This window comes from Rhipicephalus sanguineus, chromosome 8 (assembly GCF_013339695.2).
Source record: "Rhipicephalus sanguineus isolate Rsan-2018 chromosome 8, BIME_Rsan_1.4, whole genome shotgun sequence".
Taxonomy (NCBI): domain Eukaryota; kingdom Metazoa; phylum Arthropoda; class Arachnida; order Ixodida; family Ixodidae; genus Rhipicephalus; species Rhipicephalus sanguineus.
Genome location: NC_051183.1, coordinates 24,017,121 through 24,161,065, shown reverse-complemented (window position 1 = coordinate 24,161,065; position 143,945 = coordinate 24,017,121). Strand labels below are relative to the sequence as shown.

At 45.3% G+C, this 143,945-nt stretch overlaps 4 protein-coding genes, 1 long non-coding RNA gene and 1 other non-coding gene across 9 annotated transcripts in view; 5 read left to right on the top strand and 1 right to left on the bottom strand.

Annotated features, from left to right (window-relative positions):
• Positions 1–2,381: 2,381 nt before the first annotated feature.
• LOC125759545 (uncharacterized) lies at positions 2,382–4,101 on the top strand. The gene is made up of 2 exons (XR_007417126.1): positions 2,382–2,474; positions 3,984–4,101. It is a non-coding gene; the product is annotated as an uncharacterized LOC125759545 (long non-coding RNA).
• Positions 4,102–25,310: 21,209 nt separating this feature from the next.
• On the bottom strand, positions 25,311–92,949 carry LOC119401560 (serine/threonine-protein phosphatase 2A 56 kDa regulatory subunit epsilon isoform). 2 transcript variants are annotated; one of them, XM_037668459.2, is made up of 10 exons: positions 92,144–92,949; positions 69,438–69,634; positions 66,046–66,147; positions 61,407–61,499; positions 58,337–58,636; positions 49,177–49,230; positions 42,149–42,226; positions 40,135–40,254; positions 39,386–39,615; positions 25,311–30,829 (listed from the first exon to the last, which is right to left on the bottom strand). In XM_037668459.2, exons 1-10 carry the CDS (start codon positions 92,310–92,312, stop codon positions 30,637–30,639), a joined length of 1,536 nt encoding a protein of 511 aa, XP_037524387.1. In that variant the 5' UTR covers positions 92,313–92,949; the 3' UTR covers positions 25,311–30,636. The 2 variants fall into 2 exon arrangements, with proteins under 2 accessions (XP_037524387.1, XP_037524388.1); XM_037668460.2 differs by having other exon boundaries at positions 42,149–42,199; positions 92,144–92,947.
• Positions 92,950–93,285: 336 nt separating this feature from the next.
• Positions 93,286–118,280, top strand: LOC119401558 (endoplasmic reticulum membrane-associated RNA degradation protein). Of its 3 annotated transcripts, none has more exons than XM_037668458.2 (14): positions 93,286–93,599; positions 97,729–97,877; positions 99,366–99,467; positions 100,414–100,503; positions 100,592–100,689; positions 102,329–102,468; positions 103,364–103,475; positions 105,097–105,199; positions 107,313–107,342; positions 109,329–109,397; positions 111,772–111,939; positions 113,398–113,478; positions 115,154–115,308; positions 117,736–117,921. In XM_037668458.2, exons 1-14 carry the CDS (start codon positions 93,452–93,454, stop codon positions 117,776–117,778), a joined length of 1,488 nt encoding a protein of 495 aa, XP_037524386.1. In that variant the 5' UTR covers positions 93,286–93,451; the 3' UTR covers positions 117,779–117,921. The 3 variants fall into 3 exon arrangements, with proteins under 3 accessions (XP_037524386.1, XP_037524385.2, XP_049274747.1); XM_049418790.1 differs by having other exon boundaries at positions 93,289–93,599; positions 117,725–118,280; XM_037668457.2 differs by lacking the exon at positions 113,398–113,478 and having other exon boundaries at positions 93,287–93,599; positions 117,725–118,280.
• Positions 118,281–130,915: 12,635 nt separating this feature from the next.
• Positions 130,916–134,967, top strand: LOC119403078 (cofilin/actin-depolymerizing factor homolog). The gene is made up of 3 exons (XM_037670027.2): positions 130,916–130,969; positions 133,580–133,845; positions 134,778–134,967. Exons 1-3 carry the CDS (start codon positions 130,916–130,918, stop codon positions 134,926–134,928), a joined length of 471 nt encoding a protein of 156 aa, XP_037525955.2. The 3' UTR covers positions 134,929–134,967.
• Positions 134,968–139,434: 4,467 nt separating this feature from the next.
• Trnay-gua (transfer RNA tyrosine (anticodon GUA)) lies at positions 139,435–139,526 on the top strand. Its single transcript is given in 2 exon segments — positions 139,435–139,471; positions 139,491–139,526. It is a non-coding gene; the product is annotated as a tRNA-Tyr (tRNA).
• Positions 139,527–142,846: 3,320 nt separating this feature from the next.
• LOC119401557 (proteasome assembly chaperone 1) overlaps positions 142,847–143,945 on the top strand; it is a 1,947-nt gene continuing 848 nt past the window's right edge. The window contains exon 1 of the mRNA XM_037668455.2: positions 142,847–143,945. This exon is cut by the window's right edge and continues 848 nt beyond it. Coding sequence (XP_037524383.1) covers positions 142,891–143,721 — 831 coding nt within the window. The 5' untranslated portion in view covers positions 142,847–142,890 and the 3' untranslated portion in view covers positions 143,722–143,945.

Here is a 143,945-nt window from a genome sequence, read left to right as displayed (position 1 = left end):
TATTTTCGTCACACCACCGAGTTTAAATAATATAATCATGGTGTTGCGCGTGCGCAACTTCACATTGGAACATAGAGCACAAGAAATAAAGTGTAATACAAAAAAAAAAAAAAAATGCGATAACACCTGCCATAAAACAAGAAGCGAGTTACAACTGTGCATTTCAAAGGGAGCCTTGCAGAAATTCAAATTCGGAAGCATGCAAGGATATCGAAGCCTCACTTATACAAGCGCCATCATTCTTTTTGATAAAAAACGCTTCTAAAGCGAGCCGAGATGACATGCGTAGTCTTCCACGATACCAAAAACACCACGCTTCCTGAGCGAAGACGCTTAATAAGCGAGAAAACGCTCAAAAAGAAAATACAGGTGGCGACGCCACCTTGGAATTCCCGCACCATTTGCCGTGACGTCACATATTTTCGACGGCGCCTGCTTGGACCTTCGTAGTTCCTAATCGGTTAAATCGAAGTACATTGTCCTCTGAGGGGGCCAGAGACTTGACATAACGAGTTTGTGGAAATTTCGTCGAGCCATTGGCGCCAAAATACGTTAAATGCTCTTTGAAGTCTTTTACGTCACGAATTACAAAGTTCGGCGCGAAATTTAAAAATGAAACTTTGAACTTGGCTTTCTCCTCTAATAATAAATCGATGGTGGTGAAATAAACTACACAAGAGTTCTCCGAGCACACTTTATCAATCTAAACCAATTCATTGTTTCTCTTAGTGTCCCTTTAAAGAAAATTACACCATCTCCCGCTAAAGGGGACCATGAGGCGATGCGAAGCCGGAGCACTTGCACGATCGCCTTCCGTTGGCGATCGTTGGGGATTCTACCGACCTCGCGTCGTGGAACGCGAAGCGGGACGCTACGCGCGTCGTATCTTCCATCTAGCCTGGCCGTTAATTCTCACAGGGCGAGCGGGGAACGCGGTCCGACAGGCGGCGAGGAGGGGGGCAGCGTAGGAGAGGAGAGAGAAGGGGAGGGGACGCGCATGCGCTCGAGCTCACCGCGGCGTTGCGCAGGAGAGAATTTCGGCATGTCTAGCCCGCGTTTCAGAGGAAGAGTGGAAAGGGGGAGGGGAGAGGGGGAGAGGGAAAGTGGAGAGGGGAAGGGGAGAGGAGTATGGGAGAGGGGAAGAGGAGAGGGTGAGTGGAGAGGAGGTGTGTGGAGAGGGTATGCGCATGCGCAATAAGGATGGACACGCCGCACACCACCACCACCGGATTGAGCTCCGCCTTAAGATACTTCACATCTAAAAATGGTGCTGTTGATGTTAGTTCTAATAAATGATGATCGACTGATAGGCCCCAGCGGTACGCAATAAAGTGTTTTGAAGACAAAGTCTTGTTGCGTTACTTAAGTTAATGTTTCTAACAATTTCCGTGAAAAGAAGGCGATTACAGTCCTCTCTGAAACAATTCGAAGTTTTTCACACAGCAACGGTTCTAGCTTTTCTTTCTGGTATGAACGCATGGTGCAAGCAGCGCACAAAGATAAAGAACATTTTAAAAAAGAGGACATTTCGCCGGTAGCCCCTCTTATTTCCTAGTTTCATCACGAAATGGGTTGCGCGTGACCACACATGCAGTCATTGTTACAGTCGTTGTAGCCAGCACGGATAGCTGGCTAAGTGGGCAGAGAGTTGGGCTAGTTGGTATACCGGCTGATTTCGCCTGGATTGTAATCTTCTTGTGGGCTAGTTCATTATTTCTCAAGTCTGATAGTTGGCGTTTGTGTTGCCTGAATTTTTGCTGCCTGTGGCGATGAATGCTCACCAACAAGCTCAACTCTCTGACGTTCTTGCAATTGTACCAACTCGGCCAGCTTAACGTGTTGCTACCATGACTACCGGAGCTCTTTTCCGAAACTTCAAGTTCGCGTTCGTGAAACACGGCTTTCCATGTAGCCTGTGCTTCAAGAGACTCTCATTTAAGTTATGGTCATTATATCGTAAAATAGGCACTCATAAATTACTGCACTTTGCGAATCCGATTACATGAGACATGAGAACACCCGACGGGTTATACTTCGATATATATATATATGGAAAATGAGGTAGTCAGTGTAGTTAGGTTGACTTTGTTCCACTTAATTCCGGTACACCTTACGAAGCCGGAGAGACCCAGCCCAGATGACCGAAGCGCAGCAGAGGATCGTCCCTATGACTAAAATAATAGTCCCGCTCATGCACTCAGCAGTGTTATATCCAAAGGCGGGGTTACCGGCCATCCCAGCTTATGACGTCAGTTTCGAATGCGCGCCCATTGGTTCAGGCTCGTGTGCATCCGTCTTGGAGGAGGAAATGCCGCAGACTTCTAAAGTTCAATCCAACTATAGTGTCGTACATAGTAAACTTGCACTGTTTTCATTCCCGGCAGGTCCAGTACTTGCACAGTACGATCAATCCTGACGACATCAGCCTCAACGGAAGCGACTTCTTCAAGATTAACTTGTCCCTACTCGTTTCGGTAAGTACCCAGTAATATACAGAAGAGAAGGCGAATCGGAGATGACAATTGTCGAACAGGAATGGCTTTAAAAGAAATGGGCTGGAGCCAATCTTTCCACGAGGGGGCTTGCCTGTGTCGGGGCTGCTGTCATAGGCGTGCGCGGGGCGTTCCGTTAGGCGGGGCAAAGTTGCATCGCAGCCCCCCCCCCCCCCCCACCACTCGTTGGTCGAGAGTCCAAAGGACAACAAGATTCACAATGGATGAAAAAAATTGTAAAAAGCGATGTCGTGCTGCTCACAGTGACGTGCCTTTGGTCTGTATAGCGCAGACTTTGCGCCCCCTCCTAGGTGATTAGGAGGGGGCGTATAGCATAGCACAGAGACAGAGAGATATAAATTACAGAGAGAAAAAGATCGGAAGGAAGAGAAAGCAAGTGGTATATATATATATATATATATATATATATATATATATATATATATATATATATATTATACAGTATTACTGAGAACAAACAGACAATAATGCCAGGGAAAGTATAGGGGATGTTATTTGTAGTAATTAGGATATAAATGCGAACAAATTAAAGCGGACGAAAATATACATATATATATTGTGAGAAAGGGAAGAAAGAGAAAGAAGTATAGAGAAAGAGGAAGACATAAATAGAAATAAGCAGAGACAGAAATGCGTTAAAACAGAGAGAAGAGAGTGAAACATAGAAAGATAAAACTAAACAGTGTGAGGAAGAAGATCGACACGCACAGAAGCCCATCGCCATCGGCTGGCGCGCATTGACAGTTCGCTCTCTGGCTGCGCCCTGCTTGCTGCTGGTATACGATTGTCGTTGTCGGTCAGTGCCTCAATAAAGCCCCGTAACATGCTGAAGCAGAATCGCTAGTTGGGCTAGTTGGGGAGTTGGTGTTTTTTTACAATAAATCCCGTAACAACAGAAACAAAGAAAGCCGCCCAGTTCCGCACTTCCTTCAGCCTTGGCACCACAAGTGCGAAGCTTCCTTAATCTTTTTTCTTTCTTTCTTTTCTTTTTTTTTGACAGAGACGAAAAGAAATAGACGGGACAGGCGCCTTCGTCTTTGTGAAAAACATCAAATTTCTTACATAATGTTATACCTTTCTATTCTGCAAACTACGCTAATCTTCAGTTTTGTAAAAGTTTATAAGACCACTGAATTCATGGATAATCCCTAAAAGAGGGTGTGAGCCACACTCAATAGCTGAACAACAACAACGTGAAGCGCACACATTGCGAAGCGTGAATCCCCACCAACTCGCTCAAGCTTCTATTACTAATACCACGCATATTAAAGTGTACGTCTGTGAGCGGTCGCGGACGTGAAAATGAAGATGTTTTGTGTCCACGCTGCACGTGCTTGCAGAGAGATAATCGTTTGTCGTCACAGACGAGCCGTTTAAAACCATTCGTTTTACGATTGTGCGCAGGACTGTTTCGCTGCTCCCGTGACATGCACCTTTTCTTTTTGTTTGTAACGTTCAAACTACACACAGATGGCTGGTTCCATTATCACGTACACGGTCATACTGGTCCAGACAAGCCCGGAATACGAGGCGACGCCGACGTGCCAACCTGTCACCATGGTTACGACCACGCCCGCTATTACGTAGCGAAAGTTGCGCGACTAATAAAAACACGATAAAAGTGAAATGTCTCTGGCGTTTCAGTTTTTGCTGATCACAAAGTTCGCAAACACGTTGTTATTTCCTATCTATCTATCTATCTATCTATCTATCTATCTATCTATCTATCTATCTATCTATCTATCTATCTATCTATCTATCTATCTATCTATCTATCTATCTATCTATCTATCTATCCCTTCTTTCTTTTTTTTCTGTTCAAGATCTTCAACAAGATGAAAGAATTACAGCATAAATTGACTGATGTCAATAATCATTATTATAATAACTTCGGGGGTTTTACGTGCCGACACCACGACATGATTATGAGGCACGTCGTACTGGAGGGCCCCAGATAATTCCGACCACCTGGGTTTCCTTCAACGTGCAGCTAAATCTAAGCACACGGGCTTCCAGCATTTCGTCTCCACCAAAATGCAGACGCCGCGGTCGGGATTCGATCCCTTGAGTCCGATCAGGGAGACAGTGCAAAGCCTAGGTGAGGTGTCGAAAGCTTTCAATGCCCCTGATCCTGGAGGCAGTGCAAAATCACGTTAGGTGCAGAAAGGTTTCGGAAGAGCGGAGGGAGGGGGGGGGGATTAGTAAATCAAGTGAGAAGGAAAAGAAGAGAGAGAGAGAGAAAAGACATTTATTTTAGAGAAAATACATTTATTTTAGAGAAAAGACATTTATTTTAGAGAAAAGACATTTATTAAGGAAAAGAAGAATAAAGTGGCTTTCACCTTCGCGTCGTCTTTGGCGAATGCATAAGAGACCCTGCGAGTTTGTTTGTTGTTGTTTCTTTAACAGCGGAGGAGGAGAAGACGAAAGGCATTTATTTGGCAGCATATACGTGGAGCTTAAGGGTGCTGCTTAACCTTCGCAAACCCCCGATTCACCTCGACATATATTATCATCATCATCATCGTGATGATGATGATGATGATGATGATGATGATGATGATGATGATGATGTAGCTATAAGGCGGTTGCTCGGCCAGCGCGCGCTCTCTTCGACATCTGCTTCATCTTCTGCTTCGCTCCCCGGACACGTGTGCCCGGCGAGCGCTCTCCCGCTGAGCCGATTTGTCCGGCGTGGGATGCAATAACTCGGATGAATGAGAGAAAGAGTAGAGAGAGAGAGAAAAAGAGAAAGAGATAGGCTAAAAGAGATAGCAAGGAAAACAAAGATAGAAATTCAGAGAAAGAAGGGGAAGAAAGAGGGAAAAAACACAACGACAGAGAAAGAGATAGAAGGAAACAGACGCAAAAAGAGATAGAAAATAACGGAGAGCAAGACGAAAGAGAAAGAAAGAGATAGAGCGAAAGAGGAAGCGAGAAATAGAAGAGAGAGGAAGAAATATGTAGAGGGAAAATAAAGAAATAGAAAGAAATAGCGACAAAAAAGATATAGAAAAAAGAGAGAGAAAGAGAAAAAAATTTGGCGAAGCTTGCACTAAGCCGCGCAAGGTTTAAAACAGCGAAACTGGACGATTTCCAAGACTAATCTGGTTGTTTCTAGGTTTTTTCTATAGGCCTTAGCTAGGTGATGCAGGTTCTAGGTTGCTTCTAGGTTGTTGCTAGGTTTTAGCTAGGTGATGCTAGGTTGTTTCTACGTTGATTCTCAGCGCAGGGAGATTCGACCTAAACCACAGACAGTCACAGACACGACACGGTTGCTGAAACTCCAGAGACAGAAACTCGCGCTGAAACCAAGCGTTCGCACCTCGTAAATTACGGGCACGTCGTCGCTTGCGCAGGCCTTCCATCGCTTCGGAGTCCTCTCTCCGCCGCCGTTGCCTTTCGCTTTCCCTATAGTATTCTCTCGTTGTACGTACTCGGGGTCTTCGGCTCGCCGCCGTCGCTTCGCAGCCATTTGTTGGGCTAACTGTCGCCTTCTTCTTTTTTTAGTGGACCAGTGGTGAGTAGTGGGATTTACCAAATTTCTCTGGCACATACCCTTTTATGACGATGATAGTTTTCTGGATCGATCCACAAGGAACGATTTCCTAATCAGCTTCGCTGTTAAAAGTAGCGCGCATGTCGCGCACCGAGTTTGCGAATATCCCTAATAAGATTCTACTCGTGCGGGGGGAACCGTGCATGCTTACCTCAAATATTGACGTCATCGGCAGTTTGGTAAACTGAGCAGTGGGAACTCTACGAACGGGAAACGCTGGGTGTCCGTGCTACGCACTCCCTCAGGTTTCACAGTGGTCGAGCTGCATTTAGCGCAGGATTCAGAAGTACACGAATAGCTGCACAAGTTTGTTTGTTTTTTTCTGGTCTAACAAAGTGAACCGAAAGTTCACCGAACGATAGGTGGTTAGCGCCATTAAAGACACTTCAAGCGAGCATTGAAGGGACTCTATAGTGAAATAATGAATCGGTTAAGATTGATAAATTGTACTCTGAGAACTCTTATGTCGCTTATTTCACCATTATAGGTTTAGTAATACAGGATCAAATCAATCACATTGGGCCAACGAAATTTCCTGTAACTTAATATGTTCAATCGATGGCCCCCTCAGAGGACAATGTACTCCATTTTTTACCCATTAGGAACTATGTAGCAAGGGCGTAGCCAAGGGGGGTGGGGGTTCAACCCCCCCCCCCTTGAAACTTTTCTATTTTACCTGCGTATTTTACCTGCTATTTTACCTGCGTTCTATTTTACCTGCGAACTCAGCAGAACATAAACGGGGTGATGCACAAGTTGCGGCGTCGGCAGAGAACGGCAGATCCAGCTGTACAACTCCTTCGGAGCAGTCAATTAGGGCTGAGTGCTTCGAAAGAAAGTCTATGCCGAGAATGAGGTCGTGCGGGCATTGTTCGAGTACAGTAAATAAAACAATGGCGTAGTGGCCACCAAGGGTAACACGTGCTGTACACATTCCTAGAACAGCTGCAGTGCCACCATTGGCGACTCGTACAGTGCTCATAGCGGCGGGTGTCAGAACTTTCCTTAGCCTTCGGCGGAGAGCAGCGCTCATAACTGAAAGCTGCGCCCCTGTATCGACAAGAGATGTGACATGAACACCATCAACTTCCACGTCCAGTAAGTTTCCGCATGTAGGCAGGGTCGGTAGAGGATTTGAAGGCCGGGTCTTAGTTGCAGCGTCACCTCCGGGAGCTGCGCCGCCTAGTTTCCCGAAGTGAAGCGGCCGGTTGTGGATGGGGACGAGGAGCGGTGAATGAGAGGTGAACGCGAGCGACGACCTTGCGGAGACGGGGAGCGGCTGGACCTTGGCGGGACATTGTCGACGTTGATGCTCCGAGTCGGCGTGTAGGGCGAGAAAGTATGACTGTCCGGCGGCTGGTGGTAATGACTAGGAGACGACCACCGTGGAGGTGACGACAAGCGACTGCGGCAGTGACGGGCAATGTGTCCAATACGGGAACAATTAAAGCAGATGGGTCGATCGTCCACGGTGCGCCACTCGGCTGGATGCGGCGGGGCGGAACAAAACTTTGCGGCTGGCTGCGAGTGGCCGGGGAAACCTGGTAAGTGTTCGTGTGACGGACCGAGCAGAGTGATGGCATGCCCAAACTTGCGATTTCTTCCCGAACAACAGCTTGTATGAGGGAGATGGAGGGCATGTTGTTCCTAAAGTCCGAATGAAGTGGAGCCGGAGACATGGCCTCGAGCTCACGGCGAATAAGGCGCGTGATGTCTTCAGGTGCTGTCGATTGGACGAGCCGTGGTGGGTCTTCGCAGGAAGAGGTCGCGGCGGTATTCGGCAATCTGTCGTACGCTTGAGCAACTCGACGGCCCTTTGCCTGTTCGAAGCGCCGACACTCCTTGATGATTTCATCGACCGTGGAGCAATCTTTGCACATTAGGAGGTTAAAGGCATCGTCGGCAATACCTTTTAAAATGTGCCCGATCTTGTCTGCCTCGGTCATGCTGTCGTCAGCTTTGCGGCAGAGAGACAGCACATCTTGTATGTAGACGACATACGATTCTGTTGACGTCTGAGCGCGGCCCGCAAGTTCTTTCTTTGCGGCCAGCTGACGACCGACCGGTCTGCCAAACAGATCTCGCATTTTCTGTTTACAGACGTCCCAGCTCGTTAGGTCAGCTTCATGCGTGTCATACCATTGCCGCGCAGTTCCTTGAAGATAAAATATCAGGTTCGCTAGCATGAGGGTCGGGTCCCACCTGTAGCTGTCACTCACCCTCTCGTACAGTGTTAGCCACTCCTCGACATCAGTCTTATCCGTGCCACAAAACGGCCCAGGGTCCCGCGGATGGGTGAGGAAGACGGCTGGCATCGAAGTTGACGGTGGGTGTGCCATCGAGGCGGCAGGCAGATGACGTCCGCTGCGAAGTTCCGTACTGGTACCCAGCACCTCCACCAAATGTTGCACGAAGAAAACAGGCACACGAGTGCAGAGTTGGTATTTTACGATAAATACAGCTGGTGCTCAAGCGGCGGTAAGAGACGTTGTCTTCCTCTAATCTGGGGCCAGCTTCCTCGTTCTCTTCACCGCAACATCATACACGCACACATACATACGCACGCACGCACGAACATATATAAAAGTATGGTTGAACCCCCCGCCCGAAAAAAATTTCTGGCTACGCCTCTGCTATGTAGGAACCAGTAGATGCCGTCAGAATTTATGGCGTCACGGCGTTTGGTGCGCAAATTTCAAGCTGGCGTCGCAACCCGCATTTACTTTTTGCACGTTTTCTCGCTTACGAAGCGTCTGCTCGCGGCGAGCGCGATAATTTTGTAATAGTGAAAGAGTAATTAACTAATAAGAAAAAAATCGTTTTAACTGCGTAAAACTTTAGGGGCCCGGCTTGTCGTCCATCAGTCTCATGTGGCTTGATCACGCTCCACGTCAAGTGGTCAATACAGGCTTAAAACAAGGCTAGCAATGCTCAAAACAGGTTACAATAAACGAATAAGGTCCGAAATGGTATAATGAACAGAAATAGCCAAGAAGGGATCACCATAATTAACTTAAAATTGCTAAAAACGCTTCGGAAACATCTGGCTGACGCCCGCTGCGCGCAGAAGCCGCCACCGCCTTTCCAAGCGTGCAATTGCTCCTCCCACCAGCGTTTCACCGGCGGTATTCATCTGAAGAAGAAACTACCTGACTGAACTCGCTCAGACGACACGTATCTAAACTGCCGTAACAAGCAAGAAGTCGATGAAGCGCAGCAAAAAGTAGCGCGCATGTCGCACACCGAGCTTGCGAACCTCCCTAGATTCTACTCTTGCCGGGGAACCTCTACATGCTTACCTCAAACATTGACGTCATCGAGGTTTTGTAAACAGAGCAGTGGGAACTCTAGAAACGGGAATCGCTGGGTACCGGTGCTACGCACTTCTCAGATGTCACTGCAGTGGAGCTGCTTTTAGCGCAGGATTTAGAACCACACCGATCACTTCACAAGTTTTTTTTTTTCTCGTTAGTGTCCATTTAAGGTCGCCTAAAGATTTTGTTTACATCACTGTTTGTTCCAAAATCCTGGCGTCCTCGGATAAACGAAACAACCTGCGCCACGCTGCGAGTCCCAACAACTTCTATACAAAAGACCAAGCAAGCAACGGCGGTATAGGTCTGATTTCCTGTTTTAAAAATGTAGTAGAACCCTCTTAAAAATGCAGTAGAACAGATAGTAAGTGCAGCATTTACTAACCCTTGATACGTTTACTACCTTTCGCTAACGTTTTCCCCTTTAGAAGTATATAGAAGAAGTAAATAGTGTCGTTACTACTTAGCGTGTCAGGGTTAGTAGGTGTTACAATTTGCGTAGGGGATGATTTAGTAAGCTTTACTACCTCTATCAGGAGCGGTACGTTTGTAAGTGTCACGAAAATTTAGCCAAGCTATAATTTTCATGATTATGTTGGAATAACAGTTTTATGCTACGTCATGGCACACGTGTATGCAAGTGGTATAAAAATCCTGGTCCAAAACATGAAATGTAAGTCTGAGTTCATGGTTAGCTCACATGTACAACGTGTGCTACCATAAAAGACTGCTATACACAGGGCGTCCAAGCTATCACGCAGCACGATTTAAAAAAGGAAAAACGAAGTTATGCGAAGCGCACCTAGTGCATATTGTTCCCAGTATACTGTAGTAGCCGCTACTAATTTGTTTCCTAATGAGGTCCAGGTAATTAGTGCCAATTATGTTTCTAACTCAACAAGTACTCACCTAATCATTAAAATGTCGATGAGGCATGAGGCGTATGTAGGCATGCTAAAATGACATCTAACTGCGCTATTTTCAGCAACGCACTAATTACGTTATCATTTTTTTTCTGGCTGATAAAGAAAGCTCGCGAAATATGAAAAATAACACGTGATTACGCTCCTACCCGCAAAAGGTGGGAGCGTAGTCTTAACTTGCTACCTCACTATAATTCTATTTGAGGGTGCTGCTTCCTGATGCGTGCTGCAATCTAGTCACGTGTCATTTTTTCGGATTTCGTGGGCTTTCTTTGTTAGCCAAAAAATGCGAGCGCGCAATTAGTACGTTGTTGAAAATAGCGCAGTTAGCTGTCATTTGAACATGCCTACATATGCCTCAGTGACATTTCAATGATTAAGTGAGAATTTGTCGAGTTATGAACATAATTAGGACTAATTAATTAAACCTCATTAACGAAAATATTAGCAGTGGCTACTACAGTATACTGGGAACAATATGAACTAGGTGTTCTTCGCGTAACGACGTTCTTCTTTTTTTAAATCGTGCTGTGTGATATTTGGGACACCCTGTATATCCTTTGGGTTGCTGTTAGTGTGTTTGTCGCGTAAAAACCTTGATATTCGGTGCGTGGCTATGTGCTTGTACTCACGCTTATGGTTCGTTCATGCCCCTATAAATACATTGTTATCTGAAGATGTCACTGCGGTGTGTATTTACTAGATAATCACATGAAGAGACAATGTTATACGCTATCACTCTTTTATTTGAGCTTGTCAGGCTAGTAAAGTTACCTTATATTACTAACTCCCTGAAGGTACTAAGAATACGTAGTAAGTGTTTTGCTAGTAAAGTTCCTAACTTGGCCGTTACTACCTTCAGTCAATGAATATGTAGTAAATGTTGTGACAAGCGCTCACTACCTCAAAGTTGGTAAGGTAACATTGAAGTTGCTACGTGCAGTTACTACATGGGCAGTAAATGTTTTGACAAGCGCTTCCTACCTCAAAGTTAGTAAGGTACTACCTGCAGTACTGCATAGGCAGTAAATGTTGTGAAAAGCGCTTTTACTACTTTAATGTTAGTAAGTATACCCCTGCTTTTTTTATGGTTCGTTGGTGAATGATTAATGGTGCTATTGCACCTACCAGGAGTGCAATCCATTAAGCTGGCGTGCCGTGAAGGTTTGCTGCGAACACAGCTGATACTGTGATTGCGTACAGCACCGGAAGGTGTTGGACTATGCATGCGCGTCATTTCCTGGAAGTCGATCTTATTGGCGATGTAATATCACACTGCAGTACCGCACGCACATCAAGTCGCCATAACTACAGCCTCGAATATGCAAGTGCACAGCACGAACTTTCCGATCGATATCTCTCGCCGGTGTTTACGGTGTCGCGATCAGTGTGCGTCCTCGATAATTTCCGCCCCAGTAAAGGCTCGAGGACGAATAAAAATAAGGGTTCTCTTTTATAAACCCATGTCATTAGGTCTGCCTCTATCATGAAAGAGTCCACAAATCAATAAGGCAAATTCGAGCTGATTTTATTTCAGGATTCACTACATAAAAAAACACGACGAGTATGGACGAAGATACTAGCGCCACTGGTAAGGCCAGGAGAGGGAAGGGGGGGGAGGGGGTTGAAACCACAACTTCCTAACAAAATTTTCGATTTTGCACGCGTACACGCGCGTACATACAAACGCACGTACGAAACGTGGTGTAATTGAACTTCCCGCACCCCCCCCCCCCTTGAGAAAAAAATTTCTGACTACGCAGCTGTGAAGCACAACAGCTTAACAGATTGACTGGGCTTCAGTTCCGCATTACATCTGCCATCTGTATGTTGTGTGCAAATAAACAAAATTTTATTGTGTTGTGTTGCATCGCTATACAGACGCAGTGCTGTCAAAGACAGTAAAGAAGTTTACATTTGCAAAAAAAATTAAGGTATCGTGCATTGGAGTCGCAATAATAAGGAGAGAGCGGAGCTCATGGGCGCGTATGTAGTCCTGGTTTTTGCTGTTTCGCTAAGTTTTGCCAATTTTCTCTTTCTTTCTTCCTCTATTTCTCTCCGTTTTTTCCAAGTCTTTTTTCTTTTTCTTTTTATTTATTTATGTCTCCCTCTATTTCTTTTTCTTTCTTGCTCTTTCTATCTTTCTTCCTCTTTCATCCCTTTCTTTCACTCTCTTTCTCTGTCTCTCTATCTATCACTCTCTTTCTTTGAATCTCTCCCTTTATCTCTTTCTTTCTCGTTCTGCATTCCTTTCTCTCTATTTCGTTGTTTCTCATTCTTTATATGCTGTGCTTTACTCTCTCCCCCCTCCTCCTCACCATCACATCTCTCCTCCTCACGCTCACTTTCCTTTCCCACCCCCTTGCTACACCATACTATACAAGGCTATGCTATGCTCTGCTCGTGTGCGGCGCCAAATGCAAAATCTTTCTTTTTTAAGTTACACACAGGAACAATTCCAGTAAGAACCTCTTTAGAGGAGCGAGGTTTTTTTTTTATGCCATGGGGCTCCGACTGCTTAATCTATAACCAACATGAAACAATTGACATCATTTTTCTACACCGTTGGGAGGGGGTATACTTCTGGGACGTGTTGCAGAGGACAATCAAAAAACGAATTTCCGTTAGACCCTCGTGGAATAAGTACTTAGCAATAGACAATGAAGACGGATTACCATTTGACCTAATCAGGATGATTGGCTTGCACAGTATATGGCGCTCACGAATGGCTGGATTTCACTGTGACCCAGATAGAAGACCAAAAGACAGTGTTTTCAAGAAAGTATGGCCCGGTATATCGAGGCAGAAAAAAGAAAAGAATGTGTTCCTTCCTGGTTGGCTAGGGTACAACCCCTGCTTACTACGAAGGAATTTTAAATCGCAATGTCGTTGATGCAGTGATTGACGGCAGATGTTTCTTTCATGTTTGTTGTGTCTCGTAACATAATTTTTTTCTCGCCATTTGTGTGACGTACAAACGGAAATAAAGAAGAAAAAAGCATGGATAGCCGAGTTGAGGTAAGAACGCTCGCCTTCGAATCGAAGATACGCGGGTTCGAATCCCTCCTCGTGAAGAATTTTTTTTTCGCAAGTAATTTAGCTCTTTCTCTTTCTTTATATCTCTTTTTTTTTCTCTCTCTCTTTGCTCGTTCCCTCACCCCTTAGAGTTATTACAGGCCACGCCGGAGAAGTCGGCGCAAGTGTTGTGGGAACGGAATAGAAGAGGACGAAGATGAACAAGAGGATGTAGAGAGCGCGTGCCGGATCATGATGATGATCATTTCTGTTTATGACAGATAACTTCAACAAAGGTATTGTGGACTTGATCGCCACCGTCTTCATATCAAGGAATGCGGAACCTGACTTCACCCCACAAAGACTGTAACTGCGGAGAATGCAGGTTTAAAGGCGCCTTTAACTTGGATGTTATGGTCGACAGGTGCGAGGTCACATGGACTTTTAATAAACATTACACCGGAAAACACTTGAAAATTTTGAATATCATGAAAACAAAGAGCGCCAGGAAAAAGATATCAGTAAACCATTGCATGCTTCAGGAGAAGTCCGTCGCCAGGCTAATGCTGTGTTTGGTCCACCGTCTGAACGAGAATGACGGAGAAAGTGATTATCGATCCCGCCATCTGAAAATTAAACGAAAATTAGAGGATTTGGGAAACCACCAGAGTAAAATTGGGATGCGATTCTGTGAATTCATCTGTTCACTTCTTTCTCAGTGGACTAGTCGTGTAAAAGAAAACGAACCTGTGTTAAAAACACTGTACTTACATAATTATCTAAAGTTCAATAGAAGCTTACGCGGACTGTCTTTCAATAGGTTCCACGAGCTTGCACAAACAAAAACAAAAAAGAAACTATGCAGGGTTCTCTTTAAGACAACTAAAAACCCAACAAAAGCTCGTCCTTTGCCAGGGTTAGAGCTCAATTAGACCGGCACTGCCAAACTGAAACACTGAAACGCAGAATCGTATATTACATACAGACCTCCAAGAACTTCACCGCATGACCCTCGATCTCGGAGGAATGTGTTAACCATAAATGTTCTGCGTGATATCCTCATGGTGGAGGCATAATAACGAAAAGTAGACAGACAGTCACCGAGATGGATTACGATGTTATACTCAGCTCAATATCTACGTTAAAGGGACACTGCAAGACTTTTTCAACATGGTCAGAAAACGCTGCCGATCGACAGTCTAGGCCCCTAGCTGAGTACACGCAAGCCAAACATCATAGCGCAGCATGCGGCCCGGAATTTACAAATAATTCTCACTCAGCTAGAAATCGTTCCCTCTTCTCTCGACAAATGATGCCATATACCCAAATTCACGGCCATTAGCTGATTCGAAACATCGTGTGCTGCATTAGTTACCGTTGCCACCACGGGAAGCGGCCACGTGACTGGGTGCGAGCTCGCGATCGCACTGAAAGTGAGCAGTGCGTTCGGAGAAAAAAAAATGAAAAGAAAGCAGCTCAAGTTCATAACACGCGCTGACGAAGGGACGCATCTTCTTGCCCCTTGTCATCCCCCTCCCTGCGTAGCTTTCAGAACTCTCGCTGGTACGAGAGGAGAGAGAAAGTGCTTGAAGCGTGCGACAAAACCCTGTATCTCGGCTCGTGCTTGACGGATTCTAACTTCTTTTTTTTTTTGTAGCAGTCGATTCGTGAGGCAATGAGTTCTTATAATGCAGCCATTAGACGACTGCCTTGAAAAGTGTTGCAGGGCCCCTGTAATGTTTACCGGAGTGTGAAGGAATACCTATTGACTGAAAGAAACCAGCCCGAATTTTATGGTAATTCGTGGTACATTCGATAGTGCGTTACCGGAGATGGCCAAATTACTCCTTAACAAATTACAGTAATAATTACTTCCCCGAAACTTTCCTAAATGTAATTAATACATTACAAATTACAACTGGCAGAAAGTAATAACACTACATTTGTGAAGCAAAACGGAAAGGCGAGCCAGTTGGTACTGATTCATAATGGTGTAATAGTAGCGCAAAAGAAAATGAGGTGGTGGTGTTCACTTTCTTGTCTTCGTCTTTTTTTTTTTGCGCTACTATTACACCATTATGACTTCACTTATATTACTTTTTAAAAGCAATAAAATTACTTTGAAATTATATACACTGACAAAAGTTGTGCTTTGGGACGTGAGTCCCTGGACTCAGCCATCGTGTGTTATTCACACACAACACAAAAGTTACACCGGCAAAGTCAACTTACCGTCACAACGAGGGGCGTGCCAAGCTTGAAAAAGTTACCGCACTGCAGTGCCATTTCAGGCGGCTGGACAGCGTCGTAAAGAAATCTAACCTGGAAGACAATGCGTTTCGCCCCCTCTAAACAAAAACTCATAATAGTGTAACAAATGTTACGAGTACTGTAAATGCATGACAGAGCTTGTACTTACGAGGGAGATCGCGCGCTTCAGCGCCAGTGCGCGTAGCACTGGCGAACACCCATATGATAAAATATTCGCGTACTAATTCGAGGAAATGTTAGCGCCAGTGACGACACCTTGCGACGCTCTGATGAACATGAACAATTTAACATGCCCGAAACTTCCTTTTACTGCATGGCTCTTCCTTTCGAAAATTAAGCACAGTTGAACCTAGTTATTACTGACACTGACATAGCGAATTATTGCTTATAGCTACTTAATATTTCGTACCTGTTCAATGTAGCAATCTGGAGAATCCCTTATCACCATGGTCTTGAGGACGGCTTTGATGCGGCTAGCCTGTCGCAAAGGATGTGAAGGAGCTGATTAGTGAGAGCTTTTCATTAAAAAAAAAAAAGTACAGGCACGGGTCACACTTGGCGTTTCTCTTTTCCTTGCGCTAACGCGTGGTTTTTATATATGACAGCGGCATCCATTCGCTACCTGGAGTAAATTAAAAGAAACAATTAATTCCGTCAACTTCACACTTTCAGCGCATATTGAACAATGACTTCTGTTCTGTAGAAATGCGATATTAAGCCGTTCTTAAATTCTGCAAACAGCTTGAAAGTATTACCGCAGATTTAACTACAACCCTTTCTCGCCGTCATTTGACAAAGATGCAATCAAGTTTCATTTTTCTTCACTTTTTTTTTGCTCCGTGGTGATTGAGAAAATATATTGAGCTATGGAAAGAGTTTTACAACGTAACGTCAATAGCGCGGGTGCTTGAAGCGTACCTGAGTGCATGAAGCAAACTGACACCTGTCTACAGGTGCTGTCACGTGACTAGCACTGGAGCTTTAGCGATGGAGAGGCGGATAAACGTCCACTCAACCCCACTGAATTCAATCTTCTGAACCGCCTTCCTTACTTACGCGGTTTCCTAACATGCTGGTACCTCAAGATGGCGGCCACAGTGATGTTAGTTAAGCTATCATGATGCATCCCGGAACTCAGACAGCCGCTGCACGCACAAGTCATATGCTATTCGCTAACAGAGCGCTGCCACATAGCAATAGAGAGTTCTCTCCTCTAGTCCGCTCCTCTAGTGGCGTTCGGTTATCACCGTGTTACCGGACAATGGTAGCGGCATCTTATGACGTTTATTCAAACCGCAGTGCTCTTTAATTGAGACGTTTTCGTGTTCCAGCCGTGAGCGTTCTTTTCATAAATCGAGCGCGTTCACGATTGTGCCGCTGCCGTAAATTCACACAAGCAGCGAAGTAAACTAGGCTCGGTTGTTTTATCCATAGCTCCGTGTTTGTCTGGTTGACCTAAGCGCCACCAGACGGCGCCACCAATACCGCCGCTCACGTTCACGTTCCCGCTGACCCTGTATAGTCCGCAAAGGAGGATAAGTTTGCGGACAAACCAAAACTCTCCTATATATGTCAAAGTTGAGGCCTAGCGTTCCAGAGTTCGGAAATTTTTCGCTGCCAGCCGCACACCTATGAACAACCTAAGAATGAATACGAGCTCCGCCCGCGAACCGTGACGCGCCTGCGAATCCCCTATATAAGAGAGTAGTGCAAGCTGCTTTCCTTTCGAACCGTAAGTAGTTTTTCCGTGTTTATGCAAATACCACGCACATCGAAAACTAAAGGTCTGTCGTTCCTACCTAAAATATCACCTTTGGCTAAGCAGTGATGTCAGAATCTGTTGAAATTTGTCAGGACGTTAAAGTTTTCGGCTTAAAACCATGCAGCGACGCGAAGATTTGTCTGTATGGAAAGACCAACCATCTAGAACACGCAAAAAGCACTTGACTTCACGGAAATGAGCAAATGGGATTGGATGGAACGTCTGTGCACGTTCTCGTTGGGCGAGGCACTGATGGTTGTGGGTAGAGCTTGTATTTATTCCTAGGTTTTAACCGCCTATATATTATACCTCGTTGACCATGGACTGGCTCAGCATGGACAGTTCCACGAAGTCCACCGCCTGGTAAGCGCTGAAGACTGCCGACAGGAATATACCTTCCCTAGACACCAACTTGTAGAAGGACGCAGCAGCGTCCACGGACGTCGAGAGCAACACGTTGACACCTGCCAACAGAAGGGGCCACTTCCAAACCATCTCCAAGCGTCGTTTCAGGTTTCTGACTTCACAGAGGTTCGATCTGACCCGTTCGAGCCGGCTCACGCTCTGCATTCGAGACAGGGGATCAGTCTTTCCGGAAACCGTCGACAGTTCTTCGTACTGAGCTCGAACGTACGCCACCAGCACCTCGCAGCAAGGTCGCATGACGATTGAGTAGACAGTGTCGTGAGGAAGGTACAGCAAAAAGTTCAGGACAGCCAGCATTTGGAGAACCGTTCTCGAAGCGAGCGAGGGCGTTTCGTTGTAGTGTTCGGCGAGGTACGCGAAGGTCATGGCCGCCGCGCAGCAGTAGATGGCGACCATGACTGCCCTGAGCACCAGGAATACCTTGGACGTCGCGAAGGAGTCCCTGGACCGTCGAAAGCCACTGACCCGTTCGAAGCGCTGCGCGGCTCGGAAGAACTCCAGAAACTGGGACGCCTTGGAGGCGGACGTAGCGACGTTCACGGCCACCTTGAGCTGGGTGAATGCATAGATGAGGATGTAGGAGATCTTGGTGGAACTGTGGCTCCCTTGGAACTCGTTCCTGGTTCCCTTCAGTATGTAGGCGAACTCACCGGCGTAAATTGCCAGAACGCAGCACGAAGCGTACAGCGTGTACCAGCTTCTCAGGGTAGCTCTGGCGTTGTCGGGCCCACGATGCAAGTCGCGAATGTGCAAGCTGCCGGTGAGATGGCACAGAAGGCCGTACCATTTGAAGTGGTTAGTCACGGAGCAAGTCATAGCAATGCAGTATGCACCAAGCGGCACCACCCGGCCTTGAATGCGAGTCGATGTTGCAAATTCAGAATCACACAGAGAAACGTCACTTGCTTTATCACGAATGCGAACGTGCGAACGTCGCTCGCTTTAGTCACATTTTGCCGCAAGGTTTAGCGAACGAGTTTGAACAAAGGCGTTCCTCGCACTGCAAGAAAATGAGTAAAAAAAAACGGGCCACAATTGATCCTGCTGTGCTTGAAAACAAAAAAAAATGGTGATAATAATAAAGCCAGGTTCTGTCGGTCGGGTCACTTCTGCTAAAGTGCACTTTGTATTGATTGCGTTCGCTTCTCGGGTCGCGCTGAACTGCTGTTTACATTGGTTCTGAACCAACTCAGTGCTCTTATTTGATTACGCGTCAATGAGTTTCCAGCATGTGCAAAGGGCGGACCTCCGCGGCCAACCATATTCGAAGATCGCATGAAGTATGACAAAAAACAAGAAAAAACATCGCTTGACCTGCTGCCACAATCGACCTTGAATGCCTCCGCAGAAGGTATACAGGCGTACACCCGTACCGAAAGCTGGACCGCGCAGAATAAGGTCGATCAATTCGATAACCTCAGACATTAAACGGTCCATTCTCAAGGCTGCGTGCGGTCATAGCTTTCGCTCTCTGCGAGATTCTATATCGAGCATCCATGGCATTGCCTCTTAGCAATGGTTAATTAATTGATTAAATTGCAAGGCTTAAGGTTTGTAAACTACAAATGAATGGATCCGGATTAATTTGTTGCGATGGCAATTATATGGACATTCTCTGCGAGTTTCTGTCATCGCTGCGGTCGCCGTCATAGTTCCGTAAATGTATAACGGTGACTTTTCTTACCACCTGGTGTTCTTTAAAGGGGTGGTGCCACCAAGTTTGTGGCTTGCGCGTTCTTCGCTGCAAGCGTTTCCTATAGCTCCAGGAAGCATGATACACGCACCAAGATTCATGTATTCTAGCTAAATAATTTAATATCGCCGTTTTATGTGGACAACTTTCACTTTCGGTTTCTGGGCGCCGAGGTTGGGAAGTGACGTAGAAGTGTAGGGGGCTTGGTCACGTCACTACACAAGGCTGTGACGCACTTAGCCAGGGCGCGATCGAAACTCGGCGAGAGATGCAGCAACCGATGCTTTGCCGGTACTACACTCCCTAGAATATAGTATATTCTAGGGACCGTACCGGTAGGTACTTTGCAGAGGTGGCGGAGGTCCGGAGGTCACTCACGTTACTACAGCAGATCTGGTGTGACCTCAGCACAACTTTCGTTGCCCTTCCTATAGAGCTACGTCAGTGTTGGCGCGCTAGGGATGGGTCCTCGATCAGGAGAATGGGCATTTAGGAACACTTTGGAAGTGAATTAAAATATATTCTAGAAGTTTGCTGTGTTCGACCCTTCGTGTGGAGTGTCCTTGCATACAAAGGAAACCCACAATAGGCTTGTTATAGCCTCGAAATTTGATGGCAACACCCCTTTAACGCTTATGCAAAGCACGGCACACAAGTGTTTTCGCATTCTGCCTTCATCGGAATGTGGTTGCCGCAGCCGCATTCTGCCACATTGGAATGTGGTTGCCGAGTCCTGCAGAAAATATGTACTCTAATTAATCGGGCGTGGTCACCAGCGGTCGCGCGCGTATCTTTAGAGGGGATCACCATATGGCTCATAACTTTGTACGTGTTGTGCTCTCATCGCAGTGCTTGTGTTGAAGCCATAAACAGTACGAAGGTCACTTCGCTCGCTGCAGCAGCCATGCTGCCGAAAGGAGTAAGCTGCTAGGCGAAACTGTCATTTTTAAATGCGGAGCATTTCTTAGTCGCACCTGCGGCGTCGGCGGCGCCGTCCACACCCCCACTGCGCATGCTCGGCTCGTCTCGCGCCGGCAGCAAGCCTCTCCTCTCCCTCCTCTCCCTTGGACGCGGGCGGTGTGTAAATAAGCGGCGGAGCGCGCGTTCGGAATTCAGTCAAGGGCGTCTTTACTTGGCTTTCGTTGACTTGACGCTTTGCTTGACTCAAGTAGATGCGATGGAAGCAACAGTACCTTCAATCAGCGTCCCACCACTCGATGAAGGCAACGTTACCCCACCCTCACCGTCGTCGGCGTCAACAACAGCAAGCAACGCAGAAGACAAGGCTGCGAAGAGACGAGCATACGACGCTGAACGCAAGCGTTTGAAGCGAGCTGCGGACCCGGAACTTCGTGCACGCTGGAGCCGTTCAAGTCGTACTTGGTGTGCGCATCGTGTAACAATTAAGCATTCCCAAACCATACCCAATTACGCAACATTCACGCGATACCCCCACCACTCTGCGACGCATTTACTCGAGTTTCCCCCGTCGGAAGATGCGGGCGACTTTTTTTTATTACCTTAACCTTTTGTGGGGCAGTGGGACTCGTATGTACCACTTTTTTTCTTCGTCATGTCCTAATTTTTTAGAACAAAACCACTCAATCGATTGCTTTCAGACATTTAGTGCGACCGCGTGGATGTTCTAGAAAGCGGTTTTGGTAGTTGTTTTTATGGTATTCGCAAGGTGCCAGTACATACACGTGTTCCCAACCATGTTCCCAACGAACCATTCCGCTTGCACGCGATGTATCATTTTTTTTTTTTGTCAGATTTTGGCGCGCTCTCCACGCGATTCAACACGGGCGGTAAGCTTGAAAAGTTTATTTCATACTCACAAGTTCCTAAATATGCGGTTACTGTAGTTTTATTGGTCCCTACCTCAAACAGTTTCCTCAAAAATATATGCAACGCAAAGTTGACAACTTTTCACTGATATATTTCCGAGAGCGTAGCCGGTCTAACATTGTGTGCGACTGAATGCAGTACCCAATTTTCATTCTGCTTCACGCAGGGAAGTCTCTTCCAGTAGAAGAAGCAGTTGAGCATGCCCAGTACTCATATCTGCTGCCCGAGTGCCGTTAGCAAGTGGATACACAATGGATATTTAGTTGAGTTTTTTTTTTTATATATATAGAGTATGTGTTTGTAGTCTCTGTCCTTTGTGGTTTGTAAGGAACCAGCAAGTTCTCATAAAAAAAAAAGTTTTTTTTTTTTTTTCTGAAACGACTGTCTATCAGTGGTCAGCGGGACACATCTCGCACATTTGCAAATACACTCATAGGGCAGTGGGACCCATATGTCCCACTTTTTTTCTCGAAAACCCTTAACAATAGAGCGCTCAAGAGAGAGAGAAAGAGCAGAGGAAGGCAGGCGGGTTAACCAGAAGTTTGTATCCGGTATGCTAGTCTTTGGGCGTTGTTTTCCATGAGCACATGAAATGGGATTATCATACAGAATTTTTATGCAACAAGCTTTGCAAAGTCTTAGGTATCTTGAGAAAATGTCAGGGTCTATTGCCAGTTCCTCAAAAACTTCTGATATTTAATGCGCTCTTTACATCACATTTGAGTTATTGCAACTTAATTTGGGGTAATGGAACAAAGCAATCTATTAGTAATCTTATTATCTTACAGAAAAAAGCGCTACGTTCTGTTGCTAACCTGCCTTTTAATGCCCATACTTCACAAATATTCGTTAAATATAAAATAATCAAACTAAACCTGCTCTACGAATATTCCTTAGTAATCTCTTTTAGATCGGATACCATAAAATGTCGCGGCTATATACGTAGTTTAGCTAACTTACAATTAATCCTTCGACGCGCCTAAACCGACATTCCGAACATTGGCATGTGCCGAGACCGCGCACAAATTATGGTTTTGAGACATTGCAGTATTGCTTGCCGAGTACACTAAATAAATTAGGAATTAATTGTGAAAATGTTCGTACGCTCTCTAATACTTCAATTTTAAATATGCTTTATTAGTTTATGTGTGTAGTATTATTTGCTGTTTTGTATACTTCTTTCTTCCGATTTATAGCATTGCGTTGCTGGGTTGTATAAGTTTGTATAACTTCTTTGTTCCGATGCAAAGCATGTGCATTGCTGGTTTAAGTTGTTTTGTGGTTTACTTTGCTTTTGCCGTTTTGTTGTCACAGTGAACATGGGGATGTGGGGCTTTGTCAAGCTGTTTTTATACAGCTTTTTTCCCCTGTCCCTGCCACTTACTGTACAACTGTACGTGGTAAATAAACTCAACTCAACTCAACCCTGCACTGGGGTTGGGGAATAGGGGGTTGAAAGCGAGAGAGAAAAAAAATAAATAAGAAAAAAAAAACAAGCGCTCAAATTTTGTACATACTATAAGAAGCTTACAGAAATGATAAGGCCACCCTCAATAGGTGGCGTGCGCTGTTCATAGCATTATGCCCCATAAAGGGTTAAAGGGTCCCTAAACCACTTCCGATAATGTTTTTAACATTTGAAGTAAACGCGCGCATCGAGTTCAGAATGCCGTCACGATCAACAATGCCAAACGTGGCAGCGCCACGAGCCGCGGGCTCCCCACAAATTCCAAGAAACAATCCCTTCTCCTCCCAGGGCCCTTTCGGAAATCTTCAGCCCCTCAGCGTTCGCCATGACGTCAACATTCTCGTCTGTTCGTACATCCACAATGCCTGCTTGTCCGCTCGCCGTTCTTCCTGCTCTCACGGTGAGGAGGAACACTTAGCCAGGAGCAGGAGGAGACGAGCCGACGAACGGAGCATAGCGAAGGAAAGAGCGAAACGAGCGAGGGCCTCTTTCATGTCATCGAACGCGTGTAACTCCGCTATTATGGCACCGTTTCGAAAAATTCCTCACGGCTGCGCGTTCGTTGTAGACACATGCACAACTGCAACACCACAACTAAGTTTCTACCTGTGTTAGGGGCCCTTCAAAGTCGCCTATCGAATTATGCATAAAGACTTGTTACATAAAAAGTGTAGCAAAGCGTTGGAAGCCATTACAGGCTTCCAACGTAATACAACGTAAGCAAAAGTAATACAATAGTTGTACACATCATTTTACAAAAACCTTATTTCTTCTGTGAAGAAAGGTGAGGCGGCGATAGCAGCGATGATGCTCCGGAGGGCCGCTCCAGTCTTAAGCTTTGCGATGGAAAAATGACGACGAGATGGCAACGGTACGAACACTTGCGCGAGCAACATTTAGTGAATGGCCTGCGCGCTGAGATATGCGCGAAGGCGGTAGTATGTAAGGTGCGTGGCGGAGAAAACTTATAAAATAATGATAAGCTCGCGATAAGGCGATGACGAGTGGGGGGAACCGGAATATATTTTCAGTGACGAAACGCTATAATATGACGAAATAATGTGCTATCGTGCTGACCCGAAAGTCGCGGGATCTCATCCCGACCGCGGCGGCTGCATTTTCGATGGAGGCGAAAATGTTTGAGGCCCGTGTACTTAGCTTTAGGTGCACCTTAAAGAACCCCGGGTGGTCGAAATTTCCGGAGCCCTCCACCATACCTCCACCACAGCGTCTCTCATAATCATATCGTGGTTTTGGGACGTTAAGCCCCAGATATTATTATCATTTAATGTGCTATCGTGAGCAGTATATAAGCTTGAACAGCGAATTCACGTTTATTCAATGATTACTTGTAATGTATATAAACGAATATGACGCATTAAGTGTTTTGAACACTCTTGCGCTTGCCAACTGCATTTACCAACTATGGCCTCTAAAGGTAATTTCAGTGTTCCATCCCGACTGTATATTTCACGGCGCGATTCTGTACGAATTGCAATGTTGCTGAGGTAAATCTGGTGTGGTTTCCGGATTGTTCTTGCAGCTGTTGTGAACATTTAATTTTAAAAAATTGGCGCAGCTTGCACCAAGTCGCGCTAGGTTGGGTCACAGCAGAGCTGCTGGGCACGTTTCAGCTTGTCCTATTAACCATCTGTACAGAATGATTGGGCGGCGATTGAGAGCGTGCCTGTTAATGATGATGATAATTTTCTATCTACGACACACGGCAAACCTCTACCATAAGAGCTCTGCTGTAAAAGCCTTTGTCCTCGGGTAGCCGGCTCGAGCTTCAAATATCAAAGGGCTAGCCCCTGCGTCATCAAAATTTCCCTCCCTTTTACCGTTATCCGACGCTGGAAGCGACTTCTTGTGCCACTCCGTCTTATACCACACCGTCTTTTCGACCCGCGTTTGCGTTTCGCCAGTGTTGCCTGACAAAAACACTTGAGGGCAGCATGCTCACCATTACACCGCTGTCGAAATTTTACAACAGCAGAAATTTTTTTCGGAGGGGGGGGGGGCACCTCCTTGACCTGAAGTGGGGGTCGGGCAGGCAGATGTGATTGAGTGCCACTGTCAAATAACAGCGAAATAATAACTGCCAAATAATAGCAAAATACATCAAGAAGACCAACCGGACTTGCTGTCGTCCCGGTTCTTGTATCACTTGCAGTCTTCATGCACAAGTGAATGAGCTGTGATCACGTGTGCTATTTTGTTTTGCTTTTCATGTATCGTGTAAATAAACGTTAGCTGGAAATCAGTACACGTCGTTCCCTTCTCCTTGTGCATGGCCAATCCCCCAGAGTGGGTGTGAGCCATTTATAAAGGGCATCATCATCATCATCTCCCGCACTGTTTGCGTAGCTATGGAATATCAACCAGCCCTTGATTCGTAAAATTAACTAGAGGCTCCTACGCGTGCAGCGCAATGCGCACTCAGTCCCTGGAATTTTCTAGGGACTTTATGCGCACTAACAGGCGACAGGGCGTAATCCGCACACAGCGACAACAGTAATCAGTGGACATGTCACAAAATTTTTATTACTCCTTTTTCATTTTTATACAGCACATCACCCATCCTCACAGTTTGTGACAAGTGATGCTTTACAAGTCACTGGTTAATAGTTAATAATTAAGGGTGAAGGTGTTTTCTTACGAAATGAAAACTAAAAAAAAAAACAAAGAGCTTCGTCGCGCGACACTCGTGTAGCAGGCGCTGCCAGTGTTCTTTCACCACCGGCTCTTCACAGTAAGTCGGGGAAATCAAGGACGAGGCGGTGTAAAGAATAACAGACAAAAAAAAAACATTCTCCACAAGGCAGAGGAGGTAATAAACATATAAACAACAGGCCACACTCCCATCATTATCTCATTCGCATTATAATCACGTACGTCTTTTTTTTTTTACCACAAGCTCCACACAGTATCATCTCCCCAACATCATCATCATTAAATCCCTACGCTGTGCGGAGCAGGCAAGTTACACATACGAAGTCAGAAAAGTAAAACTCGCTACCTCAACGAACTGCGCTATTTACTTGTATGTTACACATTCAACGGCAGCTGTGGAGGGAAAAGGTGGGGGAAGGGTCAGAAGGAAAGTTCGTGTCTGTCCGTGTGCCGGAAAAATGAACCTCCGGAAGCGTATATTTTCACGTTTTTTTTTTTCTCCCATTCTATCAAACACTTCCAGTCTCATTCGGTTTCAGAGTCCAAGGGGGCGATACTCCTGACACAATATTCCCGCCATCTTGTTGCCCAAATCCGCCATTTCTTTCCCCAACCAATCGCAAAGCAGACATCTTTATCTTGCAGATGCCGAGGAGGCGTTACAAGATGGCGTACCCGGCACTACGGCGGTGTCCCTAATGGCAACCGAGAAATGCAACAGGAGGGATCGTGGAACCCCCCTCCCCCCCGGTTCTCGCGATATCTCGTCAGGCTTCGAGGCACAGCGCCCCCTCGCGACATAGGCGTGCACTACGAGCATAGTCGTGAACGTTGCAGAAAAAGAAGGTAACACGATCCTCCCCGGAATAATCAAACCTAGAAGGCTCCGACGACTCCACGCGGACTCTGGTTTGTCCTCTGGTAAAGCGCCACGTCATACGACGCCTTTCGAGTGGTCGTGTTACCACATATTAACAGTCGCCCGCACACACCACGCCTTTTCCTCCTTCCCCATATTCTCTGGCCACGGGTTAACAGGACGGCACGCAACCCCTATCTGGCAAAAAGAAAAGTTGCTTATCAAAGCAATCACCCTCCCTCCATCCCTCCAGTCACCCTTTAACTTCCAGCATCCTTCAGGGTACAACGAGACACATCACCCGCCAGGAAAGAACAGTTCTTGTAAGACTGGGAGAGAAGCGAAAGAAGTGCACGGAGGCTCGTTGTAGAGGAAGTGACGACCATGCGAAGAATTGAGAGTACAAAGTCTTTGGAAACTGTTCCCCCACAAGAAACTGTGCAGTTAAGGCTAACTTGTCATGATGAAGAAACGGCCGACGCAAAAAGCGTTGCACGGTGGGGGAAAAAAATGGACTGCCGCTCGTTCGGAGACGTCTTCGCAGGAGACGCAGCAACCTGTGTCATCATTGCCTCTGCAGAAAGGGCTCGGTTACTCTGTCCTGCTATTTTCGTCGAGTGTATAATGCTTATGCTTCCCAGGTACCACTGACTATAGGAGGTGAATGATGATGGATGGCAAGAAGCAAACGCAATGGATTACAACAAATGAACAAGGGAGGGCTTAAAAAAAAATGTAAATAAGGTTGCGGGCGAGATGAAGTTTCTGGGAGGTGCCACCGGTCTAAAGACGAATCTTCCCGGATTTGAATATTCGGGACGACGTATCACGATGGTAAGAACTATTGACACACACGCACGCACACACACCGCCTGTGTTAATGCAAGGGCTACCCACCCGGAGCCGAACAAGACTTTACTACCACCTAAACACAGCTCAGACAAGCGTGGCCACTGGTTTGAGCCGAATTGAGCCCACACATGAGAAACCTGCAGCAAGTTGGTAGCAGCAACTAAGGTTGCCTTTATCGAAAAACGTCACTAGCTTGGAAAATGAAGTGGTGAACGCTGAAACAATTGCCGACGTAACACTGTTGATCAGAACATTTCCTTCTTGACAGTTTCAAGTGTTACTTCGAGTCTCCATACGAATTCACGCATTGCAGTTAGTGAAGTCCTCCACACAGACATCATTGCTACATTTATTCACAAATAATGTTGTTAATAATATTAATCATAAAAAAAAACTACACGACAGCAAAAGAAAATGAAAGGACAGACAGGCGAAAACGGCTGGGGGTGGTGAACCGAAGCTTGCATTGCAGGCTTCAACAAGTCTACACTCAATGTACTCAAATGCAAAATTTTCATGGTCATTCAAACTTGTTACTCCCTCCTAATAAAAAAAAAAAAAGAAGTATCACTACTACGCACCAGAAAAAAGTGGCCAGTTACTTTTTCACTTCAAGCCCAACAGGTATTACAGAAGAAAATTCACTTCAAGGAACGAAATATAACTTAAGATGCATGACTAACACATTTGGCATAACTGAGGCTAGGCTCCCAGACAAATTATGGCCCGCACCATTCATCCACTACTGGACAGCATGTGCGGGATCTAGCTCGCACTGGAAATCGCGGAGGAAAACAAAGCAAAAATTCATTGCACTGTGCCTAAATGGGCAAGGGGGACGTGGGGAGGGGTGGGAACCAATGTTGCAGACATGATCGACATTGTTTCGACACTGCGTCGCGCTCCCTTGCATGGTTGGAGTCTTTCCTCAAACCCCAAATCTCTCACGCTGTCTGCCCGCAGACTCTGCTTCAGCCACTGCGACTACGGCATTCTCGTATCAATAACGAGTGTACGTGTGCATTCAAAAATGTGGATTGCAAAAAGCTTGTACTACAACTAGAAATTATACAAGAAAGCCCCCTTTTGCAGCCTCGCACGCATATGCAGTCTTGTTTGCAATGAAGTTCATTGCGCACCGAACGTGCAAATGCAGATGTTACAAAGCGGTCCCCGTAACCATTCGACTATGACTTGGCATTCCGGGCCTTGAACTACAATGCGACCTACAGGCAAGTTACAAGACACATTGTTGAGACTGTTCCCGATGAGCGCGGCAGCTAAAATTTAGTGATATGACATTATACCGCAAGTTTGCACCACATCTAGTATACATGTAGAAAAAAAAAAAACTGCGTAGAAGTGCTTTCGCGCAATTAAGACTACTCTAGATCTAGACATCACAAGCTCAGGCTGAAATAAAATGTTCCCGTATCACACTCGGTGTACGATCGAAAATGCAGATGCAAAAACTAAGTACCATGCTACACAGCGAGTCGGGCTAATAATATGGCGTCGGCGTTCTCCTTCAAGCTACCGCAATGTCCTCAACGTTTTGCGTTGCTCGCACTTTTTGACGGTGATGAATTGATTCGTACCGGAGGTCGCTATCAGTGTATCTGGGTTGGACAGAGGAAGATGGCAACTATCCGGCACGGATGATGGTGCACTTAGAAGTGAATAACACTTATACGTGGGAGCCGTCTAATAAATTTCAACCATTCAATGACTTCAGTTACATCATCGAAACTTGACAGGAACCACAAATTTCTAGTTACCTTATATCAAACAACCGTGTAAGCATACACAAGTTCCTTCAAACTCTTTCCGATCTCCAGACTGCCAGTGGTAGCCGTACAGTCCAGGAAAGAAACAAACAGACCAATGACACAAACCCAAATATGAACCTTGTTTCACAGCGAGATTGTGATGTACAGGACAGTACGAACTAATCTGTCACACGGTTTGCATCGAGAGCATGCTGCAAAACAATTTCTGTCCTGAAAAACAAAAAAAAGTGTGACAAAGAGTGCATGCAACGTTGACACTCGCTGAAAAAAAAAAAACACACCCCTTTTCTGTGTTCATTTTTCTCACAATGTAAAAAATACCTCGCTACAGGCTCGCATCGCAGGCAATCAATCCAACCAAGGAAGAGTCTGTAGAGAAATAACAATTGAAAAAAAAAAAGGAAAGACACGTCTGAACTCGCTGTACATGGAGGTTCTGCACAACAAGACACAGTGGCTTAGGAAAAAAAAAAGACCTAAAAAAATGCATGAATAAGAAAAGTAAATGAGCCAACCCAGGCCACCTTTGTCGTCCGGTGCAACGGTTATCGAGACATTGGTGGCAAGCGAAAGGGGGTAAGAAAAAAGGAGATGAGGAGGTATGCAAGCGTAGCAGTATGAAAAAAAAAAAAGATCGTGCTACACACTGTCACATTTCCGTCTTTTTAGTTTCAGCTCTGCGTCCATCGCTTCTTCCTTCACGGAAGTGTCGTCGGTGGTGCGTCTCGTCGTTTTTTCCCATTCCTCCAACTCTCGCACCCGTTGCAGCACAGCATCACCGAAGGTCCAAGCCGGCGCTCGCGCACGGCACTTGCCACACACTGCCTCCGTTTAGTCATCACACTAACCGCCGCCCACAAACGGCGGCAGATAACTTAAAGGGTGCTGGGAAGAACGATGTGAGGCTTGCGGAGACACAACACACTCGGGAGTTTAGAGGAGTGACAGCCGCCGGGGTCGAACATAACCGTGCGTTCCTGTCGACGAATCGCAGTTTAAAGGCGGAACGGGACGTTGGAAGGCAGAGGTGGCCGCGTCGCAGCTTTCAGCGAAGCAGGGGACGAGAAATTCTAACAGCCTGCTGCTTTCCAAAGAAGCATCCAGTAAACACAGCACACCTGATGTAGTAGCGGTCGTGGTAGCCGCAAACCAGGATCTTGAGGCTCGGAAAATACTCGACGACTTAGGGTGCAAGTGCGGAAATTTAGTCATGGAAGCATTTCGGCAGTCTCTCCTGCTGCGCTGAAAGCCTCGCCCCGCAAGCCACATGCGAGTCGGTGGGCAGCACTTGTCTTGACAAACACTAGTGCTGGAAGGAGAAGGGAGAGGGTTTGGGAGAGGACAACTAAGAAAACTAGACATGAAGACTGCATTAGTTAAGCCGAAAGGGGACAGAGGGTTCAGAAAAGAAATGTTTTCAAGAAAAGCAAGCAGGCTGTCACCACCTTTTTCCCCCCGCAAAGTGAATGTTGCCGCTGTTTCCTCTCCATGCTGCTGCTTCTTCAGTTGTAGATTCCTGGCGGCATAACCTCCCTCCTCTCTTTGCAGAGAGAGAGAGTGGCCCTTGACGTCGACCCTCGCGTGTCTTGGAAAGGCGGGGCGGTGGAGGGTAGAAGGGCATGAGGGGTGCCGCCGGCGCAAAGAAAGGAGAAGAAAGAAAAGTTGAGAAGCTAGTTGCTGCTGCCGCCGCTGTTTGTGGGCGGCGAGGTGCCCGGACGGGAGGAAGGGGACGCCGCCGCCGCAGAGTTGCCGGCCGTGGCGGCCGTGCCAGCGTTGTTGCCCGCCACCCGGGACCTGTGGTTCAGCTCAAGCTGGGACAGTCGCTTCCAGAGTTCGTCTCGTTCCTTCTCACGTTTCTTCTCCCTGTGAAAGGTCAGAGGGGAAAACGCACGTCCTCTCAACGTGAAAAAATGACGGACTACATTCATGTCGATGACACAGGAGTACCTCTCCGAGAAAACAGGGTGCGTTTCGAACATCTTTCTGTCACGTAACAATAATCGTCATCCGGCTTACTTCTGTTTCCTTTCTCAAAAACTGTGCACTCGCTACTTTGACGTGTGCCACCATATTGTGTCGAAGCACGTACGGACGCGACAGCACAACGCGCGCACACGTGTGTCCACATCCATCGATCAGACACAATAAGGCAATGGCACTGTTAATGGGTGTCACCACCTTTAAAACTGGAGGAGACACTGGCATCAAGGCACCCTAATCAAGAATGCTATACAGTCGAACCCACTTATAACGACCCCACATATAACGATCTATCGGTTATAACGACCATATTTGGGTGCACTTACGATTTTCCTATGCTAACCATTGAAGCTGCGTCCAGATATAGCGAACATTTTTCAAAGCCTCCTACTTTTACAACGAACACTTCGGACACGGTCGCAGTAAAAACATAGCGCATACGAAGCGAAAAAAAGTTAAGACATGCCTTCTAAAGTGCGACAGGGGCGCGCGCTCGCGCGTGCCCCGCTCCAGTTTACTCGCGATTAAGATACCCAGATCGGCGAGCACCGCACGCAGATTTCGGATGCTGCGAGCGAGGTCGCTCACTTTCCAGGCATTTCTTCAATGATAGAATGGCAGTGAGGGAAAAAAAATAGTAGGCAGCATGAAGCCTTGCGGTCAGCTTTCGCACGGTAACATTTCCCGACGCCGTTCTCTGCAGCTACGACCGTCTGCGATGAACCAAACAATGCCCAATTGGAACGCAAGAAGGCATAAATGCAAGAAGTGATAACCGCGATAGCTTTCCATTGCAAAAAAGGTTCACTGCGTCCCTAAACTCGTCGACGCCACAATGTGCCGCGAAAAGTCGTCCATCTTTTTGGTAACGGCAGAGACCGGTCGATCGGTGATTACGACTTCCGCGCGACTGCGGCGATGCCTTCGCGGATAAGCATCAGAAAAGAACGAATGCGAGGTGGCGGCCGTCGATGAACGTGAAATTATGCCTTATAGCCGACAACCTTATCACAGTCATCTGCAGATACTCGGCTTTGCGTGTGGCGTACGCCGTACACTGCGGATTGACGGCAGTACGAGCGCGCCATGCTGCCGTTTGCAAGTTCGGCGCCGCCCCGTCGTGCGAGACCGCTTTTTTTTTAAAGTGCGCATCGCTTTGTAGAAACGAAAGTAGCTCGCTGCTGTTGAGCGGCGCGGGCACCGAGAAACGTCGATGCACTGACAGCGAGCGTATACAGCGTGCTTGACTAGGTGACAACTGAAGTGCGCCGCGCATCGTCGTGCAGGGCCGCGAGAGCATTGCGGAGACGTAGAGTGCGCGTTGCTTGGAAAATGCTTGTTTTCGCCGCGTTGAACGAAGAGGCTAGTCGCCGCACCCGTACACAGTCCGGAGTGAAGTAAGCACGAAGAACGTACAAATGCGCGCATACAGCATACAGCAAGCGGCACGGCAGTGACTCCGCGACCCGAGTAGGCGACGCGCTGCACGCCAACTAGCCAGGGATGATCGGCTCCACGTCGCGGTACCGCGCTTTGGTGAAACGGTGTCAGCTCATTGCAAAGGCGGTTAATTCACTCATGAGCACGCAGCGGGCGTCGCTTCATGACGCGAAAAGGCTTAGCTTGTCACTGAAGGGGTTGTTAGCACTTTAATAAAAGTGCACAAAGAAAAAAAAAACGGCTTGGCCGCTAAGCGCACGTTTTTAAGGGCGAGTCCATATACAACGAACTACTGATATAACGACCACTTTTCGCGACACTTTCGAGTTCGTTATAAACGGGTTCGACTGTATCATGCCCTGTAGTGCACGCGTAGTCTGTGACCAAGAAGTACTGGACGCGCACGGTGATAACACAAGGATGATGTCAATTATTGTTGGGTGGCAGAAAGACAACCCAAATATGCCCACCAAAGCCTACAGTTATGTGATATACATTGCAAAGCAAGAAAATGAATGAAAGAGCAATATATTGCCAAACAGACAAAAAAGCGGACAGACAGTGGCCGAGGCTCACACACTACGTCTAAAGTTGGAGCCACATGGCGCGTTTTTCGCGAGCGAAAAAAACCCAATGCACAACGAACGCCTGCGCTATTGTTGGTGCCAGAGCACCCGCACGAAACAAAAAGGCAGCGGCGCTTCTGCACCATGACTGCTGGGTCGCTAGACAACATAACTCCCAAAGACATGAATTGTCTAAGTTGCCGTGCAAATAATATACCCTTAAAATTACAGACCACTACTATGACAACAATTTTCGTGCCCTTAAACAACGAAAATTTTTCCTGAAGTGTATTTATCAAGTTTCATTTCAAGCAGCAACATTTTGTGGGAAACTGCGACCACGAACCTTCCGCAAGCTATTCTGGGCATTGTCAATTTCCGCCACTGATTAAATCTGATTGGCACAGAGGGTTGCTATGACCTCCGAATGGCTTAAAGGGACACTAAAGAGCAAAACGATTTTTCTCGCATTAGTAAAGTAGTCTTCCACGATAGCAAAAACACCACGCTTGCTGCGAGAAGACGCTTAATAAGCAAGAAAACGCGCAAAAAGAAAACACAGGTGGCGACGCCACCTTGGAATTTCCGCACCATTTGCCGTGACATCACATATTTTTGGCGGCGCCTGCTTGGGCCTACGTAGTTCCTAATCTGTTAAATCGAAGTACATTCTCCTCTGAGGCGGCCAGAGAGTTGACATAATGAGTTTGTGGAAATTTCGCCAAGCCAGTGGCGCCAAAATATGTTAAATGCTCTTTGAAATCTTCTACGTCACGAATTACAAAGTTCGGCGCGAAAGTTAAAAATGAAACTGAACTTGGTTTTCTCCTATAATAAGCCTATGGTGGTGATAATTACACAAGAGTTCTCCGAGCACAGTTTATCAATCTAAACCAATTCATTGTTTCTCTTTAGTGTCCCTTTAAAATGTCGCCATTATGAAACTTGACAAGATAGCCAAATTTGACAGTGTCCCCCATATTTTTTACAAACATGTTTTTGTCAAACGTGCGCCGGTTATGCCGAGCAAAAGTTCTTGTGCGATGCGTGGCGGGCAGGGCCATTTGGTGGCAAGAAACTAAATGCCACATGACTGCTCTCTGAACTCTGATCAACTGATGCGCACGTGACGTGATGCGCAATGCGTTTTTTTCTACTCCAAGTACAGTAAAACCCCATTAATTCGAACTCGGTTATTTCGAAATCCTGCTTTATTCGAAGGGTTTCCGCGGTCCTGTATTTTGCAATGTAAATCTGAGTGGATATCTTGAAGCGGCGGTCAGCGGCAGCCCGGTTAATTTGAAAACTTTGGGTGCCATGTGCCAATTCCCGATCCCCATTTCGCCGCAACTCCGTGGAAGTGACGGCCATTAGGAGCCACAGGGCAATGCAGTGTAGCGATATTAATGAGTGAGAGTTGAAGCAACTCAGCCTCGCTGGTGCTAGCGCAAGAAAAAGTAATAAAGAAAAAAAGAAAACGCAGTCTCGTGGTCAGCTACAACATGCGCCTGCGGAAAATAAGACATGCTTCACTGCAACACAGCGGTGACACGCGGGCAGCATGTCGCATGCTTCTCACGTCAGTGCGTCATGATTTACCCATTCTTTTTGGGAAAATAAAAGATAATAAAGGACGACCTGACAGAATTCATGATGTATGCGAACCTCCGATTGGCGGTTGCTATGGCAATTTGCGCACTTGCACTGCTGGCGGAGTACTTGCCTGTAACGCCCTTACTTCAAAAACTCGGTTCGAAAACTTCAACGATCATGTTTTCCAGCCAAACCACATTGCGGATTCCGTCACACTGGTCATTATCATATTCTTTATTTTACCAGAAAGAATGGGCGAATGGTCGCATCATTACGCGCTGATGCTGCGAGGAGCAGGTGACATGCTGCCCGCGTGTCACCACTGTGCTGCAGTGAAGCACGCCTTTTTTTTCCGCAGGCACGCATTTCAGCTGACCACAAGACCTTTTTTTTTTTTTTTTTGCGCTGACAGCAGCGAGGCCCGCCGTTTTCCCAGGTATCCGGCAAAAATGGGACCGCTTATTGCTGGAAAACAACCCTTGGAGCCGCAAACTAGAAGGCCAAACGACCACCTCTGATTACTTTCAGTAATTCAAAGTTCCTTGCATCCCGCTTTTTGTATGTTTCGTTAATTCAAAAACCTGCTTAATTCGAAAGTTTTTCACAGTCCCAGTGACTTTGAATTAACGAGGTTTTACTGTAGTAACACGTAGCGGCGCGAATTCATGATGAATCCTGTTGGGCATGCATCAAAATTACATGTGTGTCCCACCAGCCACACATCAATCGTGCCTGAAATCACGCTGTGTAGTTCCACCTGAAGTTTCCGAGAAATTTATAGCCATGTTCACGCAATTAAAAACGTGCGTCACACAATCACAAATATTAAAACCTTCCCTTTACACTTTAAAATAACCATTGCAGCTCAAGGCCAGGGCACTGACCTCATGCCCGTTCTATAAAAAAACAACCATTTTTGCTGCAAGCAATTGGTCGAGGCTTGCACTTACATCAATAACGGGTGATTGACGTGCCAGCCTCGACTAATCGTACACGGCAAAATTTCGCAAGCCAAAACTGAATATTCAACAATCAATGAAACGCAGAACATGTACAGTCGACCACGAAAGTTGAGGGACCACGTGAGTGTGTGGCCGAAAACCTCTTCGCGACATCTGCACTGTCAGCGGTTATTGACAACAACGCTACGCCCAAGATGTATTTTTAACGTGACGTGCTCTTCAGCAGTCGTGGCTACAAGCTTCTGTCTCAAGAGCAGCCATTAGAATAAATGTTATCAAATGTAACCTTTCTCACAAAGTAATAGAGCAGAATCTCGGTGATACGAATCTCATAGGGGAGCAAATATAGTATTCGTATCCCCAAAAAGAAGTCACAGTTTCGCCGCAACAGGGAAGCAATGAATGCGATAGCAACAAATTGGAATGTAACACGAAGAACAGAAAGCACCTCGAAATTTCCAGCACATCGCTCAAGCACAAAGGAGGCATGAAAAGAACACACACAGGGCGAGCGCGAACTATCAAGTGTCACAGTTGTTACTTACAGTCGAACACAGATATATCAAACCCACAAATATCGAATTTTCGGCTATATCGAACTCGTAAATTATCCCCTTGAAAATCCGCTGTAAAAGTATAGAAATTCGCACATTTATATCGAACGGCATTTTTACTCGCCATCGGATATATCGAACACCACGCGAGCTGGAAGGCGCGCGTCGGCACTCGCTGCGCCCTGCGACCTTCGCGGCACCGTGCCTCTGCCGACACCCGATACGCTCGAGAAACGTGAGGGCAAGAGGGCTCCGACTGTACTCCTGTTGGGCGCATTCTCCAACTTGCGGAACAGCTTTTTTTTTCTTTTTTTTTTTCCTCTCTCTCTTTCTCGTGCTTTCTCCGCATTACCGTCGGCTCGGAGAACAGGAACGAAGTAGCCGGCGACCTCCTCCTTTCACCTTTTTTTTTTTAGAAGAGGAACGAAGGAGCCGGCGGCTTATTCCTTTCGCCTTTTTTTTTTTGTGTTTTGTGAGTTTTGATCAGCCAACCACAGCCCGCGCCTTTCGTATTTGCTCAGTCAACCACAGCTCGCGCCTTCCACACATCGCTGCTGCCCTCGCAGGTAGCCCGGGCGCCTGGGTAGCCATCGCCGCCATCGCAACAGATTGCGAGCACTTTGTTGGCGGAGTCCATTTCTGTAGTTGTCGCATACCACCGCGTTCCTCTTTTGTGTGCGTGCTGTGCAAGCTGTGCAAAGGCGCTGCAGACTGCTTGAATTTTCGACTTCTAGTGTAGCAATGGCCAGCATCAAGAAGCGCAGGAACCTTGACTTTGCGACGAAGTTGAAAGCCATACAGCGCGTTGAGGCGGGTGAAAAAAGTTCAGCGGTGGCGGATGACATCAGGATATCACGGAGCACGCTGAGCAGTGAACGTCGGGAGGCTGTCGTGTGCGCGCTCCTGCCCACAGGAAAGTAGAACAGGCACTCTCTGCCTGGTTCTTGAACAGGCACTCTATGACAGGCACCTGGCAAGACATGAAGACGGACACTGTGGCCAACTGTTTCCGGAAGGCGGGCTTCGTGACGGCGGAACTTGCGGAAACCGGTGAAGACTGCGACGACAAGCGCATAGACGACGCGTTTCACAAGTTGTCGTCCCTCTTCACGGCTGCCGTACAGCCCAAAGTGTCTGCGGACGATTTCGTGGAAGCGGACTGCAATGTTCAGGCTGTTGCGAGCCTCGCTGACGAGGACATTGTAGCTGCGGTCGCAGGGACCCAGGATGCCCAGGCCGACAGCTCAAGTGGCAACGAAGATCGTCAGGACGAGGCGGCGGCTGCACGCGTGTACTCTGCCGCTGAAGTAGCAGCAGCGTTCGGCTTGATTCGCCGTTGTTGTGGTGACATGGAGGGAACCGGGCTGTCGAACCTGGACAGCCTCAATAAGACAGAAGCCAGCGTCTTCAACTTCATTTCGAAGATACAGATTCTGTTGCATCGTGTGTGTGGAATTGGTTGTCATTCTTGAATGCGCCGATTGTAGGTGATCGTCCGCCACCGGTAAGGTCTCGGGACCTGTATTTTCTTATATCGAATTTTTCATATATCGAACTAATTCACGATCCCCTTCGAGTTCGATATATCAGTGTTTAACTGTATTTCTATTTGAACAGCGTGCTCGTATCGCAAACGCGGCCGCTGCAGCAAGTGAAGTGACCTTTGCACGCTTTGTAACTTCAACGCGGACATCGCGGTGAAAGCACAAGATCCCTCCACGAGGCATGCGCGCACTACACTACGTGCGGAGCGATGACCTTTAAAGCACACCTCTCGTGCACTTTGCACCCTCTCGCTGGTGAGTAAGAAAGCACGCTGAAGTATATGATGTATATGAATAGCTTGCCGTTAGCATGCTGAAAGACGGTACTCTTTGTGGTGTAGCCGTCTAACGCCGTGCGCTGCGGAACAAGAGGTCGGCCGTTTGATATCAAGCATCGGAAAGTATTTCTGAATTATTTTTCTTTGAGGCTTCTACATATATATTAAATATATATACACACACATATACATATATGGTGCATGACCGCGGCGACGGCGACGGCAAAAGCCAGCTGAGACTCGCAATAATCGCAATACAACTAGCAAAATCCATTTCTAAACCGCGATAAACACAACAAAACATTTATTTCCGTCTAAATAACTCCCGCAAGTCTTTCTGCGACACACGCGAACGGACCGATAAGGGATGACGCAGCTGGCTGCCGTGAACATGCGAGTCAAAGGTTCGCGTGATGCCAACTGAAAATTAAGTGCCAAACTCCGCTCCGCCATAGTCATAAGCGAAAAACGACAGGAACGCCAAAACGCTTCACGCCTTTTTACGATTTCATTGCCTTTAATCTGAGCGTTAGCCGCGTACCTTTGGAGCGTGTAGTTGCTATCAATGATCAGATCAACAGCAATCGCAGTTTCGCGCGATGCAGATGAGGCAAACGGGACTGTTTTCAATCCATGTGCGTTGGCTTCGCACGTGCCTTCTAAACTACGTCGTTCATTGCTATCTATGATCACGTTTTCCGTGATTTTGTCCGCCGCGGTTGCAGGAAGCAGCATCGCTTTGACTTGGTGAGCATTGGATGCGCATACATTTTCGGAGTTTCGTTGTCGCCATACACGATCGCGCCAATAACGACCGTGGTTTCGTCCACGGCGGTTGCAGCAGACGAAAACCACACTTCTGACGTGTGCGTGCGCTGGCTGCACATGCATACTTCCAAAGCTTCTGGAGCATGCTACTCAAGGCAGCTGCTGGACGGTTTCGGTAGCACAGTTCATACTATCTGTCGCGATGCGGAGAAGTGTTCGGAACTCAGACTTTTGGCCAACTGGACACAATGAGATTTGGCCGGGGAATTTTACAAACTCGTATCAGACCGAAATTTGTATCAGGTGGGTTCGTATGACCGAGATTTTACTGTATCTACACAAGGGCACACCATTCAAGGTATGCTGTGACACCTGCGAGTCTGCTATCAAAGTAGAAGTGTGAGAGTCATACTGCAGATAAGCACTTTGCGCGAAAACAACAAACAGTTCACTGCGCGGCAGTAGAAAATTGATATGCCAACGAATAACAAGACCCATTTCCAGGCCAGTGCTGTGGTCGACTGTAGGTGGCGCACCACTAGGTGGTGCGGACAGGCAGTTTGGCACGCGCTCACGTGGTCCATAAACTTTTGTGGTTGACTGTACAAGGTTCCACCCCAGGACAACCACAGAACACTACTGCACACCACCATTGTTGCGACATGCAACACCACATGAAACTACAGCCACAACAGGTGCAATGGTGCCAGCGGCTGTGGGAAGAGAGCACTGACCTCTGCCGCTCAGACTTGTAAGCAGACGTGAGCTCATCGAACAGCTTGGTGTTCATCTCCATGAAGGTCTTGAGCACATTGTAGACGAGCGCCACGATGGTCTGGTTCCAGTGCTCCTTGGAGATGCGGTACAGTGCGGGGAACATGAGCGGCATCACCACCTGGTTGTTCTCCTCAATCAGGCTCAGGATGTACTCGTTGTTCCAGAAGTACAGCGCCCGCTCTGCCACCTGGTGGCAGTAGACAGAGAAAGTTGCACAGGATCCCCTAGCATATTCATACAATCCGCTGATAATAGTATACATTAATTTTTCTGTCACCTCGCTGTCTTATTTGCAATGAAGTTTCATTTCGTGCAGTTATGCAGCAAGCTGAAACGCCATCTTTAAAGTCACGTTTAATATTAAATAAAATGTAGAATGCCGAACATTGAACCTCACCTCTACAAAGATTACTGGCTGGTGGTCAATGGGGTTTATCGTCCTAATGCGACTCGGGCTATGCAAGACACCGCAGTGGAGAACGATTTCGACCATCTGGGCTTCTCTTACGTGCATCGACATCGCACAGTGCACTATCCCTTGCTTTCTGCCTCCATCGAAACACGGCCACAGTGGCCACTGTAACCACTAAGATTACTGCAGCATGTCTCCACTGAGACAGCATGGTTATGATGCCTGCGGATAGTTTTTAAGCATAACGCGGCCCACAGAAAGTGAAAGAGAAGGGGGGAAGAGTAGAGCACTCACCTGAAAGTGTGGGCTACACACACACTTGGCTATTTGCTTGAAGAGGGGTTCCTGAATCTTGGCAAATTGCGTTGGCTCTATCACGTCGAGGATCTCTTCTATTTCCCCGAGAAACATTACCTGTAAGCAAAGCATGGTCGTGCGTAGAGAGTGGATTGAATGGAGACCTTATCGCTAGAAACAATTAGAAAGCTGCCTGGAAAAAAATGTGGCAAAGGGAGCAAGCACACTACCGCACTGTTCACCATCCCAAATTGCATCGCTGCGTTCGTCAGTACAATAGGTTCCAACTTGAAAATTGCTACAAATCCCACAAACAGCAAAAGAAACGCGTAGGGGGAAGTAGCATCCACTTGAACAGTTTATACCCACAGCATAGAAGCTTGGTGGGATGTGTACGCACTTGATCAGCCCGATTTACTTTAGGTCAAGGCATAAAAGCAGCTGCATAATTGCAATACAATGAAAACTGACAAACAAAACAATGTTCTCAGATTACAGCAGCCCCCAAGGAAGACCTCTACCGCAGGAAGAGAACTAATAAATGGGGTATTTCAGAAATACTGAGTATGTTATAGAAGCTTTTTAAACTGTGATGATGTCCTTCTTGATTTACTCAATATTCTGGAAACACTAAAAAAAAATTTGTCCTCGGATGTACGCTTTCCCTGGCATTTCTTTTCCGCAAAGCTCTCGTGTCTGGTGTTCAGCTCTATCGTACGACACATTATGGTGGGGAGTGGAGGCCTGTGGCTTTAGCTGCATCAAGAGATGGCCCGAATGCAGCGATGCAAGCGCCACTCGTTGATGAGACAAGGTGCATGAAGGACACTTGCTTTCTTCTGGTTGGCTGCAAAACAGCACTGCACACTGGCTGACTGCACGCATGGTGCGTTTCAACGGAATTCCTTGTGAACGGCTTCAGAGTGGCAGCATAATGGGCAAACATGACTACTGCATACACACTTCATTGGTGGAAGTGTACTAATGACACATCAACCTATTATCACTGCATGGGAAGTCAACTTCCACAATTCCCTCAGCATGTACAGTATGGTCCACTGTTAAAGGAAACACTCAAATGAGCAACTTTCATTTTGTTGGCCCCCTAGCGGCTAGTGGATACGGAAAGATTGTTCGTGCACGTTACTAGTCTATCATAAAGGTTTGAAACTGTAAACCACCAGTAGCGTTATGCAAATCTAAGCCATTATGCTTTTGTAGGAGAGCGAAATCCGGACATACCCGAAACGCAAGTGTTCCCTTTAACAGTGGACCCGTCTGTACATAGGCAGCTAGTCTATCATCTATCGGCATTTTCTCTTAGCTGGATTAGTGTACAGAAAAAAACAGTGCCGGGGTTACAAAGTCTTTCAAGAAAAGAAGCAAACAATTACTACATCGACACAACCGTGGATGGCAACTATGCAGTACAAACGGCACGTCGCAAAAACACTGTCACGTGCAGTGGTAGACACAAAAGCACATTCCTAGAACACATTCCTGTCACCGCTATACAGTTCCCGTTAACGAAAATGGCAACACAAACTATTTCACTTGGTTTTGGTTGGATGTACATTCACAGTTTTGTATTAAGCGGTGCACCATGGTCGGTGTGCACAGAGGATTGTCCTGGCTGACCAGACTTTAACGACATTAGTTAATAAGGGTCAAATTAACGAATTGTTTACTCGGCATGAGCATTAATTTCTTCTGTAATAAGTGGGATGTCCACACTGCAGCTGAGAGTCACATCCGCAGCCTAGTGCTTAGTTGCTGAACAAAGTACAGCAGAACCCTGTTCATACGTTTTTTTCTTTTTTGAAAACGCGGGCAAAAACGCACTATCCAGGAAAACGTACAGTCCCAATTCACTGAAACATTGCAGTTTTGCTTGATAACGATATCGCGAACATTGGCAGCGGGAAATCACACGAAACGGGAATGTATCAACGTGGTTCTACTGTAGTACTCACTGCGACGAGTGAAAAAAAAAAAAAAAAAGTGTACCCACCTCTTTTTGACTGCAAGTCTTGGGCCAGAACTTTAGTAATCCCTTCATGACCTGCATGGGAACAGAAGGGAGCGGGCCCTTTTTATAGGGAGCAGGTGTCAATCAAAGTTCACTGGTAGAGACATGCTAAGAAGAATCACACGAGGCAGGCAACGCACTTAGCCTGGAAGGGAGCGTGAGCACGCGACAACACAAGCGCGACAAACCACCAAAGCTGAAAGAGAGAGAAGAGGCACAGATAGTGAGGAACGGAAAGCAAAGCTCCCACTTCGGGAGAGTACAAATCCATACCTGCCAACCCAGCAACTTCGAAATTCGGGAGATTCGTAGAGCGGAGGTAAAGGTTCATTCACACCTGCGGCTTAGCACCGGTCACGCGACCAGTTTGCAACTGGCAGTCAAAACGAGACTCAAAGCGACGGATATTTCCACCTGCATGCGACTGATATATGTCGCCACATAGAATTCACGTCTGCTCGTATATAGCTTGCATTGCCATTGCCCCGTAATATAAGCTGATGTCTTCTTTCTGCGCACGTGATTGGCTCAGAGCGTTGCGACTGCAGTCGCGCGACTGAAAAATCGAGCAGCGAGCGACTGAGCCAAAGTAGTCGCATTGCGACCAACACAGTCATTTGTGGCCATTTGCCACCAGTCGCTTTGCATTTGACTTTGCTAGTCGCGCGACCGTTGCTAGTTGCCGGTGTGAACAAACGAGCCTCAAGAGGGTGGGTGCAAGAAAATAACACTCACGTACGTATTTATTTACCGTTTCTCAGGGCCATAGAAATGTGACACACAACTCTGCGAGATTGCCAGTAAATTTTCTAGACGGCAGCGACCGTAATAGTACTCACAATTGCACGCGTGTGAGAACAAACTGTGCTGTGTGCCATGACAGCTACCAGCCCTTCCCAGTCTTATACCGGTGTCACGCGGGCACTTTTTATCGCCATAACGACCGATCGGGATTAGGCTTGCTCAGGGTGAGATGCTGCCTCGCGATCTGGGAGCCAGATCGGGAGCCAGATCGCGAGGTCCCAGATCACAAGGTCCCAGATCGCGAGGAGCCAGATCGCGAGGAGCCAGATCACGATTTGGTTTACTTTTACGCCAAACTCGATCCGGATTTGTTTGCACTGTGTAGCAGCGACCATTGTTGATCACAATCAATAAACCCGGTACGGACAGGCCTTGATTGCAGTCAAAAATGCCTGCGTGACATTGTTAATGGTACACTTTTGCACATCAATACAGTTTGATCTTTTTACGGCCTCCTTCAAAGTACTTAAAAGGATGTATGTGGTTTCTACATAGATTCAGGTTGCAATGTTTTGACATCTTTGATTTCGTTGCCTTTTAAGATGAAAGTGTGAGTTGAAATATGTTAAAGCACTAGTATGCCCATGTATATATGCGCGTGTGTGTGGCTTTGTGTTTGTATAATAATGTAAGAGTGTATGTACATATACAGTAAACCCTCGTTAACTCGAACTCGCTTATCTCGAAATCTCGGTTAAGTCGAAACTTTTTTTCGCCGTGCATTAACCTCCCATAGGTGCTATGTATTTGCCCCCTCTTATCTCGAAACGTTTTCCGGAGGGAACAGCGGATATCTCGAAATCTTGACCGGGAGGGCCGAAGGCAAAGTCCACTCCCAACAGGAAACGAGGGCTCCATGCGAACGCTTAGCTCTTACTATACGTGCCGAACGCGGTCGTGAAGGCCGAATTTGAAATTCCCGCGGACGCAGCCGTTTCCTATCAGCCTTGTCAAGCAACCGTGGGAGTGATCACATGTGCGCACCTGCGCGCGACTTATGCGCCGTGGGCGGCGTGTGCAAGCGTGGGCCAGTCAGTACGCAACCTAACCCTTGCATGTGCGAGCTGGTATTCTTTGTTTTCCCCGCGATCTGCGCACGACGCATCTTGAGTTCAGTTTTGCTGAGTAGTGAGTGGTGTGTGCAACGAACGCTTCCCAATATCGACCACGATGTCCCGCCCAAAGCAGTGCAAATCTCTGACGTTGGAGAGAAAAGTCGAGCTAATCAAGGAAGTAGAAAAGGCAGGTCGAAGCAAGTCGTGCATCGCCAAGGAATTCGGCATCCCTTTGTCAACCCTCTCGACAGTGCTCAAGAACAAACAAAAGGTTTTGGAAGGCTTCGAGCAAAGCTTCTCAAGCAAACGGAAGCGCGTTCGAGCGTCCAAATTCCCGGACGTCGAATCAGCACTTCTGTTGTGGCTCCAAAACGTTCGAGCAGCCAATCTTCCCGTGACAACCCAAATGATGATGGAAAAAGCAGACGCTTTGGCACTGCAGATGGGTCACGCGGACTTCAGCTGCAGCAATGGCTGGTTCGAGCGGTTTAAGAAGCGAAATAACGTGTCATCGAAGCCTATCCACGGCGAAAGCGGCATTGTCGACGAACAGGCTGCAGACGCATGGCGCAACCTACGCCTCGCCGAGCTGCAAAAGGAGTACGCGGACAAGGACATTTTTAACCTCGACGAAGCCGCTCTCTTTTACAAAATGCTGCCTAACCGCACATACACACCAAAAGGCGAAGCGTGCTCGGGCGCTAAGCAACGCAAAAACAGGATAACCATTCTTTTTGGTGCCAACGCTACCGGCGATGAAAAGCTGCCCCTCCTCATTATTGGCAAGTCGCTTAATCCCAGGTGTTTCCGAAATGCACGGCTCCCGAGGGATGTGACATACCGCGCCAATAAAACGGCCTGGATGACGGCGGCGCTTTTCGAAGAGCATGTCCGTGCGCTTGACCGGAAGATGGCAAAGGACGGTCGGAAAGTGTTGTTTGTTGTGGATAACTGCCCCGGTCACGGAAAAATCGACAACTTGGCGGCTGTTAGGCTGGAGTTCCTGCCGGCGAACATGACGTCCGTTCTCCAGCCAATGGATCAGGGAGTCATTGAGATTGCCCGCAAGTATTATAGGAAGAGCCTGCTGCACCGAATTCTGCTGTCATACGACAATGGGAAAAAGTATGAAATCGATCTGCTGGGTGCAATCAATCTGATGGCCGAAGCCTGGCGCCAACTACGCCCGCTGGCGATTGCTAACTGCTTCGCACATGCAGGGTTTTCTCGCGCCCCCGAATCGATCGAAGAAGACATTGGCGCAGAATTCAGCGGCTGTGATGAGCTGTGCAATGAAGTGCGCAAGGCAACTGGCTGCGTGAACGATACTGAAGACGGCGAGATGGCCTTTGAGGAGTATGCGCTCTACGAGGCGGACGTCCCCGTTACCGGAATGCTGTCGGACGCCGATATCGTTGAGATGGCCGTGAACGACGCAGAAGACCATGCAGACGAGGAAGAGCCCCGAGAAGTGCTTACGACGACAGAAACACGTAACGTGCTGCGCTTGCTCCGCAACAAGGTCGAATGCAGCGGTGGCGACCAACGGCTCATGCGATGTGTTGAGCAACTGGAGAACGCCTTTCTGGGACCGAACGCGAACGCGAAACAGGCGAGCATCACGCAGTTTTTTGGTCCTCGGTAATAAATTTTTTTTTTCGCTCTGAATTCTTGTGCTTTACTACGGTTGCCGTCTCGTGCAGTGGAGCTTTTCCTGGCAGCACTGGCTTTTCTTTTACAGTGACCTGGGCAAACATTTTCGGCGTTTTGCTTAACTCGAAATACCGCTTATCTCGAAATTTTCCCTGGATTTTACGGCTTCGAGTTAACGAGGGATTACTGTATATGTGAGTTTATGTGTGATATTGCCTCACTGCCAAATACAAAGGGTTGTAGGCTAGTCAAGCTGTCCGGGGACAGCTTTTTTTCTACAATCCCCTCATCTGTATTTCACAAAGATGGCAAATAAACTTATTATTATTATTATTATTATTACTATTATTATTATGACACCAGTGTACTACAGCAAAATGGACCTAAAAAGCGTTCCACACATCGTAGAACAAGGCCAAAAAATTTCAAAGCCGCTGTCCTTCGTTTTTTTTTTGTTTCATGGTGGGGTTAGGGATGTTTTTCGGAAGACCTATTATGGTCCCGTCCGTACAACAGTCAGAATTGCTCAAAGTTCACGAGTCTCCACACAAATCTGGAGAGTTGGCAGGCATGCAAATCTCTGGCTCGAGCGACATTGCAGAGAGAAAAACAGCAGACAGAGAACAAGGACGTCAGCAAAGGCGACATTACAGCACTGTGGCGCCGTCTAGGAACAATCTTCACCACTTGGGTTCTTTCAACGCATATAAGCTAGGGTTAGTTGTGCATTACCCGAGGCATCAAGTTAACCCCGTACAGCATGAACTTTCATTTTTCCTAGTGAAAAAGAAAAAACAAAACAAAAATCGGGCAAGCATTTTCTTAGGCCACATTGCCGCAGTTTTGAAAAAGAATTTTATGATATAATATTGTGATCCTATGTTATTGTGCGATGAATATTCTTGATACACAGGGTGTTGCTAGAGCCAGCGTTTCGACCTTGAAGAAGACAAGACTACTTGTCGAAACGCTGGCTCTAGTGACAACCTGTGTTAAAGAATGTTCACCTTTCCAAGCCTTCATTTTCCCCTCAAATTCTGCCATGTTATTGCATATCACATACGATACACCATGCACCTATGGGTATGGTTTATGGCAATGAAAAGAACAGCTTAGGTTTCAGAAAACATATTGCCTCAAAAAAGTGTGTTTTTCTCACTGCTCTAGCATTCAAGAGCCTCGTTATTACAAGTCTAAGGGGGAGCCAGAATAACTTCGTTACGTCCGTTATGTCATTACACCCATGACTACTGCAATGTACACCTAACAGGGTGTACAGTAATACCTCGTTAACTCGAACTCGCATATCTCGAAAAATCGGCTAAGTCGAAGTTTTCCGCAGTACCGAACAATTCCCCATAGGTGCAATGTATTTATTGCCCTTTATCTCGAAGTATTTCCGTGCCCACTTTCGGTTATCTCGAAATCTCGACTGAGAATGGAACCAAAACTTCGCCGTGGAACCGTTTCACAAAACACTAGCGGCAAAATGTCATACGTTTCACAAGGTTCGCGCGAGGCTGCCGCGTTTACGACGAAGTAGACACTGTTCCCGAAAGTAAAGTCGGAACCTAGCGGCATACCAACTTTGTCGAGCAACCCTGTGTCACGTCATGTGACGCTATAGACGTCCACATAAGCAGGCCCTGCCAACTAGCTCGGGTCGTACACGTTTTGTTTACCGTCAGAGATGGGATTTCAGCATTTTATTTACGCAAGGCACGTCGCGCGGATATTTTCGTCGGCCGTGCGATGTGGTGAGGATAACGCCACCAAAGCAAAGCAAGTCACTGATGCTGCAAAGAAAGGTAGCCCTAATCAAAGAAACGGATTCGAGGCTCGAAGTTTCCGGACGTCAAAACGGCGCTAAATGTGTGGCATCGTGCGAGAGGAGCCCCTTCCAGTCACATCGACAGATAAGGCCGATTCTCTGGACTTAGCGGTGGGCTAAACTGATCTAGCCTGCAACATCGGCTGGTTTGACCATTTTCTTAAGCCAAACAACGTGGCGTCACGCACAGTGATCGCGGCAGCATCGACGCAGCTACTCGAGGGGTGACGACATCCGCCGAAACAAGAAACATGCTTCGCTTGACGCGAAATAAATTTGAGTGCAGCGGCGGGGATGATCGGCACATGCGATGTGTTAAGCAACTCGAGAAAGCTTTGCTAGGTGCAAGTGTTACTGAGAGGCAGACCAGCCTTAGTCAGTCTCTCTGCACTAAATAAAAAGGCAGTGCCGAAAAACACAGCTGGTTAATACTGTATGTCACTATTTTTGTTCATAACCTTTACAAAGAGCCAGTTAGGCGCTCCTGTTAAGAAACTGGTCAGTAGGGATAACGTTTCTAGATAAAACTGAACTTCTCAATGGAGTTTGCCCAACTTTGCTTATCTCGAAAATCTGCTTATCTCGAAATTTTTTCTGGTTTTTACTACTTCGAGTTAACGAGGTATTACTGTATATGCAATACACGCCTAACATGCAGAGAAAACGACAACATGGTCCGCCGTACCACTACACAGCCACGTATGCGATGGAATTTAATGAGAACCAGTGTTCAAGGTAAACCAGTAGGCAGGGCCTCCGAGATCGCCACAGTGCGATCGCAAAATGTCGCAGCCAGGCGTACCCACTGCCAGTCTTTTGTTATGCTGCAAAGTAGTGCGTCCACAACAGACTATGGCACAATCAAGTTGAGCGCTTCGGCGTCGTCGAGCAATGTACGGGCTTTGAGAGAAGCACTAGCGGTGAGCTATTAAGACTACCCGAGGCTTTTTGAGAAGTATTTCAAACATGTTTAGACTGTGATGATTTAAGGGGAGATGTGGGTCTTGATAAGTGTGTTTTTAATAGTTGGATGAACGGAATGAAATTTAATACACTTATTCAGTTTTTTCTGCAGATTCCAAATCTCTGAGTAGATTTTTAATAGCTGCATTAGAACAAAAGATATGCTAGTTCTAAAACGTTTTCTAGCACAATCCTTACGGGGATTTTTGGCAACTTCCTTTCGTCAAACACAAAAGCTAGCCGATGATGCTATTTATTTCATTATAATGTTGTTTACCAAATGATAATTCTCGGTAAGTGTAAAGTGTATGAAGCAAAAATTTTTCACTCATATTTGCATCTGTTTATTTTACATTCGAAGTTCGAAGAAACAATCAAATTAGCATCATCGGCTAGACGAGCTCTCTGGCAATCTTGCCACATATTTTGTTTTTGTGTTTGACAAAGCAAAGTTGCCAAAAAGTACCGTACGAAATATGCTCTCAGAAATTGCACATCTTTTGTTCTAATGCAGATAACAAAAATCTATTTGAAGATTTGGAATACGCAGAAAAAAAGTGAATAAGTGTATTAAATTTCATTCAGTTAGCCCAACTAATAAAAACAATTTTCAAGACCCACGTTTCTCCTTAGATAAGACAGCGTGGGGCTTGTGTCAAGAATATGCTACAATGCAAAAACAAATACAGAAATTTTGTACTCACTTGTTCTGTAAGCGTAGCGTCTTTTTCGAGAAATTGAACCACACAGTACGCCAGCTGCAAGTTGAAAAAAGAGACATCAGCCAACGTGCCAGATTCATCTATATGCACGGCAAACTACAATGACAATAATTACATTCTGAATACGCCGTATATCATACTGTGAAAGGACGCTTCTTGAACTACAAAAGACACAAAAAGGTAGTGAAAACTAAAAGAGCTTTATGCACCGCCACCGATTGATGACCCAAGACTTAAATGACAGCCAACTAAATGTCAAAATTTGCAGGAGCCACACAACTATCGTATGGCCATAAGTTTTTTACAGCGAAAGCTGCTATGAGATCACAACAACAGCCATTTTCGGTGCTGTATCTGTCCACCGTCGCCACCACCACCACTATTGCACGAAATAAGAAAAAATGAAATTAGAAAAAAAAATATCCAGGATCGGACGGGATTTGAGCCCGGGCCCTCTGCATGGCAGACGAGTATTCTACCACAGAGTAATGCCAGTGTGTGAAACTCCTTCACAAAAAGACCTTATACAGGTGTCATGTCAGGCAAGAAATCGCATTAACCCATATATGCCAAAACTCAGAAAAAATGACAAAATATTTTTTTTTTTCACAAAAAGTGTACTTCTACCCTCAAAAGAAAGCACAGCTTCTTTATTTACTGCCATGTAAACGCAACACTGTTTTTCAAGCCGCCCTATAGATATAGGACACTGGGCATTAGGGGTGCTATGTGCGGGTTTGGTAAGCCTTGAAACATTTCACGTGCACACTGACATTGCACTTCTTCCTCTCCGTGACGTCTTTCACGCAAAGCACGCGTTTGCCCGGAGAAAGCAGTCGGCACGTGGCAGCATGAAAAGTAAACAATGTCTAGGCTTGCACACGTTGAGAATAAGGCCTGCTTTATGTGCTGTAGGTGGCGCTAGTCATCAGCTGAAGAAATAGCGCTGTTAGAGTGCATCAAAGAAGCGTCCTATGTGTAGGACACTGGGCATATATGGTTAACATATGTAATACAGTAGAACCCCGCTGATACGTTTTTGAAGGGACCGTAGGACATAAATGTAAGAGACGGGAAACGCAAGAGGCAAAAAACAGGAAAAACGACAAAATATTTAGTGGTACAGAATTTTATTTCAATGCTTACGCGTGAAAAAACCATGCAACGTTGCCTGGTGCTTTTACTCATGTCCGAGCAGCACGAGAAGTTTTTCTAGCACCTGCAGTCTCACATCCTTTTCATAAATCTAGTGCCACCACGGCCGGCACCTGACAAGCGATCGCTTATGGCGATACCTTCGCGAGATTGTCGCCGGTTGCGTCGGCGTCTCCGAGCGATACAGTAGGACCATTGGCATAGTGTCGGACCACCGTGGCTTGTAGTAAACGGTCGAACACCTTGCGAAAGTAGAAGTACCCCCGAAAGCAGCTCCACCATCTCCTAAATTTCGTGACTGGTGCACACATTGGCGCACTCAGCCAAGGTCTAGTCGACGGATAGAAACGCGGAGCTGGGGACGGGGTCATCCACAGAAATGTAATCAACGTATGCGATTTTTTTTAGCACCAACAACTGTCGGCGTGAAAGAACTAAGCACACGCAAGCACGACCAGTGCGGCGAATCCAACCGCGAACCGCGCGCACAACCACGTAACTCCAACCAGCTCGAACTCCTCCGAGAAATAAACGCCAACGCGATGGCAGAAGTAAATGCCTATCTCGAAGGCCTTGCTTTCGCAAGTAATTACGTCATAAGACGCCATCTTTGCAATACAAATCTCAAAGGCTACGCTTTTGTCATAAGTAAGTGCCAATCTCGAAGGCCTTGCTTTCGCGAGCAATTACGTCATAGACGCCATCTTTGCAATACAGATCTCGAAGGCTATGCTTTTGTTTGTGTCAACCGAAAGTACCTGTCGCTTGCGCCTCTCATGCAGCTAATGTTACGGTCAAACCAGGCCAAGCTACGTGAAAAGTCACCACTGCCGCTCTCTTCGGTACTCACTCGGTCGGCTCGGAGCGCACTTTGCGACGTATCATACGGGAACGGTCCCACAGTTACGACGTAACAGTGGGGTTCCCAATACATTGTACTCTATGGGAGCTGTGCCAGGACCGGCAGAAAACGACATAACAGCCGGGAAAACGCATCATAAAGGAACGTAACAGCGGGGTTCTACTGTATACAGTATAGACCGCTTATAACGTAAGTCGCCGGAGTCGCGAATATCCGCACTATAAGCGGTACCGCACTATAACCAAAACAACCTTATTCAAAGGCTGCACTTGCGCAAAACGTGTTCAGCATGTAGCCTCGCGTGTCCGATAATCGACATATGCGATTTGGGGCGCTTACAACCACTTAAATCTCCGAAAAAAAAATGTTCAAAAATTAACCGCCAAAGACCCGCATTGCCAACGAAATGAACACGGGGGAAAAAAGCAAACAAAACAAAGTGCCATCGCGGAAATTCGCCGCGACTACGTTTCAGGCCACCTCGAGGTGTGCGCATTGCACAGAAACCATGTAGAATCGCGACCGAAATTTCACGTGCTGATCGAGCGCTACCGATCGTTCGATTTCACGGGCGCGCACGCGATGTCCAAGACATTGCAATCGAATCCGGAACCACCATTCGAGAGTTGCATGTGCCAACCGTGCCCTCGTTTTGATTCCCTTCCCTTTAAGTGCAGCCCTTCCCTTCAAGTGCAAAAAGTTTTGTTGATTCCGCACCAAACCGCAACTTGTATCGCCCGCGACCGCTACCGAAAAGCAACCAACGCTGATTAGGCCTAACCTGCGGTTCAGCATGTTGTCGCGGAAAGTTTGTCTAAGACAACATGAAGATCGGACGTCGAAAAGATCGCACTCAAGCACTAACCCAAGAACAGCGCGCGTAATACGAAGTTTGTGTTCGCGGCCGGGAGATCAACGGCGACAAAAGCCCGCCAAGCTCTTTTAAGTCCGCGCACTGGCAGAAAAGGCGAAAGCTCGCGTCATAAGGCCGCAAAACTTTTCAATTTGCGGACGAGGTAGCAAACGCGATATCTGTAGCAAGTGTGATAACGACGACGCTTTTCCCGACAGGAAACTTACTTTAAAGCGCACTTGATGAGGACGCGATCGTACGTTCCACGCGGAACGCGCTGCCGGCAAGCGGCCGCGGAGCCTTGCCGCCGCCGGTGCAAAGGCTACTCCGTCGCCTAGGCAACCACCATCCTTCCCCACTCGGCGAGCCCGCACAGCGCTGCCGCGGTCTTTTTCCTCCCTCCGCCCCTCGTTCGTTCACTGTGCGTGCCCTCGCCCTTCGTAACGACCTCGTCGCTCCCTCCCCAGCGGCGTACCTCCTTTGAGAACCGCACTCGTTACCGCGTTTGTCAGAAATATTTTCCCGCAACCGCATTATAAACGGTATTTCATCTTGGGGGACTGCACAATAAGCGGTATGCGTATACATGCGGTTCTATGGGAGGGTAAACGGGAGTCGAAAAAGACCGCATTATAACCGGTCCTGCACTATATGCGGTTACGTTATAAGTGGTCTGCACTGTAGCATGGCAGAAGAGTACCGTATTTACTCGAATGTAACGCAAGTTTTTTTCAAAATCTCTCTGAAGTGATTTGGGGGTCCGCGTTATAATCGAAGCACCTCAAATCGTGCCTTGGCGGTGCCGCCCCACTGGTTCCTTAAAATGGCTACGACAAACCTAGCGATCTTTCAACCTTGTGCTGGCAACATATGCACGCTGGCAACATCGAATCCAATCCAATCCAATGCTATTGTTCGCGACGTGTTTTGCGGGCGGTTCATTTCCTTTGTGCTTCCGCGACTTCGGCTCGAGCAAATGGCAGCGCGACGAGTTCAGTACGATGCCCGCTTTAAGAGAAGTGCAATACTGATGGCTGAGGAAATCTGGAACTAAGCCGCGGCTCGACGGTTAGATGTGGCGGAATCTACTATCCGTGGGTGGAGGCTCCAACGTGAAGCGCTCTTCAAGAGTGAGCCCGGCCGTAAAAGCTTCCGTGGACCTCGTTGTGGCCGTCAGACAGAACTCGAAAAAAAAGTGGCGGAGTTTGTGATTGAGCAGCGAAATCGCCTATTGGGGATCAACGTTGAGCTGATTCAGTGGAAAGCCCGAGACGTAGCTCGAGAGATGGGGATCCCGCGGGAGAACTTTAAGGCTTCACGTGGATGGGCACAAAAGGTCATGCGAAGAAATGGATTTTCCGTCCGGCAAACAACGTCGATAAGGCAGAAGCTACCAGCAGATTGCGATGCGAAGCTAGTGGAGTTTCAGCGCTATGTGCTCGACCTGCGCCGCTCGTCGCAAATGCCGTTGGGGCACATTGGCAACGCGGACCAGACTCCCGTTTTCTTGGACATGCCTATGTCAAGGACTGTCAGCGAAACAGGTGCCCCCCAAGTTTGCATAAGGACAACAGGCAACGAGAAGACGCGGCTAACCGTGATGCTAGCCTGCTTGGCGGATGGGCGCAAGTTGCCGCCATACATCATTTTCTGGCGCAAAACCATCCCAAAGGAGCTGTTCCCCAGGGATGTGATTGTCCGCTGCCAAGAAAAAGGTTGGATGGACACTCCGCTTATGCTTGACTGGGTCAAGACTGTGTGGTGCCGACGGCCAGGTGCGCTCCTCCACCCCGCCTCCATCCTAGTTCTCGACTCATTTCGCGGTCACCTGACGGCCGAAGTGAAGAAGCTGATGCGGGAAACTCAGACGCAGCTCGCTGTTATTCCCGGAGGTATGACGTCCGTGCTGCAGCCATTAGATGTCTGCCTGAACAAACCATTTAAGGATACAATGCGGCAGCTGTACAAAGAATGGATGCGAGAAGATCGGGCTTTGACACCTACAGGTAGGATAAAGCGACCTAGCGCCGCGAAGATTGCCGAACGGTGTCCGCCGCTTGGTACGGCCTGCCGCACGACATGATAGTTCGCGCGTTTAAAAAGTGCTGTATATCGAACTATATGGATGGCACTGAGGATGACCTCATCTAGGAGGAAGAAAGTGACAAAGCGGGCTCAACCACCGGCGATGATGGCGATGAAAGCGACGAATGAACAAAACTCGCTTTATATTTAGAAACTGGGATGTCTTTGCCACTACCATGTGCAGCAAATAAAGGTACTTTTTTCCCCCCGCTTTACTCACGTTACATTCGTGTTCTTTTTTTTCTGCACTGAAAAGTCACCCCTCGCGTTACAATCGTGGTCGCGTTACATTCGAGTAAATACGGTAATATAACAGCCAGGTGTCACACAATGCTAATTGCGTAACGAGTGGGTCGTTTAATGGTCAATATCCATTACAAAGCCGTCGGCCATAATTCTTCATGGTCATCAGCCATGGCACAAAGTGCACATAATGCCTTACAGATGTGTAGAGGGTACCACGCTTCTCTGCATAATGAGGAATAATGGCACAGGGGATGATTGCTTAATCAGAAGAGGAGATTGCTTAATTAACCTTTAAAATAGTAACTCTAGCGAAGAATCATTGATAGAAAAGTTGTAACACTTGTTCAGCAAAGTCTGATTACTTCATCTATGCTAAGATAACTGACCTGTTTAATTTTTTGCAGCTTTACTTAGAGTGTGGGAAAATAAGTACACTTGGCGCAAGCTAGCTGGAGCGCCCTGTTTAAGACAAGGGAGCCCTTTTATTATTTTGGAGAATAAGAACTCTATAGTTGGATACAAATTAAGAAGCCCGCGGCATTTCCTCCTCAAAGGCAAATGCACACAAGCCTGCACCAATGGGCGCACACTCCAGGCCGAAGTCATGAGCCGGACGGCCGGTGACGCCACCTTCAGCAAACATTGCAAAGTGCATAAGCGGGACTATTTCTTTAGTCGCGGAGGCGATCGGCTTCTGTGCTTCCATCGTCTGGGCGGGGCCTCTGCGGACTTGTTAAGTTGTATCCAACTATAGCTTAATCTACTCCCTTTTTCAATGGTACCGTAACACGCCACCAGAGCTCCCCGAATGGGGGCTGTAATATACTCACTTTTTTTATGGCATCGCAACACACCACCAGAACTCCCCGAATAGGGGCTATAATATACTCCCTTTTTCTATGATATCACAACACGAGGCCTTCACAACTGGGGTCCATAATATACTCCTTTTTTTATGAAGGAAAGAAGTGTTAATTTCAAGGGCTCGTTTTCTTTGTTATACACAATATTAATGAGAACTAACAGACAATAATGCCAAGGAAAGTATAGGGGATGTTTTTAGTAATAAATGTAAGGTAATTGTGAAGAAAGAAAAGTGGACGAAAAGATAGCTTGCCGCGGGCAGGGACCGAACCTGCGACCTTCGAATAACGCGGTCAGCTGCCAGCTCGTAATAAGTTCACGTGCTACGTGACGCCAACAAGGCAGAAAAAGAGTGTTCCACACTCGCCGTCATGGCTACTGGCGGCGCTGACTGACGCTCCCACGTTTAAATGCACACATATACACTATAAAGTGGACGGGGGGATGGCCGCCGCGGTAGCTCAGTTGGTAGAGCATCGGACGCGTTATTCGAAGGTCGCAGGTTCGGTCCCTGCCCGCGGCAAGCTATCTTTTCGTCCACTTTTCTTTCTTCACAATTACCTTACATTTATTACTAAAAACATCCCCTATACTTTCCTTGGCATTATTGTCTGTTAGTTCTCATTAATATTGTGTATAACAAAGAAAACGAGCCCTTGAAATTAACACTTCTTTCCTTCATTCATAGCGAGGGTCTCGTTCTGGCAGACTTGATGCTTTCGGTTGTATGCGAGGGATTATTGGTCAGCTGCCAGCTCGTAATAAGTTCACGTGCTACGTGACGCCAACAAGGCAGAAAAAGAGTGTTCCACACTCGCCGTCATGGCTACTGGCGGCGCTGACTGACGCTCCCACGTTTAAATGCACACATATACACTATAAAGTGGACGGGGGGATGGCCGCCGCGGTAGCTCAGTTGGTAGAGCATCGGACGCGTTATTCGAAGGTCGCAGGTTCGGTCCCTGCCCGCGGCAAGCTATCTTTTCGTCCACTTTCTTTCTTCACAATTACCTTACATTTATTACTAAAAACATCCCCTATACTTTCCTTGGCATTATTGTCTGTTAGTTCTCATTAATATTGTGTATAACAAAGAAAACGAGCCCTTGAAATTAACACTTCTTTCCTTCATTCATAGCGAGGGTCTCGTTCTGGCAGACTTGATGCTTTCGGTTGTATGCGAGGGATTATTGGTCAGCTGCCAGCTCGTAATAAGTTCACGTGCTACGTGACGCCAACAAGGCAGAAAAAGAGTGTTCCACACTCGCCGTCATGGCTACTGGCGGCGCTGACTGACGCTCCCACGTTTAAATGCACACATATACACTATAAAGTGGACGGGGGGATGGCCGCCGCGGTAGCTCAGTTGGTAGAGCATCGGACGCGTTATTCGAAGGTCGCAGGTTCGGTCCCTGCCCGCGGCAAGCTATCTTTTCGTCCACTTTTCTTTCTTCACAATTACCTTACATTTATTACTAAAAACATCCCCTATACTTTCCTTGGCATTATTGTCTGTTAGTTCTCATTAATATTGTGTATAACAAAGAAAACGAGCCCTTGAAATTAACACTTCTTTCCTTCATTCATAGCGAGGGTCTCGTTCTGGCAGACTTGATGCTTTCGGTTGTATGCGAGGGATTATTGGTCAGCTGCCAGCTCGTAATAAGTTCACGTGCTACGTGACGCCAACAAGGCAGAAAAAGAGTGTTCCACACTCGCCGTCATGGCTACTGGCGGCGCTGACTGACGCTCCCACGTTTAAATGCACACATATACACTATAAAGTGGACGGGGGGATGGCCGCCGCGGTAGCTCAGTTGGTAGAGCATCGGACGCGTTATTCGAAGGTCGCAGGTTCGGTCCCTGCCCGCGGCAAGCTATCTTTTCGTCCACTTTTCTTTCTTCACAATTACCTTACATTTATTACTAAAAACATCCCCTATACTTTCCTTGGCATTATTGTCTGTTAGTTCTCATTAATATTGTGTATAACAAAGAAAACGAGCCCTTGAAATTAACACTTCTTTCCTTCATTCATAGCGAGGGTCTCGTTCTGGCAGACTTGATGCTTTCGGTTGTATGCGAGGGATTATTGGTCAGCTGCCAGCTCGTAATAAGTTCACGTGCTACGTGACGCCAACAAGGCAGAAAAAGAGTGTTCCACACTCGCCGTCATGGCTACTGGCGGCGCTGACTGACGCTCCCACGTTTAAATGCACACATATACACTATAAGTGGACGGGGGGATGGCCGCCGCGGTAGCTCAGTTGGTAGAGCATCGGACGCGTTATTCGAAGGTCGCAGGTTCGGTCCCTGCCCGCGGCAAGCTATCTTTTCGTCCACTTTTCTTTCTTCACAATTACCTTACATTTATTACTAAAAACATCCCCTATACTTTCCTTGGCATTATTGTCTGTTAGTTCTCATTAATATTGTGTATAACAAAGAAAACGAGCCCTTGAAATTAACACTTCTTTCCTTCATTCATAGCGAGGGTCTCGTTCTGGCAGACTTGATGCTTTCGGTTGTATGCGAGGGATTATTGGTCAGCTGCCAGCTCGTAATAAGTTCACGTGCTACGTGACGCCAACAAGGCAGAAAAAGAGTGTTCCACACTCGCCGTCATGGCTACTGGCGGCGCTGACTGACGCTCCCACGTTTAAATGCACACATATACACTATAAAGTGGACGGGGGGATGGCCGCCGCGGTAGCTCAGTTGGTAGAGCATCGGACGCGTTATTCGAAGGTCGCAGGTTCGGTCCCTGCCCGCGGCAAGCTATCTTTTCGTCCACTTTTCTTTCTTCACAATTACCTTACATTTATTACTAAAAACATCCCCTATACTTTCCTTGGCATTATTGTCTGTTAGTTCTCATTAATATCCTTTTTTTATGGTATCGCTACACGCTCCAAAAGTCCCCGAATGGGAGCTATACCCTATTCACTTTTCTATGGTAGCGCTACATGCCTACAGAACTCCCTAAATGGGGGTTATAATGTAATTCTTTTTATGGTATTGCAACATTCCACCAGAACTCCCCAAACAGGGGAGTAAACCACCGACAGTACACCCACCTGTGCATGGTATAGCCCGAGGCACTTGGGCTTGTGGAGCGGGATGAGCACCTTGACCAGGAACTGCTTGTGCTCGGCCTTGAGGGGCAGTGCGAAGCCGTTGATGATCGAGCCCAGGATCTCCAGCAGCTCGCCCACCCCGTTGAAGTGCTCCGTCTCGTAGATAAACCGCAGGAATATGTTGTTGATCTGCTTGCGGATGAACGCCCGCAGCCCGAGGAACTTGCCATAAATCCGGTGCAGCACCGTCTTCAAAAAGTCCCGCTCCCGCGGGTCCTCGCTGTCAAAGAGCTCCAGAAGCTGCGCACACGTCAAACAAAGGTTACAGCCATATCAAACAGATTTGAGCATAGTAAAAAATCAATGCAACACCTCACTTCTAGTGTTGCAATATGGGCTTTTGGCATGTCATCATGGAACACCATACTTCGTTTCATACATCAGGCACAACGCTGTGGAAAGCTATGCAAGAAGTTCGGTCAACAAAATGTGCATGCCGAGTGTCTCGCACTTGGATTTCATCATTGTAGACGTGGCCTCTGCCATAGGCTCCAGCTGCGCACTGCCGGAACTAAGTTAAACCTTGTTAATAAGTACCCGCTTTAAACGTACTAACGGTTAAAACGTAGTTGCGACGAATCCCCGACCGAGTCCCATGGTGCCCAATGCATTCGTTGACCACTTAGGCCGTAGTGGTTCGCCCTATGCCTACCGGTTAGTGCGTAGCGTGCGTACCACGATAACTTTTTATGCCATAAAATTTTACTGCGCCGCTCAACTTCCCGACGCTACAATGTGCCGCCAAAGGTCTTCCGTCTTTTTGAGGAGTGCGCAGATCGGTCGATCACCGATTCCGACTTCCGGGCGACTGCGGCGACGCCTTTGCGGGTAAGCATCGGGAAAGAATGAAGGCGAGGTGGCGGCCACCGAAGAACGCGCCGGCATGACTTATCGCCAACAACCTTATCACAACTATCTTCAGCTATCTGCTCGGGCACGCGTGAGGTGCAGCACTACTTTTTAAGCCTACTGCACGCTTTTATTAGGCGCCAACCTGAACGTGCTGGGCCACCGATCGCTGCAGCCTCGTTGTGCGGGGCTGTCTTCAAGGCTGAAGTTGAATTGATGGCGCAAATGTTCGGACAGGGACGAAGAACTTCAGCCATGTATCAACTACCCCGACAGCAAATGCTACTAAGCCGTCATCAGGCGCGCACCGCTTTGTAGAAGCGAAAGCAGATCGCTGTTGCGTAGTTAGCGTTGCTGGTCGCGGGAGCCGAGAAACCTCGCCGCATTGACGCTATCATACTAAACACACGTGTACAGTACAGCAAGAGTAGCGCGGTTGTGACCATAGTGCACGCTTTTATTAGGAAACCACCCAACGCGCCTCCGTCGGCTGCCAGGACCTCTATATCGTCGCGGAGTGCGCATCGCTTGCATGAAGCTCGTCATCGCTGCGTTAACTGAACAAGCTACTCGCCGCATCTATGCACGATCTGGAGCGAAGTGGGTACGAACAATATTTCCAGGACAAATGCGCGCGTGCGGCACAGCAAGTGGCCCGGTAGTGACGGCGTGAGCCGAGTAGGCGACGCGCTGCACGCAACTAGCCAGGAGACGATCGGCTCCACGCGGCCGTGCCACGTTTCACTAGAACTGTCAGTTTTCGTTTAGTGGCAGATCGCGGTTAGACGCCCACACATATATCGCGGAAAGCACACACTGTCCTCTCTGTCGTTATGTCGGTCACTGTGTTGACCACGTATCCCAGACCCTGCAATAGTTTCGAAATGCTCTTCGGAGTCGCCACTGTGCGCTATCGTGCGGTCATGCGAGAGTGCCAGGATCTTTTCTCCACTTTGGCATAAAGAAAGAAAAGGCTTTGTGGTGAGTACTTTAGGCAATATTTGCTGTGGCACTTTATTTCTTTGCTGGCTGCGATGGCGTACGCTAGGAGATGCAAATTTCTACTTGGTGTTTAATGCGTACTACCGTTTAGTGCGTAGTTATGCCGTGTTCCCGGCAGGTACGTATTAACAAGGTTTCACTGTAATTGCAGAGGCCACAATACGAAAACAAAGATACTCTAAGCGATCGATAAAAACCTATTGATAACCATATAAATAATGGGGTTTGTTTATTTCTCAGGCACAAAGCATCTTTATTTATTCCTCAGTCTAAAAACGAAAAAAAAAACCGCACTAAGTGCATACTTATTAATGTGTATTGTTACACACACTCACACACAATGTATCTATAGTAATGGTACAGGTTTTTGATCTAAAGCACTTCCCTGTGCAAGAGTCGAGATATTTGTCACAAAGCCTCACAGATGGCAGCACATTATCTAACATTGGCTGTTTGCTTGATCAACGCCTCCTCTAGAAAGCAGGCGTTGGCTTGATATGTTTTCCGCTAGATGGACATAGTTGTCCATTTTTGGAGCTGCTGAACGTTGGTGTGCGTTTTTAGCGGCGATGGCTGCACTATCCCGGCTTTTTTTGAAGCATGGCGTCACGCAAAAAACGGAGTTTGATGGCCTCGCCAGTGCGCCTACAAAACGCCGAATGGGCTCATTTTCATCGTGACACCTGCCAAGCAAAATGCGTTAAGGAGACTCCTTCCACTACATGGCATTTATGTAGTGTTTTTTTCCGAAGCAGTTGCAGGTAACATCGTGGCTTTGTGGTAGGACATTTGCTTGCCACGCGAACGGCCCGGGATCGATCCTCAATCGGACCGAAGATTTTTATTGTTTATTTTATTTGCATCTTTCTCAATTTTTCAGTCGCGGACGATTTTTCGCTCACAAGCGTCGGTAGCGACGCCGTCACCGACACCGGAATTTCTGCGACACGAGCTCTCTAACGCTATCGCGTTAAAAAAGAACACATTACAGGTGGTAAAATCATTCAACTATTTCTTGCAGCAGGCATCTACTGCAAGAAGTCTCGCTAGTTACCACAGCGTTGCACGCATGGTATAGTATAGCATAGTGTAGAGAAAGCAAAACGGCTTTTAATTGCAAAGCCAACATGCGACACAGTACAAAGTCAACAGCACCCACCTGTAAAACGAACTTCTGGTCTATGACTCTCTTTCCGTGTGCTGGCTGGAAATCTGGTGACTCCAGAAACCGCAAGAAAAACTCGTACACAAGCTGCAACCGCAGAGAAACAAAAGAAACGACACAACGCACTTGTGAGAAAGACAGGTTGGAAGGCTACGCCGGGTCGGGCGCAACGGCATATCACATTCACAGAGGACGCAGGACAGCTCGCTTCACACCCCTACGCACTTTGCCGCTTAATTCAGCCACTTGCAACACCGCAAACAGCTGCTGACGTGTTTTGCAGTACTTCAATAAGAGAATAACAGCAGGAAGTATGTCGGGCATAAATCGTGGCGGTGCACCGAAGGTACTGCATGATAGTGCACACATCGGAAAGATAGGATTGGTTTTGAACAGGTAATGTCACTACAACCAAGCTGCAACATACATTCATGCATTTGGCACATGGTCAGCTTCAGCCTTCAATAGATGCCTGATTAAAATCTGCACCGATAATGCTTGCAGGTTCTATCACGCCTGTCTGCGGGGACAACTGTAACGTTTTCCTGATTCAAAGAAAAGCAAGCATCAAGAAAGGAAGCCAACTCATAAACAAGCAATGCTAGGGTGTCGGCCCGAAATACTCAAAAGGATTGTGTTCTCCTCATCAACACTCAAGAAAAGAGAGTATTTGGGGAGTATTTCTGCCAGGCAACTATTATTGTCATCTACAGTGAAACCTTGGTGATACGAATCTCGTGGGGTTACCAAAGATATTCGTATCATCCGAAATTCGTATCACCAGAAAACATGGAAAATTAGTATGCGACAAAATAAAGTTGGCATACATTTTGATTCAGTGTTTCTCAGGGCCGCAGCGACATCATGAGGAGCTCTGAATGTTTGCCAGTAAAGTTTTTAAACGACAACGATCAGACTTGTACTCGTATATAAGGTACATGCGCGCTTGTGTAATTAATGAACCAGATGTGTTGTGCCCCGTAACCGCTAGTAGCCCCTTGCTAATCTTACTACGCTTTTTTGCACGACACAAAAGTACTGCAGTGAAAGTGACTTAAAAAGCGCTTGCACACGATAGCTGGAGGGCAAGCTCCTTCGCCAAGACCGTCTGCTTCGTCTCTTGAGGTCTTTGTCCACCTTTAATGGGACTTCATGGCGGACCCGCAGCCCAAGTTTCAGTCTTGTTTCATAGAACGTCTGATTGCGGGGACATGGCTTGCATTGATGTGGCAGGCACGTGTCAACACAGTACAAAGACGCTGCTCCCTCGAGCACAGGAGCACGCGTCAATGCGTCGGAAAAAAAAAAAAGCGCGACGTCAACGTCATCTGTAACCTAAACGCGAAGGCGCCTAAAGGCCTCCAATATTCGCGCGCACTATCTTTGAGGCCACGACGCACCGTTGATGGTCGCGCAGCGCGCATGCCCGCGCCCGTGCGTGACTGCCGCGTCCTCTTCTGCGACAGCGCGGACGCACGTGTTCGTACCTGCGCGCTAGCGTACATTCGTATCAAATGTCGCAGGGTGCAAATCGGTTCGCACCAACCGTACTCCAATAGACTGCAGGCTAATGGGCCTTGGCCGGGACCACAGAAAAATTCATATCACCCCAAAATTCGTACGAGCCGTGATCGTATCACCGAGGTTTTACTGTATATTGCGTGCTTTTCCTTGCATTATAACCACAGTCCCGGCACTTCCCAGTCACAAACGGTGTGTGTGCTATCTGCATGACATAGCATTCTTGAAAGGAAAGTGGCGAGGGCCAAGTTTTCAAGAAAGAAAACGCGCAAGCCGACTGTTGCCTCATGGAAGAGAAACTCCCCAAATACTAGATTTTTTTCCTTAGAATGAAGCATCAAATGGGCACGGTATTTACTCAGCTACTCCCAGCCATTTCGATTGACCTGCCGATCAATGATCAACGAATGGGGTGTGCACCCACAAGTGACATCACACTACCAACATGCACATACAAACATCATCTCATTACCAATGACATCAGCATAGCGCACAAGTAACTTAAACATTGATAAAAATGTTAATAAAAATGCTCTGATGGCAGGATTTTGAGTGCTAGACCTGTAGTGCCCAAACCCGATGCCCCGACCACAACGCCACAGGCACTTGTCTCAGCAGGGAGAATAGAACATCGTTTAACTTTAACTTGCAGTGTGCTAAATGTGTTCAGACGATTGGCGTGTTTTCCAAAATGCTGATGATTTAACGTCCTCCACACAAGCCAGCGGTTTGAGACACTAAGGCGTTTTCACAATACTGACGCAGTGTCGTCAAGTTGCTGTTCAAACAGTTTAGTACTTTAACGACAACACCACATGCAATCAAGGTACAATCATTGTTAGATACTCTCTGGTGTAACATTTTTTCTGGTTTTCTCTTTTCATGCACCGTCAACGTGCAGCGACTCCGATGCCACGCTCAGTGTTGTGAGCCGCGTGGTAGCTGCCAGGGCGTTGTTTGGCACGTTGCATCACGCCAACATTTTGCCTCCCCCTCAACAGTAATGCCATCCAAGGAGCTCAAGTCCAACGTTCAGCATTGCTGTCGCTTTCCCTGAATTGCCTTTTGAGTGAAGCTGCCATTGCTGCCACTGTAAACTATCATATACACAAGGACAAGCCATATCTTTACAGTCCTTAACTTCCTGCCATAGAATTACAAGGCTAAGCCATCACCATAGATTCTTTTAAATTTTTACCATGCCAAAGTAAATTAAAGCGAATAAAGAATGAATCAACATACATTAAAGTCAATGAAGTTAACAAGAAAAGTTCAGGGGAAAATGGAATCTTAAAGTGATGAAAAATATTTGGAATACGGGGTGTTGCTGCAGCTAACGTTTTACCAGCGGACTTGTTTTCTTCAAGGCTGTAACTGCCTACGTTAGCACGTTTAAATGTACAGTAAAATCTCGGTGATACGATCACGGCTCGTAAGGATTTTTCTGTGGTCACGGCCAAGGCCCATTAGCCTGCAATGTATTGGAGCACGATTGTTGCGAACCAATTTGCACCCCGCGACGTTTGATACGAACGTACGCTAGCGCACAGGTACAAACAGGTGCTGCCCGCGCTGTCGCGGAAGATGCGGCAGTCACGTGCGGGCGCGGGCATGCGCGCTGCGCGACCATCAACGATGCGTTGTTGCCTCCGAGATAGTGCGTGCGAATCTTGGAGGCCTTTAGGCGCCTTCGCATTTAGATTACAGATGACATTGGCGCCACGCTTTTTTTTCCGGCACGACGCGTGCTCCTGTGCTAGAGGCAGTAGCGTCTGTGTACTGTGTTAACACATGCCTGCCACGTCAATGCAAGCCATGTCCCCGCAATCAGACGTTCTATGAAACAAGACAAACTTGGGCTGCGGTTCCGCCATGAAGTCCCATTAAAGGTGGACAAAGACCTCAAGAGATGAAGCAGACAGTCTTGGCGAAGGAGCTTGGCCTCTATCTATCGAGTGCAAAGCGCTTCTTAAGTCACATTCGTCGCAGTACTTTGGTGTGATGCAGAAAAGCGTAGCAAGATTAGGAAGGGGCAGCTGGCGGTCACGGGGCACAACACATGTGGTTCATTAATTACACATGCGCGCATGCACCGTATATTTACGAGTACAAGTATGATCGTTGACGGCTAGAAACTTTACTGGCAATCTTTCAGCGCTGTTCATGACATCGCTGCGGCCGTGAGAAACACTAAATCAAAACGTATGCGAACTTTCTTTTGTTGCGCACTAATTTTCCATGTTTTCTGGTGATACGAATTTCGGATGATACGAATATATTTGGTAACCCCGCGAGATTCGTATCACCGAGGTTTTACTGTATACTGAACAAAATTTTTGCTGTCAAGTTACAGCCAAACCGAAAGTTGGGTGCTGAAATCGATAGAAACAAAGTTCATTTCAGGCAGAAACCAGACGAAAATAATGTATTTAATGCGTTTTCCCCAAACTACTGCGTCTAGCGGCTGCGCCGTGAACTGGAAGGAGGTGACGTTTGGTGATGTTTCGTGCACCGGAAATGGGCATGCCAACAATGCCAGCCGTCGGCCGCGTCTCAACCCACTCAGCTCCCACTACAGTTCCCAGAACCACTACGAACGGCACTGGCTGCGAACAATGCCCCCAGCTAGGGTAAAGCCCCTGAACGGTGGGGCTTTACCCCAGCTGGTGGGGCACGCCTCAGCACCTTTGTGGAAGGGGGAGAGTGAGATGTAAAGGAGAGGTGAAGAGAAGAGGAGGACAGGAACACGTGTACCCTGCATGCACCGTGGTGAATGCGACGTACGGCTTGCGCTAATGTGTAGCCACCGTGCACTTACCCAATCCACCAAAAATACAGCCCACTGTACAAAAACACGTGAAATAAACTCTGTTTATCAGAACAGTTGCATCTTCCGAGTAGAATTTCGATGTTTTAGTCAGCTTTTCCATTTTTTGTTGAGTACCCCTTTAAGGATTTCCAAGAATTTTTCATCACCTGAAGCGAACTAAGAGAGATTAGAGTGAATTAAGTGCACCTTGAAGAGCATAAGCCTTCACGCGTATCTCCTTAGCTGTTTATCAAGACGTGCAAATGAAGAATTTCTAACAGAGTGTCCAAAATTTCTTTTTACCTGCAAATGTGGCCAAGAAGCCTCTAACGTTGGGTCGTCCTCTTCAGGGTCAAAGTCTGGGTTTTCACTGGGAGGTAGTGTCCGAAAGAGGTTCGCAGAGATCTGAAAAGAGCAGAGAAAATGCGAAGCTCAGCAGTGCACCCCACGGACATTCACACGTCCATGAGCAAATGCAAAACATGCAAAACAACTATTGTCCTTTCAACCTGTCAATGTTCAAGCACTGCTATGAGGACAGGTTTAAGAGCCAGTAGCAGGTAGGAAACCCAGACCAAAATGACTATTGCAGCTTGAATACTGCGATCTCTAGGAATTCGTCAGGACCATCTTACTTCAATCCTGTTCAGCAGAATCTCATTCACGCGATTCTGCACCTTTTACTTTTCCCGGCCAACGTCACATAGAAGCAGTGTATTTTTATACAGTTAATACAGAAATGGGCTATTACTCCTATTTCTAGAACTTTATATTCCAGAGTACTAGATGAAATGACCATCGCAAATTCGCAGTTGAGTGAGAAAAAGGCCATTGCTTTTTTTCAACTTCCACAACTTTTTTTTACAGATGCTGAAAAGAAGGAAGCTCTATGCAAAGGGGCACGCTATTTCAATGTTTCTGAATAAAAGTGCATTGGCTGTGGCTCGTATAGAGTTGCGTGACGCTGCTCTGCACAATTTCTGATGCGGAGCATCATCACATGACGTCGCACAAACTTTGGCCACTGCATTTGTCACCAAGCATGTCTACTTACCTACTTTTTCGAGCTTGTGTTAGATAATATGATTTCTGGATATATTTACTGCTTACTATGATGTTTGTTGCAACGATATTTCAGGGCAAATTGCCTTGAAGCCAAAGCACAAGTACAAACTTGTACAGGAAGAACTGGTGGGCTAGTTGCCAAGTCATGATAGCGTATGGCAGTGCACAGCATAAACAGGGACGACTGAGTACACGAGAAGTAAACGCTAAAGACAGCACCTGCGTCTTTTGTGTATCCGTACGTACTGTGTCATCCCTGTTTATGATGTGCGCTGCCATAAACTAACAAGTACAAAAACTTCCTGGCTATCCATTCAGTGCCCTTCGATACATCCTTGCAACATTCAGCAACTGAAGGGCCACGTGTGATGTTGACCCTCCCAGATGCTTTGTACACAACAGTCTACATCACTTGGTTTTGCTGGTTTTGTCCACTAGTGGCTAAGAGCACGCAAGGTGCATCAAGGCTTGGAAAAATTCAACCTCCAGCGTAATAAATCTGTCTTCATTCAACATTTTTGCAGTGTACTGCTTCATACGATCACTTTGCTGAAGGCACTACAGTGTTCGACAAGATGTTCGACATGCTGCTTTCCGCAAGCAACTTCTAAGGTATAATTTTTTGTTGCTTGAAATGAACATAACCGAAAACAAATTGGCACTACATTTATAGTCTGAGATTTGATTCTATTTACACAAAAAACAGAATGCAAATGACTTCAAGATAAACATATTTAATTACAATTTAATTAATATAAAACACAGAAATAAACGTATGACAATTTTTGTTGCAATAGATTATAGAGCGCAGTGAAATAATGAAACTTCATTTGGGCCTAATTGGTACATAATCCTGAGCAGGGTTGCCACTGACTTTCGAGTAAATGTCGCCAAACGACGAGCAAAAAGTCGCCAAAAGTCGCCACTTTTTTACAAATTTCGCCAAAAAAGTCGCCATTCTAGATATGTGCGTCATACCTAGTAATAAAAATTTCCTCTCACGTATAGCCCCGTAGAATACAGTACCATTAAAGACCCTTAAATTATATTGACGTTTCTCAATGCCAGTCGTATGGCCCGCTTCACCATGGGAGTGCATGGTGCTGCTTCTCCGACTAGCCGCAAGATGTGCATGCGTGGTGGCGCAAGGATGAATGAATGAAACACTCACGATATCCTTCCATCCCTGTCCGCTTGTTTCAAAGGTAGAAGTGTGGTAAACATTGGGCGAAAACTGTGAAAGCGTTGTTTGTAGCCAGCTTTACGCGAACATTATGAATTAAATGGATTAAAAGGTTTATTGAAGGTAAGACGACAGAATTCTTACAGGAACCGATCATTAGTGAGTCTTGCACCTTTTCAGTGTGAACTAATATGATAAAGGACGTCACCGACCCTTTCTTAAAGTCCCTTATATCTACACGCGTCAATCCGATGCGTTATTAATGAACAGGTAGGCAATGTAAAATGTTATATAGCAATTGTTTTCATTGCACACGCTCACCGAGAGCAGTGGAAAATGCCTGAGTAAATAATTTGTTATTGCACAAACAGCCGCGTATCCACCTCTCTTCACTATTCCAAAACAGTCTTTACCAGCTGAATTGGGGGTACTGCAACAGTGAATAAGTCGCCGAGCTATTCAGAACATTTGGAGCTTTGAGGGAACAGATGGTTGGAACCTTCAGCCCCTTCAGAAGCGAAACTTTAGAGAAGCTTAAGGCACCGAAAGCTATTAACTTATAGTCGAAGACTGCCCCCTCGCGGTTTACATTTTGCTAGAATGTCTCTGGGGGACGTTGCCGTATCTCCTGCCTCTAGATGAATTGAGGAGATACGCACGAGTTACAGGACGGACATACGGAATGACGCGTAATGTGCACATTCTACTCTTGGGTCTAAAACCAAGAAAAATACAGAGAATGTTGCCGCTCATTCGTTGGGAAGGCACTGAGCTCAGGATGTATAACTCAGTGGAGACCTAAGCCGAAAATCGCCAAAAATTCGCCATGTCGCCATTCATCATTTTAGGTCGCCACGGGCCCCTCAAATTCGCCAATTTGGCGAAAAGTAGCCACCATTGGCAACCCTGATCCTGAGGTTAATGTTACAGCTCAAACATACAAGACGCCCCACAAAGAAAAGAGACGACACACACACAAACGCTGTATCAACTGCTTCATGCCTTCATACGTCAATGCATCGATAAGCCCTACTGTACATGCACACACAACAATAGCTGCAATCAAACAGTGAAACAAGGATGACAGGCAGTGTATCAGATACGCAAACACACGAAATCATATTCAGATGAGTGATACTCCTTTGTCCCTGCACTCATCTGAATATGATTTCATATGTGTTCTCATATTTAATACATAGGCTGCCATGACTTTCTGATCAAAGCTATTGTTGTGTGTGCATGTGTGGTAGGGTCGCCTTGAACTTATAGATGCAGTGAAATATGAAGGAATAAAGCACCTTCGTATTAGCGCTTTATTCCTTCATATTCCTTCATATTTCAGTGCTGAGGCCCTTTAACCTCAGCACTGAATAATGTTTCCTAAATTTGGCGCATTTGCGGACAGTTCTTCGTGGGTGGTGTGTGAAAGGGTTAAAAGAAAGCTCACCATTCGTATGATCTCCGGGTAGACTGGCTCTGTGAGCACCCCACGGCCTGCAGTGACGTAGTCGACCAGCTCGTTCAGGGTGGCCCTCTTCACCTCTTTGCCCTTGATGTCGGCCACGGGGTCCATGAAGTCGAAGACAACGCTGCACTGCCGCAGCTTGCGAATCAGAAGCTCCTCCTGCTCCCCGGCACCTACATCTGCACAGAGTTCAAGAGGACGTGTTTAAAACCAGGCAATGGTTGATAAAATCCAATTCTATGAAATGCCATTCTGCGTGAAGTTGCCTGTACAGTTGGCTGCTTGCTTTCAAGTTCTCTACAACGCCCTGGTGACATGCTTCGCATTCGATTGGTTCTTACGGACCACTGCACTCAAGCTCGGGGTACACCGAGGTGCTTTGAGTGAAGTGCCATTTACCACGTGAGCATCAAATATGCATGAACAGTTAACAGATTATGATTAACACAATAGAAATGACATCTGATGTCTTATACTGGAACCGTGCCTAAATACGACAGTTATTTGATCTAAAGGTGTGAAGGGATACTGACGCATTGCTAAAGTCACCATTTTCTTCGGCAATAAATAACTCTCAGAAAGGAGGCAAACCGCTCTTTAAGCGTACTCTACAGCAACAGCTGCAGACAAAAGCTTGGAACAAGCGTGAACCAACTAGGAAAAACAAAATTTCTCTTAGTACACATTCAATGACAATAAATTTACCTTTGTATGCAACTTAAAATTTTGTACAACTTTGTAAAATTTTGTACAACTTTTAAGTCCACCACACATTCATACCTGTGGAAGCGGCTATTTCTCATTTCGTACCCAGTGAATACTAGTACAGGGGCTAATCTTGAACTACTTCAGCTGCTTGAATTTCTGAACAAAAATTTTGAGCAGCACATTTCAAAGACAAATGTGCGTCACGTAATTCAGTGCAACAATATGTGGCATGCTTTTACGTTGCAGAAAATGACACAGTCATTACACAGAAGCGTTACAAATCTTATCACAATTACCTCCTAACGTATGCGCTGACACGGTCCAGCGACCAAAGCACACAGCTGACGCTTTGCTCGTCACGTAATGGAAGTACAATGGTGCAGAAGCAATATATAACAAGTTTTTTTTTGTTTTTAAGTTATAAGTGCTTTACTTTTCATTCACATGAAAAATGAGCCAGGTATCTGGACCAATAGTCAGGAAAGTCTATAGTTTCCAGTCCAACTTACGAACACAACAAACAGGTCAGGTACAAAATTTTCCAGCAGTACATTAAGGAACAAAATGTATAGCATTAAAAAAATTTAAAAACACAAAGCCTATTTAAACAAAGTAAAAGTTTGCTAGACAAGTTAATTATCGCGAAGGGAGAACTTGCTACAACACTTGAAGTTATGAGCAGTCTTGCACTCTGCGGATAATGTGTTCTGAATTTTTGTGCTACCGAGTTTATTTAAGCCCTTTCCCCGTATGCAATGCAACAATTTGATCAGTTAAACTTGCCACTTAAAGCATGTCTTGTACTTCAAGCTGGAAAACAAAAGACACCCCAACCAATAGAAAACATCGTGCGCACAATATCAACTGAAATGAAGAGCCTATGACTGCACATTTATGTGTACATGCCTCTTGTGCTCCACTGTGCTTTCATTATGCAACAATGTTTTTGTTGTGAGCACAAGCAGCACGCTTTGGCTGCTGATCGCTGAACCGTGCTGCTGTGTTTGTTGGGCAGTAATTATGTTCAGGATCTGCAATGCCTTCTTTGTAATAACGGCATCACATTTTGTGATGTAAAAGTAAGACTCAAACTTGCATCAAATTACATGATGCATAGCTATCTCTCTTAAATGTCATGCTATAAACTTTGTTTTTTCATAAATGTGAGCAGCTAGGGAAGTTCCCGAAATGTTATTGACGGAAATGGAAGTCTTACGATTGCAGAGTACCTCAAATGACAACGCAAGTATTTGGGAAAACATCACTACATGTAACGCTGGCTAAAATTCCAAGCAGTAATTATTTTCAGATTTGCAGATGTCATCTAAGAAACAACTGCACCAAAGAAAGTGCTGTAGGTAAAAAATAACCGCATCGTAAGTGTGTGGAGTGAGACTTCTATGAGTGCCCTACAACCTGCCAAATATGTTACGGAGTGCAACTATGCGCTCTACTATACTTCCGTAATATTACACACTGTAATATAAATGGGCTGTTAAAATGCTACTGCCAAATTTCTCCATAATTGTGGGTTTATGACTGCCTCGTGCACCATGACACTGTGCAAAAGAGACGAGTGCTCCGCTTCACTTCACTGGCAACAGGAAGAAAGGCAAGAGGATCTCGTCTGATGTATACAGATAGAGAGCTGACGTGAAGCGACTGTCACGAAGTGTAGCAATAGTGTTGCTACCTGTTCACGGTAAAAAGCGGCGGCACTATCCAAATGGGCACGCACTATCTGCGCTTATCAGCCGATGCTAGCGTGCGGCACAACGCGCGAGACTGGAGGGGGGGGGGGGGGGGGGGGGGGGGGGGGGGGGGCAAAACAACTTCCTTTTCCGGCCAATCCCATCTCTGTCTTTTTTTTCTTCTTTCAGTTTGTTTCTCTCGGGAGAAGCCCTTTCGCAAGAGATGACATGCACTGCATCGGCGGCTGCCGTCATTCAACAGCCGCAACCCCCCCTTTCTTTCCAAGGACGGGCGAGGCGTCGGAGTGTGCGACAATGCGTGCATCCCTTCCACACGCGCACGATAGTTGGAACGAGCAACGAGAGTGCGGCGCATTGTGACAACTCAGCCGTGTGCTGACGGACGACAGCACGGCAAACAAAAGCGGCCCGTCACGCCTCCCCCCTTTTTTTAAAAGGGATGCGGAACCGCGAGGACCGACAACGAAAAGACGAGCACAGACCAACTGCATCTGTACTGGAAGAACTCAAAGGCGTAGTGTTTCGTTTGAGCAGTATTTGTTGGCCCTATATGCTAAGGGCACCACTGGAGACAAAACACAGCCTAACTGTGGTCACTGACAGCTCAAGAAACACAGATACGCTCTGCCTGTAGTCACTGACAACCTAAGACTACTGTAATGTACAGCCAATTGGAGCCACTTATTTCTGCAATATCACTTTTGCTGTGTTTGAGATGATTGATCCTACTGAGCAGACCTATTTTTGCGCCGTTGGTTTTGGTACAGAACTTGAACGTCTTGGCAAATCTTGTACAATATCCCGATGTTAGCATTCAAAGATAATATTTTAGGTAAAAGCAGCAAAGATTTCCTTTCCAATGAGCCTTTCTTTTAAAATAGAGCAAAAGCTCAAGCTCTGAGTTCTTTCCAGCTGGCATGACTTTCTTACAGAGCTGAAGGGCATCGCTGTTTCGTGGTTGGAGCTTGTATCGAATTCTTAGGTGGTCACCAAGTATAGCACAAATCCTGAATGATTGAGTTGTTGTGTCGCAAAGCTTCAACTGCAGGACTAATAAGGGGAACAATAATAATTGTCAGGGTTTTTTTTTTTTTACGTGCAAAAAACACGATACAATTACGAGGCACATCGTAGCGGAGGGGTCTGGGAGTTTCTACCATCCGGGGTTCTTGAAAGTGCACCTAAACCTAAGTGCACGGGCCTCTATCATTTCACCTCCATTGAAATGCAACTGCCACAGCCGGGACCAAACCCCCGTCTTGAAAGTGCACCTAAACCTAAGTGCACGGGCCTCTATCATTTCACCTCCATTGAAATGCAACCGCCACAGCCGGGACCAAACCCCCGTCTTATGGCACAGCTGAACACCGTAATCACTGCGCCACCACCACACCGACACTAGCAAAGGTGTTATGGGGAAGACTTCCGCATGAAGTTGACCATGAGCACGATGGGAAGGGGGGCGGGGGAGTGAGAGAAGAGGTAACGCAGGATAGCTGTCACAAGAAAGGGGCACGACATCGCCTAATGGTATGGCTTCGTATCTTATCACGCACGCAAGGTGAAGAACACAACAGACATTGTGCGCTGATGCCCTCTTTGTGACGATGACCGAAGTGGGGAAATAGTGGAGAGATAAGTTATCGAAGGACTCCTCGAGACGAAATTGATATCTGTGGCAAACTAGAAAGGACGCTGTGACGGAGGTCTTCACAGGAGTGCTGACGCTGCACTTTCAACGCCTTGTTTCTCTATTGCGATAGATGAATGCCGCAGGCCTCCCCCTACACCCTCGAAGGGATTACGACGTCACACGAGGGCACCACTAGTGCAGGAGACTCTCGGTAAACTAAAACCTCTTAAATGGAATGGCTGCTTAAATGGAACAACTGCCCTTCATTAGTTTGGTTTTGTACTTGAATTCTACACCCATGTGCATCTCTCAGTAAATTGAATTCCTGTTAAATGGAACTTATTTTCCTGGCCCCTCCAGGTTCCGTTTAATGATAATCTACTATAATTCACAAGATGTTACGAATAGAAAATTGTCTTAATTGGAGAATAAGTTAGTCTATTCAACATGACGCCACGACTCGGCTGGCTAGCTAGGTTCCTGCAATCGCTAAAGCTGTCACGTTTTGAGTGCAGCTACCAGAAACATTTGTTTATTTATCTTTATGTGCAACACCCAATACAAGGGCTTTTATTTTATATGATGTCAGAACATTGCACCCTAGATCATGAAGTTGCAAAGAATGTTGATAATGCCAGCTCCAGCTTGCAGACACCTACTTTAGGATAAAACTTGAATATTTATGTTACAAGTGCTGCCAGACATACGTGGGCACGATGTCAAAAAAGAGCCACCATCAATGTAGGTAGGTGCCTTAATTCAGGTTGTCGCCTTGCTTTTATGCGACTTTAGACAGCAGCTCTTTTAGTTTTATGGCGTGCGACAGCTTTTGATGTCACTTATTCATCAAAGCAAGTGGAAAGCAATAATAATATCTGGGATTTCTCGTGCCAAAACAACAATATGATGAGGCATGCCGTGGGGGAAGGCTCCAAATCATCGCATGTTCTTAACATGCACCGACATTGCAGAGCACACAGGCCTCTCGCATGTCGCCTCCATCAAAATGCAACCACCGCAGCCGCAATCGAACCTGTGACTTTCAGGTCAGCAGCGAGACCATAACCACTGTACCACTGCGGCTGACCAAGTGGAAAGCAAGTGGTTCGGTTAGGTGAACGTAATAGCATTGGCATCACACAACTCTGAGGACCAATCAAGGTTTCAATGACAAGCCGCTGTGGCAGAGCAGGTGCAATAGCTTCACTTATCCCGTATCAATGCAGCACATTGGACCTGCATTTCTTTATGGTTTCCGCACGACGTTCAGTTGCTGTGCAAAAGAATCCGCTGGTGCAGCATCATGCCGCAGTCACCAGATCTCTGGTTCAAGAAAATTAATTTTTTTCAAGTTATTAAAATTAGCTTTTTTTTTTGCACTTTAGTATTATTAAAACATTCTTCTTGCACTTCCCGTGCAATAAAGAAGCCTTTGGCGACTATACTTTGCACAATTTCAATTTAGAGAAGTTTTATTATAACAAAGTAAATTGCCAGTCTTACCGACTTTGTTATATAGAGCTATTTGATTTGGTTCTCATACTACTATTAAATAGTCCCTATTCAATTTCGGTCTTCATATCAAATAGTCACTATAAAACATCCAAACATTCTTCAGATCTTTTGCAATAGTTTATATTATATACCTACAGCGCTTGATCAAAAATTAAATAGGTGCGAAAATGCGATGAGTTGCACCCCCATTGCCGCACATAAAGTGGAGAAACAGCTGCACTGCTCAGCCAAATTTTTTCAGCTAGACACAACACCTTGCGTTAAGATATTGGTTAGACGCACTATTCAGAGGTGGGTATTCTTAGCTGCTATATATAGATATTGCAGCTGCGTTCTCTCATCAGACTAAATGTATATTTTATACAATGGCGGCACAGTCTTCTGCGAGGACTCGAACTAAGAAAGCGTCTTTTTCTTGCCTGGCAGTCACACAGTGCTAGTGTAGTCACAAAGTATATAAATGTGCCAGCTGATAATTCAGCCTTTCTGAACATATAAATACATGACTGCACGCTCCAAAGCCCTGAATTTGCAAACGTAACTGCTTAGTTCATTGTTCCTAGTGCTCCCTAGTGTTCAGCAATAAAGCTTGCATTATAATGCAGTGTCACAGCAAACCTAATGTGGAAATCACACTACATTAACAGCGAGAAGGCTGCACATTATTCGTGGCTTATCCAAAAATTTTCTACACTCAATTTTTTACTGTATTCCATTCACATCTGGCACTATTCAACTTGCATTTTACTCCGTGCACTGTTCGATTCGTGTCTGATTTAGTTTCAAAAATTACTATTTTGCACACCCTCAGATATCTGTGAAGCACATATGCCTAATCTTAAAGGAACTGGCAAGTGGCCAGAATGTGTCACAAGACACCGGCAGAAGTGGAAAGACTTCAATTATACTGACAGAATCAAGCATTCATATCGCAATCTGAGTAGGATTTTATTTTTAAATTGCATTTGGCAGTAACAAAGACCAACACGTCATGTCGCCTGATGACAAGCCTTATAGTCACACACGCATGAGTGATTAGGTTTGCTGTACGTAGTTAGCTGTTTAGGTGTGCCACAATTCATGCTTTAAAATTAGAGCCTGCATATTATTAAGCATCCATGCTTTATTCTATGCTTATCACGAAGTAAAAGGAGCATTTAACGAAACTCTTCACGGAAGCTTCACTTGACACAACTCCAACACCAGAGTTAGAGGTCTATATGCTTTTTATTTTCTCCTCACTATTTTGACGTTTCAGAAAATCTCTTGACTAGACTGTTTCTCAGATCAGAATGGGGTGGATAGCTGAGATTGTGAAATTATATATAAAAAAACAATACGAAAGCATTCCACAGAGCGGATGGTACATACCACAAAATTACCCTCCAAAGCGATCAGCTGAATGTGCTAATAGAAACATATGAAGTGCGCAGTTTATTAGCATTCAATTTATCTTCAAAAGTAACCTTCTGTTCCTTTTATCAAAATCGAAGAAAATAAGTACACTCCACCATAAAACAAGAGCCAGGAATATGAGCAAAACAGCGAATTGCTTTTTGGTTTTACATCAAAGCATGAACATCATCACGTGAACACAACCCATAAGGCAGATAGAACAGAAGTTCAGCAATATGCAAACCGGGAAACAACAGTCTCTGAAATGAGCATGAAAACTGGAAATGGGAAGCGCACATGCACAGAAGCACATACATGCAGGTGCACATGTGCACAGATGTGCAAATATACGCATGACATGCACGCGTGCCAGAACCAAAAACAACGCTGTACGAACCGTGCACGCTGCTGCGAAAGGCCTAACAGCTGCGTTGGGAAACAAAGCAAAGCGAAACAAAAAAAAAAAACGACCAAGCATTATTACAAAAGCACACAGGGAACTACACGCCAAGCAGCCAACGCAGGCTCCATATACCCCGGGCCTCACCTCGTATAATCTCACTCGATCTGGATATGTGAACACAACCGTTCTTTCCCTCCCTGCACTTGCGTGCCAGCCGTTGCCACGCGTTACACGCCTGGTTACTCGAGGTCATCAACGCCTGTACGCCTGCCCGAACCGGGATGATTGAGGAGCTGAGGAATGCGCAACACATGCTGCGACAGCAGCGACGACAAAACGACTTTCACTCTTCTCTCCTTGGGACTTCGAACGCGGGGAAACGGGAAGAAAAAAAAAATGTGACCGTGAAAACAAAGCCGCAGCAAAGGCATGCAAAACATAAAAAGCGGGGTTTCCGCGACCAAGTAATAGGATTACCATGCGTTCAACATAGTCCCCCCCCCCCCCCAACAACCCCTCTAGCTCCAACGATTGCACTCCGGACAGCCTGAAGCCATACGAGTGAACGAGGCATTCAGAAAGAATAAGCAACAAACTGACAAAGGGGGGAGATGAGAGAGTCAAGTTTTGCATGCAACTCGAGAAAGAAAGCTGAACTGTGACGCAAATGCAAGCTCAACTAGAAATAGTCACAGGATTAATGCCAGTTGCATTCTATTTCAGATGATTAATCACGCTTGCAGAGACGCTTTTCATCGGTGCCCTTTGCATGAGGGAGAAAAAATTGACCAAGCTTACATAATGAACTAACGAATGGTGATCATGTGATGCTAAATTTAGGCACTCACTCAAAATACTTTGCTCATCAAAAGCCCACTAGTGTGTGAAAACTGACACATCTTTTCTGGGTCACACTCCTTTTCTCTAAAAATGGAAAGCTGGGGCGAGCAAACCACAATACACAACATTAAAGCCTAGTCCCCATACTCCTATTCTGCACCCTTCCCACGAGAAAGTTGTTATAAAACCACCGTGCCACTTTCATTTTTTTTCCCCGAGCGAGAGAAACCGCACACCTGAAACATCGCGGCAGGCAGCAAGCCTCCTAAAATGACAAAAATGGTGACGCTAGTACATATTTATCGTCAGTGCATATAGTTTACAAGGAAAAAATTTGCAGGAGTGTGTTAATTCGACAGTGGACACTTGACTGCGAACCGTGCGGGACAAAGCACAACTGTACGGCTATGTTCAACTGCAGGTACCTTTGTGACACCTTAAGCAATAACATTTTCGTTTTCCTGTCATAGATAGAGCTCCCGCACGTCTTCGTTTGAAATTATTTGCATTTATGTGTAAATTTATTTTGCACATATTTACGATTTTGGAAGCCGCCTAAACATTGTTTTGCCTGCCTATTTCAGGCACCTAAAACAAGCTTTTTTAATGCCTAAAAATCTTACCTCTAGTGATAACATATTTCATTTCGATATTAAAGCCGATGTTCTCATGGCACACCTACTAACATCGACACTATCGTGACGTCGGCTACAGTTCAATTCTAGTGACTTTACGCACCAGTATGGCTACTTGTCATGACGTCAGGTACCAAAACATTCAAAATGGCCCCTTGTGCGTCACCATTGGCGCCACAGAGCAGAGCAGCTATGGAAACATAATATTTTGCGCGAGCATGTGACACCAAGCTCATGTCAGGGTACAATAAGAACTGAAACTAGCCTTCAAAAACATATTGTAATTGATTTTTCAGGATGCATTCACACTCACCAGTACATTTTCTACGCTCTTGAGGGACTGGCCTTTCATTTGATGCAAAAAAAATGAAATTTTTGTGCCCGTACCACTTTAACACACGTCTGTGACAAGAACAGCGCGACACTAATATCAGGACAATTCCAGGTGAGCCAGGTGAATACATTACTGCTGCAAAAATAGCAATCTGCAAAGGACTGAAAGAATGGACCAGGCCGCATTGGATCATCTCATCGATACCTCCATCGTGCAGTACAGTGCATATAACTATACATATAATTATACTCTATTACGAAACCACCATGGTGTCGCTGTTCTTGTAGAATTGCCAGCCATGCTGCCGATGATGAAAGCATTCAATTTGAACATAACAATGATGAACGTCAATAATGAGGATGGTAAACGTGATGAAGCAATACTGTAGGCAAGCAAAAGCGCCTTGAATGATGAGAATGATGGTGATTTTGAAAGTGTTGAGCATTGCGATGAACACATTGGTGATGACGACAATGAAAGATAATGACAAACGTGTTGAAGCAGAGCCGTTACCAAGGAAAGGCCCAATGGATGATTATGATGACGATTATACTGATGATAAACGTGTTGAACTGATGATAAAGGCATTGGTTACGATGAGCGGTGGTGATGATAAAGATTAAAGCGTAGAAACAGAGCCGTCGACAAGCAAAGTTCCCATGTGCGATGAAGAATGATGATGGACCTAATGCACCCGGTATTCCCAGCGTCCACATATGTGGACGCTCGTTTTATTCTAGAAATAAAGCTAAATTTAACTGGTTTTCGGCTTATTCCCTCTCTCATCTGTATTGTTATTGCACATCTGCAAAAAAAAATTACTTGTAGAAGTGGATTGGCCATTGGATAGAAAAGGTTAAAAATTAGCGTAGAAGGAACTGATGTCTTGTTGGGACGTCAATGAGCCGTATCAATGACCCCTATGAACGAGATGTATGAGCAAGACCCATCAACAAGACCTATCAGAGAGACGTATCAGAGAGACGTATCAGAGAGACGTATCAGCGAGACGTATCAGCGAGACGTATCAACGAGACGCATCAGCGAGACGCATCAACGAGACGCATCAGCGAGACGCATCAACGAGACGCATCAGCGAGACGCATCAACGAGACGCATCAGCGAGACGCATCAACGAGACGTAACGACGAGACGTAACGACGAGACGTAACGACGAGACGTATCAATGGGACATACGAAACATGCTACATAACCTTAAATCATGCATTCCCATGAACAGCAAGTAAACAGAAGCACAGCTGTGTAAAAGAGCGATTAACAATGAGACATAGGAGTAGATGTCTCACTGATACGTCTCATTGAAGTCCCAACAAGATGCCACTCGTTATAAGTTTTTAAATTTTAAGAATGTTTAACTTCGATATGTGTGCCTAATGGAAGTCCAATATTAACCCTTCAAGATGCTTTGTACACAACTACGTACACCACTTGTTTTTGCTAGATGTCTTGACTAGTGGATAGGAAAGAGCAAGATACATTGTGGCTTGAATGAATTGAATCTCCTGCCTTAAAAACGTGTCTTCGTTTCACTTCATTTTGCAGTGCACTGCTTTGATATGAACATATTGCTGAAGGCACTACCATGCTCGACGACTTGTTCAACATGCCACTCTCCACGAGCCACATCAAAAGTATCATTTTCCTTTGCTTTAAGCGAACATATGAAAGCTAATTTGCACTATATTTCTAGCTGAGGCTTGATTCTATATGTGCAAAAACTGAACATGAATGACTTTAGGATAGATATTCAATAAAGCACATAAATAAACGTATTATGACATTACTTTTGTTGCAATAGAATATTGGGTGCCTTCGAATAATGTTGATTCCAAGTGCACAAATAATAATGATTGACTGATTGTACGTTGTGTAAATTTGACACATTTACTGACAGTTCTTCCTAGGTGGTGTCTGAAAGGTTTAATGCAACTTCTATCAGGCATTCACTGGTAGTGAAATAAGGAAATAAATAAAGGTAGAAAAGAAAAACAAGCCCAGCGAACGGGACGTTGACGTTGCCACCCGTGACGTCAAATTTTCGCGCTAAAATTTATTTATAATCCCCTGACCTTCCACAAGTGCAAAGTGGATGCAGAAAGGGCACACGGCACGGGAGACTTGGCCACTCGCTTAAACACCATGAGAAATTACTTAAAAAACCAATAATAAAGAGAGAAACATTGCCTAAGGCTAGCTTGCCACAGAGTTGGGAATGCTTCTATTTTTGAAGGTCCCCCCCCCCCCCATGCAGAGGAAACACACACAGGCTGCCACGGGCTGAAGTCGTCGGGGTCTGGCACGCGCAGCCACGGAGACAGCATCCCCCCCTCGCCATATTCTAGTGACGAAAACCGAGAGTGACAGCGCGGACCAGTAAACAAAACAAAAAAGCTGCAGAGCTGGGAGCTGGCAGACACCGACAGGTAAATGCCGGCGGGAGGGAGGGTGGTCTGGAAGCATGTATTCGCAACTCTTGCCAACAGCGACCCTCTTCCCCAGTCATTGCAGAAATCTCCCCCCCCCCTCCTCCCTCCAAGGCCAGGCAGACATCAACAAACAGCTAGACTGGATCAATTATGGTGTCCGTGACTGTGGTTAATAAAGCGTAGGTTGCCGTATTCAGTCACGAGTGTGCTGGTCCATTTCAGTTTGCATTCTCTTTTCTTTTAGGGGCGAAGCACCTGAGGGTCTCGGGGTGTCGTCTGCTGTCATGACTGTCCATTTGCTTGAGCACGAGAGGGCGCCACCGCCTCAGCGCTCACTGTGTGGCGAGAGAGAGTGAATGGCACGCCTTAACTATGGAAACACTCTGCGATAAACACTGAACTACCAGTTCGCAAGGAATGAGAACGCGCCCTCGCCCGTGAGAGACCGCCGACACAGGCAGCGTCTGCTAGAGAGTTTCTCGATTGAGAAAACCGACTGCTCATGCTGCACAACCGTTCAACGGCCACCCCGTATATATGGGCACTGGATCTTGACCTGCAATGTAGTGCCGGTGGGAGATTTCTCTTGTGCGTAGTTGAACAATAAAGATTCGCAGCGTGCACGTGAATTAAAAGCAGACTGCGGGTCTCTGCACCTAATCTTTCTTGTGTCTCTCATTGCCCATTAGCAGTGATTTTGCTGTGGGAAATACCGGTTCACACTGCATGCTTCGCCCCTCCACAGGTTTCACGTTAGTGGAGCTGAAACACCCTGCCCTCATGCTTTGCACCTCCCAATTCTTTGCTTCTTTTCTTTCCTTCTTTGTTCTTGTTCTATTTTGTACTTTATTGCATTTGATTTTGTACTGTAGTGCTTTGTATGCTGTATTTCGCACTTTGCATCGTATTTTTATTGTATTCCTATAATTTCATATTTCAACTGTTTTTGCCTTTGTAACCACCGGCCAATCTTCCGGCAATTTTAGAATTCAGTTTTGCAGCAACTTTTGATTGAGGGTCCCGTTTTTGGTATTTATACTCTGGGACCCTCATCTGTATAGAAGTATTTTGTAACTGATGAATATGTAACCAATAAACCAAAACTGAAAGGTGAACACGAGAGAGTGGTGATGAAAGAACTGAATAGATGTGAGCACAAATGTGAGTGACCGTCGCGTGTCAGTGGACATGCATGACTATTCTGCGTGTATAGGCGGATGCGAAATTAAGGCAAGCATGAGCCCGAGAGCAACGAAGTTGCCAGCTGGTTGATGTATGAACAAGAATGATGGTCAGTAGGTACATCATATGGGTGAGTGCCAGTGGGCGTAGATGGAGATACATGACCTAAAGCCTTTTCAACTCTCAGATTTCAGTGGTGGCAGCATTCGTGAGAAACCCAGCGCCAGCGAGCGTACAGAAATGCAGCCTTCAAAGGTGCATCGATCACACGTGTACGTTGTATGCGCAGTTTTCCAATAATTGGTGCTCTCTCGGTCCTGGGCTTGTCCACGATCAGCCATTCCCGATATGGCAATCTGATATTTTATAGAGGTGGCTTGCCCTTTCCCGTTGCCACTTTTAATTGCTGCCTGGATATGACCGCATGACCTTCATTGTTGCCTGTAGCAAATGAAGTGGTTTGCTGCTAAGCGTGGAGGCATAGAGGAATGAAACAGGAGGGAGAATTGCACAATTCGATAGAGAGAGAGAAAGAAAGGTAGTACATCAGGCATGCACATGCTAAGCTTCACTTGGCCCCGTTTTCCTGGCAGGGCAAGAGCTTCTGAATTTTTTTATTCCTTTAATAGTTTCGTACATTTATTATCGTAATTTTCATCATGAATCATCCTTACAGTGCTCAGACTTCGGGATCCTTACTATATCGTTTTGTTTATGCTAATAATAATACCAATAACAAAGCCTAATGGATATGAGGATGAAAGTGAGTGCATCATGGTTAAGGGTTGGTGAAAGTAAGCACAATTACAAACGAGTGCTGATGAACGGGCGCAGACACTAAGTTTCAAGAGGGCACACCTCCAGTACGTAAGCCCCTTCCAAACAATCTCTGGCCATACTACTGTCGTGTGTCCCGTGACTCCATGCCACGAAGCAAGGTGCGAAGACTGGTCTAGTTGCTAATCCATTTTCAAAATCCCATGACTTCCATCCCATGACTGCTATTTCCCAATTTAAACCACACCCCTTACATCCTCTGCCATACTCCCCTGTGCTTTCCTTACTACGGCATGCATTCTCCAATGCTTAACAGTTCACTGGTTAAATCACATTGTGTGGCCGTACTAATTCCATTTCCTTCTCTTAATTTCAATAAATGAAATCGCTAACAACACCATGACACCCTACTTGCTCTTTACCATAAACCGCTACCTTCCAGTCTCAAAACCACCAACAGATGGCCAGGCTTGAATACATTCATTGCGAAATTTAGAAGCGCCACTATGACTCTCTGTCAAGAGTTATTTTATTTGTGTGTTTGTGTACTGCTTGCAATTCTTCCTGTTTCTTAAGGGGGTATCAACACGGAGGTGTTGAATGAATGAATGAATGAATGAATGAATGAATGAATGAATGAATGAATGAATGAATGAATGAACGAACGGACAGTTTCAAACAGAACAGTGAACAGCATGAACACAAGACGGATGTTCCTGCTGTTAGTTATTGTACTGTTTAATGAGATATGCCAATTAACCGAAGTTAACACACTGCTACAGTTCAAGGCCGTGTGTTCTGTCACTTGTAGCACTCCTGGCACCCTTGCAGCCTGACGAAAGGGCCAACACCTTTCACCATGGTTTCCATCGCACAAATCTCATGTGCATGAGCTATAGTCAGTTACAGGCTAAGAATAAATAGTAGCTCCGCCCACGGAACGGTGGCGCACTTGTCAATCACCTACGTAACAGAGTCACACAAGCTGGTTTCCTTTCACACCGTAAGTACTTTTTAAATGCTAATGTAAATACCATGCAGAGTGAAAACTAAAGGCTTGTCTCCCTGCCTAAAATATGACCTTTGGCTAAGCAGTGATGCCATAGGCTCTGATGAAATTTGCCAGGACGTTCAAGGTTTCGGCTTGAAGACCAGCGACATGAATATGTGTCTGCATGGGGTGAAACACGAGAACGTCATGGAAATGAGCAAATACGATTGGATGGAATATCTATGCAAAGTGTCTCTGGGTAGGGCAGTGATGACTGAGGGTGGAGCTTGTATCTATAATCAGGTTGTAAGAGACTATGGATACCCCCCCACTCCACGCTTTGAAAAGGCGAGACTGTCGTACTGTATATAGATTGAGGCTACGCTAATGCAATGTGTGCTTTGTCACCGACCTCAGCAATGCCCTGTATGTCTTATCAACCTTATCAGTCAAGTCTGGAGCGAGGGGTGAAAAAAAAAAGTTAGCATCGGACAAAACAAACACCGGTGCGACAAGCCTGACGTAGCTCCCGATATGCGGTCACAACCACCATGCCCCGTTGTGATCACTTGTCCAACCTAGCTGTCTGTAATAAAGATAATTCAGTGCATGTGTGCAGGCCTGCAATGACCTAATCATGGCAATGCCACTGTCCCCTGCGTCGACTGCACGCAAGCGTTATCAAGGTGCGATTAAGAGAACAGCTACTTGTGCAGAAACACTGCTATCTGGCAGCTGCGACACTGCTGGATCATAATCTTGTAATGCGTGTCTTAAAATTAAGCAGTGCATTCACGAGTACTAAACCAAAACAATAAATGTGAAACAATTTGTGATGGTGAACCATGAAGATTTGTAAAGCTTGAAGTTATGCAAGAACTGACAAAATCATTTGGGAACACGTCGAACTGTTTTTATGTGTTTGACAGCTACATAAAAACATTGCGTGACAACTTTATGAGATGCGTAAATTGAGGAGACATGTTACAAGTGAGTAAGTTTCCCGCTCTTTACAAGCCACTTCGGAATTCCGTCATTCCATGGTGAGGCTTTATGAATTGCTGGTGTTCAAATTATAGCAATCAAGAAAGCAGCAATTTCACACATATTTTCACATCTGTGTAGGCAAGGTGACATAGATGAGGGCTTTAGATTAATTATGGCCAAATGAGGTTTTTCCCTGTATGCACACATTTCGCACAGAATCACTGCTACTACTAAGCATCGCCGTTACTAAGCATCGCATAGCCCAAGACAGCATTGTGGTATATTACGGCAACAGATTCTTCACTGCCTATTGCATATTTTGATGAAACAGTAAGCACTTGCCCCAGAGACATTAGCGCCAGCATTTGCCCTAGTGATCATTGTTTGAAAGACGGCATGAACCGCTAGCGTTAGGCCCTTCAGAGATATCCCCTAAAGCTGTCAACGAACATGTCATGCTAAAGCAGTTTTTTTTTTTTTTTTTCAAACTGACTTCAGACAGACAGGCTTGAAAGGCTGCTTCCTACATCAAATAGTGAGCCTTCCTTGCATTAAGAGAGATGCTATTTTCTGTCAGCACTGAACCATTACACGACAACACGGCCCTTTAAAGGGGCCCTGCAACACTTTTTCAGCATGGTCAGAAAACGCTGCCGATCGGTAGTCGAGGCTCCCGAGAACACACGAGCCAAACACTATAGCGCAGCACGCGGCCTGGGATTTAAAATAAATTCTCAAAGTCAGCTAAAAATCGCTTCCTCTTCTCTCGACAAATGATGCTATCAACTCAAAATCACTGCATCACCGACTCAAGTTCTACGCCATTGAACATGGTGTAGATTTGAACATGGCACACTCTAGTTACTGCAGCCACCGTGGGAGGCAGTCACTTGCCCGTGTGCGCCCGATCGCATTGAATGTACCCCATGCGTTCGAAGGAAAAAAAGTGCTCGAGATCACGATGCACGCGTGACGTACCTTCTTCCCCGTGCCATCCCTCCCGCTTAGCTTCCAGCGCTTTCGTCAGGACGAGAGAAGAGAGAAAGCAATTACAGCGTGCGACAAATCTTTGTAACTCCGCTCGTACTGAACGGATTCTAAAAATTTTTGCGGTGGTCGATTCATGAGGAAATAAGCTCCTTTAGTGAAGCCATTCCATGTATACTTGGAAAAGTGTTGCAGGGGCCCTTTATCAACCAGTCTGGCAGATTCGATAAACCACACTATTGGTGAACTCAGGATCGCACATTAATTGACAGCCTCGCCGCTTTTGAAAAGATTCTAAACTCTAAAGCATGCATACATTAGCGCCTGAGAAAAAAAAAAAGAAGAAAGTTCAACAAAAGCGAGGTCTTCTGACAAAATATTCACTTTTGCTAAAACAGTCCAATTGTTGCGAAATGAATGCCAAGGCACAAACTAGCAGCTGACAGCAACAAATCACCTGTCAACTGGCTGGCATTTCTTTTTTTCATTTCCCCCTTAGTTTGCTCTTCGTTCAAGGCTACCTGACAACTACCACAGCAGGCACAAACTTGCTGCGCTGAGTACGATCAAAAAAAGTCCTGTAAAAGAATGCAGGAAGCAAGGCGGCTCGTACTTTTCTAAATGTAAATTAGACTAAAGTTGTGCTAACAAGTGAAGAACAGATGTACAGATATATATAATGACGTAACCTATGTTGTTTGTAGGATATGCATTTCTAGGATCCAGAATTGGAAAGGATTGCAGAAGCTCCACAAAAGAAATTCAGTGAATAGTACCAGGAAATAATTTTTGAGGTTTTACATGCCAAAACCACGATATGATTATGAGGCACACCGCAATGGAAGACTCCGGAATTTGACCATCTGACGTGCACTGATACTGCACAGTACACGAGCCTCTACCATTTCGCCTCCATGGAAGTCAGACCGCCGCGGCCGGGATCGAATCTGCGACCTTCAGCTCAGCAGCCGAGCACTGTAACCTGTACCACTGAGGCAGACAATAGTACTAGGAAAGAGGGCAATGGTTGGAATCTTAAAAGATTACGAAAGACATCAATGTTAGCCTAAGAACTAAAACCCATCTAGTTAGTGACCTGTTTTATCCTGTGGCAATGTTCTGACGAGTGATGGACCCTGCAGAAACACAAAAAAGGCTCGAACTGTTTTGAGCTATGGTGCTGACCTGGAGTTTTGAATCTCCCATGGACCACCAAATGAAACCAATGTCTCGGTACAACACGTTCGTTAGAAGGGAAGGTCCTGGAACTTGAGCTTTCTTGTTCCGAGCTCAAAGAATTTGTATTAAATGGATCTCAGCGACATTTATGCATCATGTCACCAGAAGCTGTCACCAACTCTGTAGCACTTCAAAGAAACAAAACCAGTTTCGCGACATCACCTACAGCCACTACGGAACTCACGACTGCAAGTGGCTAGTTTTTCGCACCAAGCCAGAGGTACAGAACCGCAGCTCCCGACTATTGTGTGCAGCCGGATTTCAAAAAAGAAAGAAAATATAAAACGCAGCCTGCACCTGTTCTTTTGGACGAGTCTACCTACTGCAAAGCAGGCTTTTGAAAAGGGGGAGTCAAACAATGAAAATGTTCCTTTTTTTCAGTTCCAGCTGAAATCTGGACATTTTTTTTTAGTGTGTCCTGAAGTATGATTTTTTTGTATTCTTTCTTTCAATATAGAAAGTAGAACAACCGCCTTAAGGAGCATGCCAATAGCATCGGAAAAAGTGATGGTACACATCTGCCAGCATATGTTAAAATCATGCTCACATGTGCCACGTTTGCGCAAGTTAACATTATTGACAAAAGCAGAGAACAAAGGGTGAGGAAACTGATAGAAGGATTTCACATTAGAAGGAAAGGGTCCACCTGTGTCAGTGACATCAGTTGTGCTATAGATGGCTTGCACTGACCTCACTGAAACAGCAATGTTGGTGCACGAACATAGTGGGAGACGACGCGTGCGATGTCATGTTAACGTTATCAGCAGATCGCATGCAGGTTCTTTCATTTTCCAAGCAATAGGCCAATAACATTCCGGCGGTGTATTTATCACTTCGAATCAGGTTGGCCACCACAAGATAATGCTGCCTTGACATCATCAAAGCCAGCATGTTGGAGCACCAGTACGTTAAAGGGTACCGACATGAAAATTATCATTTGTCGTTTTCTTATGTCAAATGAAAGGCCAAGCCCTCAAGAGCCTAGAAAATGTGCTGCTAAGCGTGAGTGCACCGTGAAAAAGTAATTGCAGTATGTTTTTAAAAGCTAGTTTCGGTTCCTACTGTACCCTGACGTGTCGACACAGTAGGAGCTTCTCGTCGCGTGCTCGCGCAAGATATTATGGTGTTTGCACTGCCACTCCGCACTATGGCTCTGTTGACGACACACAAGTGGCCATTTTGGAAGTTTCGGTACCTGACGTCATCACAGCTAGCCAGACAGTGCAGCGTGAAGTCGCCAGAATTAGTACTGTAGCCCGACGGCACGCTAGTGTCAATGTCGGTAGGTGCGCCACGGGAAAATTGACTTTAATATCGAAATAAAATACCTTATCAGCATTTGCTGAGCCTCATACTTGCTCAGAGCCGTCTCTGTATACAGGAGATTTGTATGCTAGAGTAAACTCACACTCGAAAAATACGTCCATGATGTCAAGTGCAAGCTGTCAATATAGACCTGAATTATGTTTTCTTTAATGGGCAACTTCCGTGATGACATGTCTGACATCACGCTTTCACGCCACTGCGCATGCTGGGAAGTTTACCTTGTTTTCCAGCTTTGACCGTCAATAAAACAGTTATGTTGGTGTTCCTCTGTCTCTTCTCTGTCCTTTCTTCATGTTTCAAGCATTGTGCCAAGAATAACATGTTTAGCAAACATGGGCTCCGCTAAACATAGGCACCAACTCACCCAGCAACGAATTCTTCTATAGTCAGTTACAACCCCTGACAGCCAAAGTTTTGTTTGCGACTTTTTTTACTGTAATTTGTAGTTCTGTGTCTGGTAATCCCGAAGCTGAAACCTGACTGCTCTAACTCATTGTATAGTTAATGCTAGCGTTGTTAATTAAAAACACTTTTGCATCAGCTTAAAACACCTGCCTAAATACCATAACAAACTACGCCCCACAGCGGGGAAGCTCCTAAGATCACGTGCACTCACGCTTTGGTGTCGTCGAAAGCGCGGTTTTCAAATTAGGGCCCCGGGCACTGCAATGAATGACACGATGCCGGTGCTCCGGTACTGTTAAAACGCGTGCCCCCCCAGAAAAAAAAAAAGCATTCCTGGCCATTGAGAGCAGTCCGACAAACGAGCAAGAGGGGTGACAAACAATAGTCCTCGCCGGGTGCCAGTTGTGGTATTGCGGACGGCCCGCAAATTTTCTCCGACGTCAACAATACTCGCTTTACTTGTAGAACGTCACGCAGGGCCTCAGTCTACATTATACCAGTGGCGATGTCACGAGGTGCTTCCAACTCAGATGAGCACTCACGCTTACTTTAAAACAGAATTAAAACAACTTAAAGACAACGTCCGCCGCTAATAATAAGTCAGAAGTGCCCACGTATGCAGGACAAATCGAACGACACAGACATCTTGAGGTTTCAATTTTGGTACCAACTGTCCCTCCCACAGAGAATTTTCATGAATGCTCCATCCAATAACACTCCCTCATTCTCATGACATCAAGCACTGCTCGAGCGTTTCAGGTAGTTGACTTTTCTGTACAGATGCACATTTGCATCGCTGGCTTTAGGTCGGAAACTTCAAGGTCCTTACAAATTTCGTCGGTCGTTTCTGGCATCGCTGCTCAGCTAAACGTAATGCTTTAGATAGTAATGACAAACCTTTAACTATTGATATGCGCAGCATTTACATTAGCCAAGAAAAAGTACTTCGAACAGAAACCAGCTAGCATGACTGTCTTTCACGGGTGAATGACAGGCACTGCAGTTCTTTGGGCGGAGCCTACATTTTTTCTTAGGTTAATGAAGAGAAATTGACAATCACCCGTTTGTAACACGAAGCCACTTATTTGGAATAACGTGCGTCCATGTGCTTCGAGTTGTCGATAAATTCACCCTCTCGCTGCCAAGTGCTAACTTCCTGGTTAGCTCAATTGGTAGAACAACGAACCCATAAAGGCGTCGGTCCCAGGTTCAATACCCGGACTAGGACGAATTTTTTGGCACCCAAGAAGCTTCCCTTCCGAGAAATCCATATGGATTTCCTTGTGGCTTCGTGCTATAAAACAAGTGGTTGTCAAGCTCCCTTTCTTATCTTATCCCTTCCATCACCTTGCGGGATTTTGCAGAACTAATTTTCAATAATTTGCAATTTTTTTCTTAGCCTGTGACTAAGTAGAGAGAAAGTAGTACCGTTTTCCACGGACTTTTTTTTACCTTTGCCAGCGGCCGACACCAGACGCGGCTGGCGAAGTAAAGACCCCAGTGGGGCACTTCGCGGGCCGTAACTCCTCGACTTGAACTCGATCATCACGGACAAAAAACCAAACACAGCCTATCTCCCAAGAAGTCGGGGCGCCTCGGAAAATGCGGGAGGGTGGTGGCACACGATTCAACGGAGAATCGGCGTCGTTAGCGCGACGCCAGCGTTCCGAAACGAAGAATCCATAGCGGTAGCATAGTGAACTTTCCTGCCGTTTCACACACACACACACACACACAAATCTCCGAAACGTCGTCAGCCGACTTCTGTTTCTGCCGATGTAGCGTTGGTTCGCACTTAGGCACCGATGTTCAACGCCTAGCCCTGTAACTTTATGCTGTATCTATCTCCCAAGCACACGAGCATCCAACGCACTTTTTCGGGTACGCCGCAGCACCTTCGAAGACCGTTTTGGTCCGTCGCGCGTAGGTGCAACTTTTTTTTTTTTTTATTTCGCGACGTGGGACGACCGTTGGCGTTGTAACTAAAGGGGCCACTCCTCTCCTGAACGAAATTGTCGCGCGGGAAATCGCGCTCGGAGGCGAAAAAACGCAAAATAAGAAAAAAGCATGAAAGGAAGTGGCGAATTCGAAACATCGGCAACTTCTACGCAACGCCAGCGCCGCAAACAACCGAAAGATCGCATAGAAACCGACTGTCATGAACGCCTTTTTCCTACGAGACTGAATCTGACGCCTGCACAAGAAGGAATCCGGAGATCCCGAATTGGTTGGTATCAATATTTGTTTCATCTTTCGCACGCGGACTAGCCGTCCACCCAACATGTGACCAAGCAAGGGCTGGTAATGTCAAAGGTATCGTTCCAGTAGCAGCACAAAAAAGCACCCCTGTTAGTACGGCATCGAATGTTTGGTGGGTGGGGCGTACGTAGTTATGCATGCCGCAGCACCAATAATCGTTTAATAAGCCTACGCGCACTCCAAACCGCTTCACTACCGATATATCACCGAGTCCGATCAATGCTTCTGATCGATGCCAGCGTAGCTTTGACACCGGAAGCCACCACAAGCAAGAGAAGGCGGAGGAGGATTAGAATTAACCTTTCACTCTTTTTTTTTTTTTTTATTCTGCGACGCTCGCAAAAATACGGGGCTCGCACAGTCCACACCGGCGCGCTGTCCGCTACGTGTTTCTTTCATTCTGATTGACAAAAAAAGTTATCTCGCGAGAAACTTTGTTCCCTGCAAACGAGCAGTGTAAATGCCGGTGTTTCCTATGAGCCTGGGGGTTTGACTTTAGGTTTAGCGACGAGAGCACAGAAGGGGGGGCCACCCCCCCCCTTCCCTAGGATCAATTCCTAGCTCAGGCTTCATAGAAGGTGCTATCTTCGAACACCGTATAGAAAGGCACGCAAAAGCACCGGCACAGCTTGGGGATAGACGCGGAAAAGGCGGTGCCCCGACAAGCAGAAAAAAAAAAGCGAGCACTTGGCAGATTCTTGCGACCTTCGCAAAGGCACAGCGCACTGCGTAGGGTTGATATCCGCTATGCTCGCTCTAGGTATGACTGGCATCTCGCGTCGTTGAGGTGAAAAACAAGAGGAGACGCTTTTCGCGGAGTCCTACTTGGGGTGGCTTTGTTTTTGTGCGCTACGCGGGCTGACGAAGGTAACGCCGAGGCGAGAGTAAAAATATAATCAAAGGTTCACTTTACCTCGTAACAATGGTAGAGGTTGGAGCTCTACATCGTTGGCGGACCGGTAGCGCGACGATCCCTGCGATTTGCGTTGTTTGCGTTTGAGCGATCCCTTCTTGAACGGGTCGATCTTGTCGACAAACGTTGCCGAAGATGACACCGGGTGTGATCCTGAGTGAGCCGACATGTCGCCCGGCTGCCGTTTCTCTTTCGTTCCTAGTCGTCGTACGCGCACTTTTACGAAGTCGTGGTGGTAGTTGGGGTTAAGAAAAACGAAGACAAAAACAGCACTTGGAAATCTTTCCGCAGGCTCGTCGGCGGCCTAAGGCGCCGCTCGTAAGGCGCCGCTCTCGTGTGTACCGGCGACTCCTTGGCTCGCTGAGAACCCCGGGTACCCGCGTTGGTGTTCTCGGAGTCCTCACTCCGACGTCCAAGGCGTGCCGACGGCGCGTCCGGGTGCGAACTTCGGATCCATGCCCCCTGAGTCGACTCCGACGGGGGTTCCTTTCTCGTTCACGATAAACAAGCGACGGTGGTGAGGGGGTTAGGCCTAAACGCCGTCGATCATCTCTGGACTCTTAGGCCTAACATCGCCGCCGCTGCTGCATCGGTGGTGGTGGTGGTAGTGCTGCGTCCATACGCAAAATATCCGCCGGGCCCGCAGGGTTTCGGCGCTTTTCGCGGTCGTGCCTCCTACATGACGGCCGTGGCTCTCGCCGACGCGCACATGAGAGGCGAGCGGTTTGGAAACAAACCCCCCTTGGAAGTATCACACACTTTCGCCCGGGCCGAGCTTCAGAGCAGACCACCGAGGATTTTTTTTAACACATAGAAGCGTTCGGCAATTTCCGGAAGGCGCTCGGCTGTTCGGCTCGGCGTTATGCGAACTTCGGCAACGTTCGGCTTCACCTTCGGCTCGGAGCTGCCTTGCACGAGTGGCCACTTATCCCGCTCGGAACCACGAGTAGCGCTGCTAATGCGCTACATTTACTCAACATAAACACGAAGAACCGGCGCATTCTACAGTAACCTGATTAGTACCACATACGACATAAGTTTTAGGCATTTATACCAGAGAACAGTTTGTACTAATAAAGAAAGCTTCGGCTTGATTTTATTTAATGTAGTGCGAAACGAACACTCTGCCGAATTAGTATCAAAGCTGCTCTTTTCAAAACCGGTTAACCAGTTTGTTTTGCTTTGCGTGTTGGTACCCTAGAACTGCAGCGACCGGTTAAGTACCCTATCAGTCTGTCGAAGCAACGAAAGTGAAACCGCATGGCAGTGCGTCGGAAATGTGTGGTGTTTTCGGCGACGTGATCAGAAATGGACGTCTCGACACAAACATGCCTGTCACCGTACGTTTGGAAGATGATCTGCGAGACGGGAATGTCGATAGATCTCGAAAACATTCTTACAAAGGCCCTTACCATTGACACGGTGCGGCTGAGAAGCGTTTTGGACCTTTGTGAAGGTGCCCGGCTGCTTTCGTTGTCCTTGTGTTGAATCTTGACAAGGCCTTGCGGTGTCTTTGTCGCCCAACTAGTCGGTTGTGCCAAATGCAAATTTGATCAAAGCCGACCTTATCGTTATCATTGGTTTCCCTAGCCGTTTTTCTATGCCCGTAACGTGCTTCGTAAACAAATGAGGCCACTATTCACAAGCCGGGCGAACAGTTATCTATCGCCCTGGTGTGCTCTTAACGCGCGTAAAGGGTACGAAAACGACAAGAAAAACAAGAGATAAGGTTGGTTTGTGGTCGAGCAGGCCGCCAATCGTAATGCGATGTGTCACTAGTAAGATCGCCTGCGCACGTGGTTGTACGTCATGGAAAAGTGCGATCGTTTGGAGAAGTTAACTTTATTGCCACCCACAGTGGCTGCTGCGGCGCTGCGTTAGTTCTGGGGAGAAGCTAAGAATAATAATAATGTCTGGGGTTCAGCGTCCCAAAGCCATGATATGATTATTAGGGACGCCGTAGTGGAGGGCTCGAGAAATTTCGACCACCTGAGGTTCTTTAACGTGCACCTAAATCTAAGTACACTGGCCGCAGACATTTCCGCCTCCATCGAAAATGCAGCCGCCGCGGCCGGGATTCGATCCCGCGACCTTCGTGTCAGCAGTCGAGCGCCATAACCACTAGACCACCGTGGCTTTTTTTTTTTCTTTATTGCCACCTTTGCACATAACAGAAATTTACAAACACTTCGTAACCAGTCTAAAAACACCAGCCTGGCCGCGACTGGTTTTATTTAAAAGCGCTTCATTGCAGCCAACTCATCTAATAACGACACCCATTCGGGTTGTTCGTCCCTAGCATTGTACACATCTCTCATGTATACAATGCTTTCTGTGAAATATTCATGCGCAGATCGGGCATCTTTATCTACATGGCGCACAGCCATTCTTGTTCGCCACACGCTGTGAAGCACAAGCAACATAAACATGTCATAAGGCACACCATCTTGATTTTCTGTAGCCAAAAATCTAATACCGTATGGCGTGATTGGCAAGTCCTTTTTCAAGGTGCGCTGCAAAATGTCCCACAGAAACACAGCGTCCCAACAGTCAAGAAAAATGTGGTTGATAGTCTCGGGCTTTCTGCAGATAAGGCAATCTATCGACCACGGGACGAAGAAACCCTTTTCTTGTAGCCACGGTTTTACCGGTAATGTTTCGCTGTGCAGCTGGAAGAAGAATGTCTTTGCGCTTGCACGTACGGTCATCATTTTTACCCTCCTAAATACGTCACGCTCATGGCCAACACGATATATCGCTCTGTAGATGGGCTGAGGTAACATAACGTCACGTAAATCTCTGTAGAGACGCTTTCTCGTTACATCAGATAAGTAGTCCGTCGAAAACCGCACCTTCAATATTCCGTATGCCATCACTACTTCTCTTAAATATCCACGCAGGTTACATTTTACAGACGCATTTGATACCACATAATCAGGAATCTTAGTACACAGTACAATTTGCATAAACGTTCGCAGAAAAGGGTTACATTGGTCACGTAAAAAAATAAATCTTGACACTATTTGCTTCAGGAACAGGTGAGCCAATCCTAGACCACCATTTTTTGAAGAATGAAATAAGTTTGTCCGGCTAGTACGCTCCCATACCGACCCCCAAACAAAAACTGCTAAAACTCTATGCAATTTTTGCACATTTGTTCTTGTCATGAAGAGGAACTGCAGGACATACCATACTTTACAAATAATGAACCAATTACATGCAGTCGCTCTAGAAAACATAGAAAGTTCCCTGCCATGCCAGCTTTGAGTCTTTTCACGTGTACGTTCACATATCTCCTTCCAATAATCATTTGTGTCTCTGTAATGCTGCAGGGGGACACCAAGGTACTTAGTTGGTACAATTGACCATCTCATATTTGCATAGTTTTGCGGGGTGTTTTCCCAAGATCCGTGCCACAAGCCTAGGCATTTATCCCAGTTTACTGCACTACCTGTGAACTTGCAAAACGAGACCACATCACGTATCACTTCACTCACACTTTCTTTATCCCGACAAAACACAGCAATGTCATCTGCATATGTTAACATTTTGACTTCACTTTCCATTAGTTGATACCCCCTTATTCTATCGTTCCCAATAATCTTCATACAGAAAGGTTCCATGTATATTGCGAATAATAAAGCTGAGATGGGATCACCCTGCCGCACGCCATTTCTCACTTGAAAGCTTTCAGTAACATGCCCATTAACCACAATACGCGTAAAGCACTTTCTATAAGCCATTTTTACCCCTTCCACTATTACAGACCCTACATTAACATATTCTAGTATCAAAAATAAAATGTCATGGTTTACACGATCGAAGGCTTTTTCCATATCTAATTGCATCATTGCCACTCTGCTCTCGAACACATCACAACTCTCCAACACACTCCTTGCTACATGAACATTGGTGTTTATTGTGCGTCCTTTTATTCCACAAGTTTGATGTGGTCCAACTAATGACTTTATCACCATCTGCAACCTACTGGCTAGAACCTTCATGAACACTTTATAATCTACATTGGCTAAGCTGATCGGTCGATAAGACTTCACGGACAATAACTTTATAGGGTCTTCGGTCTTCGGTATTAGTATTACGTGTGTCTTTCGAAATGAAGACGGAAGCTCCTTTAATCTTAGAGCCTCTGTGTATACACGATGTAAGGCTACAGATATTACGCTTCTAAATGTCTTATACATTGCTGCTCCCAATCCATCGGGTCCAGGTGCTTTGCCAACAGACAACTCGTCGATAGCTTTTTCTATCTCGGAAATATTTATCGGCATTTCCAATTGTTCTCTTTCGCTATCGGAAAGCTTTGGTATCAAACGCAGAAACTCAGTCTCAAACCCTTTATCAACTAGACCACCGTGGCTGGTCAGGGGGAAGCTAAGAGAGTGACAGAGCACATTCTGATTGAATATGGAGATATCAATCCAGGTGGATGTTCGGGCACGAGCCTACATGAAGCCTTCGGTTTGAGGGGCCACAATGGAAAGCTGAACACGTCCGCTTTAGAAATAAGAAATAGACGGTTAGGGTATTGGTGGCAGAGAAGCAGACAGAAAGGGCAAAGTAGTGGGGAAAATAACGTCATTTCACCATAAGGGGCAGGAAACTGGGCTGTGATTTTTTTTTCTACAGTAAAATCTATTTAATCAAAGTAGACGAAGCATTAGGCCAACATAAAAAAAAGGTGTTTTTTTTTAGCCTTATCGCACACGTCATCGTCCCGTTATGAAGGGGATGCTCATAGCATCCATCCATCCCTGAGGACGGGGTTCAATTCCCAACTACAGCTGTCTCATTTTGAAGCTGGCAAAATGTAAAGACGCCCATGTACTTAAAGTTTGTTGCACAAAGAACCCCATGTGGTCAGTATTAATCTGGAGTACTCTCGCAATCGGTTTACCTCAATCATATTGCTGTTATGCCAGGTAAAACTGCATAATTGATGTTTATTTCAAGGTGTGGGCAGTCACAATGTGCTATTCTAACGAATGAGTCTGCGTATAGGCAAAAAAATGCAATTATAAAATTTCAAGATTTGAAGTGCCAAAAGTTTGATGTAATAACGAGGTATCATAGTATGGTGCAGACACTGTGGATTCATTTTGAGTAGTGCCATGGGTGAATTTTATTTGATATCAATCCCTGCTGTGTAAGTAGTGAGCAGTGTGTCACATATGAAGCATATGCATATGTGTACACTTCACTAATTTCTCGTGGTATCCTTTTGTCTACTATGGGCACCGTGATCTAATTTAATGCACTTTTGCTCCAGTTGTCTGCTTAACGACATGTTGACATATTTAAATTATTAAAAAAACTGCACAAATATTCATACTTGCAAAACAACGGCCATTTGATTCAGAGACCAAATTGAAGCTAACGATATTTGATTAGCTGTTAAAGACGTTGCACGCCATTAGTTTGTCTTGTTCCTGGCTATCCAATACATGTATTGTGTTTTCCGATGGATGCCATTTTCGGAGGTTTTTTTTCGTGCGCTTCTAAGAATAACATTTTTGAAATATCTTACATGCCGAAATGAACACAGTGAATCGCTGAACATTTTCTAGTCATGCAAAGCAACGAGGCATGGCACTCAAGGACATTGGAGGTTCTGTCACCATCAATCCATCACATCGGAACAGTCTACGCAGAACTGTCTAACGATGAATTTCAGGTCAACGCAATCATAGTTTCCTCATGGACGGGTGCAGAGAAGGTACGAAGCATCGCATTTGATCACTGAGGATATTTACTTTAGCTAGGAGATTTGTGATAGCATTTTTAGATGGTATTCGTAAGCTATACATTAAGACATTAGCACATTCATAGTGTGTTGCAGTCATTTTCGTTCCTCTTTCTCTTGGGTATTAAGGGACACTAAAGTGAAACCATAAATTAGTTTATACTGATAAATTATACCCTGAAAACTCAAATGTCATTAATTTCACCACCATAGGCTTATTAACAAATGAAAAAAATCATCGTCAAAAGCTTGACTTTTAAATTTCCCTCCGAAATCTACGATAGTGATGTCACAGATTTGACAGTGCTTTTTTTTTTCATATTTTGGCCACATTGGCTCAACAAAATCTCCTGAAACTTGTTAAGTGTCTGGCTCCCTCAGAAGACTATTTACTTCATTTTTATCGATAAGGAACTACGTAGGCCCTAGTAAGCACCGTCAAAATTTATTATGTCATGGCGACTGGTGTGGAACGTTCAAGGTGGTGTTGTCTCCCGCATTTTCATTTTGCACGTTTTCTCGCTTACCAAGCATCTTCTAGCAGTAAACATGGCATTTTTGGTATTGTAAAAGAGTAATTTAGTGATACGAGAAAAATCGTTCTTCTCTTTAGTGTCCCTTTAAGAAGGTGTCAAAGTTATGTCTATTGCATGTGACCACAGTGCTAAAGTTGGTCTGATTTATGAAATTCTGTAAGTTTCTATTTCACAGAGTTGTTTTAAAGTTTGTTTATCGGTGTAGTTGAGTGTGAATCTATCATAAACGCATGTCACAGATGCCATTGATGAGAAGCTGCTTAACATTTGTCATAGGAATTTTGAACTAAAAGATGCAAGTTCATGCTGAGCTTTCAGGATAAGAAAGAACTTTTAAGAAAAAGTGAAGGACTGCATGATGAGTGATAAAACGAAAATGATAGGCATGATGTTAAGAGACTGAAAGACAGCAGTGTGGATTAGAGCGTCAACAGATTTAGTTAATATTCTAATTGTCACTAAGAAAAGTACACAGTCAGGCTGGCCAGATAAGACACACAGGTAGCCTGATAGGGGATAAACATAACCAAGGGATGTTCAGCACTTCATAAAATTTTACGTTTTTTACATTTATATAGACGCACATGTACAGTCAAAGCCTTCCCCCTTGAAAAAAATTCTGGTTATGCCCCTAGCTAACAGAATTGTTGCCAATTTGAGAAAAACCCATTCGAGCATGGGAGACTGTTAAATGCTTTGATGAGATTAGGAAATAGTAAATATAAAATAAGGTTAGATGTCTCAAGATTGGTGTGGTTGGAGATTGGCATGAAAGGCACTGTTGAGTATGATCAAATCTGTTTTATAGGCTGAGTGACGCTGCAGTGATCACCCAGCATACGTTCAGGCATTGAAATTACATGTTTCTCTGCTGATGCTTTTCTTGCTTTAATGTGCCTACCTATATGCGTGCTTAACTTCGCAGGACATTCAAGACTGCTTTGAGTGGCTGAAGTGTGATGACCCTTGCGGGCCTGTCCTGGCCATACTTAGGATAACTGCCATCCTGGAGCATTCTCTCGGCAACGTACGTTAAGAGGGCACTTTGCTTTAAAGTGGAAAGTTTAGCTTGGAGGCTGATATCTATAGATATGCGTGAATGAAGAAATAGTTTTTTCTGACATCTACTGCTTTGATTGTGATTAGATTTGAAGCAAAACTGCTAGCCGGCCTAATTGGAACGAATTCATTGTAGTACTTGCGCGAAAACAAACGGGGACGAAGAAAGGAGACACACGGACAAGCACAATCTAACAACTGATTTATTTTTGAAAAAAGCGTTTGCTTAAAAGCCCAACGTGATCTGCGCGCTTCCGCCAGAGAGCACACACCATCCGCACATATAACAATCAATAGACCACAATTCCCGAGATCATCGCGTCCACACACACACGAAAAAAAATTTTAAAAAAAACATCAAAGGCATCTACACTGACAAAATGAAAAGGAACGTCATTAAAGATACGCGGACAGCAGCGAAATCTCCTTATCGTTCCTTTTCATTTTGTCAATGTAGATGCCTTTGATGGTTTTTTTTTTAATTTTTTTCGTGTGTGTGTGTGTGGACGCGATGATCTCGGGAATTGTGGTCTATTGATTGTTATAGGCGCGGATGGTGTGTGCTCTCTGGCGGAAGCGCGCAGATCACGTTGGGCTTTTAAGCAAACGCTTTTTTCAAAAATAAATCAGTTGTTAGATTGCGCTTGTCCGTGTGTCTCCTTTCTTCGTCCCCGTTTGTTTTCGCGCAAGTACTACAATGATTAGATTTGTTGCATTTACAAAAAAAAGGGAAAAGCAGATCTTTTACGGACTGAAGAAAATTGCAACATAGACAGAACTTAGTTGTCAAGTAACCTTAATATAAACAATGTCGCGGCTCAGGAATCTTCACCAAATAAGGCAGCTAACGCGAACAAAATTGTTGTATACATAAAAACCTCAGAAATGTACAACACTAATTCACATTCTCGCAGGTTCTGTTTGAAAAAGGCATTCAGGTGCCATTTCTTCTAAAAGACATCCTGACTGCACCACAGCTACATGAAACCTTTGGACCCGAACTTGTAAGCATGCCTGATCACTTTAATTGTACAGCTTGTGGCTGTGATTGCTTTTTTTCTTCAACTGGCTGCCATTGGTGTTTCTACGCAGATGACCCTCTTGAAAGTCATTGTGGGTCCTCCGCAGTCTCTCAACCTGCGCAATGTCATGTGGCACGGGTTTGTCAGGCCAGAGGAAGTTGACAGCAGGTAAAGGAGGCCATCTTGGCCTGGGCGTTGCTTCAGCTTCTTGGGGAGAGAATCTATGCAAGAACAGGCTTTTTTTACAGCGAAGCTGCCTTTGTCTACAATGTGCCATAGTAGTAGTAGTAGTAGCAGTAGTAGTAGTAGTAGTAGTATTAGGTGACACGTGACCAGAGGGGGGAGTGAATGAATAAATAAAATGAAATGATGGTGATGCTCATTAATGATGATGATGGTGATGACCTTTTTGTACCGAAAGTCATCATCATCATTATCATTGCAGCTTCGCTGTACAACGATTTTCATGACGTGGAACTGGCTGAATATTTTTGTTTTTTTTTTTTTTTTTCACAATTGAAAAAATGTATATATAAAGGATTCTATTTCTCACGTATTCATTTTAGTGATAGTATTAGCTCCTGGTAAAATCATAGCAGGAAGGACATACTTTCGAATGTAACATTATATGCCTTCATTAAAAAAATAACCAATTTCCACTGGGGATGTCGTGCGGTAGCATATTGTGTCAAATTTATCATACTGTCTTCAGGATTGTGTCACTTCGCAATGACACCGGCTGTAGGATCGGCATGCCAATCACAGTGGACTGGACTTGGAGGTAGTACAGCACTGGATTGCACTTTGGACTGATCAAGCCAGTACATTCAAAGCATAAACCCAGGGAAAGAAGGCACAGAGTGGTTTTCTTTATTAAAGTAATTGGGCTATTGATGACATATATATTTTGCACTGACTATATCCAAATACCACTCGTCATTTTACTACGTAGCTGTGCACAAACACGATCAGCAACCACTGGTAGTTCCGATCTGGATACATATAACCCACTGAATTTATTTATTTATTTATTTATTTATTTATTTATTTATTTATTTATTTATTTATTTATTTATTTATTTATTTATTTATTCACAATACCTTACATATTCCTTATCGGAGCATTATGTAAAGGGGGCGTTACATGGTTAAATATACTATATGGTGTCAGATACAGAAACAGAAGGAAATTAGTGCTTACATTCTGGAAGGTGCACTGTGATTTGAGTGGCAGGGGAACTACTACAAGCAATACACAGGTAAAAAATAAGCAAGAAGCACGTGCGAAGCGGTAAAAAATGCATACTTAAATAACATTGACCCGTAATTGCCTGAGAATACAAGCAAATTCAGACAAGATATACAATACTACAGTGTTATACAATGATCGTTACAATGTTATAAGTTACAACATTACGCAATGCTGCAAAAAGCCGTACGAAGGAACACGTCAGGAACATAATGCACCATTTGGATTTGGATATCTCTATGTAGGCAGTTCATATCTGCATATATATACCCCATTGAATTCATTATTTCATGAACGTGGCTTTTCGTGTGCTGTTCAGTTTTTTTGGCTAGCAGACAGATGACAACCAAGAACTCGGCGAGAGAGCGCTACAACCACATATCATCAACGATAAGTCATCAGCGATGAATTCATAAGTGGTAATGCTGTGAAAAACTTTTACTGTCAGAAAGTGAAGCAATGTATACACGATAATTCCCTGAGAAGTTGCAAAAGATCAAGAAAACCCTCGTCCAACACGTTATCGCTGGCCTTAACAGATGTTCTTTGCTCTAACAGATATGCCTATCTCTTGATCTGCATTGTCCTGAGCCTCGGAGAACAGATGATGCTTCGCCATGGTGTTGATGGACAGAACATGCAACGCCGCAAATGCTTTTCGCTGGAGAGGTATGCGACAGTGCTGGATGACTTTCAAGGCAAGCAGCTTCACGTTTGGCTTTAGTGAGAGCTATGGTAACCACATTTTGTGAAGCTCGATGTTGAACGGAGAGGTACAGAGAGTAGGAGCTAGATACACATAGATCAATCAATCAGTCAATTGTTTATTCATGCCGTACAGTACATAAATGAATGAGAAATGAAAGCCTCCATTTATATATTTTATTATTTACAGATACTGTAGTCCCAAGAGGTATTTTAGCAGAAGAAGTGTAATATATTATGGTACACATGTAGGCAACAAAACAAAGCTAGACGGAATACATTTCTTCTTAAAAATACAAATATATACAAATACTACAACAAATACATTGGTTATGCTCTTGTTTATGTACTATTGCAAGTACAGATAGAGTGCTTATACAAACATAATTTAAATAAAACTCGTTTAGGTAGCGTGGCGGATTTTCACCCTTATGAAATGTGAGCAGCAATTGCAAATATTAACATAAGATTAATACAAAACAGTGAACGAAGTCTAAGTAGTGTACACAGGTATGTCAGGTACAGTAATAGAACATTGTCACTGAAAACAAAAATGAAACAGAGGAATAGCAAGCTAGATACACTGGGTGTGAGTGGATTACATGGGTCGACTATCACTAGTTACGTTGGAAATAATGACAGTCGTTGCTTGTGATAACACGTAATTTTCCTTAGACCAGAAATGGGGAACGTTTCTAGTATATTTTCAATGCGCTTTGAAAGTAATGAACCGCAAACGAAAGAAAAACAATTCTTTATTTGTGAAATATAGTTACCCAAGGACTGAGGGGGCACGTAGCGTCGTACGGCTCTGCAAGCATGCACTTGCGTTGAATTGCTACAGTTTTATATTCATGTTGATTTTTTGCCACCATTGCTCTTTCCCAGGTGTCCATTTCAGTCAAGAACAATTCCTGTCAGTACTTGAGTCCAGTTCTCTGGTTCTTCCGGGAAGAATGGCATACTGGCGTACGTGCATGGATCTTCTAAGCAAGGGTTTGTGAGTGTAGCTCATGTTTTCTTCAGTGAGAAACGGAACGCTGCTGCAAAGCCCTTGGAATGCATTGTGTCGAGCTGCTCTGCAATTTGAAAAAGGCACCTCTTCTACAATTGCCGAGATAAAGTGATTTGTTGGATGGACATCCCTAACCGCTCCATTCATGTTTCACAAGTGTGACACAAAAATGCTGACATTTAGGGAATTTGGGGAATTAGGGAATTGATGGGGTGATTTGAATGAAACTTGTTGCATTTAAAATAAGACGTGTACCGTAAAATCATGAGCAAGCTCCCCCACCTCCTTATATGAAGGATAATTCGACAAAATTTTGGAGGGGGGCCCTTGCTCGGTCGTGGATCAAAATTCAAGACGGCGGGGGAAGAGCCGCTAAGAATAAAGAACGCGCACCCGTGCTTCTTATGAAATGCTTTATTGAATATGCATGCATTAACTGTTTTCATTTGCCCTTGTTGGGCAAATAAAAACAGTGAATGAGACAGTGAAAATGGCGGTAGGGGAGAAGAGGCCGCATATTTGAAATCTCTTAAAGAATGGAGGGGGTAGGTTGCTCCGGTATGGAATGCTTGCTCGGGATTTTACAGTAATTATTGTGGTTGCCAGGGTTAAGATGCTGCACAGGTGTCACACGGGCACTTTCGATCGTGATCGAGCCCTGATAGGAGTCGAATTTCTCAACCATGATTGGCTCCCTTTCGCACCTTGCACAACTAAGTCAATCGCGATCATAAAACTCAATCTCAGTGAGGTCCAATCTTGATGGAAAGTGCATTGTATGACACATGTGTTAATCATGCACCCAAGATTTTTTACCACTAACTGTTAAAAACGGAAAATTTTTCACAGATTAGCCATGTGTGATACATTCGAAAGACAAAAAATATTACAGGATTATATGTGTTATTTTGCAGTGTAAAAAGTTCACCTTTGCATAAGCTGCAATTTTTTGGCATTTTGTTATGTCTTTGTCACGAAGCTACAGTAGAGGGGCCGCCACATGCTTGTGACAATCTTTAAATCTGTGCTTTTTAAAGGGACACTAAAATAAAGCAATGAATCGGTGTAGATTGATAAATTATACTCTGAGAACTCTAATGTCGTTAATTTCACCATTATAGGTCTATTAATACAGGAGAATATTAAGGTCAGTCTCATTTTTAAATTTTTTGCTGAAATTTCTGTTAGTGACTTCACAGATTTCAATGTGTATTTTGGTATTTTCGCGTCATTGGCTCAAAAAAATTTCCTGAAACTTGCTATGTTGAGTCTCTGGCCCCCCCTAAGAGGACAATGTACTTCATTTTTACTGATTAGGAACTGCATAGGACCTAGTAAACGCCATGAAAGTCTATGATGTCATGGCATTTGGTGCAGCAACTTCAAGGTGGCGTCGCCACCCACATTTTCTTTTTTCACATTTTCTCACTTACCAAGTGTCTTCTTGTGGCAAGCTTGGTGATTTAGGAATTGTGATAGAGTAATTTACTGATATGAGAAAAATATTTAGTGTCTCTTTAAGTGCCATGTCGTATAGAATGTGCAAGCCAGGTTAAAATGAAGCATCTATGCAATTGTAGCACGTCTTTGCGTTGATCTGTTTCAGGTACGCTGAATGTTTAACGTTGGCATTGCCCCAGTTAGAATGCGTGCTGAGGGTTCTCTACACAAAAGTAAATGAGTGCTCCCATCGCCTACTAACAGCAGAGGTAGGGACTCGGCTATTTTCTATTTCACGTGTAATTTGCTTCTGATGTTGTAACAAGAATATTCCTGACTGACTTAAGAGTTGCATGTTTCGTGTACATTGTCATTCTTGTTCCTAGGTGAAAGGCACGATGATGTTGACGGACAAAAAGAAATACATACGTGCCCAGTTATCTATCCTAGTTGTGATTCTTATTTCAGGGGAGCCATAAAAGAAGATAGTACAAAGAACAAGGTTATGGATCTCTGCTGGTAATCATAGCATAAATAAATGAGAACATTATGACAAAATTATTAATAAAGTTAATTCACTGTAGTGAGTTTAAAGATTTGGATAGAACCTTAGTGAAAACCAGCAGGCGATGAAGCCAAGGAGGGTATAGGGGACGTGAATTGTAGTTTTTTAACGGTATTTTAGTAGTTTTGATATAAAATGTGAAAAAATTAAAGGGGATGAAAAGACAACTTGCCGCCGGCAGGGACCGAACCTACAACCTTCGGATAGCACATCTGATTCTCTACCAGTTGAACTACAGTGGCAGTCATCCTGCTGTTCAGTTTATCGGGTATTTCCATGCATCTAAACCTGGGAGTGTTGGCCAGCGCCACTCGTAACCATGATGGCGAGTGTGAAACACTCTTTTTTTGCCAGCTGGCGTCACATAACACGTGTTCTTTTTACGATCTGGCAGCTGATCAATAAACCTTTTCACACTACCCAGAGACATCATGTCTGCCAGAATGAGACCCTCACTATGAATGAATGAAAGAAGGGGAATTTACCAAGGGCTCTTTTTTTTTTCTTTTTTTTTAATTTATTTGTTAAAGCACAACCCCAATGAAAACCAACATACAATGAAGGCAAGGAAGGTATAGGGGAGGTTCCCTGTACCTTTCTTACCGAGTACGTGGCAATAATGCATTGAAAGGCAAGCGAAATTGGTGGTGTTATAGGACAGAAAGATGCCGCAAATACGCCCTTTTTTTTTTTTTCAAAGTGTATACTTACAACACTACTGAGAAGTTCTATTTCTGCACTAAACCTTGCTGTCACTATCAGTGCTTCACCCTTTGAATGAAACTACCACATTGTTAATGAGCTGAAAAATGCCAAAACTGCTCAAGTGCGGGACTTGAATCAAGTGCGTACCATTACAGCATCGGCAGTTGCTTTTTAGTTAATAATTTTGTTTCGTGCAAAATATATTAACACTGAATTGTGTACTCATATGTAGAAGGCACAATAATCTAAGGCAGATGATCATTCAGCTGAATCATGAAGAAATTAGACATAGCATAACCTATCTCAACCTAACCATAACTAAAATAGTAAACATAATCAGGGATGTCCCAAAGTAACTAAGGTTACGCCAACAACTTATTCAGCATAACTAAAAACTGCGCTGTGGTTACAGGGACAAAAGAAGTTAGGGAGGACACGCGTTATGAAGTAGACACGACAACCACAAACTATCAACTGGGTTTATTGAAAAAAACATTCTCCTGTAAATGTAGCACAGTTTTTAATCATGCAAAACCAACTAGCCCAATACCTCACTTTGCTAACGTTTATTTATCATAATTAATCTCATGAGCACCCAACCATTTTGTGTTTCACATTTTCTGAATCATTGTGTCTTGCAATCTAATGTCTGATACCACTAGCTTCGTACATACACTTATTTTGCGATACTTGCCATTGTTTTTGATGTTAACCTAGTTTATTCTTGCTTTTGTATCTTACCCCCCTTACACAACACCTCTGTGAGGCCTTTAAAGTATTTGTAAATAAAGTAAAAATAAAGTTGTCAAAATTAACCTGATTTAGATAATTAGAGAACATGCCTTAATCATCAGTCTAGAAACGCTCTTAAAACTCAACCTCTTCCAACCTCAGCATTCAAATGATCTATCACTAACACAGCAAAAGAGATTGCGATGTTTATAAATGTGTAGTTAATTGGCATTCACATGCAACACAGAACAAATTTTTCATGTGGCTACATTTAATGTAGCAAATGGCACTTTGTAGTATAGGCATGACTTCAGAAGTAACTTGTCCATGTGTGTCCTCGCTTGTTGCAAGTGTGGATTTATTTCCTTGTGTCTTTTTAGATGTCAACATTGTACACAACAATGGATGAGGTAAGCATTGTTTCAATTTATGCCAGTTAGCCACTTCATGTGGTGTAGTAATTTCTCTAACCCCTTAACCATTTTCATATTCAGAATTTTTCTCCCCAAATCCTTATGTTTTTTTAAATTTGATACTAAATATCTTCCTTCTATAAGCTAGTTTTACCTGTTGAAAATAAAATTGATGCACAGAGTCAAATGAGTATAACAAAGGTTATTGTTAATTGCTCGTGAGTTCCCCTTTAATACAACAGTTTTTGGCAAAACTTTTTGCATGTTTAGTGCATGACTTGTATGTTATCTATGTCAGGCACCTAAAGGCAGGTTTGAATTGCTTCTAAGGCTATTCTATAAAACAGAACTTGCATTTCTAATTGTTTTTTGTGATATTCACTGTGACCATGCACAAATGAAGGCACGTCAGGTAGCATAAAATTAATTGCTCACTTAGGTGTGTAGTACGGTCTCTTTCAGCTTTTTCCATGCACCAGAAATGGCTCATTTTGTACTACGTTTCCCAGAGATTTACCGAAACATAGCTTTATGGTGACTGTATACTCGTCATTGCCTCTATTGGTATGAATTATGGTGACAACCATGTCTTCATCAGCTATATTGGTTTGAATTCTGGTGATGATAATGATCATCAGTGGCTATATTGTTACAAATTGCGGTGACAGCTACACTCTTCATTGGCCACATATCTTTGCCAATTATGGTGACTACTATACTTCATTGGCCACGTATTGGTACAGATTCTCGTAGCTTCTCTTCATTGGCCACATATCGGTACTAATCGTGGTGACTACTACACTCTTCATTGGTTGCATATTGGTACAAATTTGGCCGACAACTTTCCTCTTCGTTGGCCACATATCCGCACAAATTCTGATGACTACGCTTCATCGGCCACATATTGGTACAAATCCTGGTGAAAGCTATGCTATTGATTGGCCACATATTAATGTGAATTCTGGTGACAACTACACATTTCAATGGCCAAGTATTGGCACAAATTCTTATGGCAACTTAACTCGTCACTGGCATGGGCGTCGGCAGGGGGGTGCAAAAGGGGCACTTGCCCACCTCAAGCCACACCAGCACTTGCCCCCTCTCAAGCTACACCAGCGCTCTCCCCCTCTCCCAGCCGCGATGCAACACAGGCTTGCATCCCCCCAAGACAAAATCCTGCCGACGCTCATGGTCACTGGCTATACTATATTGGATCATATTCCAGTGGCACCTACGCTCATCAGTGGTAGTGAAAGGGTTAATGTAAACTTGTAGTAATTACAATGACAACACTAATTCTCTGCATTCAGATTGGACAAAAAGACATCCACATTAATCTTTTATCATTAGGAATCTTCTTCATGCACCATATCAGTTGTCATTCTTCTATGTGAAGACTTTTTAAAAGGTCCTGCAAGTTTCTATACTGAATTGGTGCTCCCCTTAACTGTTTGCCATACTTTGCACATAACTAAACATCGCCAGTTAGAAGGTTCAGTGGTTAAGATTTTTAGACCACGTTTGCTTCAGAGTGCAGGGCGGTTCTGAAATTGAATGATTGTGTGGGTACCTAATCAGCAATCCTAGCGCAAATGCAGTGTAGGCATAATTGTTGAATCGAAGTCACTGCATACTCACTACATGTCCATTCAATAAGAATTTCGAAAGTAAGTACAGTTTGGAGATATACTCGTCCTCAAGATATGCCATGAAATAAATTTTGTGTACCATTTAGCGTCCTTGTCCACATGCGAATAAGGAATGCATTGTGTGTATAGCGGGTGCAATTGTGTCAATGTTTCACTGGCACAGTCTATATTCTACACCTTCTGCATTAGCAGTAGAAATGCTGTAGCTCTCTTATCTGATAACGGCAGATAAAATTGATAATGTGTCATCTTTTGTACTTGCTTTTTTTTTGTCAATGTTTATGTGACCCCTGTGAAAGAGAGGTGAATAGCATGCCACATGTTTGGTGTTCAGGTTCTTGCAAAGGAAATGGAGTCTGGCTCGACGAATGCTCTCAGGATCGCCCTTGGAGACCCTCACTTTGTAAGCTCACTCGTGTGCTGCTGAAGTTAAATTTTGCTTTGCTTATATGCAGGCTGTCCCAATTGAATTCGAGAGTTTGGCATCTGGCTTTTTTTTCTTTTCAATTGTTGTATAATTGTCACTCTAAAGGCACCATCTATAAAAGCCATGATATTTCCTAAAATGAGTAAATCTTCTTAAAATTTTTATGTAATCAGTGGTGCTATAAAGGTTGTTCGCCCCACATGAATTGATTTTTTTTGCACCGCAAATCCTCTGTGTTTCTCAAGTTTTTGTACAGTTTATTGTGGCAAAAATTACAAAGAGCATTGGAGTGACAACAATCAGTGACTGTGTGAGGTAGCATAAATAAAGCGTGTGACTGCATGTCAACTTCGTGTCCATAGTTAAGCATGTACACTGACATCTTGCATGATTCTGCATGGTAATGCATTGAAACCTCATAGTGGCTTCATTGTAACCGAAAATTCATTATAAACATATATTCGTAGCGCTGTATCTTTGGCAAGACTATTCTTCATGTACTTCTTTATTAAAAAAATTTGTTATAAATGCGTATTCAGCACACTGTATGTTTGGTAAGACAATTCTGCATTTACTTCGTTATAACGGAAATTTCGTCATAAACATATATTTCTTACACTGTATCTGGCAATACTATTATTCATTTGCTTTATTTTAAACCCCTATTCGTAGCACTTTTATATTTAGCAAGAGTGTTCTTCATTTACTTTGTTATAACCGAAAATTCATTATATGTGTTCGTTATACGGAGATTTGACTGTGTAATACCAACCTAAATGTTTGTTGTATCTAGCTTCTTTTCATGCATTGATCGTGGAATACAATTATTATGTTGTGTTTCAGACAGCATCATGCTAATGCACACATTGTGCCATTGTTAAAGGGACACTAAAGGCAAATATTAAGTCGACATTGATTGTTGATATAGCGGTCCAGAAACCTCGTAGTGCTACTTGTATGTCAAGGAAGTGCTTATTTTGAAATAAAATCACGTTTTAGTGGTCCGCATTGCGTTAGCGCACTTCAAATCACCCGCCTGAAATCCGACTTTCATACGTCACTGCTGCCGTGCCCAACGTTGCCCGCCTTTACTGCGCGGCCGCCGACACTAGTAGCAGCAGAGCGAAAGTAGCGGGACCCACAGCAGCAACAACGGCCACCGAAGCCATCGAAGCTTGCCGCATTCGCCGCAATGAATGTGGACGGAGAACTTGACAACGAGACATTGGCTCGCGACGTTGGGCTCCAGTTCAGCGACTTGAGCCCCGATGGACGCGGTACGCTGCTGAGGGCTCGTAGTGCCGGCGTCGTTGCATGCGGCATTTTGTCGAACTTTCTGCCAAAGCGACTTTCACGAGCGCGCAAAACGCACGCGGCAGTACGCGATCCCGAAACTACCACTGAGACGCGACCGCGTGAGCGAAGCAGGGCGCCGGGCGCCGGGCGAAGCACAGTTCGGCGAAAACGGAGCCTTTGAACCACGCGCGCCGTTCCCCATGGCAACGCCACAGGGGTTCTTTTTTCCATGAATCAAACGGAAACGAACAAGCAGCATTTCATTACGTCTTTTGATGCACGCAAGCTTCTTTTTTTATAGCTGCTAGTTTGATTACTAGTGATTTATTGTAGGCAGACTCTCATACGTCATCGGGATTACTTCGAAAATGTCCCACTCGTGGCGCTCATCATGTGATACATTTAGCTTAATTTCTCGGTAAGTAGGGCACTGCTGTTGATAATATTGTCATTTTAGAAGTTGTCATACATTAAGCTTTCACTCTGACATAAATTGTTATTTGCCTTTAGTGTCCCTTTAAGGTGGACGTCAGACCTAAAGTTTTCTCTTTGAGAGCTGGTAACATTTTTTGTTCCCACACACAATTAAAAACATCCTGTGAATAGAATTCTTCAAAGCAGAAAAAGTATAAAAAATAGCACTTAGTTATGTTCCTGACTTGCCTGCTTTCAGGAAATTCTGTTTGAATGTTAAGTGTTCCCTTTTGTAATGGCACAGACTGTAACTATATATTGGATACTTTGGCGGCATACAAAGGATGACTTCACACTAACAGAGATGTGCAAACCAATGCACCACTGCAAACAATGCTGCTTGGAACATACAGAAAGTTGAACACAAGTTGAGATGCTTTCAAGAATTGGTGTTTGAATGCCGATTATTTTCATTCCTAATGCAGCATTCTGTACCTTTGCGTTGTACACCCCAAGCATACAATGTTCTACTGCACGCTAACAGCGATTCTCAGGTCAACGCATTGCCGCAGATATTTGCTGCATAGAGTATCGCTTAGAATGCGCATAATTGACGCAAGTTGATTGCACCCCTGCACAGGAGATGCTTCTCGACGTATTTTCGTACCTTGAAGGACCGAGGTTGAGGGATAAGATCTCCCACGGGGAAGTTAACCTGAGAACAGTCAGCGAAGGCCTTGTTCATCACGTCTTGCACCTGACGGCACTTACATGCAGTATTGAGCGACTTGTGGGTACAAATAGTCAGGTGAGTGGATTGGTCTGTCTCAAATGAAGTTTATCTCTCTATCTGTCTCGCTGTGTGTATACAGGGTGCCCCAGCTAACTCTAGCCAGATTTTTAAAATGTGTCAACACACTTTATGATGACGCAACCAAATTCATCTTCACTATTGCATCGAGTAAGTCGCTTCTGCTTGATTGTTTAATTAGGTAAGATTGATTAGTTAACTCCTAAAGCAACAAAGCTGGGCAGAAAATTCCAATTAGAAAGTTGTAGACCAGTTTGTCAAACATCCGATTAGACAGTTTCTAACATGTTATCTATTAAGTGTTAGTGTTTTTCTGCTTACTGCAGATGCCTGCGAAGTACAAAAGTATGCCATGTGACATGCCCATTTGCACACCGTGGTTGCAGTGTTCTGTGACGTTCTATGTACAAACAATGTGCTTTCCTCGTGGCAATTCATGACAGCGATAAACAGATGCAGCAGTTATCGCTTGTGCGGCCGTTAGCAACAGCTTCGTCATCACACAGCCACCACCATCGCCACTGTCCTGTCGCCTTTTAGCCCCAGCACATGTGGCTGAATGCTATCATCATTTACAGGTGGAATATAGGGACTAGTGCAATTATGGCGCATAAGCGGGCATGTCACGTGGTATCTTTTGTAATCCGTGGGCATCTGCAGGAAGATATGAATCTAGAAACTACCTGAACGGACATTTTTTAAACTGATCTACAACTTTATAACTGGTATTTTCTGCTCAGCTTCATCGCTTTAGAAGTTAACTAATCAGTCTTACCTAATTAAACAGTTAAGCAGAACACGATAGTGTGACATACACCATGCAGTATTGAGCAACATGCATTTGGTTGCACTATCACAAAGTATATCAGCATATTTTCAAACTCTGGCTAGAGTTAGCTGGGGTACCCTGTATGTGTATACATACATAAGCTAGTTACCTGCTCGAATTAGGGACCAAGGGTACCTATTACAGCAACCTGCATTTTTATGCAAAATATTTCACATCATAGTTGAGGGCATACCGCTGGTTCATTTGCTGTCAAATATTGCCACATTTATGGTCCACATATACCAGTAAATGACTTGGCATCTTTCCTTTGCTGCTATGCCTCTTCTCAAAAAAAAATATACATTGTTGTGTGTGTATGCAGCATGAGGTTTTCAGTTTGATTCCCATCGCATTGACTGAATTTTGGCAGTCAAATTACAGGAACTTGCCTGATTAGCTTCCTGTGCACATCAAGTAACTGAGGTTTGTCAAAACCAATGCATAACCCAATTAATCAGTCAGTCAATCAATGTACTAAATTATGTGAATCAAATGATGCAGTCTCGCTGTTAAGTCAAAGTGGAAATAGGGCTTGAACACTAGCAATGCAGTTATTTCCTCCAATGATGAACAAACAATTTAGCACAATGTAGAGTCTGAGCAATGAAAATGTCTCATATTTTCAGAGTGACTACACTGATGTATTAAGGAACTTGTCAAAAAGCTATCGGGCCCACTTTCACCCTACTCAGCTTCTGTGGAGAAAGGTACTATTGTTATCTACTTGTGCTACATCATGTAAAGCGCATTAAGATGGCTTAGGGTCTAATCATAATTATTAAGCACAATGTGTGATCAATAATTTGATATGTTCATGCATCTTGCCACATATATGCTGCCAATTGTCACAGTGTTAAGCATCGTGCCTCTACTACCCTATTTATATTGCAGCTACCTGAAAAATGGTGAACTTCTCGCTTTGCTTGCCTTTTGACCTTACATTACTGAACAGAACTGGAACACTGCGTCGCTCTATTGTACTTTTCGAAATCGGTACATCACAAATTTGTGACACTGGCCGTTTGGTCTTTCAGGCATGCTGAAAATTCATGCACCTTGCTTCTCAGATGCCTTTACATTTTAATAAAGCTTACAAATGCGGCCTTGCGGACTCGAATTCCAATGAAAATAGAAAAAGGGGTCATGTTTCTTCACACTCAAATCTGCGTTGCTCTTGAAGCGCATAAAAACCATATGGCCTCTACAGTCAGGTTGCCTGCACTTTTTCAGTCTTTCTGTGTTTTATACAGTCGCTTCATGATGTATCACTTCCGAAGGGGACCACGAAATAGTTTAATATATTAATCTATAATTTGATAGGAGATATATGCCTCGTGTAGTGCGCTTCACTGCACAATGGCTACTTTTGAGTGTGTTTCACCGCAGTACACGGCTGTCTTGCAGTGAAGAATACTAATTCAAATTTGTCATTGTAAAGAGCAATTAAAATACCCGCTGCATGCAACTTCATTGCTAATTTCCCTCTGTGACATGGATTTTCTCATAGATTCAAATACTTGTTTCTCAACATCTCCTAAAACAGTGCCATTTCATTCGCACGAATATTTCTAACGACGGGTAAAGCGATCGTGATGCCATGAGAAGAGGCAAAGCGAGGGTGCAGCGTAGCGTTCAAGATGTCAAAAGTGGCAGTGAACACATGGAATGCACATACACATAGTACACATACACACATGCAGCGATATATATGTATATATATGCACGTGATTTCCATGTGGATGTGACAACTGTTTGATATAGACAAGAATTCGGTATATATGTGCTCGACTTTCGTGGTCACCTGTTTCATGCAAGAACCAACTTCTTTCACGGTTGCGCACAAACTCGGATGTTCTCTGTGTAAGCATGCCTGCTGTGTGGAAAAATTTTCTGATAGGCATTTTTCCCAATTTAAATGTCACAAAGGTGTTTTGAATTGAGATTTGAATTGAAATGGGCGTTGAATTCGATCAGTGTAGTGATTTTGTGCGATCTCTTCTGTTTTCCTGTTGTTTTTGTGAACTCATGTGCTCCATAGTGTTGTCTAATCTTTTCTGCAATAACTGTTCGTACACTTATTTTGTATGTTATATGTGTTTAACTTTGTATTATTGTGTCCATTCTTTTGCTCGTGATGTGTAATCGGTGACCAATGCCGATGTGCCCCTCCTCCCATGTAATGCCCTCGTAGAGGGCCTTTAGAGGCATTTGAATAATAATAAAAAATAATGACAAAGAAACGGATTGGGAAAGGAGTGCATAAAATCAAGATGGCTCCTGTGACAGACCCTGTGTCCCCACCGTAAAAGCACACTACAGAACATTAGCCATGTACATTTTGCCTAATCGCTTCATGCACATGTTAAAATTTGTAATCTACAGGTACAGGAGGCCATTGACAAGTTGTATTGCCTTGGGACAAACCAACGACCTAGCGAAGGCTTAACCACGAAACGGAATGCTGGTGACATAAATGCCTGTATGCGTCTTCTGGGCATGAAATGGGACGTAGCATTGCCAAGAAGATGGAATTCAAGGTCTGCTTTCATACCAATTAATGCCTGGCCTTCTATGAGTAATGCAGTCAATGTCCATTTTTTTTGGAATTCGAAGTGTCACCAGTTTTTCTTTTATTGTTGAGATCTTTACACATAATTTAACAAGTAGTGCGTGCTTAAAGGGACACTAAAGTCAAACAGTGAATCGGTTTAAATTGATAAATTTTACTCTGAAAACTCTAATGTTGGTAATTTCACCGTCACAGCTTTAATAATAGAGAAGATCAAGGTCAAAGTCTCATTTCTAAATTTTGCGCTGAAGTCTACATGTCACGTCACAGATCTCAAAGTGCATTTTTGTATTTTGGTGACATCGGACCAACGAAATTCTCTGAAATTTGGCATGTTAAGTCTCTGGCCCCCTCAGAGGGCAATGTACTTCATTTTTATTAACTAGGGATGACGTAGATTCTTTTAGACACGGTCAAAATCTACGACATGGCAATTGGCCCCATGTCATAGATTGGTGCAAGAGCTTCAAGGCGATTGGTGCAATGCCTTGCGCCATGGCGATTGGTGCAAGAGCTTCAAGGTGGCACGTCGCCACCTGCATTTTCTTTTTACACGTTTTCTCACTTACAAAGCATCTTCTCACAGTAAGCATGGTGATTTTGGTATTGTAAAATGTCGTCGTTTCAAATAAAGCAGTTGTGAGTTTGTGCTCATGGTGTCTTATTTCTATCCTTGTCCGTGTGTGTGCTGCGCAAAAAGCATTCATGAATGCAAGAAAAATCGGTTTTCTTTTTAGTGTCCCTTCAAATGCTCTGTTGCTCTATATTTAAAGCATTCATGGTTGATAGGAAGCATGCTTATAGTATTCATAGGTCAGCAGAAAAATTGTAATTCACTCAGATTCAATCTAGCAATAAAGTATTTTCCTCTGAGGGCTCGCTCGGACTCAGACTCATCAAAATTATCCTCAACTGGCTCACTAAAGTTTTTTTCAATTGGACTCACTCTAACTCAAACTCACCAACATAGTACTCAGCAAGACTTACTCACACTCACTGCTTGACCTGAGTCCGGGTGAGCCTGAGTGAGCTGACTCACGAGTCCGTTAGCGTAAAATTATCTTTTTTGATCATGGTGTCAATGTTCTTTAACGCCAATATCGCACATAAGCGGTGCTCTACGGGGCGCCTCTTGATCTTGTACCTTTAAATATGTGTTATATGTGGTTTCAGTCCAGTAAGGACATTTTTATAATATACAAAACTCACAAACGATATTTTTAATAAAGAACTTCCCGTGAAAGAGTTTGTAGGGGGGGGAGGAGGTCATGATAACCTCCACCTCCATGACTCGCCTCTGATTAAGAAATATTAAGCCGGTGCATGAACACTCGTGCGTTGACATTTGTATGCACAGACTTGAGTATAAACATAAGGCGGTATAAAGCTGATAGTAATGCTGAAGATGAGTAGATAGGACCATAAGTCGGAATAGAAGGTGGGGCTCACTCAGACTCTCTGAAGAAATATATTTTACACTAGCTCACTCAGACTCACACTCACAAATACTTTTCTCAACCGGACTCACTCAGACTAAATAAAACTTTCCTCAGCCGTACTCACTCGGACTCAAACTCCCCAAAATATTACTCGCTCAGACTCACAGCCCGATCTGAGTCTAAGTGAGTCTGGGTGAGTCGACTCATGAGTGAGTTTGCCGACCTATGCTAACATTAGCATTTTCATTCAAGTGCCAGTTAGGCAATGTTGGGGAAACTATTCCATGAAACTGACCACTGTAGAGAACCCTGGAAGCGTTAAGTTGACAAGTTCCAACATTTGATTGCTGTCACACTTGTGCGAGGTTATTGCATCAACATGCTGTTGTTCCATCTCCTCACGAACATATCAAATCCTCGAAAAGCAGTTATTATGTCAGTATCTCGTTAATCCACATTTGCCATTGTCTAAACTCTGTTTGTAGTGCAACTCAAAGTTTGTCCTTTGAATGATAGATTGCTGCATAGGGCATTTCAACTATCATGCCATACAATTTACAAAAAAAGGGTGCATGACCTTCCGCAATGAAAGCAAAGTACAAATTGTTCTCGGTTGAGGGATGCAGGCAGGAGTAATATTTTTGATGACATTCAATTAGTTAATTGCTGTAACTAATTTTTTACTCAAGAATTACTGTCTTAAGTGTCAGTACGTTATGTTAGGGCACCCTGTATAAGGTGTTACTGTAAGTCTGTTAAACTCTGGATGTTGCATAATCTAGAACAGAGGTTGACAATGTCAATACACATCTGAGAATTGTACCTGGGAAGTGTTCGTGAGTGGTTTTATATGCACTGTTGTGTAATGTTGAACACAGCCTGGATTGCTGCGTTTCAGCGTTGTTTCTGCAAATGCTGCAAATAACGAGGAGCAAACTGTCCCAGTCTTCTTGCAGATCTGGACCTCCTGAGAATGTCTGTGGTGAACACTGCCCCTGAAACCGTGTTCAGGCCCAGAAAAGAACTCATGATTGTGACGCTGTTGAGGCAGATATGTGACGAAACCTGCGTCACCTTGGACCAGCTGAATGACACGCTGGCATCAAAGATCAAGAACTGGAATACGCATGGGTTGCGGTCACGCCAGCGGGAAAACTTCAGGAGGCTCCTGGAAAGGCACGGCAAGGATAGCGCTGTCACCACCAAAATCATTATCAACCATTTATTATCATCACTGAGTCGTAAATAACCATTTATCAGTTATCACTGTGTTGCATCAGCCAGCTCAATATTGTACCCATAAATTTCCCAATTTCATCGTACCCATCGCTTCCTCCACCAACCTTGACTACGTTTCCTGTTTTCTAGCACCCATTGTGTTACTCTGATTGGTCATCAGTGATCAGTCATTTATTTCCGCACACATTACCTGACCTGCTCAATAGGTAGTGTGTAGACTACAGTGAAACCTCGGTGATACGATCACGGCTCTTACGAATTTCGGGGTGATGCGAATTTTTCTTTGGTCCCCGCCAAGACACATTGGCCTGCAATGTAATGGATTACGGTTGTTGCGAACCGATTTTCACCCAGCGACGTTTGATACGAACTTACGCTACCGCGAATTAAGGTAAGAAGAGGTGCTGCCCGCGCTGTCGCGGAAGACGCGCCAGGCACGTGCGGGCGCGGGAACGCAAGCGCGGGCATGCGCGCCGCGCCGCCAATTCGTCAGAATCGCAGTTTAAGAAAAATACTTTCTTACACAGTGGTCAGAATAAACCTTCAGTGACGCGCCGTAGCCCCCGAGATTGTGTGCGCGAATCTTGGAGGCCCTAATATGCCTCCGTGTGTTTTCGCGTTTAGATTACAGATGCAGTTGGCGTCATGCTCTTTTTCATTTAACGCGTCGACGCGCGCTGCTGTCCTTGTACTGCGTTTACACGTGCCTGCCACGTCGATGCAAGCCATGTCCTCGTGCATCAGACATTCTATGAAAGGTGGACGAGGACCGCAAGAAGATGAGGATGGTCTTGGCGAAGGAGCTAGGCCTCACAACTTTGGGCCTCACTAAGTCAACATGCACGACTGTTGCGGACGCACTTGTGTGGGCACGGCCGTAAATCTCTCTGAAAACATCCCCAGCACCACCGCGATAAGAAAATAACAACATAGGACCGCGGTTCTGAAATTTTTTGGCCTTCATCTATCGCGTCAAAGCGCTCCTTAAGTCACTCTCGCCGCAGTACTCCAGTGTCATGAGGAAACGCATACTAAGATTTGGAAGGGGCTACAGCACACCTGGTTCATTAATTACACACGCGCGCACGGGCCGTATATTTACTAGTGCAGGTATAATCGTTGACGTCTAAAAACTGAAAAACAATGAATGAAAATGTACGCCTGATTTCTTTTGTTGCATGCTAATTTTCCATACTTTCTGGTGATACGAATTTCGGATGATACGAATATTTTTGATGATCCTGCGAGATTCGTATCGCCGAGGTTTTACTGTAGCTGGATCTTGAATGTGGGCGCCAGGTTGGGCTGCATAGCTTCAACTAGACACATGAGAAAAAAATACAGGATCTCGTACAGAAGATTATGCAAAAATTAACAGCTTTTTCATTCATATCCATAATGCAGTGTGCAATTATAGTGTGCACATATACTATACGTATGTGTACAAAGAATGAACAAATGGAAACACAAACAATCACTCACCTTTACAGTCAGTGAGAATTGCTGGTTTTGTTATCTTATCTACTAGTTTCAGCAGTGAAATTTTCCTCGTGTATTTCATCACAACTATGCAGTTCAACTTCGTGCCTATAGACCTTTTCACAGAAGGCTTCCTGGGCGCCGCTGTCATCCTCTTTGGGCTGCGCTAAACAGGCGTGACCCCCCCGAAAATGCACTGCCGAGGCTGTAACCTCAGCATTTGTACTACCATGCGCAGCCCATCATGGCGGCGTTTTCTCTCCCCTGTGAAAAAGTCTATATCAGCTACCCCCGTTTGCTTTCAATCCATGCTGCTCTCTTCCTATTTCTGTACATTTTGCCATTGCTCACTGCAGGCTTATAAGTCATGGAACATCATAAGTGTGTTTGACTGTGTGCATTAGTGTAGTAATTTCTGCTTCCTTTCTTTTTTCATCTGCAGTGTGCCAACGCTGTATGACGCAATTTGTTTAACTCTTTGGGTAATCTTCTGCTGCATTAGACGAGTCAACGACACCGAGTTCCTCAATGAGTCACAACTCGATAAGCTGCTGAGGTAGGCCACGGTATTCCAAGATGGGCTGGTTGATCTTTACTCAGTGTTGAAATGCCGGGGAAGGCACTTCTTTCAGTTTCATTGTTTTATACAGTGCTCTGCCAGGTGCACTTCTTCATTACACAGCATATGCTCCTGCGGTGCGGCTGCATCCGAATAAACCCCACAGTGGTATAAGAGCACATTTGACAACGTTGCTTCAACATAATGAAGCATTTAACAACATTGCTCCAACGTAAAAATGAAACATTACCTCAATACCGCTTGTAAACGTTGGTGCAACGTTGCTGAACATTGGAATGTTAGGCGACATTTGACGACATGGTGGAAACATTTCATCAACGACTCGTGCTACTCGGGAAAATGTCTGCAAACAAGCAGATGCATACTCGCTAACACAACACGAGGTATCGTTCAAAAGTCATAACTGATTCATGCATTAGCTCAGGAAATGCTGCCTCTGCCCAGCTGCCGCACCTGCTGAAGCATACTCCTTCAGAGCAATCATTGCAGCAATGTTCATATATTTCCTGCCGAGTTGCATTGGGAATAGACACTTTCAGTTATCTTGAAAAGCTTTCTCTCAGTAGGCTCTTGTACTCATTGGTATCCTATATAGTACATAGCTATAGTAATAAAATCTTCAAAATTTTTTAATATTGCTTTCAACAATCATTTTCATTCATTTTCATTTTATTATACTGTCAGCCCCATTTGGGCTATAATCAAAAACGAATTGAACAACAGGCACTATATAATATGTGGTTCTTATTCAAAATTTCAAATATGTGCTGCTGAGGAAGCGTAAAAGTGATATTTTTATAACTTTTGTCATTTTTTTCAGGATGTTAAAAGCACTGGTGAAGTTTGTCGAAAACTTACACTCTCAGACGTCTCCCACCCAAAATCGGTGGGATGAGTCATGCAAGCTCTGCCAGGAATGCGTAGTGAAGCTTCTGCGACATTTAAACAATGACTCGACGACGATTTATTCATCACTGAGTGACCGTGTTTTGTGACACATTGACATCTGCAATATCAGAACAGTGAAAATGTGCATTTGTGTCCCAGGACTTATGCAAGATATCGCATGTGGAAGACCTGCATGAGTGTGAGATGGCCAACCCTATCTGGCTGGTATCTGAACACAAGTTGCCTTCGTGTGCTATGGACACTCGATGGGCTGGCATAGTGTGGCGTGTTAATGTTCCATGCAACTCGGAATAAAGCATTGTATTTATTTTGTCGCCTGGTTGGCTTTCCTTAAGCTTGTTAGAAGGTACAATACTCACTGCGAGAATTTGGGAAACAATGCCATTTGGGCAGCAACATTGGGATCCCAGACAAACAGCAGTTGTGTATCAGACAGTCTTGAATCCATTCAAAAGCGCAGTGTTAATTTTTTTTAATGCGAACCATTTCTTAGCGTACTTCTGTGACTTTGAGCGTATCTGTCTATCTATCTAGCCGCCTACGACTGTGCTCTCCTGGCCGTTTATACCAAGCTGGTATGCCATAACATGACCGTATTACGAACATAAATGACAGGTCATAACATGAAAATCATGACATGCATGTCATGAACAGCATGATTTTTACATGTCACGGTCTTGGGGCCCTTGCGGCTGTTTCCTTAATTTCATATATACCAAAATTGGTATGACGTGACAAGAGTTCATGACGAACATAAGTGACAGGTCCTAACGTGCAGATCGTGGCACGCATGTCATGTACAGCAAGATTTACATGACATGGTCTCGGGGCTCTCGCAGCCGTTTAAATGAATGGATATGTAGCAAAACTGGTATGACGAGACATTTCTTTATGAAGCACATAAATGACACATGGCAACATGAAAATCATGACATGCATGTCATGTACGACATGGTTTACATGCCACGCTCATGGTGCACTCGCAGTCGTTTTGCTAGCTTGATATCCACCAAAATTAGTATTGCGCGATGTGACTGTATGAAGCAAGAGAATCGACAACTGGGCTAGTTGGTTGAAATGCACGTTTTAAAGCGCACGCAGGGGAATACAAAAAGACTGTATGAAGAACATAAATGAGAGGTGGTAACATGAAAATCATGATATGACTCTTATGTATGACATGATTCACATGCCACGCTCATGATGCACTCGCGGCCGTTTCGCTAGTTCAATATTCACCAAAATTGGTATTGCGCGATGAGACTGTATTACGAACGTAAATGAGAACTACTAACATGAAAATCGCGACATGCAAGTCACGTACGACATGATTTACATGCCACGCTCATGGTGCACTCGCGGCCGTTTTACTGGCTTTATATACACCAAAATTGGCACTGCGCGACGCGAATGTATGGCGAACGTAAATGAGAGGTGGTAACATATGAAAACCACGACATGCATGTTATGTACGACATGATTTACATGCCACACTCGTGGTGCACTGGCGGCCGTTTTGTTAACTGGATATATACCGAAATCTGTATGGCATGACACGAGTGCGTGATTAACATAAATGACAGGTCATACGTTTCATTAGCATATACACCAGATTTTACATGCATGGAAGCATGTGATATATACTGCACTAGATGCCATGGCATGAATGATTCCATTTGCCTGACAGACAAACAAGACGATGTATGCAGCTCCTTGCTAGCTGCTTCGCAATACATCGATTCCCACAGTGCGCGGGATCGGCCGGATTTTAGAGGCGAAGCATCTTATGGCGGAGTTCAATTCGGTGGTGGTGTGCAGCGTGCATGACCACCCTTACTGCGCATGTGCAAACCCTCTCCCCACACGTCCTCTCCCCCTTCCCCCCCTCAACTCCTCCTCTCCCTTTCCACTCTCTACTCCACTTTCCCTATCACCTCCCCCCTCTGAAACGCTGCTTCGCATCGCCTCATGGTCCCCTTTAGCGTGTGATTTTTTTCTAATTACTCTCATCATGCCAGTGTCTCATCAACAAGTCATACCGCTGCTTTGCCTGACTAATCACTACATTGCAAATGCAGTGTCTCTGTTTCAGGAAACATACTATTACATTAGAATAACAGAGAACTGAGCTGTTGGTAAGTATTCATTCTAAAAAGATAAGGCGTGCAAACACGGACACAAGAAACGCCACTGCAGTACGCTATGCGGACTGCAGGGGCGTAGCCAGGGGGTGGGGGCACACCGGGCCCGTGCCTCTCCCCGAAATTTTTTCCCATGGGATACAGAGCACAAGATTCAGTCGATTCTGACGTTTCAGTCTGTGAAAACATGACCGTACAGAACCGGAAACTGCCGCGTGACGCGAGAGAATGGGCAAATGTAAATGATTATCGCTTCGCGTGGCATGCGAACGGGAAAGTTCTTGTTCGAAAGCAAGAAAACGAATCTGCGGTTGTCATCCGCTGCACGACTGACCTTGATAAACTCTCCAGCACTTGAATTTTGATAGCCAACTTATCTTCTAACCTGTGTTGTTTTTCATGGACCGAGTAAAATTCTCTGACTTAGATAATATCATGCGAAGCCACGGTTCGAATTGCTACAGTTGCATACATTTTAACCTTAGATCTGGTAGAAACAAGAGAGATGAACTTGACTGCTTTTTTGGCGAAACAGACTGTCGATTTGGTGTTGTGATGTTTTCGGAAACATGGTTTGCTTCAGAAGATTTTACAAATCCTTTTACATGAACCGCCGTGATAGACGTGGAGGAGGTGTTTCAATGCTGGTTTCAAATTCATTTACCTCTGAGCTTCTTTCTGAATTCTGTTGTACTAATCAGCACTGTGACGCTGTCGTAGTTAAATGTAGCAATATAATCTTTTGTGTTTGCTACAGGCCTCCATCGGGAAATTATTTGCTGTTTTTATCGTATTTAGATTCTCTGTTAGAATTTGTTAACAATAATAATTACCAAATAGTTCTTGGAGGTGACCTTTATATAAACATAAATATGATTACCCAGAATAAGATGAAATTAGAGTTAGAATCTCTCCTAAATATTCATCTCTGTCAAAATGTTATAACATCGCCTACGCGAGTTACGCCAACATGTGAAACTGCATTAGACTTGTTCTTGACTAACTTTGATGTGTCTTCTGTAAAACCTGGTGTTTTAGTACACGCAATTAGTGACCACTTACCTGTGTTTATATTCATTCCGCAGTTGAAAAACAAAAACAAGTACATCAAGCGTTCTCTTATCGGCTCGTAAATACTAACACCTTGAATGCGTTCCGAGAACGTCTTGCAAGTGCCACATGGGATTATGTGTATAGAGAAAAAGCCGGCAGATCCCACGCATTGTGGGAATCGATGTAATGCGAAGCAGCCAGCGAAGAGCTGCATACATCGTCTTGTATGTCACTAAGGAAAATGCCTGTCATGGTTTTCATGTTAACTCCTATTATTTATGTTCGTCACACAGTAACGTCGCGCAATACCAACTTCGGGATAGATCAAGCTAGCGAAACGGCCGCCAGCGCACCATGAGCGTGGTACGTAAGTCATGCTGTACATGACATGTCTGTCACGACTTTCATGTTAACTCGTGTTATTTATGTTCGTCACACAGTCACGTCGCAAGATACCAATTTTGGTGTATATCAAGCTGGCGAAACGGCCGCCAGCGCACCATGAGCGTGGCACGTAAGTCATGCTGTACATGACATGCGTGTCATGATTTTCATGTTAACTCGTGTTATTTATGTTCGTCACACAGTCACGTCGCAAGATACCAATTTTGGTGTATATCAAGCTAGCGAAACAGCCACCAGCGCACCATGAGCGTGGCACGTAAGTCATGCTGTACATGACATGCGTGTCATGATTTTCATGTTAACTCGTGTTATTTATGTTCGTCACACAGTCACGTCGCAAGATGCCAATTTTGGTGTATATCAAGCTAGCGAAACGGCCGCCAGCGCACCATGAACGTGGCACGTAAGTCATGCTGTACATGACATGCGTGTCATGATTTTCATGTTAACTCGTGTTTTTATGTTCGTCACACAGTCATGTCGCGCAATACCAATTCCGGGGTAGATCAAGCTAGCGAAACGGCCGCCAGCGCACCATGAGCGTGACACGTAAGTCATGCTGTACATGATATGCGTGTCATGATTTTCATGTTAACTCGTGTTTTTGTGTTCGTCACACAGTCACGTCGCACAATACCAATTTCGGGATAGATCAAGCTAGCGAAACGGCCGCCAGCGCCCCATGAGCGTGGCACGTAAGTCATGCTGTACATGACATGCGTGTCATGATGTTCATGTTAACTCGTGTTTTTGTGTTCGTCACACAGTCACGTCGCGCAATACCAATTTCGGGGTAGATCAAGCTATCGAAACGGCCGCCAGCGCCCCATGAGCGTGGTACGTAAGTCATGCTGTACATGACATGCCTGTCATGATTTTCTTGTTAACTCATGTTATTTATGTTCGTTACACAGTCACGTCGCAAGATACCAATTTTGGTGTATATAAAGCTAGCGAAACGGCCACCAGCGCACCATGAGCGTGGCACGTAAGTCATGCTGTACATGACATGCGTGTCATGATTTTCATATAACTCGTGTGTTATTTATGTTCGTCACACAGTCACGTCACGCAATACCAATTTCGGGGTAGATCAAGCTAGCGAAACGGCCGCCAGCGCACCATGAGCGTGGCAGGTAACTCATGCTGTACATGACATGTGTGTCATGATTTTCATGTTATGACTTGTCATTTATGTTCGTCATACAGTCATGTTACGCCATACCAATTTTGGTGTACATTCGATTAACCAAGCGACCAGGAGAGCACAAAGTCGTAGGCGGATAGATAGATAGATAGATAGATAGATAGATAGATAGATAGATAGATAGATAGATAGATAGATAGATAGATAGATAGATAGATAGATAGATAGATAGATAGATAGATAGATAGATAGATAGATAGATAGATAGATAGATAGATACGCTCAAAGTCGCAGAAGTTCGCTAGGAAATGCCTCGAATTTAAAAAATGCAGATGCGGCTTATGATAAGTTTATGCAATTATTTATGGAAATATACTACGCATGTTTCCCGGTAAAAACTTTAAAGCAGACAAAGAAATGTCGCAAACCGTGGATAGATAAGCACCTGCTTAAGCTTATAAATAAGAGAGACAGATTGTACGGCTCATTTATAGAAACTAAATCACCGGAAGCATTAAAAGCATTTAAAGAATATAGGAACTACGTCACAAAACAATTAAGGGTTGCTAAGAAGCACTATTACTTTAATATCTTCAACTCATCTGCAGGACGCCCTGATAAAATTTGGAGGACACTTGCTTCAATAACTGGGACTGCGCTTGAAAAAACTACCACAGTCATAAAAGACGGTAATGAACTAAAAGGGGTTGATCTTGCTAATGCTATTAACGATTTTTTTTGTCCCTTGGTCAGGCATGTGATAGTATCGACCTTTCGTACATGAATTCACCTAATAAGCAGTCATTATTCCTAAGGGGTGTTACAACGCAAGAAGTTATTTCTTCATTCTTGTCACTACGTAACAGCAGAGCCACTGATGCATTTGGTATTCAAACAGCGCCGGTAAAATTCGTCATAGACATAATTGCATCTTGCCTAGAGTACATTTTTAATCTGTGTTTGTCAACAGGCGTTTTTCCTCATAGCATGCAGACGGAAAAGGTTACAGTAATATTCAAAAAAGGCGACAAGAATAATCTTTCAAATTACCGCCCTGTATCAGTGTTGCCTGTTTTTTCGAAAAGTTTAGAGAAGGTGATTTTAGCGCGGTTTTGTTCGTTTACTGACCACTTTGGTATCATAAGTCCTGCACAGTTCGGTTTTCGTAAAAACAGGTCAACTGAATTAGCCCTAATGACCCAAAAGGAGTTTATATTGCAAAAATTTGAGGAAAAGAAAATGGTGCTTGGAATTTTTCTCGATTTTTCTAAGGCCTTTGACCTTATCAGTCATGATGTTTTGCTTAAAAAACTTGATCGCTACGGTATTCGCGGCGTAGCTCATTCTCTTACTACCTTCAGCACAGATCACAGTTCGTAGCTATAGCCGGGGACCAATCGGAGTTGAAATCTGTAAGAACAGGCGTCCCACAGGGGAGCATATTGGGTCCGTATCTCTTCATATTGTACATCAATGACATAGACAACGTTGATCCATCTGCTAAGTGCGTAATTTACGCAGACGATACAAGTCTGTTTTTTGATGGTGACTTAGGTTCTGAAATGTCAAATCGAGCCAATAAGACGCTTGCAAGTATACAAGTAATTGTCTTAAGATTAATGTAGAAAAAACAAATGCGGTGATGTTTCATCCACGTAACAAACAATTTCAACTAACCCCCATTAAATTAAATAATGCTGAAATAGAAATGCTATCGTCTTTCAATTCGCTTGGCGTATATTTCTCTGAAACTATGTCGTGGGATTGCCAAGTGAATCACTTCGTTAGTAAATTATCTAGAGCAATAGGTACTATGCGTCGCCATTGTAACTATCTTCCTACATCCATTAATATGATGTTATATAATTCAATGTTTCTTTCCCTAGTTCAATACGGAATTCTAGTCTGGGGGACGACTTCAGCTGAAAACATTCACAAGCTGATGGTATTACAAAAAAGAGCAATACGCCTTGTCTCCAGGGTGCCGTATCTTTGGCATACTGCTCCTTTGTTTACAAAGCTTAGAACTATAAAAATTGAATCTTTGTACACATATAGGCTTTGCCGCATGTATAGAATGGAAAAAAAGTAAGAATGATAACGCTTTAACAAAATTGACATCCTTACAGCAACATAATTCTTTTTATAAATTTCGTCATTTAGAACCTTGGATCGTTAACAAAAACAGAACTAAATACGGTGACCAAATGCTACAGTTTTGTTGACCTACTGTTCTAAATCAATTATACAAAGAAAATGGTCTCAGTGTATCAACTCTGTCGTTAAAAAGGCTACGCGACGTATTTATGTGATTGCTTGTGCTGCCATGGGTCCATTTGTTTGTCTTTTCATGTCTTTAACACTTCGCCTAATTTCTTCCCCTTGTTTTCATATGTTTCCACAATAACCTTGTTTATTTATTCCGACCGTGGATGTTTACTGTTTTTCTGTTTTAGTTAGTCCATTCATTATGTATATCGTGTGTTTGACCGCTGTGAAGCCGCCCAGTGTATGAGGTGGCCAGGTTCCCCTCAAGCTGGTCAATGCAGCTTTTTTGCCTGGTCATCCTCGCAACCTTGTTGTGAATAAACACAATTCAATTCAAGATGACACTCGACCCCACTTATCTGCCCAGACCCAATGTCGGATCAAGGAGGTGCCCCCCCCCCCAAAAAAAAAAATGTCTGCCTCCGTCACTGGCGTACTGTACAAGGCTATGCTATGTTTTACCCTCTCCTCTCATTCTCTCCCTCCTCCTCACGCTCACTTCCCTTTCCCACCCCTTGCTAAACCATACATGGTTATGCAATGTGTTACCCTTTCCTTAAATCTCACCACCGTCACTTCCCTTTCCCACCCCCTTGCTATGCTATACTATACAAAACTATGTTATGATTCACCCTCTACCTTCCTCCTTACCTTTACATCACTCTTTTCAGCCTCACTTGCCTTTCCCATCCCCTTGTTATAATATTCAAGCCTATCTAGTGATTTACCATCTCCCCTCCTCCTTTTGTTTCTCCTCACTATCGCTTCCCTTTCTCACCCCTTGCTACATATTATACTATGCATGGCTATGCTATGCTAGGAGCTGCTTGGCACATACCTGCTCTCTGTGGCGCATATCCACCAAATTTTGTATGTCTACGCTACACGGACATACCTCGAGCTTAATCAAATGCACTCAGCTCCCCTCCCTGGAAGCCGTCGAAATAGCGAAGTTGATGTTTTTCATGCCTGGCGATGTTTTTTTTTTTGTTTTCTTGCAAGTCTTTCTAAGTATTTCTATGTTTTGCAAGTTTTTTTTTCTAAATATTTCTGCGTTGTGTCATAGGTCGTTATTTGACACTACGTTAAGTTATGGGGCGACGATATGCTCATTCACGGCCACACTGGAACGCTACGGTAGCGTTCCAGTGCAAGCCACAGAAATTGGGGAAATCCCACTACACACCGCAGACGCTCGCGTGCGCCTCCGCTAGCAGAAGCGCGCTCCTTGCATTTCACCTCGGACGCCGAGGAAGGGCATTCGGAGAGGTGGACAGACGAGCCGACGAACACAGCGTAGCGAAGGAAAGAGCGAAACGAGCAAGCCCGTGTAACTCCGCTACTGTTCGCTGTAGACTCGTGCACAACTGCAACGCCACAACTAAATTTCGACCTCTATATATTCGCGGACAACTTTTCTTGGCAATGAAGGGAAAGCTACGGGGGCGGAGCGTCTGCACATGTACTGCCACGCGAAGTAGTCCGGTCTGGCGCGCGTCTCCTAACGCCGTGGAAAGTGATGGCTAGCGTTGCATTTCGACGCAAACGCTGCTTAGCGTCTAGGGTACGGGTAAAAGGCGCAGCTTTTTCACGCACGCAAAAATGCAAAGTTACAACGTATAAAGTAAAAGATATACAAATATCTCGCTTGTGTGCGCTGCGTTCCGTCTCAAAAAGCTACACGTAGAAAATGAAGAAGATTCCATGCCAAATCACCCAGCGTTTTTCCGACCATCACAAATATGGCTGAAAAAATTTCCACGTTTTTCTTGAAGTTCGAAACTCGTTCTGCTCGTTTATTTCTGTTGCCAAATATTTTCCCGCCTGTTTGTGGGAGTCTGTAGTTTTGCGCCGACTGAGCTAAATAGCATCAACCAACAATTTTTTTCAAAGGACGTTTATGGGATTCACTCAATAAAATAGTATTTCCGGCAAGCTAATGAAGTGATGTAACTGTAAAAATAATGACTTATTTATGTATATCGATTCTACGGGGGCGTTTCGCACGAGCAAAATTGAATAAAGTTGCAAAGTTTGATATTTTTTTACATCCTAACTACTTCAAATAACATCCCTTGTACCTTCCTATTGGTATTATTGTCTGTTAGTTCTCATTAATATATATGTCTATATATATATATATATTTGCTTATTTTTGCTTATTGATTGTAAACATGTATTGTGTAATGTACGTTGGCGACAGTTGTAATTTTTGTTGTTAGTATTGTTTTTGTATATTCATGTACCCACTCCTGCTTGTGCCGGAGAAGGGCCTGCAGTATTTGTAAATAAATAAAAAATTAAAATAATATATATATATATATATATATATATATATATATATATACTGAATGTGAATAACAGACGCTCCGCTGTTACGGAAGACAACGACGACGATCGGTGGCCCCGTGGTTGTCGCTCGCGCACACGCTCACCAGTAGTCAGACCTGCCTGATAAAGAGCCTTTCGCAAAGCAACGTCTGACCCTTTCTTGACGTACAACACCCCTATTTCAATATATATATATATATATATATATATATATATATATATATATATATATATATATATATATATATATATATATATATATATATATATAGTTTCTCTTTAGCGACCAGCCATTTAATGAGAAAAGGGTTTTGCAATGAGTTGTTCAGGAAAGGGTATCATGGTAAAAATAACAACAGTGAAAAAAAAATGCAGCGCTCTGCCAAGGTGTAAAAGGTCGTTGACACATTTGTATACGTTTTGAGAACAGCCAATGGTGTCTCTTTCTCGTTTTCATTCGTCATCTTCCTCTTTTTCTCCCTCGTCTTCTTTGCAGCCACATAAAGCCGAACGATTTTCCTTTCTTTGATTGCGATAGAAGCGCACAAAAAAGAAAAAAAGAAATTCGCGCCACGTGTTTGAGTATGCAAGGCCGTCTGTACAGCACGCACGTTGCACCACCATTCTCTCAACGCCAGGTAACAAGTATACGCGTGCAAACATCCACCCGCTTGTATCTTTTAGGCGCGCAACCGCGGACGTGCGAGTACGCGTGAACGCGGCTTATCCGGTTATATATAATTGGGCATAGCGAAAAAAAAAAAAAACGACGCAGTCGCCCGTTTTAAAATTCCTCTCGCCGCGGCGACATGGTCAATGCCGGATCGGTGTTGCGTTGTCGTCTGGGTATATAAGGTAAAACTAGTCGCCCGCTTCGCACCAAGCCTCAGTGCACGCGAAACAGCTGCGAGAACTTTTTGTAACGCGTCCTGTGCTTCGACGAGCGAGCCAACTTTAGCAACTGTCACTATGGTAAGCAACGTCGCCTTCTCTTAAACCCAGAACTAACCCTCAGGCCAGACGAGATAAATAGGCACATTCCGCGGATTGAAGGCTCGCGGGCGCCTAGAACTTTGTTCTGTTTTAAATTTATGTTTGTAGTCATTTTATAATCAGCTAGGGTGCTGCACGCCCGCTACAAAGAGTACGGCCTCATCATAATTATCATCATCGTCATCATATCAGGGGCGTAAATCGAGAAAAATCACAAGGGGGGGGGGGGGCACACATCGCGTCATGGCGGTCATTTTGTTTTCATAAGCATAGGTTTTACCTTTAAAATATAACACATTTTAGCACTTTTTGTTATAACGCGTAAAGGTACAGAAATAGCCTCCCGCGATTTACCCCTGGAAATTTTCTTGTAAAGCATGTTTATGTTCAACGGTCAATTTTTAAAACAAGAATACAATCATTAATCGAGCAATCAAATTCATACTTCATTATTGTCAGTAGTTTGCACCAAATCTTCGACATAAATAAATAAGAATAGATGATCGGGTTTCTCCCGACATTAGCGGCACGTCGGGAGAAACCCGTAGCCAGGAATTCTTTTCAGGGGGGGAGGGGGAGGGGGCCCACCTGCTGAAAACCTTGGCTATTTAAGAAAAACGCCTATTTTCATTATTTATTTTTGGTAAAAACACCTACTTCACCTAAATGTCGAGGGGAAGGAGCCCCGCTGGCTACGGGCCTGCCCGTAGCATATCAGAAGTTTCGCGCGCGACAGTGCCCTTTGAAACGAATGGCAGCCTTCACTTTTGTACATGATTCTGCTCTTGAGAAGGGCTCCATATTTCAGAGTTGGTCTTACGGAGAGTGCGCTATGCGCGACCCTCAAGCAATTCAAATACGGCGTTTGAAAGGTAAATCTCAAGGGTGTCATGACCCCCTGACCATAAATATCACCAGAGTGTATATGATCGTCGATAAGAAGTTCTTCGGAAGCCTAAGAGAAAGTTTAACCAAATTTCAATATAAAGTCTGACGGAAATATTTCTACAAAGTTCGACAGGACAACGGCATTAAAGGGGTCATGAACCACTTTTCCAAGTAATGATCTAATGACCTTAGTATCGGAGTTTACTGCCTCCCGAATCAATTACCGCAAAAATTTCTCGAATCCGTCAACAATCAGCGGAGTTACGGGGGTTTGGCGCACGCTCCCAGCGCTTTCTCTCTTTTCTCGTGCCGACGAGCGCACTGGAAGCTAGACAGGGAGGGATGGCACGGGGGTAAGAAGTTACGTCAGCGCGCGTCATGAAACGCGATCGCTCTCCCGCTGTGATTCGCATGCGCGAGTGCGGCTACCGTGTAAAGTTAGCAGAGTGAGGAGTGCGGCGCGGGCAAGTGGCGGCACCCCGTGGCAAGAAGCGCATCTCATCTGGCTATCGGCCAATAAGCATGCTATGTCTCCGCGACGTCAACGTGCAGACGCCCCGCCCACCGACGAGAGTGAGAACCGGCCCCTGTTTGAAAAGAGGGCGCCTGAGGAAACGGCAACTTCGCGCTCCGCTTGTGGCCTTTACGCGACGCACACGACTGTAATATTTTGCAGAGCAGTTCATAGCCGTGTCAGCTTTCCGCAGGTTGTGTTTTTTCAACAAGCCCAAGGGGTGCTTCATGACCCCTTTAAGCGTCGGCAAGGGGGTGCAAGAGGAGCACTTGCCCGCACCCAAGCTACACCAGCACACCCCCTCCCTTCCACAAGCCACGGCGCAACACATGTGTGCAACCCCCAAGACCAAATCCTGCCGACGCCCGTGATTAAGTAACAGGCTTGCAGAGGTTCACCATAAAGTTAAGCACATCAGCAGAAAGTTCAACAGCAGATCAACAGAAGGACCAAGTACGTTTTCGGCTTCCCGTTCTTAGAAAAAGTGTAAGCATCCAACGACTTTTTTTTTTTTAATTTTTACTGTGTACACTAATTTTATCCGGTTGTAGCATAGCGGAAAACCGGCATTTCAATTTCTTTTTATAATAGATGCGAATTTATGGAATATGTTCTGAACATGGTTCGGAATTTGACAATATAATATTTCAGCATGTTACCCTAATATTTAAATTTGCGGGGAATACACGGGAACATGAGCTCTAAGATACGAAATGGTGTTATCTTTTACTACAACTGTGCCTATAGGTTTGTTATACAAGCGCGGGATTTAGAACTACACCAGGGCCTCCGAAGTAAAGACATTAGCGCTATATTAAGCACAGATTTGTTTTTGTTTGTTTTCTCACCGCAGTCGGCTGCCGGAGTGACAGTGTCTGAGGAGGCCAAGGCGGTGTATGAGGCGTTGAGAGCGGACAAGAAGCACCGCTACGTCGTCTACACCCTCACCGACAAGCATGTAATCGAAGCGGAGACTACGGGAGGGCGTTCGGCCACCTTCGCGGACTTCTTGGAGAAGTTACGACAGAGCTACACAGACCAGTGCCGCTGGATCGTATATGACTACTCTACCACAGGCGAGGACGGGACTACAATGGACACGAAAGTCTTTATCAACTGGTGAGTATAGCCAGTCATAGGCGTGCGCAGGGTTCCTCATTAGAGGGGGCGAAAGTTCATCGCAGCGCCCCCCGGCCCACCCTACTAAGTCCATGTATGGGGCAGATTTTGCGCCCCCCTCTTAGATGATTAGGGGGTCACGTCTCCGTTGTCCGTCACGTCTCCGTTGTCCGGCGTAAACGGATCTCCCGTATGATGCAATAGATGGCGCTGTCTTATAGAAGTACATACAAACTGCAGTTCAGAGACGATATTCTAGATGGCGCTGTACACAATCTGTGTCGTCATCACCATTTCTCATCTCATTTCTTAGATGGCGTTGGTCCAATAGAATTGTGTGCAATATGGCGCTTGTGTGAATCGACACTAGATGGCGCTGGAAGTGCCGCTGCTCTCCGATTGGCTGCTGCGCGGGCTGCGCGGGGAGCGAGCGCCTCTCTCATTCTCCTGGATCGTCGCCGTACGTGTCGGATCGTTGGCGGAGCATGGACGATGCGCAGCGGCGGGCGCTCGCTTGGCGGCAGCCAGGCGGATCCCGTGACGGTGCGCGCCAAGGACGCCGCTGCGAAACGGGCTCAACGAGAAGCGAATCCCTAGACCATGACTGCTTCAGGAGCTGCGCCCAAGCTCTTCATCATTCACCCGTGGATATGCTGTAATTTTTCTGCCTTCAAGCTAGACTGAAAATAAACGGCGCAAAAAAAATACGGCTACGAAAAGTGGACACGCAGGACACGCGCTGCACCCACCGCCGTGTTCTAGCTTTATGCTCGGCCGTGGCCGAGCTGCGGTGGTAGGCGGAGTAGCGCATGCGCAGACGCCTCATCGCGGTATTGGGAAAATCATTGCGTATCACACTGTATTTGCTTTTCTCATTGCGTGCAATTCTGGCCGAAAATGAAACACTGTAATATTCAAATCTTCTTGCACAGGTGTCCGAAGCAAGCCAACATCAGACAGCGTATGATCTACACAAGCTCTCTTGATGCCCTCCGAAAACAACTCGTTGGGATCAGTACGCAAGTCGAGGTGTCCAGCGTCGAAGAGGCCGATGATGCGATAAAAGCTGCACTGTCCAGGTAACATATATACTGTGGACAAATGAATACACAGTAATAAACAAAGCACATAATTGGATCGAACACGATCTTTTCCCGGTGTAATCACTCTGTATCATCACTGGCGTAGCCACGCGGGGGGAGGAGCTGCGAAGGGGTTCAGACCCTCCTCCTCTGATACACGCACACATGCAGACACACGCACGAACGTGCACAAAGAGTGGCATGAACACACCCCACCCCTCACCCGACTCCAGAAAGAATTTCTGGCTACGACCCTGAGTATCACGTATGTCACGCCGCTTATATCTACAGTTGAGGAAATACGTTATTCAGGCTACGATCGCAGGCCTTAAAGGGACTGATTTTTCTCGACCCATTTATTTACGGCGTGTCAGAAAGCTCACCCTTCGCAGTGTTTGTAGCGGCAGTAGTTAATCCTAAAAGCACGTAGGTATTTTACAAGCAATATTTTTCGATCTGAAAGGCTCTAAACACAGACGCACCATTCCTCCAGCAACGCTGAGAATTGATAGCGATGCCGCCAGCCCTTCTCGCGATTTGTGAAAGCTATCGTTGTTCTGATTTCGCAGGCGTTCCTCTAACTATGCTTAACCACCTTTATTTATAGCTTTTCAACTATTTTTGAAAATAACAAGCTGTTACAATGCGATGGTGGGGCATTATACACTTTCCCTGTAACTGTACCGCGTTGTGAAACGTTGGCGTTGTGTGCGCATGCATCCAAGGTTGCCTGCGATGTCTTTTTGTGTGTGCCTCGCGTTTCGAACGTGCGACGATATAGTAATTTCTTAAATATTGTCACGCGGTCGTGACGTTGAAGAAGGTAGCAGTTGACAGGTTCAAGACGAAATTTTCATTTGGGCGAACCTGTGCCTGGGAAACGAGAAGTAAAAAACTACAGCAATATACACTGTATACATACGCGTGCACAGGGTTCCCCATTAGGAGGGGTAAAAATTCATCGGAGCGCCCCCCCCACCCTACTAAGTCAATGGATGGGGCAGATTTTGCCCCCCCCCCCTCTTAGGTGATTAGAAGGGTCAATGTATGGGGGCGGATTTTGCGCCCCACCTCTTAGGTGATTAGGGGGGGGGGGGCCCTGGCCCCCTTGTGCGCACGCCTATGACTGTATTACACTGATAGCGGCGAACAGAGCGTCGGCCGTCGATAAACTGATCTGCAGTAAGGCGCGTCGGCATTTATACATGCGGCATATCGAACATTCGAGCCTTATCGCTGGTGGCCGCGTTAGTTCTGGAATAATCTCAACTGTTCGCGATTTCGCGCTGAAGCCTATAAAAAGATCTTAAAATAATCTGGAAGGTTCCCAGACATTAGGGCGCGGCTTGCGCAAGGCAGTACTGGCTGCGCGTGCAACGCACTATAGTTACATAAAGAATAATTACACCATCTCCCGCTAAAGGGGACCATGAGGCGATGCGAAGCCGGAGCACTTGCACGATCGCGTTCCATTGGCGTTCGTTGGGCATGCTACCGACCTCGCGTCGTGGAACGCGAAGAGGGACGCTACGCGCGTCGTATCTTCCATCTAGCCTGGCCGTTAATTCTCACAGGGCGAGCGGGGAACGCGGTCGACAGGCGGACGAGAGGGGAGCAGCGTTGGAGAGGAGAGAGAAGCGGAGGGGACGCGCATGCGCTCGAGCTCATCGCGGCGTTGCGCAGGAGAGAATTTCGGCATGTCTAGCCCGCGTTTCAGAGGAAGAGTGGAAAGGGGGAGGGGAGAGGAAAAGCGGAGAGGGGAGGGGAGTGGGGAGTGGGAACGTGGAGAGGGAAAGTGGAGAGGGGAGGGGAAAGGGTGAGTGGAGAGGAGGTGTGTGGAGAGGGTATGCGCATGCGCAGTAAGGGTGGTCACGCCGCACGACACCACCACCGGATTGAGCTCCGCCTTAAGATACTTCGCATCTAATAACAAAAGAAGCGCGTGTGGCAATATGCGCTCCTCTATGCAACCTCTGAAAACACAGAGAACGAGCGCATTATTCTATCTTCCACAATCCATGACGCAAGCAGTCTGTTCACATGACGTCATCATTAAATAAGCACTTTTAAACATGAAATAAACTGTCGATTGGTCCATATATATATGGGGGGTATCAGTGGTGAATTGTCTTCTATCCTGCTTTGTCGTGTGTCGATCACACGCCCGTTCTTCCTTGTCTCGCATGATATATCGCGCACGATCAACTGATTTCACTTCGTTTTGTGCATTTTGGACTGCGCAAGCGGCGATAATAGCGTGCAGTCGAAAAGCGCGAAATCCTGACAGGCGCAATTAGTGCCGACATCGTCCATGTGTTCAGAGAAGAAAGAACAGGCGAGGAGGATAAAGCGCCTGGACGAAGGATGGCGAAGGCGAGAAAGAAACTCTCTCTCTCGTCTTTGAACTCGTAGTGGTTTAGGGGGCCTGAATATGCCTGAATGCTCCCCGCCCTACCATGACGCAGTGAACCAGAAATTATAAAGTACCCCAACCAGCTCTGTAGCTCTGTTATCGACGCGGACAATGTGTGCATCATTAAAAAAATTACACATCATCTCCCCCTACAGGCAACCATGGTGGGATGCGAAAGCATATCGCGGGGGCTGCGCATCGAGTTTCCGTTTCTCTTATGTGACTTATGAGAAGGTGGTTGTCGAGGCGTTTGAATTACCGTTTGCCGACGCTGACGTTTGCGTTCGGCTTCCCAAGCCTTTTTCTGCTCCGCGGTGGTGACGCTGCCGCTGCAACTAGCGCCGACGTTCACGTTGTTCATAGCGTTTCGCACACCGTTGCGCAGAGAGAGAATGACGGAAGCACAGCGAACGCGCGCATTCGCAGCCTCGCAGTTTCGATATTCGCTTGCCGGCGTTGCCGTTTACGTTTAGCTTCCCGAGCGTCCACAGCGCCGTTGCGAAGGAGAGTGCAACGGGAGCGAGCGCGCGCCGCATTATATACGAGCGCACAGCTGTGGCGGAGAGAGAGAAACGGGAGAGGAGAACTCCCCCTTCTCCTCGCGCTCACGCGAGGAGAAGGGGGAGTTGGCGCATGCGCAGTATGGTTGCGGACGCCGCAGAACGGACACTGCCTCGAGCATAAGACGCTTTCGCATCTAAAATAGTGAGGTAAGTACAGTGATAATTGTTGGGGTCTTACGTCCCAGAAACACGATGTGATTACGAGGGACGCCATAGAGGAGGGCTCCGGAAATTTTGACCACCTGTGGTTATTTTAACGTGCACTTAAATCCCAGTACACCGCGGGCCTACAGCATTCTGCCTCCATCGAAATGCAGCCGCTGGGGCAGGGATGCAACCCCGCGACCTTCAAGTCAGCAGTCCAGCACCAAAACCACTACAGATCGGCGCGGCGGGTTTATAGTGCAAACGCTACAACAAAATAGACAAACTGTGATGTATGCACGAGCTTGAGAGAAATGTGTCTAAAATTCTCAAAACGCGGGAAAATGCGATATTTGCTCGATGCCTTCAGAATTACATTTTCTGTAGCCGAGGGCGTCCTAACGGGGCCCATGCAACACTTTTCCAAGTAGCCATGGACCGGCTTCACTAAAGGAGCTTATTTCCTCACGAATCGACCACCGCAAAACTTTTTAGAATCAGTGCAGTACGAGCGGAGTTACAAATATTTGTCGCACGCTGTAATTTCTTTCTCTCTTCTGTCGTCCTGACGAAAGCACTGGAAGCTTAGCAGGGAGGGGTGGCACACGTGGGAAGAAGGTAGTGTGGGAAATCTCCTCTGCAGCCTTTATTGGCGCGCTGCGCGATATCGTCCCAACATGGCGTATTAAAAGAACAGTCCACAACGTTCCCAGCCCCTGTTCCACTACTCCTCTTCCGTCTTTCAGTCCGTGCCGCGCGCAATTTCTACATCCTCCGCCCTGACAAATTTACTTGCATAATTCTAGTGGAGATAGCCTCGTAATCTCCGCGCTGTTTGCTAATCGGATTCTGCATGGTCGAACGCGTCCATCAGTACCCTATCCTTCGCATTTTCCAGAATGTTATTGGCACTTTGTCATCACGTTTCAACAATGTCATCAACGCTTAGGTTAATTTCTTTCCCCTTATCTTTCCTAAAGTGGGCACTAAATAAATTGTAAGAGAGGGCCAACAACAGACAACTATCTTGCACACGCGGTATTCTAATGCACATTGACAGAAAATATTTGCCATGCCGATTTCAGGCCCCAAATATGTGCGGCGCGTTTTCTAAACTTTGCCGACTGGAACATCTACATCTACTGGCGATCCACCGGAAGCCATCACTGGGATGTAGGACGTGTGGATCTTTTGGGGACATCCGTGGGACTTGAGTCTAGCGCTCTGTTCTGCTCCAGCTTTTTTTCGTTCTGATAACTGTCAAAGAAAATGCACCCGTACTACCCGTACTTTAATAATTACAAGAACACTGGCCAATGCCACCTTGAGCTCCGGCATGACTGCGGTCACTCAATCTGTTCAGAGCGTGGTGGCGTGGTCTCCCGTTCCGTCGATAGCTCAGTTGGTAGAGCGGTGGACTGTAGACGCGTATGCAACACTGATATCCATAGGTCGCTGGTTCGAATCCGGCTCGACGGATGATTTTTTTTTTTATAGTCACGCTTATAGCATTCCAGCACTTCAACATTTGCTTTTACATTTCTCGAAGCTTCCCAACAAAGGAATGTGAAGTTATACTTGAGCGAGGCCGCCGTGAGGTCCTCCTTCTTTCCACCTCTTCGAAGCGGTTATAATTTCCGGCAACCAAATTGCATTCGAAGGGCGCCAGGAACAGAATATAGCAAGTTTCGAGAACTTTTTGCTGCACCAGAACATGGCAAAATGAAATAGATCCTTCGAATAGAGCTCCCAGCTATGGCCTACTGAAATGGGTAGTGCGTCGTCTGCGCAGCAAAACAATGGAGGAACCGTGGTCACTTTCGCGATGACGCCGTTAAGAAAACGCTGCGATCGACTGGTGTGTGAAACGCGCGAAATTTAAACATTTAGGGTGAAACTTCCGGCATTTACAGAACGGAATGGTAATAACACACCGCTATCAAAGCTAAAGTAATACGCTAGGCGCATTAACATCCCGAACCATTAAGATGCATTATTGCGATAAATCAACCTGCTTCTGCGTCATTTGAGCTTGCACGTTACCTATCTCACAATGTCCGAGTTACTGTTTTGATTAAATAATAAAAAAAAAGATCATCCGTTCATTCTACGTGTATGCTGTATTCTGCATACGTGCCATGCTTACCGCAGTACTTTGAAGTTATGCAGCGAAACAAACGAGGAAGTCCGGAAGGATCACTGCGTCAGGTGGTTTGCACAGGCATCTTCACCGGTCAGGCGGAAGAGCGGTGGTCAAGTGTTGCTAAAAAAAGCTATCACCTAATGACGAATGCAGCCATACATATTTTGGGCATTTGGTGCCCCAGAGGTGGAAATCAAAGTGCAGGAATGCAGCTAAAAAATTAAGGTTCCCGCGACGTATCTTTCTGAAAGAAGCCCGAAGATGACGTTCTAACAGTTCTACAAGAACCACAGTCACAGTGTAACCACAGTGCATAAAAAAAAAAGCAAGCTTTTGCATACACTGGGTCTGTCATGCACGCAGAAAAATTCGCGAACGCGGTATGAAAAGCAGTAGAAGGGTGGCTGGTAGTAGGGTGGCTGGAAGCCGCCCTAGCAGCAGAGAGCAATTTCATGGAGTTCCTCACGGACCAAGTTAGGGTAACAAAGTGACTGACGCAGAAACTGAAACCTCTACTAGATATTCTAGTTCACTGTACCTCTACTCCCGGAGGCCCTGTGAGCGCTGTGAGGCTGTGACTCAGACTTCAGCAATATGCCGAACTCAAGGCTGCAGATGGCGCTACGATAGACTGGTGTGCGGTCTTTTGTTACTCTGCAAAATAATGAACGTTTTCTATCCACTTTGTAAAAGAAAAGAAAACTGACGGAAACATGGATGAAGTTTCTTGTTTACACTATTTACCTTAGCCAGGCATCGTTATTGCCGGCTTTCCTGCGGCACGGTAAACTCGCACGCATATGGGAAAACAAAAACAAGGACCATTCCCTCCGCCCCTTCAGAGTGTACGCTCGAACCCCTCACAGTAGTACCATGTCGTACTCATCATAGAGTTTCTCACAATTGGTGGCGGGGAGAGGGCCACCACAATGACACAAAAAGAGATCACAAAGGGAGTCGAGCATTTTATTCTTTTTTTTTTTAAACTGATCCAAGTAGTTAAGCTACTGTTTCCATTTGTGTGTGCCCTGCAGCGCATGTTCACTCCGTTCATTCGCTTGAAGGACCTTTGTCGGCACCCCGCGTGCCGCTTTACTGCACTTATATATGCTTGTTTTTCTGAAGGATCGGCATCTGTGTCTATCCGCAAATCGCAACTGTCTCAGAGACGGCCCGCCGCTGCATCTGGACGGGAGGGACGCGCTTTTTTACAGCCTCAGGCGGTCGTGCACATAGAGCATGCAGCGTACGTGCAGAGAAATTTCTGGGGCTGCGTTTGACAACAAAAAACAGCTGGACCCAACGAAGCTAGGAGTGACCGCAGAGTCAAGTGTGAAAGCAATAAAAGCAAGAAAACGCGCGAGGGTGGTGACAACAAAACCATACTCGTGCTTTAGTAAAAAAAAGGGGGGGGGGGGTTAGGGGTACTTCTAAAAAAATAATAAAGAATGCTGGTACGTCGCTGCTTGTTTCGCTATCGAAGTCCTAAGCACAGAACTACGGATGAAACGGGCTGGATAGTGACGTACAGAAAAAGGAGATGTAGAGGGGGGCTGAAGCAGCTCTCATTAGGAAGCGGGGGAGGTCCAAAGTGATTGGGCTCTCTTTGGGATGCCCCAGTTGCTGATAGGTCGACGTTGTCGTCGGCTGTCGACTGCAAACATCGCCGGCGTTTCTTGCTGTCCTTTATTTTTCATTTTCGTAGTCGACTAGCAGATGTTCATACACGTTTGTTGCATCTGTTTATTGTTCGACCACGAGTGACATTTTCGGCATTGATAATTCATATTGTGATATGGCAAACATTTGCGCATACATAGGCAGGGTTTTGTGTACATAAAATCAGTATGTCAGTGCGTGACACTGTCGAGTGTTTCTTCGTGTCCTGTTTTATCAAATGTGTACGCACGTGATACATGTTACTTGTTATGTACTCATATTAACTATGTATAAATATTTTTTTATTGGTTATACGAGTCCAACTGCAGTTTTAATAACCTTGTACGATCTACGTCTGTAAATAAAAAAAATTTTAAGCGTACGGTGCAGATACATTATTACGAAGCCGAGTGATTCCGCCCATTATTGATTCGCGAAAAAAAAAAGAACATTAAGTGGGTTAGTTACACAGACCAGCTAGATCATATATACGCGAAAAAATTTTTAAAATGAGGCGTTGTTTATATTCGGCATAGTGGGGCTCGAAAGGCGGGAGTGAAGTCGCTATGACAGCTACAGTGGCGAAAGTGCATTGAAAATCGTATCGATCAGCAGGACAAAAAAAAAAACCGAACGCCCCCAACTACACACCCTGTTATTGCAGCGGCTGCGTGGAGGAGCATTCATTTATGCAATAGCCGCTTAAAACATCGCTCGCCCTCCGTAAATCAGTCACAACGACAGTAACAATTATTTCACAACACACAGAAAACTTGCATCAAAAGAACTTCCGTGAGTTGCGCACCGTAAGATTGGCTTTTCTTGCGCGCAAAACAACAACGCGCGCTATCCGCGCCCTGCAACCCGCCGGAAAGTTTCAGGTGACGCTGTGAGCCGCGCCGCCTGTCGGCGGCGACATGAAGTGCGTCACGCTCCGCCGCTCAGTGAGCGCACTATAAACTTCTAGAACACTGTATCTCGGCCAAGGTTAGCTCACGCCATCGGCAGGGACATCATTCGAAAAAAAGCCGCCGAGTCAACATGGCGACCTTTTTCGGCGAAGTCCTGCCGATTCATTCGCGAGCCGTCGACGACAATGAAGACGAGAACGCGGAGTCGCCCAGCGTCTACTTCGACCTGGACCAGAGGTACCAGGACGTCCCTTCGCTTCCCGCCTACGACCTGGTCTGCGTCGCGACCGGTATCGCGCCGAGCATATTCGTGCAGTGCTACCTCGTACCGGACTCTCATCAGGTTCTGGGTACCATTCGGTTGAACCCCACAAAGCAGCAAGACTCCTCCAACGACCCGTCGGGTAACTTCTGGGGTCTCGACTACAGCCGTCGCACCGACGTTCTGGGCAAGCTGATTCACTATCCGGGTCACGGCGCTGGCGTTCTCTACTGCCTGTGCGACAAAGAAGTGCCGTTCGAGAGTTGCGCGCCCATTGCCCGGCACTTCGTGGAGCTCTCCAAGTCCCCCCGCGTCACTTCGGTGTCCTTTGCGGCTCTCCCGGCGAGCGACTACAAGTCCAAGGGGAGACCGGAGTTTCCTCTGCTCAGGCAACTTCGCACGTTCGGCTCGGCCAGGAACGCCACCGAAGACGCCATACCCGACTTGGAGACGCCTAACACGGTGTCCGGAATGTGCGCCGCTATGCTGACCGAATGCGAAGTCGGCGACATGCCTGGGACTCTGTTCGTCCTCTACACCGACACGCCCGAAGTCGATTCGACCGTAGTTAAAGCCTTCGAACCGACTCTGAGGTTGAACTGCCTGCAAGCCCTGAATCAGCCTCTGGACAATTGCAGGAACGAGCTCCTGAGGCGGCTTCGGGACGCCAAGATCGACCGCGGTTACCTGTACTTCTGAGGTCGAAGCTCGAGCTTGAGTCGTGCTGTAAGACGAGCGCTGACACTTGGGTTTTTTACCGGAAGGCAGACAGGAGAACACTTTTACGATGTCCTGATGCTCAACTCGGCGAGTACATGCCTGAGATGTGAACAGATGCGGCTATCCGACGAGCTTGTTACCTCAGAAGCACGGTTTACCTGCAGGCTACCTCGATTCAGTGCTGTTGGAGAACAATTCTTTGA

Excerpts from the sequence above, each read along its gene's own strand:
- LOC119401560 (XM_037668459.2), bottom strand. The coding sequence starts at position 92,312 with ATGTCGGCTCACTCAGGATCACACCCGGTGTCATCTTCGGCAACGTTT. Across the intron at positions 69,635-92,143 it reads ACCTCTACCATTGTTACGAG|ATGTAGGTGCCGGGGAGCAG; the intron begins GTAAAGTGAACC and ends AACTCTGTGCAG. Across the intron at positions 42,227-49,176 it reads ACGCTACGCTTACAGAACAA|GGCCCGCTCCCTTCTGTTCC; the intron begins GTGAGTACAAAA and ends CCCTATAAAAAG.
- LOC119401558 (XM_049418790.1), top strand. The coding sequence starts at position 93,452 with ATGGACGTCTCGACACAAACATGCCTGTCACCGTACGTTTGGAAGATG. Across the intron at positions 102,469-103,363 it reads AGTGCTGGATGACTTTCAAG|GTGTCCATTTCAGTCAAGAA; the intron begins GCAAGCAGCTTC and ends GCTCTTTCCCAG. Across the intron at positions 111,940-113,397 it reads TTGTGGGTACAAATAGTCAG|AGTGACTACACTGATGTATT; the intron begins GTGAGTGGATTG and ends TCATATTTTCAG.
- LOC119403078 (XM_037670027.2), top strand. The coding sequence starts at position 130,916 with ATGCAAGGCCGTCTGTACAGCACGCACGTTGCACCACCATTCTCTCAA. Across the intron at positions 130,970-133,579 it reads CACCATTCTCTCAACGCCAG|TCGGCTGCCGGAGTGACAGT; the intron begins GTAACAAGTATA and ends TTCTCACCGCAG. Across the intron at positions 133,846-134,777 it reads ACGAAAGTCTTTATCAACTG|GTGTCCGAAGCAAGCCAACA; the intron begins GTGAGTATAGCC and ends CTTCTTGCACAG.